The following is a 144,179-nucleotide window of genomic DNA, read 5'->3' as shown; positions in this document are numbered from 1 at the left end:
TGACGAAGTGTAAATGGAACAGTTTTAATAAATCAGACAGCTATCAGATCAGTAAAAAAGCATGAAGTAACCAAGTCTTTTTTTCTAACGTAAAAAAAAAACGTTAGATTAATAGCTGCGCAGTACTTAGCCTTATCCGCATAAATTAATTATAAATAAACATATATGTATATATTTACTATAATAAACTTGTAGGCTATTGCAGTATATTAAATCGTTATTTGACCTAATTATTTTGCACTGAAATGACACACTCGAGTCTGTCGGCTCTGACAGCATTGCATCACGTGTGCACCTGAGCAATATAGCCTATGATTTCCGAAAATAGTACTGTCAACTAGTGATATCAGCACCAGAACTGTTGAGGAATATGCAACATAATTTAGACAATTGTTTTGTCATAATGTTATGATAACTGACAGACACTATCATTTCAGCCGCTCTGTTTTTACTCTTAAACACACAAGGCACGTCCACTTTAATGAAAAAATAATATTTATTAAACAAACTAGAGCAAGACGAGAGCAGAATCGAAATAAAGTGCATAGCTGAAAAATATAGGCTCCTAGGCTCAAAACAAATACAAACGGTACAGCGCAATAGGCTCCAATTTTTTTTTTTTTAAATCCAATAAATACTAGAAATAAATGGTCACAATAATAAAAGTGAAACATAAAATGCTTCCAGCATAGTCTGGGTGTGTGTGGGGGATGCTACATTTCACGTTACAGTTACTCAAGTGCAGCAACGGATGATTTATCCGTCGGATGATTTATTAACAAAAGAAAACAAAACACAAAGCAAAAACCCACAAGGGGGAAAAGACAATAAATGAGACATTATAAATACAAGACAGGACAGACACGTGACATTACCCCCTCCCTACGGAGCGGCTACCAGACGCTCCATCAGGCGGGACGGGAGGGACAGACCAGGGCGGGACGGGAGGGACAGACAAGGGTTGGACGGGAGGGACAGACCAGGGTGGGATGGGAGGGACAAAGCGTTTAGTCCTGGGAGACCCGGGCGAAACACAAAGTCCATCGGGCGGCCAGGGCGACGCAGACAGTCCATCTGGCGGCCAGGGCGACGCAGACAGTCCATCGGGCGGCCAGGGCGACGCAGACAGTCCATCGGGCGGCCAGGGCGAAGCACACGACCCATCGGGCGGCCATGGCGGTGAAGACCCCTCGGGCGGCCAGGGCGGTGAAGACCCCTCGGGCGGCCAGGGCGGTGAAGACCCCTCGGGCGGCCAGGGCGGTGAAGACCCCTCGGGCGGCCAGGGCGGTGAAGACCCCTCGGGCGGCCAGGGCGGTGACGACAACGGACACTAGCTCTGCCTCCGGTTCTGGAACAGCAGAGACTGTCATCTCCAAGATCCGAGCCAGACGCTCCAGATAGTCCGTCACAACCTTGGCGGCCACACCAAAGGGGATCTCTGGCTCTGTCCCAGACTGGACAGATGGAACGTGAACAGTTTCTCGCTGGGCAGACGTGACGTGACCCGTCTCTCGCTGGGTGGACGTGACGTGAACAGTCTCTCGCTGGGTGGACGAGACGTGAACAGTCTCTCGCTGGGCAGACGGCACGTGAACAATCTCTCCTGCTGGACCGACTTGAAGTGAACAGTCTCTAGCTGGGCAGACGGGACGTGAACAGTCTCTCGCTGGTCAGACGGGCGTTTCCTCCTTTTCCGGCCGTGACGGCGAGAAGTAGGCTCTAAGCTGTCCCTCACTGGCCCAGGATCGAAGGGGGGCCAGGATGGAGAGTGGTGTTGAGCCTCTTCTCGACCCTCTCCTCCTCCTCTACGACATCCACGGGTCCCCGAGAACCCGGCCGCTCCGACTCCTCCCTTTGATGAACCATAAAAGCGAGGGCCTGAAAAATATTCATTCTGCCGGATTCGTTAGAGGACGGAGTCATTCTGTCATGAAAGATAGTGGAAACCTGGGTCGATCCAAATGTAGCGATTGTGTAGTCTGGACAATCCAAGTCATCGTCGTCCATGCAAGCGTCATCATCCATCCAGTCAAAATCATCGTCGTCCATGCTGCTGAGTCCTCAAATGGTTGGATCGTTCTGTCATGTTACAGTTACAAAAAGTGGAGAGGAGGACTCAAGTGCAGCAACGGATGATTTATTAACAAAAGAAAACAAAACACAAAGCAAAAACCCACAAGGGGGGAAAGACAATAAATGAGACATTAAACAAAAACTTAACTTGAAGAACAAACACTGACTCTGAACACGAAGACCATCACACCAAAACTGGGAAAACATAAGACAACGATCCGACAAAGACTGCAAACAAGAGGAGACTTAAAAAGGGAACAAATCAAGAGGGAACAGGTGGAAGAACTCAAACACTAATCAGGTAACAAGGGGGAGGGATCAAACAATAACGAGAGCACATGGCCCAACATAACAAAGACGCCCAAGTGCAATACAAGACAGGACAGACACGTGACACTACCGTCGTTGCGTGCAGGTGCGCCTGCAGTTAACTTATAATACGATTATTTCTATTTGGCATATTTCAATGTTTTATGCCAATTCTGATATGTTCATTCATGTAGCAACTCAAAACAGACGGGGCAACTAAACGCAGACAAGTTAGCTTACCGTTTTTAGGTGATATGCCATGTTTGATCTCGAGCTGTGATATGCAAACTTTGCCTTCGACTTTTTTTCTATTTTCTATTTTCATAAAATACTGCCACACTACCAATGTCTTTGACATGGTAGATTACTATGACAGTAAATTAAACGCTAAATTCAGCAAATCACCATGGATGATGCAGACCAATGCCTTAGTAGTTCTTTCTTCAATCTGTCTCTAGTGGTTTGGGCTAATCAAAAAAAGTGAAAACAAGGCGGGTGTTCTGAAGACAGACTGTTACCTGTAAAACAGGGGTGCTCTGAAAACACCCCCATTAGCAATAGTGATAAAATGGATGTAATGAAATTAACTCGGCAAAAAAGTCGATCAATCAGAATTTTAGTCGAGCCAGAACGTATCGACAAATTTATCTACTAGTCGAATGGGAGATTACAGCCCTAATAGAAATTAAACCCTAGACATAAAAGTGCCCAAACTTAAAGATGTTGTAGGAAAGGACAAACTTCATGAAAGGTTTGGAACTACAAACTTTGAGGTTTAGTCTGAATCATTTGCTGAATTTCACTTGAGGCTGCTTTCTGTTCAGACTAATCAGTCTTGTGCTTGGGAGTTAACGTTATCCGAGATAAGTTTCTAGGTTTCATCAAGCTTTTTCTCAATTGAGGAGATCTTTTTGCATATTGACAGGCATATCAATTGCATCTACTCTCCGGTCCAGGGAAGAAGTTGTTGATAACCCTTTCACTCATTCTAGCAATCAGATCATCCCCATCATTAGCCTATGCCATGCTAGGCTGTTTGTTCTTGTTCAGTATTGTTTGGAGAATTATTGTGCTACTGGTGATCTCAAATCAGACTGGGACATGCTCAGATTGTGTTTATTGCCTCTAGTTCAGCCGAATGCATTCAGCTTAGTCGTCTCACTGCTACTGTACACCTTAAAGCAGATCACATGACCCTTTGTTCGACTGTTTCTGTTTATCTCATGTACGTTTGCTACAGGCTTGGTTGGGTTTATCTTGCAGAAACCACGCATTCTAATCCACTGATCTGTGATCAATGTTCTCTGCTTTATTATTCCCCAATCTGAGACAGTGCTGGCATAGAGGAATCTCTTTTGGGACTGGGAGGATTAAACAAAGAGTGAAAAACCTGGGCCATCAATCACAGTGTCACTCCAGCATAGTTTTACGATGGATATATCCCTAAACAAGCACAGCGTCTCGTCTACTTAATTGCATGCCCCAGTGCTGATAGCATGAAAGTAATTGATTGGGGTATATTAGCTTGGCCTAACTTGTGTTCGCACTTGTCTCACAGTCAGTTCCTCATCTCTTTCTGTGGCCTGGCATGGTCTATTTTCTGAGTGCATCAATATTTCATTCCTGCACATATTTTCTTTGAGAGGATTATTATCTGAGAACAGGGCTGGATCTGTTATTGATATTTCTTTTCACCTGTTTCTCAGTGAAGTTTAAGAAGACTTAAGGCCTGTTTACACCTGGAATTATGATGCATTTTAATCGATTGGATCACAAATGGACGACGCAAAATACAGGTGTAAACAGGGCTAAAGCGTTTTGAGCTTGTCCACTTTCGACCACCTCCCGAGGTATTTAAAAAAGCATTAGACCGGATTGCTTTCGTAGATGCTCATGTGGTCGAATGCGTTTCAACAAACCAGAAAAGCCTGCCTACTCTCCGTTATGGGAAGAGTATAGCCAGATGGGGTTTAAACTTTGTCAGCTGGAGACCCAAGTTTGGTTTGAAGATGAACGTACCAAGCACAATGTTCTCTCACCATTCCTGATTTCTAACACACACTCACAGCATTCAGCGTGGTCTTGCGGCTATCGGATCTGTAAAAGCCCATTTATTTACCCACCCATAGACCCTCCCCCGAAGAGATCAGGACAGAAGTGGCTGAAAGTGGACAAAGACGGATTAAAATACCAGGTGTAAACATGAATGTGTCTCCCTCATCTACTTGTTATGTAACCAAAACACAAAACATTGACCAAAACACATCTTAATACCAGGATTAAACAGGGCCTTAGACTGTCAGTGGGAAATATTTCCTTTTTTTTAATCAAATGGCACAAGTGGAGGCATTACAAGTTTATTACATTACTTTCCATTAAAGATAACAGCTGGACATTTTTGTATTATAATATAATAAATTATATTAAAATGTGGACTTTTTCGATGCATCTGTGCTGTTATATGTGTGTATTATACATACATATATATATATATATATATATATATATATATATACACACACACACACACACACACACACACACACACACACACACACATTTAATTATTCATTTGGTTATTATGTTAAATATGCTAATTTACTTTTTTTAATTTATTTTTTAAATATTTTGAATACATTTTAAATTATATATTCAACATTCAATACATGTGTGTATATAATCGATGGATTTTTTTTGCCTAAAATTCACTATTAACATCCACTAGAACATGACAAAGGTCAGTACAGTCAATGAGATATAGGTCAACATTAGTTTAGCACAATGCAATGTATCCTAATGTTGTTAATTAAGAAATTCAAGCATTTTACAATCTGGAGTACCTTACTTTGCTGAGAGTGTGAATGGGAGATCTCTTGGTGAGAAAAAGGTTGGAAACCACTGAACTACAGAAAGTCAACCTTGCTGCCTCAGAAAGAGGAGAGCTGTAAATCATGTCGTTGGGAAGTGTGAAGCAGCTCAACTCATGTGATGTAGTGTAATTCTGAATTAGCTCTGTACTTTTTACATGCGTCATCTTTATTTCAATGGGTTATATCAGGTCTTGCATATGCACCCAGATAATCAGATACACTCACACGTTGCCTGCTCACAAGGTTCAGATATGAGACAGCACAACCTCTGGTGGCCTACTGAGGATACCTCATTATGTAGAATTGAGCTCGGGGTAGCAGAGCTAGCTGCAATAATCCCATGCCTCACTGCTGAGCTCATTCCAGGATAACACTCCTAATGAGCTCACGTCGTCCCCCTGCGCTCACACTGAGATCGCTGGCAGCATGTGTGCGTAATATGTGTGTCTCTCCATGTTTCATCACAGGATCACAGAGAGAAAGTAGGAGTCAAGGCCCCTGAAGTGAACAGCCTCAGTCTCTCGGATGCATTTTCGCTGTGCAATTGACACGCTAACCCAATTGTGCCTCCAGGATACAGAATCAAACGAGGCAGTCAGACACTGGCAGCAATGCAAATAGTTAGTCCTCATTTGAAGGTACTTTTATAATAGCTAAAGTCTATATTTCAATGACCGTCTGATTAAGAGTATACTCTTAAAAATGGCAAGCTCTGACTGAAATTACCAGGTCCAATCGTATTGGCTGCTTCGCACAGCTATCACAGGGTTTTTCTTGTCAGTTTGTCAAGAAACAAGTTTAAAATGTTATTGGGTTGATGCAATGTTCACTTTTGAGGAAGAACTAAGAACAATTTTAGATTAGTTCCAAAGATTAGTTCCAGTGCCAGGTCAGTTGGATCAAAACCTTTTAATGATAAACTAGTAAACTTAAGGGTGGTTGATATAGGCTACCAGTAGACAAGAATAACCGGTAGAGATTTTGGACTATCGTCTCTATCGCGGTTATGCTCATGTGATGTTGTTGTGCTGCATGGTCATGAACGCGTATCGTTTGCACCTGAGACCTGTGTCTCTCTTTAGGCAAGGGTGTGGTGAGCTGGTTCCTGATTACGTCACGCAGTACCACAACATCCAATAGGAAAATACAACTGCAGTAGCCATCATTCAACCTGAAGAGGGCAGTACTCAGATGTTTTTACACCGTATATTGTAGAATTAAAACAGATTTACTTGAATCAATGAACAGCATTAATAAAGCCCCAGTCTTACAGATCATTAACTAAAAAAAGTTGTTTTAGGGTTTAGTTACCATTTAATGTTGATTAAACAACAACAAAAAATCTATTGTAGTTTATGGTTCTATATTGCTTGTAATTAGTTTATTTTGTTCTTATTTGATCACTATCACTGTTTATTTCTTCAGTAAGCTTGAGTTGTTTTTTTGTTTTGTTTTTTACGTAGGCTAGTATTATATTTTGTGATATTGAAACTGGTGACAGGAATTTTGAAATTTCAGTAGTATATATTTTTTTTAATGTAAAAACCTTATTTAAAGCAAAAATAACTATATTCAGCTATTTATTTTTATCGTGAAATAAAATTAATCAAATTTTGGTCATATTTCCCACCTTCGCGGGCAAAACGTCCCGGGTTACGAATGTAACCCTAGTTCCCCGAAGGGACGGACGCTGCGTGAAATCGCAGTGGGAACGCCCTCAGCGTGACGCGTCTGAAGCATGAATGAAATCAGTCAATGGAGAGAATGAGCGTACGGCGAGTGACGTCATCGACCAGGAAGCTATAAATATCCCCTGAGTACACAACACGCCAGCTTAAAAGTTACTGAAGCAGCGACCCAAGGGGATGCCGAGAGTATGGCAGGACACGCAGCGTCCGTCCCTTCGGGGAACTAGGGTTACATACGTAACCCGGGACGTTCCCCTTCAGGGACTACCGCTGCGTGAAATCGCAGTGGGAACGCAATACCCACATCCCCATACGACCAAATCCCCGTCGTGTGTCATTAGGAGACACAAACCGACGAGAGAACCTGAGCCCCGGAGTGGAGCTAAGATCGAGGGAATAAAATCTAACGAAAGTGTGCGGTGAGGACCAGCCTGCCGCATCACAAACGTCCTGAAGAGAAGCTCCTGAAAGAAGAGCTGTAGAAGCAGCCATACTCCGGGTGGAATGAGCCCTTACAGCCAAAGTGAAGGCTGATGGGCCGAACCATAAGCAAGTGGGATGGCCTCGACCACCCACTTGCTCATCCTTTTTCTAGATGCAGGACACCCTTTCTTAGGTGACCCAAACAGACGAACATTTGTTCCGATCTCCTCCACAGGGCAGCTCTGTGGACGTAAGCATCAAAACCCAAACTGGGCACAGCAAATTAATTTTCTCCTGGTCTGACGTCAGAAAAGGCGGAGGACAGAAAACCTGCAGAACTATAGGTCTAACTGAAACAGTTGGAACCTTAGGAACATAACCTGGTCTCGGAAAGAGAAAGGCCTTAACCAACCAGGAGCAAATTCCAGGCACGAGGGAGCCACCGAAAGTGCTTGAATATCTCCAATTCTTTTTAGAGATGAGAAAGCGAGAAGAAGGATAGTCTTTAGAGTAAGAAACTTTTCCGAAACTTCCTCGATGGGCTCGAAAGGAGCAAGGGAGAGACCTTCTAAGATGACGGCCAGATCCCAAGCTGGTACCCTTGTGCGAACTGCAGGCCTCAGCCTCAAGGTGACACGAAGGAAGCGAGACATAAGCGGGTGTTTCCCGAGGGAACCTCCACTTGAAGGGTTGTGGTAAGCAGCTAAGGCCGCCACATACACCTACAGTGTGGAGTGGGATAACCCTGTGGAGAGACGGTCCTGCAGGAAATCCAGGACTGTACCAACCGGGCAGTTAACTGGGTCCTGCTGGCGCTCTCCACACCAAGAGGTGAAAAGTTTCCACCTCGCGGCATATAACTTCCTCGTGGAGGGAGCTCTGGATCGGAGGATGGTCTCAACGACCTCAGCCGAGAGACCAGAATCTATGAGCTGGGCCCCCTCAGAGGCCAAGCCCACAGCCTCCATAGCTCTAGACGGGGGTGAAAGATCGACCCACTCGCCTGAGAGAGCAGATCTCTCCTGATCGGTATCTCTAGGGGAGAGCCGTTGAGGAGAGACACTAGGTCCGCAAACCATACCCGGGCCGACCAGAACGGGGCTATTAGCAGGAGACTGAGCCCGTCCCGGCGAACCCTCTCCAGAACTCCTGGGAGCAGAGCGATCGGGGGAAAAGCGTACAAGCGTGACCTCGGCCACGGATGTACCATCGCATCCAACCCCAGCGGGGCTGGATGGCTGAGAGAGAACCACAGCGGGCAGTGTGATGTTTCTCGAGAAGCAAATAGGTCTACCTCGGCAAGACCGAAATGTTTCCATAGGAGTTCCACCACCTCGGGGTGAAGACTCCATTCCCCGGGCCTCGGCCCCTGTCTTAACAGGATGTCTGCCCCCTGATTTAAATACCCCGGGAGATAAAAGCTCTCAGAGAAAGAATTTTCCCCTGGGACCATAGAAGGATCTGACGTGCCAGTTTGTAAAGCGGGCGAGAACGCAAACCCCCCTGATGGTTGATATAAGAAACCACCGATGTGTTGTCTGTCTGGACAAGAACATGGTGGCCCCTTAGGTCTGGGAGGAAGTGTTTCAGAGCCTGAAACACCGCCAACATCTCTAGGCAGTTTAAGTGCCACAGACGATGATGGTCCTCCCACAGACCCTGAGCCCACCCGTGAGAGAGGCATCTGTCATTAGCATAACGCGACGACAAGGAGCTCCTAACACAGGGCCTTGGGACAGAAACCAAGGATCTTTCCACATGATCAGGGCGTGATGACACCGTCGCAAACTCACGATCATGCGAAGCGGATTTCCCCTCGGGGAGAATCCCTTGGTCCTGAGCCACCACTGTAACAGTCTCATGTGCAAGAGGCCAAGAGGTATCACGTTGGACGCAGCTGCCATGAGACCTAGCAGTCTCTGGAACTGTTTTACAGTGGATGACTGGCCTAGCTTGACCTGATCTACTGCAGCGAGAATCAAAGCAATACGAGCAGGTGACAATCGTGCCTGCATCGTCGTTGAATCCCACACTACACCTAGAAAAGTGGTTCTCTGTAATGGAGAAAGAACACTCTTTTTGGCGTTGAGCCTCAGCCCCAGTCACTTGATATGAGCAAGAACGACATCTCGGTGCCGAACCGCCTGTTGTTCCGATTGAGCTAGAATCAAGCAATCGTCTATATAGTACAGAAAGCGGATGCCCTGTAACCTCAGCGGGGCTATAGCAGCATCCGTACACTTCGTGAATGTTCGGGGTGACAGTGCTAGGCCGAACGGAAGAACCCGATATTGGTACGCTTCGCCCCCGAAAGCGAACCTCAGGAACTTCCTGTGTTGAGGGAGGATAGATACATGGAAGTAAACGTCCTTTAGATCTATCATGACAAACCAGTCCTCGGATCTGATTTGAACATCCCCAGTGACAGACAGAGCGCCCTGTAACGTACTGGCAGGGAACAGCTGGTCTGGGCACTCCACAACCCTCCTCGGAGGGGGCGAGCGTCCCTCGGGAAATCGCTCGCCGAGTCTCTCTACGCCCTGTGAAGGCAGGGTTAGTAGAGCAGACCACTGAGGGCATCGGAAAAGACAGGGCACCGTGTTCTTGTGCAGTGAACTCAGGTCTTTCACGATAGGGACCACCCTCAGAACCCTGAAGTTCAGCACGTCAGGATTTTTTTTTTTTTTTTTCGATGAAGTAGTATCCTAACTCCCTGCTGGGTGGGGGACCCATTCCGCCAGGAACTCTACTAAGGGAACCAGCCTCTCGAGGCTGGCCTCCGGATGAACATCCCGAGTGACAGACACAGCGCCCTGTAACATACTGGCAGGAAACAGCTGGTCTGAGCACTCCACAACCCTCCTTGGAGGGGGCGAGCGTCCCTCGGGAAATCGCTCGCCGAGTCTCTCTACGCCCTGTATAGGCAGGGTTAGTAGAACAGACCCCTGAGGGCATCGAGAAAGACAGGGCACCGTGTTTTTGTGCGGTGAACTCAAGTTTTTCCCGATGGGGACCACCCTCAGAGTCCTGACGTTCATTCCGTCAGGACTTTTTCGACGCGGCCTTTCTGGCGACAATGACTGTCCTCAGATCAGTCCTGCCCCGAGAAGGCCGCGCCGGAGAGCACCCCGCCTCGTCCCTCCAGTTTCTCTGCAGGGGGGCACGAGACGTGACACTCTGCTTCTGCTGTGCTCTTTTTGAAGACGAACTCGACGAAAGACTTTGCTCTGGTTGAACATTCTGCGTGACAGACACAGTGCCCTGTAACGGCGCACCGGCAGGGAACGACTTGTCTGAACACACTAGAACCCTCCTTAGAGGCGGCGAGCGTCCCTCGGGAAAGCACTCGCCAGACCCTTCTACGCCCTGTTTCGGCAGGGTTAGTAGGACGGGCCCCTGAGGGCGCCAGGAGAGACAGGGCACCCTTAAGGGAGGTGAACGCAAGTCTCTCTCGGCGGGGACCCCCCTCAGATTTCCTTTGAGCAGGTCGGCCTGAAAAGCCTGCATAAAAGTCATCGTATGCAAACATGCAGCCGCCTGCCGAGCCACCGAGTAAGCCTTCCCCACCAGCACAGAGGTATATATATTTATTTATTTATTTATTTATTTTTTGGTGGAAGAGCCGCTGCTTTAAGTGAAGACGATGAAGCAGGAGAGAGATAGCTCGCAAGCGTCTCCTCCGCCTACAGTATCGTCACATAACCAGCAGATTTAGCACCAACAATGTTACCATAAGCATTGGACTGATTTGTGTAAATTCTGCTTGAAACCGGTCTAACCCAGGTCTTTGAAAACTCAGCATGAAGATCTGGGAAGAACGGTAAGCACCGGCTAGAAGGTTGAGGTCGTGCAGACAGAAATCTATCATCTAGATTGCTTTTAATTCTAGAAACCTGTCTATCAGCTGGCCACTCGATACTGTTATTTTATTATTATTTTTATTTTTTTTAGCTTTTCAACAGCCCGAGATAATACATCCATCAAACCTTCTTCATTTGCAGTATAATGTGATAAACTAGTTTTCTCTGATAATAAACTTTCGACATCCAGCTCCTCAGAACTGGAAAATCTCAATTCAACATCATCATGTGCCTCCACCCGGGCAGAAGTAACCGCCGCAGCGCGTGCTTCCAGAGCCGGGTGAGAGGCACTAGATCTCGTCGGAGATAGCTGAGATAGGGCGGAGCCCGTCTCAACGTCGCCAGCGAGATCCATCTGCGAGCCCCAAGACAAGCGCCGCCGCTCTGCCTCAACAGAAGCGGGACCCGAGCCTCGGGGAGCTCGCAGCAAATCACTCTCCTCGAAGAGCGATCGCCGCGAGCGCAGAGTTCTCAAGGGAAAACGCTCGCAATGCTGACAATCGACTCCCTCGAGAGCCGACTGGGCATTGCTGCACTCCCAAACAAGCCACACTTAGCTCGTGTGAATCCCCACCCGTGATGTGCCGAGTACAGGGGGGAACACACTTCTTATACTGCTCGCTCATATTGGTTTTTTTATATAAAATATATATAGTGAAAACTCCTGACAAAACAGACAAACACAATCGACAGATTCAGACACACACAGAGCTGCTGAAGTAACTAAAAGCTGGCGTGTTGTGTACTCAGGGGATATTTATAGCTTCCTGGTCGATGACGTCACTCGCCGTACGCTCATTCTCTCCATTGACTGATTTCATTCATGCTTCAGACGCGTCACGCTGAGGGCGTTCCCACTGCGATTTCACGCAGCGGTAGTCCCTGAAGGGGAACTGTAAATTCTCCCTTGAGGTACTCCACCGTTCAAAAGTTTGGGGTTGGTAAGATTTTTTGTTTTTGATAGGGATAGGATGAAAACAAATCGATGAATGTGGCCTATTAGATCTCCCTCTGCCTGTGATGTCATCAGTAATAATTAAACAGCAGAAAATCAGAAAAAGAGAAAAATCACTCACTGCTCTTGACTGAAAGCACTCTTTGTTTATTGCTTGTAATATGTTTCTTTGTTCTTCTTTATTATTTACAATTCGATTGTATGTTTTGAATCTATATTTAGTCACATGATCCTTCAGAAATCATGATAATATGCTCAATTGATGCACACGAATAATTTCTTAGTATTATCAATTTTGAAAACAGCCGATTTTGTGGAAACCATGATACGTTTTTTTCAGGATTCTTTGATGAAGTTCAAAAGAACACAATTTATTTGAAATAGAAATCTTACATGAAATAAATGTCTTTACAATAGTTTTTAATCAATTTAATGAATTTTTGCTGAATATAAATATTAATTTCTTTTCAAACTATGTTAAAAAGAATATTATATATATAATAGCAGTTCAGTTTAACTTTAATCACATTGTGCTATCAGTTGAACATAAGCCATTGACGGCCCTATTTCTGTTTCAACACCTATATGACAATGATCAGCAGTGTTCCATCAACTTTGCTTGATGTATCACCATCTGTCTGCTTGTCTCTGATGACATGCTTGATAATTAGTTATAAACACGGCTAGATTTAGCATTGGCATTTCGAAGTGCAGACAGTGTGTGACAGTTCTTTTTTTCAGTCTATGGCTATCCTAAGCAATTGTTCAAAACTTAGAAGCAAATGAAAGTTGTTTTGATTAGTGACTAATAAAAATCATATCAAGTATTTTAAAATGATAAAAAAAAAGGTCCCTTAATGCATTTGACTACATATTTAGCTGAAAACATCAATAATCTTTTGGAGTGCATGGAAAGTGGCTCTCATGAGGGTTCGGGTTTCGTGCATGTGATGTTGATCAATTTCGGCTGAAGCTTATCTCTGACTGGCCCAAATTCTGGCAGCCTGAATGAATCTGAAGTGCTTGTATTTTGCAGATAAGAAGATCAAAGGATGTGGAAACTGTCGGCCTGACTTGCCGCTGGGGTTTGGGAAGGGTCACTTTTGTATCTATTGGTCGCATGTGAGATCTTCAGGTGTGTTTCGCTGCATGTTCAACCATTCATCTGTGAGCAGCTTGTTCCTGGCAGCACATAGTTAATGGTTTTTCAAAATGCCACCGCTAAATTTCTTTACACGTCGCCACTGTCCATGGTGCTGAAAGATTGATTATATGGCCACCTGACATGCCTGTTACCCAGAGCAATTTATTTTTGGTTGATGGTCCCCATCATCAAGGAGACTGCCTTATTGAACCATGCCATAACGTAGTGAAATGCTTTGAGCGAGGTCTGTACTTTTAAAAAGACATAACAGGCAGTAAAGGATGGGAAACTGGTTTGGAGATAATTACTTTGAACTTGGAGTCGCCAGACGGCTGCAACAAGTAATGTTGAACCACACCAGACTGAGACTTGCATTTAATGAAAAGAAGATTTTGCCACCACCATCTTTCAGTTTCATCATATTTTGGTTTAGCAGCACCTGTATGTCTCAATGTTTTTGGCATGACTCATTAAATGTGTGTATCACTGTTCTTTTGCCTTCCTCAGCAGTGTTGCAAGTCAGAAAAAACTGTAATACAGAGTACAAACATTTGAGTCAAATAATATCAGGTTCTCTGACAGGAGCATTTATAATCCTCACCTCAGGAATATCATGTCACATTACTTTTTCAAGGAAGATTTCCCTGATTGCTCTACGAACACTTTTAACCTCCATTAGCAAATTCACTTTTGTCAACTCAGTTGAAACACCTGACAAGGACAAAAGAAGTTGTAAAAAAATATTTAGCTGAGTTTTACCTAGGGGGCGGTTGATACCGCTTGAAAACGACAACGGTTTCAACTAATAACGGAAAATCTTTGTATGCGTTTAGGCAGTTCATTTGCACGACAGTTATATTTTGGGAACCTTAAAATCCGCAAACTTTTGAAAATGAGGTTTTAAAGATCAAGGTTTTGAAATGGATACCATTATTGTCTCTGTGTAAACTACAAATGTCATGGTGATGTCATGCGCATACGTATTACGTGTTCAGCCTATAGTCATGCGCGAGTACTTAAGAACCAAAACAACAATGGCGGACTACAGGACGGTGTTTGTGTTGCTCAAGAGACCGGGTTTTTTAGTCGTTTTAGTGGATCTGTGACAACAGGGTTCGCTTTTCCCACATTGTCGTCTGTACACAAAACTGAACAAAAACGCAAAAGAAAAACTTTTTTTTACGTTTTTAAGAACATTGTTCTCATGTAAACGTACCCTTAGTCTAGAGATTTAAGTTAAAGTCTAGGCACTGGAAGTTAATAAGGCTTTAGAAGAACAAATCAGTTAAACATTCATTTCTATTCATTAAGTCTGTGTCCGCTTCCTTTCTTGCCGAAAAAATTAACATAAAAGGGTCAGAAATTGTATACACTACTGTTCAAAAGTTTTGAGTAAGAGTTTGTTTCTGTTATTGTTTTTTTCGTAAGAAATTATTACATTCTGCATGGACACATTATAGTAAATACAGATCAAAAGTAACAGAAAGTTCTTTGGAACTTTCTATTCATCAAAGAATAATGAAAAAAACATGGTTTTAACAATATTAAGCAGAACAACTGTTTTCAACATTGACAATGAGAAATATTTTTGAGCACCAAATCAGCATATTAAACGATTTCTGAAGGCATCATGTGATGTGAATACTGGAGTAATGAAAAAGATGTAGAACTCCAAGACGTACACCACTACTGACCCAAGACGTACACCATTACTGACCCAAAAGCACAAGAAAGTCGGCTCCAGTTTGCTCAAAATCATATAAATAAGCCACTTAAGTTTAGGGATTCTGTTCTGTGGAGTGATGAAACAAAATTTGAACTTTTCGGCCCTGAGGATCAGCGGTATGTCTGGAGATAGAAGAATGAAGCATATGCTGAAAAGAACACTTTGCCTACAGTTAAGAATGGTGGTGCTTGTTGATGCTCTGGGGCTGCTTATCATCCACTGGCACTATAAACCTGCAGTATGTGGAAGGCAAGATGGATTCATTGAAGTATCAGGAAATCCTAGGAGAAAACGTCATGCCATCAGTAAGGAAGCTGAAGCTTGGGCGTCATTAGACCTTCCAACAGGACAATCGTCCGAAGCATGCCTCAAATTCCACCAAGGCTTGGTTGCAGAATAAATCCTGGAAGATTCTACAGTGGCATCAAAGTCATTTGACTTAACCATAGAAAATCTCTGGTGAGACTTGAAGAAGGCGGTAGCAGCATGCAAACCCAAGAGTATTACTGAACTGGAGGACATTGCTCATGAGGAATGGGCTAAGATTCCTCAGAAACGCTGCCAGAAGCTGGTGTCTGGTTATACTGTACATATCATTTGCAGAAGGTCACAACAGCATAATGGTCTTCTTCTAAGTACTAAAGATGATTGCCAAGAAGGGGTTGAATAATTTTGAGACAAAAAGTTAAGTTTGAGACTTTTTCATTCAAAGTTGCATTTTCAGTTGAATTTGGGGAAACCACTTGAAACATTAGTTGTGTTGAGCAATTTCAATTACTTTTCTCTGATTTGTTCATTGCAAACAGCTGAGAGTCACACAATTTTGCCAATAAACCTGATTGCAACTGTATTAAATATTCCTCTAATTCCTCTGATTGAATGATAAATTTGTTTTAGATAAACTTTAATTTTGTTTTCTTTATAATATATACAGAGCCCCTAAAGGGACACGGTGAAGAAAAAAAATATTTGGCAATGCTTTTGCGTTCTCTCTCAAATGTTGTGTGTTTCCCGAGAAACTTTGCATTCGCACGCAAAATAATTGACTTTGGAGCATTGAATTTTTTTCCACCACTATTTCCACTTAGGGGCTCAGTAATATATCAGTATATTTCATTATACACAGTATGAATGGGACTTTATATACATGAAATTATGTAAAGTAGCTGCATTTATATTTAGCAACAGGTTTTTGTTACAAGAGGAGTGTTATATTTGGAGGTCCTTCGCATTAAAAAGTTTGAAAATCCCTGTTTTAACCTCAACCGACTGCAATGGACATTATAATGAATAGTATTTTCTCTCGAGAAATTGTGATACTCTGGAAGATCACAAACATTTATCATTCAACATATTTTGCACAGTGGGTAGCCGCCTAGCCAAATGAAGAGTGGGGTGTTCCCGCGGGGTGCTGAGTGGCCCAGTTTACTCGCTTTCCATAATGATAGAGGAAACATTAGTCGAAACTCACATCTTGTGTCAAATTCTGTAATATTTGCTGTGCTTTATTTATTTACCACCAGTTATTTAGAGTCTTCTCACTCCTCTGAGAAAGCACCTTGTTCAGAGAGTTGTAAATGGTGATGGTGCGTCAATAAAAACAGAAGGTATGCTTAATAACATTTAATTCAGCCCAGAGTGACGAAGAAACGACCACAAAGCACAAAACGGCTTATAAAATCATTAAACGATGAACTAAAGTGGAGCAAATCATGTTCATGTTTGAAATTCAGGAACATTCTTTTCATATTCAGATTAGGGGCACTGCACAGCCCTCTTAATTACTTACAGCCAGATTCTCTTTTCAAGCCCCATTACCAGCAGGGGAATGAAAATCATAACGGGCCTGGAAGTAGAGTTTATCATCTCACTGCAACCTTGAGTAAGTGAGATGCACAGATAGATGTGACACTCGTAGGGCAAACCTCTATGTCGCATATACCGCGCGCACATCCATCTTTGCTAGCGCTGGTTGCACAAGCGAGTTGCATAAGCAAAAAAATACAAAAGTTTTTGCAAGAATGTGGTGCATCATTCATGCTTTTTAGAAAGTAGGGCAACCTTGACATTTTCCCTACATTAAGGAGAGATCCTGTGGTTGTCCCACTGACACTCAGGGCAATTTCTTTCTATTTCATGTATGCAGAGTGGAACGAACATAATGAGACTCATTTGAGCTGCCACTAGCCACTACAGAACGAGTCTCATGCTTTTTTCTTTTTGTTGTTAGGAGGATTCTCTGAATGCTTTTTGACTACAAATCTCGCTTTTGCTTTGATGTACTGTTGCTTTTTCACATACATTTCTCTTTTTAAAGGCACTGAGGCACTGATCCTTAAAAGTGCAGTATATATATATATATATATATATATATATAATTAAATGCAAAAGCAAAATTAAAGCAAGTGCTGTGCAAAAGTTATATAGTGCTGGATGATGATCAGTGAAGATTGATGACAGTGATCTCTGTGATATATATATTTCCGTTTGGAAACAAAACATATTCAGCTGTTATTGTGATGAATAGGAATGCCAATGTTATAGCTTTCTCTAGGTATTCCAGACCTCGTAGTGAACCGTGGGTGTGTAACTACTCAGTGTACCTTGAAGTTATTGATTTAGTGTTTGTTAAAAGTCAAACAGACTTCTGATTTAAAACTTGCTTGCATCAACAACAAAGTAATTGTCACGGTCACCAGCTATTCTACCACCTCCTCACTACATTTCCCATCATCCTCCTTGGCCCTCACCTGCATGCACTTCCCAATCACAGAGATCGCTGTCACCTGTCACCAATCTTCACTGATCATAATCCAGCACTATATAACTCTTTCCACTGCAGCTCATCATTGTCTGGGCTCGTTGCTCCCTCAAAGAACACATACCTGACTTCATACCTGCACAATACCTACACAATACCTACACAATACCTACACAATACCTACACAATACCTACCAGAAGAATTGGTCTTCAGTCATCTGCCTCGATCTCCAGTTCAGAACCTGCACCAGATAATACCATTATTCATCCAGATATCCATCCAGAACATTATATTCTTCAGTACCTCACCTGCTTCCATCGTTGCGATCACATACTTCTGCAAATAAACCTGTTGATCACTTTACCTGTGTGAATCCTTCTGTTTCATGACCGTAATGCAACTTTTCAATTGCATAAGAAAAGTGTGCAAGGCTCCATATCATGAGGAATTAAAGCAATGTTTGTTTTCGTAGCGTTAATTAAAATGTATTTTTGTATTGTTATTAACAGTGCTGCTGAGCATATCCGTTTGTATCTGGAGTGTAAACGCATTGTTTTAGGAGAAGATTTGCACCTTGATGTTCTCGCTCCTGAGTCAACAGGACCAATTCTCACCTCCCTTGAATTGATTTGAATGAACAGAGCAACATGGAGAAAAAAAATCAATTTATGCTGTCACACAAATTGAGCGACCAACTTGATTAAATTGCTATTCAGATTTGACTAAAACGTTATCATACAATCATGAGACATAAGTATATTTTATTGTAATTTTATGTTTTATTTATAATACATTTTTATATATTAATATTACTTGTATATAATGGTGCCATAACTACATATTTCTCCATTAATGGCTGGTCAAAAGTAGTATTGTTATGTATTCTTTGTTTGATTTAAAAAAAATTGCAAACAATGCACAACAAATATTTAATGGCATTTAAAAAATGTTTTGACAGTGGCTTTTATTATTGTTTTTCTTTGTCAGAGCTCCGAATAGAAGGTCATGTTTAGTCACATGCCATTTAGGCTCCGCCAATAGAAATGGCAATATGTAGAAGGCTTCTATGATTCTAACTGAGAGCGAAAGTTTTGTTTCATCAAAGCGCGCAGTTGGATTTTAATGCAGACGTGGTGGGACGGAATTTGCGTGTCGAATTAACACGTTTAATCAGCCTGCACTGAGCAGTCCATGTCCGAAATACAAGAAAGCGCTTCCTTTAAACAGCTCACTGCACGTGTCTGAGAGAGAAAGGGAGAGATGCAGTAGCGCTGATTAACTCTCACTATTTGTGAAATTGAAGTTTGAAGGGAAATTTTTAAATGATTATTTCCAGCATTAAAATTGCTGAGCTTAAAGGACAATTCCGGCCAAAAATGAACCTAGGGGTAAATACCCTACCGAACGCCGTGCTACGTGAGCTGAACTGTGACTATCGACCAGCACGTAGCACGGCATTCGTGGTTCGACTGGTCAAAACTGTTTTCCAAAGATGGCTCCTGCCTGTATACGTGAAGTGTACTGTCTTTATAAAGTATCTCCTTATTAAACTGTCTGTACACTTACAAAGTTCTAATTATCCTACGGTGTTAGTGTGGGGCTATTTTGAGCCTTGTTAGTGGTATTAACAAGCGATTTTTATTTTTACTTATTCTATGCCCTATATACTAGCGTTATAAATTAATCTGTGGTAAAACTAAAGATAAAACTGGGTACATTCGATTATCATGAAAACGCATCCCAGAGAATGGTCGACTCGGTACTCATGTGTTATTTAACCCCTAGGTTCATTTTTGGCCGAAATTGTCCTTTAAGGTAAAATTATGCACAATACTCATAATCCCAAGCAAAAATCCATGCCCTGAAAAGATCGATACTTGGCGCCCATGTATTGATAAACATCCCCGTGCAAAATATCCCAATACTATGCTGTATAGATCCCCCAACCCCCCTCCCCTCCGCTATAAAACAGGTGACCTGTGAAGAACTGTAGAAATCCCAAATCTCTAAGTACAGTTGTTAGAAAACCATTGCAATTAGGCCTACAAATCACAGTGATGCACTGACTGGATTGCAGACAGCAAGTCTTTCCCAAGGCTGGGAATTATGGCTAAAAAGGTTAGGCTAGGTCAGAGAAGGTTCTCTCTTGGTCAGCTCTAAAACTGGGTCATGGTTTATTTCACCTCACTTGAGAATCTTCTCCCAGTAGATGCAATTAGGAGAAAAGCAGTGTAGAAAGACTGAACTACTAGCTACTTCAGTAGAAGTTTCTGCATCATGCTCTTTGGCCATTATAAATAGCCATTACAACATTTTACCACGGTTAAGTAGTGATGTTAGGCATGATGTGAATCCAGTCAGATTTCAGAGTTGGAACTATATGCTTAATATGTTTTCAATCTAGCACATTATTATAATATCCTTTTTAAATTATGGAGCATGAGGCTAGACAAAGTACTTGTCAAAAACTAGACAACCACAAAGCCTAAATAACAATCAAAACTCGGCCCTAATGTCATATAACTTTAAAAGGCCTTTTTAGAAATTATTGGTCAAATAGAGCTTCCTTAAGCTCCTTAAGAGAATAAAAGGAGCTTCCTTTCTGCCTTGTGTGAGGTGGCATATATAGAGCTGGTTTGACATGTCAGGGGTCTGTCTCGAAGGCATTTACTTTCTCCAAACGGCACTGCTGTGTTCCCCTGTGAAGCAATTTGCAGTGGTAGCTCATAAATTACTGAGCGTGCCAGGGATGTCACTTATTAGCGACGGGTCAGTCTCTGATTGAAAAGTCCAGATGTGAAACGCAAAAGGTCGGTTTATCTTTTTTTTTTACCGTTCAGAGACACCATTCTGAATGTAACGATTCCCATCTGTCTTTTTTTATTTTTTAGCATGCCCAACTGGGGATCCTGCATTGCTATTTAGGTAGTATTCACTCCTACACAGTGCAATTACTCTGTATTGGTAAAAACATTTACTAGTAGGATCTCTTTTTGGAAAATATCAGGAAAATGATGGAAACATGTTTACCAGCTAAATACCTTCATGAATAACAACAACAAAAATGCCACAACAGGGGATGTGATTGGATAACTGGACTAACCAGAGGACCTATTTCATTGCACAGCATCTTAAATGTTAGTTTGGTCATTCTGAAATGCCTGAGCCAAAGTTTATCATCAAAATGGTTGGGTTTAATTACCTCCCAGAACTGTCTCAAATAATTTCGTTCCCAAACACCATCCGCCTCCGCCCGCAAGATACAATGACAAAAACATAAAAAAGAGTCAAAGTGGCTTCTCCGATTGCAGATATTTTGCACCAATTTCCCACATACTAAAGATTTTTGGATGCTTTATTTGCAAATTTTTTATCCTATATTCCAATTTTGCGCACAAGTTAATTTTGCAGCTGTGGAAGGAAACATAGCTATTGTTATTCTTCTCGTTATTTCCCTATAGTGAGTTTTGACTAGGACAAGTGAAGCGTCCTTTCACTATACATTCACTTCTTCAATAACATCAAGAAATGGCTAGAGACAGTAAGCTTTTGGGCTGTTTTATTCAGAAAGACACATACTCACTCTCATGCACTCAAACATAAAAAGACAGGCAGGAACTCAGAATGTGAATTGCTGTGTGGTATCCACACAGTCCAGTGCATCTCCTACAATATCTCCCTGGCAGCAGGTAAGATGAAAGCAGTATATCTAGCAATAAATCTTAACCATGCTCAGACTTTATATGTGATGGCAGGCTACCAAAGGCCAGCGGTTTTCAAACTGGACATGACACATGGATATTACAATTTACAAATGTTTGTCCGTGTACAAATTACAGTATACTTTATTTAAATTTGCATTTTTATTTTTCCATGTTTTATTTCTAATTTCTGATAAATATACAACTTGATCAATATACAGTCATACAGTGTGTCTTAGACTTTAAGTCAAGTCAAGTCAAGTCAAGTCAAATATATTTATATAGCGCTTTTCACAATACAGATTGTATCAAAGCTGCTTCACAGTATCAATCAAAACAACTTAACAATGTTTGTTTATTACTGGAAAAAAAAGACATCCAAGTTTGGTAGAGCTAATCAATGGTATGATTGGTTAATTAATTTGAATATCCCCAACTGAGCAAGCCAAAGGCAACAGTGGCAAGTAACCGAAAAACTCCATCCAGTGACCTAATGGTGTCCTAACACCCCATCAAATGACCCAATGGAGAAAAAAAAAAACCTTGGGAGAACCCAGGCTTAGTCGGGGGCCAGTTCTCCTCTGGCGTTTATGAACTAGAGGCCGAATTTACAGTAACTGTAAGATAAAAATTTATATGAATGCCTGGCTAAATAGATGCGTCTTCAGTATAGTTTTAAACTGGGAGAGAGAGTCTGAGCTACGAACAATATCAGGAAGGCTATTCCAGAGCTTCGGAGCTAAATGTGAAAATGCTCTGCCTCCTTTGGTGGATCTGGATATCCTAGGAATGACCAGAAGCCTCGAATCTAGTGATCTTAAAGAGCGCGATGGATTGTAAGGCGATAGAAGATCCGTTAAATAGACTGGAGCTAAACCATTTAGAGCTTTATAAGTCAAAAGCAATATCTTGTATTTAATACGGAACTTTATAGGTAACCAATGAAGTGATGATAAAATCGGTGTTATATGATCATATTTTCTTGATCTAGTAAGAACTCTAGCGGCTGCATTTTGCACTAACTGTAGCTTGTTTATTGAGGATGCAGGACAACCAGCTAATAAAGCATTACAGTAATCTAGTCTCGAGGTCATGAATGCATTAACTAACTTTTCTGCATCAGAGACTGATAGCATATTACGTAGCTTAGCAATGTTTCTAAGGTGGAAAAAGGCTGTTTTTGTAACATATGAAATATGCTTTTCAAAAGACAGGTTGCGGTCTAGTATAACACCCAGGTCTTTTACTGTAGCGGATAAAGTAACAGGGCATCCTACTATGTTAAAGTCGTGCTGTGAAGGGTTTTGTGGACGGTTTTTAGAACCGATAAGTATTATCTCTGTCTTGTCTGGATTTAATAAAAGAAAATTACGCGTCATCCAATCTTTTATATCATTAACACAATCTGTCAATTTGGATAATTTAGCGTATTCATCTGGCCGTGATGAAATATATATTTGAGTGTCATCAGCATAACAATGGAAACTAATTCCATGTTTCCTTAGAATATTACCAAGTGGCAGCATATATATTGAGAATAATAAAGGGCCTAACACAGATCCCTGCGGCACTCCATAGTTTGCCGAAGTTATAATCGATTTTTCTCCATTTAAGTAGACGAAATGGTAGCGGTCAGATAAGTATGACCTGAACCAGCTTAATGCTTGTCCTTGAACACCAGTGTAATTTTGTAGTCGATCTAAGAGTATTGTGTGATCTATAGTATCGAACGCAGCACTAAGATCAAGTAAAACTAGTACTGAGATACAGCCTTGGTCCGAAGCTAAAAGTAAATCATTTGTGATTCTAACAAGCGCAGTTTCAGTGCTATGATGTGGCCTGAATCCAGACTGAAACTTTTCATAGATGTCGTTTTCTTGCAAGAAAGAGCCGAGTTGAGCAGACACAACTTTTTCTAATATTTTTTAAATGGAAGATTCGAAATGGGTCTGTAATTTGCTAGGTTATTTGGATCTAATTGTGGTTTCTTAATAAGAGGTTTTATTACTGCCAGCTTGAACGTTCTTGGAACATGACCTAAAGATAAAGATGAGTTAATAATATTGAGAAGAGGCTCTTCCACTATAGGTAACACTTCTTTCAGTAGTTCAGTTGGTATAGGATCTAATAAACATGTTGTTGTTTTAGATGAAGTGATAAGTTTATTTAACTCTTTTTGTTCTATGGTTGTAAAGCATTGTAATTGTTCTTGCGGGGTGATAATTGCGGCTGAATTATAAGGCGCGAGCAGAGATCGAACGTTTACGATTTTGATTCTGATGCTTTCAATTTTCTCGGTGAAGAAGTTCATGAAATCATTACTACTAAACTGTAACGAGGTATTTTGTTCAGACGACGTCTGTTTATTTGTTAGTCTAGCCACGGTATTAAATAAAAACCTTGGATTATTTCGGTTGTTTTTTATTAATTTGCTGAGGTGCTCCGCCCTGGCCGTTTTAAGGGGCCTTTTTATAACGTGACATTTCCACGCGATTCTAAAGACCTCTAAATTAGTTTTTTTCCATTTACGCTCTAAATTTTCGGGTTTCTCTCTTTAAAACATACGTAGTATTATTGTACCATGGTGCTATACTTTTTTCTCTGACCTTTTTTAATCTAATGGGTGCAACAATATCCAATGTTCTAGAGAGAGTGGAGCTCATAGTGCTAGTTAGTTCGTCTAGTTCATCTGTTTGTTTGGGTTCAGGCAGCAGCTGGGACAGATCAGATAAGCTATTTGAGAAATGATCTATGGTGGATGGACGAATTGTTCTACCTGGTCGATAACGTGGCGCAGCATGACATTTTATAGCAGTGCGTAATATGAAAGTTACCAAGTAGTGGTCAGTGACATCATCACTTTGCGGTACAATATCTATATCGGTTGGATCGGTTCCATATGATATAATTAAATCGAGTGTATGGTTAAGACGATGAGTTGGTCCGGTGACGTTTTGCTTGACCCCGAAGGAGTTTAATAAATCTGTAAACGCAACCCCTAACGCATCATTTAAATTATCTACGTGTATGTTAAAATCTCCAACAATTAATGCTTTATCGACGTTGACCAAAAGATCTGATAGAAAGTCAGCAAACTCTTTTAGGAAATTGGCGTAAGGCCCTTGAGGTCTATATACGGTAGCCAATGCTAGAGATATTGTGGTTTTTTTTCTTACATCTAAGAGCGTAACATTTAGCACAAGCACTTCAAACGAATTAAACCTATGACGAGTTTTCTGAGTAACATTAAGGGTATCTCTGTAAATTGTTGCAACACCGCCGCCACGACCGATCAGACGGGGCTCATGCTTATAACAGTATCCTGGCGGAGTAGACTCATTTAGACCAAAATAATCATTTGGTTTAAGCCAGGTTTCAGTAAGGCACAGAACATCGAAATTATTATCTGTGACCATTTCATTTACAATAACCGCCTTAGGTGTGAGCGATCTAATGTTTAGGAGACCTAGTTTTAGAAATTGTTTTTGTTCACTACTAGCGAGATTTTTTGTTTTAATAACAATTAGATTTTTTCTAGATCCCGCAGTAGATTTATTATTTGATCTTAGTAAACGAGGAATAGACACAGTTTCTATGCAATGTTCTACACTAGTATTAATATCAATTAAATTGGTGCAGTAGAGACTGTGATTTGGATTTTTGGTTACTAGTCAAACGGTATTTAACATATAGTAACATATAAAGTCTTGAATAGATCTCAAGACTTTAATACTTTGCACTACATTGCAATGATTTGAATAGGAATCTTAATGCACCACAATTGTGTTCTGTATGCACATAAAATCAGCAAAAGCTGACGTGATTGACAAAAATAGTATTGCATAAAAAATTATTAAAGCAAAACAACTGTTTTCTCCTTTGGTAATAATAAAGAAATGTTTCTTGAGCAGCAAATCAGCATATCAGAATGATTTCTGAAGGATCATGTGACTGAAGAGTGGATTATTGATGCTGAAAATTCAGCTTTCACCACAGGAATAAATTACATTTTAAAATATATGCAAAAAAATTAAAATCAATTAAAACAGATTAAAACTGTTCTTTTAAATTGTAATAATATTTCAAGAAACTTTCACTGTTTTACTGTATTTTTGATCAAAAACATTAAAAATATCTTACAGATCAAAAACCTTTGAAAGGTAATGTATATTTATTAAGTGTTTTAGACTCTAATGCATAGACTAAATTCTTCAGCATTGCAATTCATTTGAATAGATCGCATGTTGAACAAGTTGTGTTCCGCATGCCTATAAAAACCAGCTAATATCTGATGTGATCGCCAAAAAAGATAACATTCCACTTACTCTCATCTATATGCTCAATTTTATTTCAAGTTTTTATAGTGGACTTATATTGACTCAAAAATTTAATTCAGCTTTGAGCATAAATTACCCAGCTTGACAGAGTTTCAATTGCTTTTAGAAGACAGAATTTCAATAAACGACACGGTTCCAAATTATGAAATATATTTAGTGATTATGGGTTTGAATTAAAGAAATTTGTATAAATGTCACAGTTTAAATTGCATACTAACATTAATACAGATATTGCAATTCTTTCTATTTGGCCACACTAGGACAGATTAGTGTTTTACGCATTCATTTTAAGAACAGGAATATTGTTTTTATTCAAAATGTCTCTCATACAGTCCTTAAGCTTTTGCTTTCAAGTTTGTGTAGTTGAACAATGCTGGACAAAAATAGAGGGAACGTTATTGTTACTATAGGTGTTTACACCAATGATCTGAAAGGTTGAGAACCACTGGTTTAAGCCATTACTACTTGCTTTAAAAGTAGTACGCGTATAAAGCTGATGCTCAAAGTCATATCTGGAGCTGTATGATATACTGTGACATTTATACAAGGATGTATCTTGTCACATTAGGCAAAGAAAAGGTCAGTCTTTTTTTAAACTTTTTAACTGAGGCCCTTTTTCTCAGTAGAGAATGATTGTGTCAGAGTGTGTTTGCCAAGCGACACGTAGGGGAGTTTGATAGAAGGACACATGACTCTATATGTGTACGTGCTATACTGTGTAAATGAGCTACAGGAGAACAAATGGATGGTAATATGGCACTTTAAAATAGTTAATGCACTAATTGGAGTACAGAGGGACAATGCAGTAATGATCGTTGTAAGCATTAAAAAAGGCTTACAACTTTAGAATCTCGCCAGAAGTAATTGGTCATCCGGGTACTTTTTGCCTACTCTTTTATGAGTACTGTGAATTTGGACATAAATTTTTTGTCGCATACTGTTTTTTGCCTACTATATAGTAGGGATGCATGCGATTTCGGATGCAGCCATTGAGTTTGTTATCTTCTGTATATATATGCCTTTTGTATTCAGTTCCTCATTGTCTGGTGTTGGTTGTGTTTAAGTACGCACCGTTACTTCTAAGCTCTATTTTGTGTTGCATAATTACCCTAGTGAAAAAAAAACCTACACCAAAATGTATTTAAAATACATTTCATACTAAGTATACTACAAGTCCATTAACAATTTTACTGACACATTGCTTTACACATTACAAGTGCAGGGTATTTACATTAAGTACATAATATGTAAATGTATTTGTAGTATAGCTTAGCATAAAATAAATGTATTTCAAATATATTTAGCAATTAGTTTTTTTTCACTAGGGTAAAATTACTGATTTTTTCTTTGTCTTCATTAATTGTGGACCAAATTGTGACAATAGTATGGCTTCAGAAGACTTGGCATAATACACTACTGTTCAAAAGTTTGGGGTCAATAAGATTTAGTAAAACATTTTTTTTTTTAATCTCTTATGCTCACTCTGACACTTTTTAAGATTCTTTGATAAAAAAAGAACACTATTCATTTGAAATAGAACTATTTTCTATCATTATAAATGTCTTTACTGTCACTTTTGATCAATTTAATCCATCCTTGCTAAATAAAAGGATTAATTTCTTAAAAATCTTGTTTCTCTATCTTCTTGATAAATCTTGGTGTTACGAACTATTTAGACATTTATGAGTTGACTATTCAAAATAAAAAGCGTCCATTGCCTCCCATAAAGCACTTTGTATAACTCTGTAAACCTAGTGGCAAACAGTAAAACAAGTCCCGGTTGGTTATTAAAATGTAGAACTTCGGTCAAAAGCGCTACAAAATCGCCCACTAACCAAAGTCTTATCACCTCCACCCACCACCAGGTGTCATTTTAATTCTAGTAAAGCCCAGATAGGCGATAAACATCATAGTGAAGTCAAATAATGTGCCGAATCAACACCCTGCCATCATAGTGCCATGTAAAAGTCACTTTCACCCTCAACCTTCAGAATCATATAACACTCCTGAGCCAGTCATTCATCTGCAAGCTTCAGCAGTATCAGGAAGTTCATTGTGTAATGCTCGGTGTCCCACCGGAATTTGTGGTAATTACATGAAACGAATATCTTAATTGTATGAACGTGTCTGATAGCTGTATATTTGTCCTGGGTGTAGTTTATATTCCTGGAACTCTTGACACTCTCTCTCTTTCTCCCGTCTTTCCCTGTAGATAATGAAATCGAGCTTTGCGGTATCCTTGCCATATCCTTTCTATTTCCGTTGGTGGTTTTTTCGCTGGGGAACTTGGAGTATTGATATGCGAACAGTCGTGGCTCAAGTGATACCCTCCGGAGGATAGTTCTTTGCATACATGTCCCTTCAGGTTATAATCTGTTATGTTAATATTACTTTTATGTGCTTTTATACCTTGTGTGTCTTTGTAGCAAACACACACACACACACACACACACACACACACACACACACACACACACACACACACACACACACACACACACACACACACACACACACACACACACACACACACACACACACACACACACACACACACACACACACACACACACACACACACACACACACACACACACACACACACACACACACAAAGAATTAGCCAGCCATCTGCTTGCTTCCACACGTTTGGGAGATTGCAAGGGTCCTCATCTGTCTGCAGGAAAGGGTACAGAACCCATCAGAAAAGGTCACAATTATGGTGGAAGAAAGTAAAAAAAAAGAGAGACAAATTCCCTTATGTCAGGTCTTTTCCTGCTATGAGGATTGAAAAGTACTAAAGCGAAATCTGTTTCTGTGAGAGTTTGTTGCTAATGATGTTTGGAATTGAAAGACAATAAGGAAAACTTCTTTTCAAGAGTCTCTTAGGAATAAATGGAAAGGTAGTTTCAGCAGTTGGTCTTGTGGGATGTGAGCAGCAAAGTTAAGACTTCTTTAAAATACAGGCCTATTAGTATATTTATATTAGATAACACTAAAATGACTAATCTGTAAGTGAGGAACATAGGCAATGAACAGATCAGTATAAATACATTTAATTTAAAATTTAAATTACATTTGAAACAAAATATAGACTAGTCTATATGAATATACAGTGACCCCAAAATTATTTGGACATTTTTGGATACTTAAGTCAGACCTAATGTCTGAATGTTATTACAATAGATGATAAACCTTTTCACAAAACTAACTCTTGCATGCATGTTACGTTTAACCAATTGTCCTAAGGTGATTTTTAGTGGATGTCTAAAGTCAGTTCCCTTTCAGTCGATAACGTCGGACGTAGTCGACGCGACTGAAATGGGATCACGCTAGGGAGCCTATCATCTTCGATTACTATTGAACGAGCCAATGGAATTTGGCGTGCGTGATTTGCATCACACACTCCGCCCCCGCGGCGCGGGTATAAATACGGAAGTGGATGCACGCACTAGTTGCCTTTCGCTTCGGAGCCGTTCGTCTTTGATGTCTCTGAAGAGTGCTGTTGTGTTCAACGAGCGAGTGTGTCGGTGTTCTTGCGGGAAGACCTCTCCAGTGTTGGTGTTCTACAGCGTGGTGCAGCGGTGATCGCGAGCTTCTCAGCTCTCAACTGCTGTTTTAACAGCATCAAATTTCTACTGTTTGTTTGTGTGTTGACGGTTGGTTAGAGGGCGAGAAGTGAGTGCTTCACTGTTAGTTGAAAGACTATTCAGTGTTTGCCGCGGTCATTCCCTGTGTGCTCCGGCACTGGTGACGGTCCCATTTCCTAAAAGAGCAACACGGGTGTGAGTGCGTCTTTTTCAAGATGCCATTCCATCCGTGCGTTTCTGGGTGCGGTCTGGCACTATCCCCTTCTGACGGTCACGAAAGTTGTGTCGCATGTTTGGGCTTACAGCATGCTGAGGCAGCTTTCGTGGATGAGGCATGTTCTCACTGCGGGAACATGTCCATCTCGGTGTTGAGATCTAGACTCGCCTTCGTTAAAAGCGTTGGTGCAGTCCCCACCTCTGGGCCCCGCCCCTGTTCTTCCTCTGGGTTACCTTCCCAGAGGAGGACTGGGGTGCCGTCCAAGCTGGGTGATCTGAGGATCACAGTGAGGGGTAATCCGCCCGGCCACGCCCCGTGGGTCCCTCACTCCTCTTTCACACCGCAACCGGTGGAGCTCCCCATTGATCCCGCTGGTCCCTCTGTAATGGACGGGCCAGCCGTGTCATTTGGGGCCCCTCCAGGGGATACGTTTTCAATCGCAGCATCGGAGGGGGAGCTGAACTCTGGAGATGATGACTCGGCTGCACTGCCTCCCTCCGGGAGACCAGTGTTGCCCGAGCCAGATCCAGAGATGTCAGCTATGCTGAAAAAGGCCGCCGAGGCGGTAGGGCTCGTGTGGAACCCTCCACCGTGTCCCGAGCCGTCTCGGTTGGATGATTGGTATATCGGGGCGGGCCGTACTGGTTCTCAGTCCGCCGCCCCGGTTCCTTTCTTTCCTGAAGTGCATGAGGAGCTTACGAGGGCATGGATGGCACCTTTCTCTGCCAGAAACCGCCTGAGTAGCTCCTCCCCCCTCACTACCCTTGATGGGGGAGCGGTGAAGGGTTACGAGGCTATCCCTCCGGTGGAGCGGGCCGTTGCGATGCAGTTATGCCCAACGGCGGCCGCTTCCTGGAGAGGTGATCCTCGTCACCCCTCTAAAGCCTGTAAGTTCTCGTCCGCTCTTACGGGCAAGGCTTACAAGGCTTGTGGTCAAGCCGCTTCCTCCTTGCATGCCATGGCGTTGCTCCAGGTCCACCAGGCCCAGGCACTCATGAACATGCACAAGGGTAGTTCGGACCCTGAGCTCATGGGTGAGCTCCGCACTGCAACTGACCTCGCCCTCCGGGCGGCGAAGGTTGCAGCTCGCGCGGTGGGTTCGGCGATGTCCACACTAGTGGTCCAGGAGCGCCATCTCTGGCTCAACCTGGCCGATAGGAGAGATGCGGACAAGGTTCGGTTCCTGGACTCTCCCATTTCCCAGGTTGGGTTATTCGGCGACGCTGTGGAGAACTTTGCCCAACAGTTCTCTACAGCTCAGAAGCAGACGGAGGCCATCCGGCACATCCTGCCTCGGAGGGACGCTGCTGCCTTCACCCGCCCCCCGAGGTCAGATCCTCCGCCTGCTCGTCGCCGAGGGCGTCCGCCTGCAGCCGCCTCAGCTCCCGCCGGACCACCGCAGCAGCCTTCACCCAGGTTCCGGCGCGGAGCCGGCCGCGGAAGGGGCGCCCAGCCCGCTCCAGGCGCTGCCAAGCCAGGTGGTAAGCTCCAGCGCAAAAGAAAACGCTGAACCTGGACGGGCTCTCAGGGATGGAAGAGTTGCTTGTGGAGTGGTCGCCGATCCACTCCCTCTGGCTGGTGGAGGGCCGGCTGGAGTTTTTTGTTATGTGTGTGTCTGTTCCGCCGCTGGCCCCTATAAAAACGGGGTCAGCGGTACCCACATATTCAGAAAAAGAGCAATTTTTCTATTCCTGAGTCCCAAGTGGGCCAGTATGGCGGATGTGACCCTGTATAAAAGCCTTACATCCCCCAGCTTCCCTTGGTCGCCAACAGGCAGCTTGGGGCGTTCGAGGACCCGGTCATCCGCCTTCTCACGTCCCCTGCCGCTAGTGGAGACAGGTAAGTGTTGCACTGCACACTAACACCACTATCTCTACTTTGCTGCCCCACCTCAGGCTCGGCTACCCCGCTCAAGTCAGTGATAGTAACATCACATTAGGTGTTGAGCAGACGTGCTCCTGAAAATTCAGTGATATTCTTCACAACAAGTGTTGAGCAGTGCTCCTGACTTGTGCGTGCTTATCTTATCCTGCTGGCGAAGGATTTGATATAGCCGCTCCTCCAGCCGGTACGAAGGCCAGTTGTAAACTCGTTCTTCGTGCTACTAGGTGGTGGGTCGTGACCATCTTGGCCCAAGATTGGTCTGCAGCTTTGACCTGAAGGACACGTGGTGTCCTTCCCCTCGAGTGCTCCAGAGCCCGGTGGGTCTTCAGGTCAACTGGAAGAGAGTAATCTCGCCCACGGGCTGAGTATCTCTTTTTCAGTTTTGGAGAGGTACTCGGTCCAACACGTCTCTCCAGTGAGAATGTGTTCAGCTGGTGTTGAAGTGAGAAAGGGTCCCACTGAAAAGATTCAGAGGCTCCTGGGGTATACGATAGCGCAGCCTAAGTTGGCTTCTTCCGTATGTGACCGCTTCAGCGCTAGCTTTACGATCGAGTCCCGAGGTGACCGTGGCAGAGCAGCTCACCCTGTGTGACTATAGTTCATCCCGGTCTGCTGCCAAACCCTCCTCAGCAGAGGGGCCATGTACAAAGGGCGTGTTTTAACGGGGGCCTGGGCGACCCCCGACTACACGGGCATTCGTGCCTCGAGTTGTTAGACATTGCGGGTGTCACAAACTCTCCCGTCACCTCCTCCTTGGAGTCAGACGCTTCTGAGGGCGCCTTGTTCCACCCCTCCCGCTCACTCAATCGTGCCGCCATCGAGCCTCACGACAGTTATAGCCAGGGCAAGTGGAGACTCCATCTCCTGGGTCCGCTGGGTCTTGACCATTCCGGGGCCGCTCAATTGCCCCCCCGGTTTTATTTTTCCGCAAGTGTTTGGGTAAACCGAGCGGACTACCCTTGGACAAACACTGGGTCCCAGCTGTCCCAGGGGCCCGCAGAATACGTTTAACCCCAGTGAGCCTCCTAAGAAGTGACGGCGACTCAGGGTCGCCTTGCGCTGCTCAAGTCAGTGAGATCATCACACTTCATGTTGAGCAGAGTTGCTCCTGAAACTCAGTGAAGTTCATCGCACTCAGGTGTTGAGCAGCAATGCTCCTGTAGCTCAGTGAGTCCATCACAGGTAGCGCAGTGAATTCATCACACGCAGTGCTGAGCAGAAATGCTCCTGGTGCTCAGTGAAGTTCCTCGCACTCAAGTGTTGAGCAGTAATGCTCCTGAAGCTCAGTGAGTTTATCACACTCAGGTGTTGAGCAGTAATGCTCCTGAAGCTCAGTGAACTTGTCACACTCAAGTGCTGAGCAGAAATGCTCCTGTCGTTCAGTGAAATTCTTCGCACTCAAGTGTTGAGCAGAAATGCTCCTGAAGCTCAGTGAGGGAATGCTCCTGAAGTTCAGTGAACTTGTCACACTCAAGTGCTGAGCAGAAATGCTCCTGTCGCTCAGTGAGGTTCTTCGTACTCAAGTGTTGAGCAGAAATGCTCCTGAAGCTCGGTGAGTTTATCACACTCAGGTGTTGAGCAGGAATGCTCCTGAAGCTCAGTGAACTTGTCACACCCAAGTGCTGAGCAGAAAATGCTCCTGAAGCCCAGTGATCTTCACATGTTGTGTTGAGCAATGCTCCTGTCTTTTGCGCCCGTCACTTGCACCTACGTGCCAAGTCAGGAGAGGAACAGGTCTTCATAGTTGCCCCTTATTGGCCCAACTAGACCTGGCTCCCATCAACAGCCTTCCTGACTTCCCCGGAAAACTCTTCGGGGGCGGGGCACGATGGCACACGCGTTCTTCCCCCGGGGATTCCGGGCGGTCTTACATCTGAACGCGGAGGTTCAGGTGGCTATCACAAGAATGTGTGATAGTTACCATCACTTCTGCGAGCACCCCCTAGAATGGGGTAGCGTGCTTACGCCTTTAGAAGTGGAACCTAGTCGTTGAGTGCGTCTTCTCTCCAGAGGAGATCCTGAAAGCTTTCGATCACTTCAGTGCTCTCTTTCCTGCAAAATGGGTTGCAGTAGGCTGTTTTCCTAAATCACCCTTAAAATGATGTTGCCTCGGTGTTTAAACGACGCTCATCGTGTTGCAGAAGTATGCAGAAGCACGTTCTGATCGTCAGGTTCCTGAGGAGCAAGAACTTGTAAATCCTTGTGTCCCTCTTTATCCTCTTGGGCCTTGTCCCTGGTGCGACTGCACTGCAGAGACCGCCCCTGAGCCACTGCAGGTAGTGAGTTAAAAATGCTGTTATATCAGTTCTCCTGCTCGCGTGGTCTCTACTAGAGGGTAGGGACTTGCTCGCTTTCGGTCAACGTATTGTGCCTGGAGTCTGGGCCGGCTAACTCTCACAAGCTGAGACCCCGGCTCGGATTGTGCCCAAGGTTCCTACCTCTCCCGTAATAGGAGCAGGTGGTGAGCCTGCAAGCGCTGCCCTGGAGGAGGCAGATCCAGCCCTGGCTTCTCTGTCCGTTCGCTTGGGCGTGTACAGAATGCTAGTCATAGACCTCAAACCAGCTCTTCAAATATCTGTTGGAATTCAGCAGAGAGGGAAGGCTGTTTCCATGCAAAGTTGCACTTAGTGCTTGCCTTCATTTCGACAAAGATCCGAGATGCAACATGTCCACTTAGGTGTTGAGCTCCTCTATGCTGAGTGTAAAGTGCTCCGCCTGGGCGTTGACGATATACTTTGCTAAACAGATTCTAGAGTTGGGGGCTGGACGACACCTAGTTGAACCGCTGCTTCCCGTGGGCTCCCTTCTCATGAAGCCAGTTTCACCGTGAGCCCGGTTCAAGTGTCGGCTTGCTGCGCCATTCCCCTCCTATGGACTGGATACGTGCGCCTTTCTACTCCAGTTGAGTTCCCTTAAAATTGAACCCTGTTGAGTTCCTCCACACCCCTCCGACGTCGGACGTGCGGAACGTCTGGTGTTAGGCCTACCACTCGTAAGCAGTGTGGAACCTGTGTTAGGCTGGGTCCATATGTTGCGGTCCCTTCGGTGACCCCATATGTGTATTCTTCCACGATACGGCTCCCTGCGGTGAGCCCGTGTCTTCCCTCGGCAGAGTCTCTCTGCCGTCACTGTCCGGTGTGTCTCCCCCCGTCTTAGGCTGGAGCCACCCCAGTGACATTCCATATGTTAGACTGCCCGGTTTCCGCCCAGTTCATATGTGTATTCTCCACGTTACCTCCCTCGGGTTGGATGTGGCTTCCGCAGCGTCCCTTCCTTCCAACGTACGGGGAACGCTTTCCCAGTGGTCCTGTAGGAACAGCAGTGACTTCCCTGGCCTAAGCCCTGTCCTTCCCCGCCTTAAGTTTGCGGGGGCATCAGGAGGCTTTGGTTTAGGCACTGGAAGGTGGCAGCGTTAGTGGCGTGTTCAATGGTTGATCCCATTTCAGTCGCGTCGACTACGTCCGACGTTATCGACTGAAAGGGAACGTCCTGGTTGCGTATGCAACCCACCGTTCCCTGAAGGAGGGAACGGAGGACGTAGTCCCCTTGCCACTACCGCTGGACCACCGCTGACCCCGGGTTACTCTCGGCTCCTCAGCGAAAAGCAACTAGTGCGTGCATCCACTTCCGTATTTATACCCGCGCCGCGGGGGCGGAGTGTGTGATGCAAATCACGCACGCCAAATTCCATTGGCTCGTTCAATAGTAATCGAAGATGATAGGCTCCCTAGCGTGATCCCATTTCAGTCGCGTCGACTACGTCCTCCGTTCCCTCCTTCAGGGAACGGTGGGTTGCATACGCAACCAGGACGTTCACACAAGTGAAATGTTTTGCTTGAAAGTGTGTTTGTGCTATTTTTCTTTAAAATAATTGTCCCTTGGTTTGATTATTTTGTTATAAAGGGCAAAGACATATATTGTAGTATGTCAGCCATTAATATTATTATGAGTTATATTATATACTACTTATAATAATAATTATCTATATTTTTCATATACATTTGAAAGTTTTGGGTTGGTAATATTTTTTCTTATTCTTAAATCTTAAGTTCTTAAGTCTCTTATTGCTCACCATTTTTTTGTGTGTCTTTTTTAAATTTATATGTGTAATTGCAAAGCTGATTTTTCAGTCAGTCATATGAACCTTCAGAAATAACTGTATGCTGATTTGGTGCCAAAAACACATTTCTTATTATTAGCATCAATGTTTTTTTCATTGATGAATAGAAAGTTTAAAGGGTTAGTTCACCCAAAAATAATAAAAATATTGTCAGTAATTACTCACCCTCATGTTGTTTCAACCACGTAAGACTTTCGTTCATCTTCGGAACACAAATTAAGATATTTTTTTATTAAATCTGAGAGCTGTCTCACTCCTTCATAGGCTTCTATGTAATTTCATTTTGTCTGCCCAGAAAAGTTAAAAACATTGTTAAAATAGTCCAAGTGACTAAAGTGGCTCAACCTTAAGTTTATCAAGCGACGAGAATTCAGACTTTATTCAACTATTCAATTAGGCTTGTTTGAGTTGCGCCTTGCCTCGCATGATATATAGGCGAGAGTAGGCGGCTGCAGTGAGGGGAGGAGTGAAAAAAGCGCAGGCAAGCCGGATAGTTCTCGCTTCTCGCAGTGGATCTGACACCTGCGAGATCAATGATGGATATCGCGGGATTCACGCTCGTGCACAGTGTTACTAATAAACTGGATGTAATTTAATTTCTATTGCTTTTATATGAAAATAAATATAATTAACAAGACACCGAAAGTACTTATTTAATTCCATTCGAAATAAGTGTTTATCAATCATTTTTTCTTTAATACAGGCATAGGCTATGTGTTTATATATATATGAAGAGTTCAGATGCAAAAGCCTCTTAAGTGCCATCTGATCATTTTTCGTTCAGTAATTTCACTTAAATGACAATTAACAGGTAATTTTCATTGACATTTAATTGAAATTAATGAACTAAAATATACGAGCTTGATAAAAATGATCATTCTAGAAGAAATTTTCAGATGGCACTTAGAGGCTTTTGCATCTGAACTCTTCATATATATAATAAAATGACATTGCATAACCCATAGAGATCGCACTGTCCGAGAGTTTGGGAATATTCAAAAATAACATATATGTATATGTATATGTAACCCCCCTTCACCTGGTCCCACTCGACCCGCTCCGAGCGGGCCTCGAACCCGTGTCTCCGGCATGAGAGTCAGGCGCTCTAACAAGGAGGCTAAAAACTGCAGCCTCTAGCATCTGTCGCCAGAGCGCCTATTGAGATCAGAGGAGTGAGGTTCACTCGCACAGCAACTACTAGCTGGCCTCCGTTACATATATGTATATACACATAAAACATGATATCCGAGTTTTAAAATCAAACATTTTAAAAGAGAACAATACATCACGATTGTTTAAACCAATCAACATTAAGCTGTGTCGTCAGCAAGTCGTTTCCCATCATGCTTTTGATGAGCGCAGTCGGTGGAGAGCAACTGCGCGCGACTGCAGAATCCGACACGTGCGCTTTGCGCTCGCGAGAGCTTTTTGACAACGTCAGCATGACATCAGAGCAAGGCGAACACTCGGACACATTTCTAACCAGCATGCATTTTGCGCTGATCACCGGTGATCGGTTCTGCGCAGATTTTGCTCATCTCAAACAAGCCTATTTTCTTCCGAGTGGGCCTCTGACGCGAATTCACGAGAGCGCCATGTAGCATGCGCGAGAACTGAGAAAATGACGCAGATGGGTCTCGATATAGTGTTTAAAAAATGGTTCTAAAGTGTTCATTCTGGATGTCCGAATCTTGAGATACCAACGAGAAAACGTGCCTTATTAATGCCGCAAAATGAATGGCTTACCTTTCACACTTTCCCATCTAATGATCTTGAGCGTCATCTTCTCAGTTCTCGCGCAAGCGTCGTGGTGCTATCGTGAACTCACGTCAGAGGCCCAAATAATAGTTGAATAAAGTCTTTATTTTTGTTAGTTTATTGCGCACAAAAAGTATCCTCGTCGCTTGATAAACTTAAGGTTGAGCCACTGTAGTCACTTGGACTATTTTAACGATGTTTTTACTAACTTTTCTGGACCGGCAGAATGAAATTGCCTCGAAGCTCTGAAGGAGTGAGATAGCTCTCAGATTTCATCAAAAAATATCTTAATTTGTGTTTCGAAGATGAACGAAACTCTTATGGGGTTGGAAGATGAGTGTGAGTAATTACTGACAGAATTTTCATTTTTGGGTGAACTAACCCTTTAAGCAAACAGATAAAATATATATATATATATATATATATATATGTCTTTATTGTCACTTTATCAATTTGATCCTCTTTGTTACATAAAAGTTTTTTTGTAAGAAAAAAAATATACCTCAAACAGTATAGTAATCTGATCAAAATTCTGATTTAATAAAATGTTCACATGTCTAAGGAATTATTACACCGTAAGCAACTGTAAAAAATGTTGTAGTGACGTTTGCCAAAAGCCACTTAATTTTTTATTAGGCTACTTAGGGCAAAGTTTATATGCATTTAAGGAGCCACTAATGTACACAAATATGTACACACTAATGTACACCTGCTATGGCCATGATTGAAATAAACCTCTTTTCAGGAAGATATGTTGTTGCAAAACATTGACCTCGTGCCGGTGGCTAAGACTAGCAAAACATCTTGACAGCACAGGTAGTTCATTTAAGCATGGATTGGACAAATGAATCCTTTCCCACATACAATGTAGCTGAAAATATCATGTGTGAAGCAGGGGAGGGGTTTCGTTCGGTTAAGAATAGCTATGCGCTTTCAGAGGAGACAGGCAACAGTTCGGACAGCAGACCTCACTGTGTCTCCAGCAGACCACATCTCTCCCCACTGTCTCCGTTCACTGTCTCCGTTCACTGCATTTACTGGAACCGAGCTTGAGGTAAGGTAAGACGACCCGCTTTCATCGGTGCAATGTGTTTATCCAGAGATAAATTATATGATTAGTACATCTACATATTTGCAAAAAGCGTCTAACTGATTGGTTATGTGTTGTATGGTGCGGGAATACAGGACGCGCCAAAGCACGCCAGGCGTTCTACTAGTTCTACTGCGAATCACTTACCTGAAGGGCACTTATGTTCCTCACGTTACTCTATAGCATTAAATAACGTTGATTTAAGGGTGTTATGAATTATGAATCATGCATGGCCGAGTTTTTCCTAAGTTTGTTCGATATGGCATTCTAAAATAACGTGACAGTGCTGTGCGCGCGTGCATCAGATGTGTCACACACGGCGCGTTCTTGCAGCAAGACGGCGCGCAACGTTCACAAGACGGGTTTTTAAAAGTTTAACTGTTTTTACAGTTATACTGTCTTAAAGGGACAGACCACCCCAACATTTGATTCCTTTTACTCAATCTCGCGTCGTTCCAAAACAGTATCAGCCTACTTTAAATGGAACACGCGCTGAATTGCATCCTCCTTCTACTCACTTTCACAGTATGGTGAAAAAAGAATGGTGAACTATCTCCTTAAAAACGAGAATAGCGCGAGACGCGACGCACCTGCCAGACACGTCTGGCTACATTATTAAAAATAGAGCATACGGAACACGTCCTGTGTGAACCCCAATTTCTTATTTTGGAATATAATATAATGATATGCTTTATGGGAACAGGTGGGTTGTTACACCTTGCTATTGAATGTTAGGGTGATTGCAGTGGTTACTTTTAAATCTGACCATATTTCTGTAGCTTTGTGTCTATGTAAACATAATCTAAGAACATCACAGATGTGTATGCGTGATCATATAACAAAAGGTTTGTATTCACTGTCCCATTGTGTGAAATCATCAGTTGTTGTAATGTCGCCTATGTATTGAAAAGTGCTACAAGTCTCCCCATCAGCTATTATACTGTATTCCTAGTTATGTAAAATACTTGGATGTTTTGTATCAAATTAAATAAGATAACCTGCTGATTTGGATGATACCAGCTGTGTTATCCATTAATGTGAAAAAAAAAAAAAGTCAGATGTGTATTTTATGCTTCTAAAACTTACCCTTCATAGAGCACTTTCTGGCCTCCCTTAAAATTTTACCTCCGAATACTTCTGGGAGAATACTTGAGATTCCCAGGAGTATAAATACCAGAAGCTGAATAAATAATGAATAGGACAAGGGAGTGTGCGCACTTGCTTTTTCTGTATGTCTGATGTCATTCTGTATGGTAGATTATTGAAGTACTGCAGCTTCCCTTGCCATGTCTCCAGATGGTGTTGAGTGTATAACCTTCTGCTAACATCTGCTAATAAAGCAACTTTCCAGAGTGATAACTCTTAACGTATCAGCCTCCCCGTATCAACGCACACGCTTACCAAAGCTGTGATTTTAAACTGAGCATGCACTACACTGGCTTCCTTCTGTTGACTATTAATATTGATATAGTGAACTGATCCTTAATGCCAACAAAGTATGACTCTATAGTCATGCATAAGACATGCTTGAAAATATACAGTGAAATCGTGATGCACAAAAAATCTAACACCTATTCAAAGTTGTAGGTTACTTCAAACATATTACAATAACGGCAATCTTTTTTAAATTAATGTTTTTATTTATTTTAATGTCTTTTTATGGCATGGAAAACTTTTAAAATACGAGAATTTAAAAACAAATTGTAATTTCCGATCATTACAGTACAGTGATTTCTGAGGTGATGAATATACATTTCTCTAGTTATGCTCAGTACTAAAGGCCTGTTCACATCAAGGACAATATGTATAACAATGACTATAAAGTAAAATAATATCTTCCTATATGAGAATAGCAAAGTCCACACCACAAATAACATAAACAACAGAGGAACGATATCTTTGGAGTCACTTTCAGAACAATTTTTTTGTTTCTCTGTGTTAGTTTGTCTACTCGTCTTTCTTTCTTCTGTGTAGATTACAAGCCACTCCAGATGTGGCATTGACTTATCAGGTCCTAGTCTCCAGTAATGTGATAGTTATCTTAGACCGCATTCACATTACATGGTTCAAGTGACCCAATTCTGAATCTACCCAAACCACAGACACACACACATACACACACACACACACACACACACACACACACACACACACACACACACACACACACACACACACACACACACACACACACACACACACACACACACACACACACACACACTTTTAAAAGATGTAAGCTGGTCGTCAAAAAAATTGGATATAGTCAACAAATCGTAATGGGCATCCAGACCTGCAGTGTAAATGCGGCCTTAGTGATAGATGACACATGCACACAATGTTACATAGGATCCTTAAATGTTAAAATGGAGGAGTCAGTGATTGTGTTTAGTTTAATACACTGTTTACAATCAACCAGATGTAGCAGATGTCTTGAATATATTAATCCTTTAAAACGTATTTGATTCACAAATTTATATGGCCTCTAAATTATCAACATAAAAAACCTGTTGTACAAAATCTACTAGATGACAGATAGTTTATTCTTTTATAATTCTAAAAACATATCCCTTCAAGTTGTGGTTTGCCGTAAAATCTTTAATGATTTTTATAAAGTACGCATAAGAATAACTTTTACATTTTTAGTAATATTTCAAGATGAATATTTCAACACTTAGTGGACTGAAGCAACTTTTTATTTAATTATGCATACATATTTTTTTTAAGAAAATCTTGTTAAAGTTTATTTGTACATCTCTCAATCATCAATATATGGCATTGCATTATATTTTCTGCCACTCACAATAAAAACTACAGAACTTTAATATAAAAAAAAGCTTTTCATTATTCGAAGATATAGAGTTACAATTGAAATGTATGCATTTCAATAATTTGTCTGCTATAATGTTATAAAGATCATCTCATTGATTCATATTAAAAGCTATCAGAATTTCACCTTACCTTTTGGCCATATAAATATCAGCAATTGCACCAAATTAAATATTTTTGCTCGCTTTTGTCCTCTGAATAAATTTGATTTGAGGCTTTTTTTTCTTCTGAAGTATGAGCTCCATATTCTTACTACAGTATATCCTACCATATGAGCCATAAAAGCCTGATGTATCAAAAATAACAAACCTATTTATATTGATTTATTTTTTTTTAAATATTTTGTCTTAAGGTTAAATAAGCTGTTCCATTTTTTTTTTTAAAGTATGACTAAAATTTCATGTCAGGCATTACAAGGTTAAGATAGAAAATTATGTATCAGATCCAGCATGTGTGTGTAGACGTGGACCCAGATATGGATGTTATGTGACATTTAGCAAGCATTTCCCATGGGCATTGATATGATATACTTAAAGAGGATGTTTAAAGGTAGTTGAGAGGGCATTTGGCTAGTTTAGCTGGAGATGTGCTTCTACTTGCTCAAAATCCCAAATATTCAAATACACCACTGAAAACACAAGTTATGATTGCTTGGTAGACAAGCTCGACATGGTGATGAAAGATCTTAATACGCATCACTTTCTTCAAAGAAAGCGGTTTCTATTTCTGCTGGAACAAAGATTGGCACTCTCCAAAGTGTTTCCCAAGGTGAGTTTTGAAGAGGGCAATGCTTTAATTGGTTCATGTAGAGACAAATAGTTTTTCCTGTAGCGTTATGGAGAGGGTGCCAGACATGTGGTGTCCAAACCTTGGTTTGATTTGTTTTGAACCTGTAATTTGCTTTTCTCAGCAACTTTCTTTTTTGCCCCCCCCCCCCCCCCCCAAAAAAAAACACACACACCCCCCTTCAGTCACATGCTCTGATTTAATGCTTCTTGGCAGTATGCGCAAGGTTCATGAATAAATCAAAGCCCTCACTGTCAATGCTTAGAGCAAGAGGGAATGGAATTATCATGTTCCGTACAGTTTTCATCTGAAAAGTACTTTCATCATTCTCCTCTTCCCTCCGTGCAAAAATATTGCGAGCGGTTAATGGCACAGTACGTTAGTGAAACATAGGTTATTGGCAGCTTTATAAATATTAACCCGTCATATTTTTATTCATCCAAATAATAGTATTCGTTATCCATTAATAATCCAGGCCTTACGGTGAACCGAACACTAACAGCAACTTTTTTGAGATGTCACACAATTTCTTTCCTCAGAGAAGGTTTTCGAATTGTCCTCTGCCAGTGGTATATTTTCAAGTGTACATCCTTTGAGATTACTGTCGTATCAACCTTTCTGAAAAGGAAGGTTTGATTTATGGTCTTGATGAAGAAAAGGAACTGGATAAAGGCTTGCCATTGTTCTTCCTAAACAATAGTACTACAATAGGACAGGTTTTACATTGCATTTTTAAATGGTTGCAAAATCTTCCCTGGTATCTGGGAGTGTAATGCAGAACAAAACTATTTAATTGGAATTATCGTGCGTAGAAATGGTCTAGTAAACTAGCATGGCACAATTGAAGTTTGGGGAAAGAACCATGGTACCATAATCAAGTTTACAGCTGCGGGCTCGAGTGGATTTACTGTTCTAAAATGCTTTTGAGGTCTTGCAACAGATTTGGTTTTGAATTTATAACCATATACGCCATAATTTTGGTTTTGTATGGCCATTAAAGTCGGAAGAACTTGTAACTCCTCACACACAATGGCCTCTTTTGCTTCAGGGGTCCATAAGTAAAGTTCAAGTTGAAGGATATACCCACAGAATGGTTCTAAGATTTGCATGCAAATTTCTCCCTCAAGCCTAATGATTTTGCTCTAACAACTATTCAGAGGCTTGCGAGGCTCATTTCAACCTTTAAAGAGTTTACCGGCTCATCTTTGGGATGCATAGCCGTCAGTGTGCCTTTTGGAATTTTTTAAGAAAGACTTTCTTAATTATTTGTTGTGCAAATAATGTATGTTAAGAGGATTATAAAGTTTCCTGTTTAATTTACATTGCATTATCAGTGCATTATGAGTAGAAATGAAGTTAAGTTGCAAACTTAAAATGTTTATTTTTGGTAATAAATTCGGCAAATGGAAATAAGTCATGTTGCATACAAATATACTTTGTGTGCAAAGTATACGATACTAAGAAATGAAATACTTTGTTAGAAATGGCTGTTGGCTAATTCAGTTGACTCTCATCCATCGTGTTGTATGTGATACAGCAGTATGAATCGCTCTGCATCTTTATTAAACATTCAAGTTCAACAACATAGACTCATAAATGTTTTAGTCCTCCATAGTGAATTTACTGGAACATGAACACTGTTACTGAAATGTCCTTTGTGGCTGGGTTTTCTCTAACCCTTTTTAAACTTTATGCTTGTTTTAGATGTATAACAAACAAAGGCCATTCATAATGTAATCCCATCAGAGTGCTTGTCACAAACTGCATGCCACTGATTTTTATTGTCCTGTTTGTGTTAAGAGTTCTGACAAGTTTGATCCAAAGCATTCACAAAGCACAATCCCTATGTCCCTCTCCAATGTACAAAAATCAAGTATGTGCCAGTCAAAATGTCATGCCAGTCAAAACGACTCATTGAGCTTAGCCACGTTTCAGGGGATCGGGATGGATATGTGTAGACCTGCGTGCTATTTTTATGAGTAGGTTAATTCGCCCAACCTTTTTGTAATGCAGTCATCTTCAGCACAGGTATTAACATCACATTAACTCTGAATGAAATTTCTGAGCTTCACTCCACTGCGGAGCGACAGGGATGTAATTGAGAAAAATCCCGTTGGAAAACTGCTAGTCTCGTATTAACTTTTTTCATCTCTTGCCGCAAATAGCTTAATGTACCATTGCAAAAGGGAGGCTTCATTCATTTCAGAGATTCCCCCATGTTACCACTCAGCTCCAAATGTCCAAATCAATCAGTGTGGTGTGTGATGAAGACACTGAGCCTCTATTTGACATACTTTATCGAGATAGAATCCATATCCGTGGAGCTGAATTCCACCATCATCATGGGTTGAATTACAGAATCCATTCTGCAAAGTAGACTGATGCTAGTCTGGTCATGATTTGCTTTACTGGTACTTTTTTCTTTTCTTCACTGATAAAGTAGCCATTAGGGATGAGCAAACCATGTTTTCAAAATCGATTAGCCAGTGGGTTGCCTTGTCCACACTAATACGTTTTCGTTTAAGAACTCACCTTATTCTCTCCATTTGGCCTTTCGTCCACACTGAGACAGTGTTTTTGTCCTGCGAAAACAACTTTTTTGAAAACATTCTCCCAGGTGGATACATTTGAAAAAAAGTTTTTGCGTTTTAGTGTGGATTGCGAAAATAAAGGTAGCCTATATGAAAACGATGATGCATGTTTAGTCATGCGATGCATATTATTCTGTTTACTTTACACCGATATTGTTTACTTTACACCGATACCTGTTATGTGCAAGTCATATTTTATTTATATGGGCAACAGCGTAACATGCTAGAAACATAATAATCACTGTAATAATTATCCAATCAATGACTCATTGTCACACACACACACACACACACACACACACACACACACACACACACACACACACACACACACACACACACACACACACACACACACACACACACACAATGCAATGAATTCATGATTGCAATGAAAAGAAATGCATTATATTCCATCACCAGTGAATATGCTTAACTTTGTCTTTGCTTGGCTTATTACAGTTACTGCATTCAGCAAAAAAGCTGTGAACCCAATTAATGTGCATTGATACTTGAGTCAGTTAAATAATGTGATTGAATGGAATGTATAGACTCCATCTTATTATGCTCAACAGAGAGTGCATTAATTCTAATTATATGACTGTGGCTGCTTGTTTTTTGTTTTTTTCTAAAAACCCAAGTTGCAAATAAATTAAACATTACACATGGAGCTCGAAAAAACAGAATGCATTAGAGACACCCGTAAAGTAGGGTAAGCATTCACAGACTGGCTATAAGAATTGGCGACTACACTTTAAATTAGGGTCCAATTCTCACCATTAACTAATTGCTTATAAAGCACATATTAATGCCTTATTCTGCATGACCTTATTCTACATCCCTTAATCCATACCCAATACCTATACTTAACAACTACCTTATTAACTTAATAATCAGTAATTATTTAGGAGTGTATTGAGGCAAAAGTCATAGTTAATCAAATAGTTAGTTAATAGTGAGATCTAAAGTATTGCCGAATTTTGCATCTTTTTTTTTTCTTGTATTTTTATTCTTTTTAAATAGTCTTCTGTTTCAGATTTTCTGGAGTTCACATATAGTTAGAACTGCCGCTGTTGGTTTGCTGGGGTAAGATGTACCACATACGCTAAAAATAGAGTAATGTGGTTTACACAACACCATTTTCAACTAAAAACGGTAAACTTTTTATGCGTTTTGGTCATTCATTTACACGACAATGGCATTTTGGGTGCCTGAAAACACAAACTTTTGAAAACGGGTTTCAAAGTGAAAGTTTTTTAAAACGGTCTCCGTGTAAACAACAAAAACGTGAATCTGTGAAGACGATGACGTCATGCACATGCGTATTAAGTGTTCAGTCTAAAGTGTTTCATCGCCATGTAATGGCCTGGCAGCAGAATACAGCATTTTCAGTCGTTTTCGCGTATCCATGTGCATGGGGACAATGGTGTCATCTGTACACGGAAAACTCAAAGGAAAAACTTCCCCATTTTAAGCATATCGTTGTTGTGTAAATGTACCCTTAAAATCAAAGCTGTTATTTTGTGTAGCAATGTGTGTATTATTAAATGTATCTGTTTTGCACATTTATTTATTTATTTATAAAAATCAAACAGCTGAAAGCCCTTAAAAAGCAAAATCTGTCTTTCTAACTCAAACCTCTACGTAAGTAGAAGCTTTTAGGATTTTGAAAAATAAAACAAAATATGTAAAGGTGATCAATGAATGGAGAAAAAAAAAAGAGAAATAGTTCAACATATTAATATTTACTATTTAACTTTCCAATTACATGTTTTGCGAAACTTATGTTTTTGTTTATTTTGTAACCATCACGCAAACTCAAAAGCTTGGGACACCAGACGTTTGAGGGCCTCCTGCTGGCCACAGGTGATTGAATGGATGTATCTGTGTTCTGCACATCTTTCTTACTTAGCCAGCTAATCAGGGCTTACAATAAATCTTGTCACAAATCCTTTGGTGGTTTACAGTCTACGGTTACCATATGACAAACAGAAAATACAGCAGAATTGGTTAATTTATGAAGTGAACTGTTGAATTTTAATCCATCTTCCATCTTTTTGAAAGACGATGCAAATTAGCACTTATAGCGATGGACTGTGCTTATGGATCAATATCCACAGCCATTAAAGAGCCCACAAGAAATGAACTGCATGCATCCCTGTGTACTTAAACCAAAACTTTTGCTTGTGGCATCTGATAATGAGATTAACAGGAAGCTATCAAATTGACTTTTGCATGATATATTACATCATGTTAATTGGATGCTAAAATCTGATCAGTCCTGCCTGTTTAGTAGTGAAAAAAATATTAGATGATCTGATCAAATCAAATTTGGTTAGCATACAACATCTCAATCGATAGCTTTGGAAAAAGTCCTGAAACGCATGTTAGAGAGATTTAAAGAGTCACTCTCATGATTAAAGCTGTACACTAAATAGATTTCTAATGAGCCGTTTCTCTGATAGACTGCTTACATCTGCAATAAACGGATGCCTGTCCCTCTTAGTGCTAATCATTCAATCAGTGAATTTGCACACTGAAACGCAGTAAGAGAGGATGGAGATGTGTGTGTGTGTGAAAGGAGGAATGTTGATTAGACTATTAGTGTCGCAGCAATGGTCTTATGGTGCTATTTTAACTTGTCAGCTGAAAAGGAAAAGGAGGACAAATTCACCAAGAATGCGTTATTCGTTTGGACATGCTGTTTGTATTGTCTTAGCTCCAGATTCACGAAAAGAATTGTGCAAACCGTGTTGCAAACACTGCCAACAATGTAGAGCAGAATTCCAATTGTTTATGCTGCGATTTTGCAAATGGGTTTTGAAGGGGCACGTGTTTGAATAATGAATGACTGACTGTACATTATCAATCTTTTGTCAAGGCTTTGTAACAATGAAATATCGATTTGAGTTGGAAAACAGTTATTTTTCAGAAATATTTGACCACTGAATGCCACGATTGACCAGTCAGAATCAAGGATTCCAGAGAACCCTTTCAAAAGTCCAGTTATATTGTTGTTCTTCCACATTTAGTTATGATTTGATAAATGTTCTGCCACGATCTATAGAATACAGGCTTGTGCAATATTCAGAATTTCAGAATTGGCCTCCATTCAATTTCATGAATTGGAATTTGAATTGAATTGACTCCGCCCCACAGGAAGTGGAATTTGAATTGGAATTGGAATGACAGGAAGTGGAATTAAATGCATGGCAATTCAAAGAAATTCTACAGAGTCACACATAGGGTGACCACCATCAAACAAACCAAATGTGGGACGATGTGGGACATGTTACCAACACTAAAATATAACCTGCAACTGTTATATATAATGTCCATTTAACTTAATAAAAACATTTGTATTCTGCATTTCAGCTGATAAAAATACTTTGTTATTTAGTCCCTTCCAGACAACACAATTACATCACAATGTAACATAACATGTCTTTATTTTAATTGCCATTTAAATTCAACATCACTGAGCAAGGCAGCAGGCATCATGCAGATCACTATTTTTGAAACAGTTCTGACTAAGTCCAACTAAAATCCAACAAAATAAATAATGAAAAATAAAATATAAAACAACATGAAATTAGTTTATTGACAGCCTTATATATTAAGAATATATTACATCAAACACTTTCATATTTTTAGAAAGGATGTGAATTAAAACAACTACAGCAGGCAATACATTTATAAATTCTGTTAAATTAAAATTTTTATTTGCCGAATTATCCATTTGTTTTCTGACAGGGAACACATGGAACGAATCACCGCTCAACATTTTGATTGACAACCTACTAGTGACCGTGTTTACTCCTTTCTTTTCAACCATTGGATATGATTTTAAAAACGGCTGTTGTATTTGTACTTCTGACGAAGCGCTGTTAAATATAGGTGAAAAACTACGGCGCAAAAAGAATAAATAAAATGCTTTCTTAAAAAGGCAAAAGAACGCATGCACATTTCCTTAATATGATAATTAAAAACAAACAGACTGATAAAAATGCGGGACATTTTCTCAATATGCGACGTGGGGGACAAGGGGTGAAAATGCTGTGCGGTACAACACAAAGCGTGACGGGTGGTCACCCTAGTCACCCAACAGAAAGAATATGTTGAATCTCACATACATTCAGCCTTAGGAAGGTTACTTTGGAAATATAATTGCTTACTGTTATAAGTTACCCATTATAAATGTGGTTTGGATTATTTTATTTGGATTACTTTATCAATGTAAATCAATTTCCTTTTAATTTGATTAGTAACTAATTAAATTACACATTTTACCTCAGTAATACAACTAAATACAATTACATTCATTTTGTAATACAATTACATTCATTTTGTAATTCAATAACATAATTTCATTACAGTTAACTCACTCCTCAAACCTTGCATACATTTTGTTCTAATATATATATATATATATATATATATATATATATATATATATATATATATATATATATATATATAAACAAATGTCCACCTAAATTTTTTTTTTTTTTTCTAAAGATTTACTAAAGTAATTCTGGGAGTCATGTTCTATCATGTTCGGAGTCATGTTCTATCATGTTCCACAAAATTACAATTACAATAAATCAAACTTAATTATTTGTTCTGTGACTAGAGCTTTTAACATTCATTGCTGGGGGAAAATATTTCCTGTTAATGTAATCTGTACAAGTAGTTCAAACTAATATCATTTATAGAATATGTAATGCAATCATATCTGACATATACTGTAAAGCTTCATTGATAAACACTTCACTTAAAATATCTATATTAATTTCTTAGAATTTGTTTTGAATTGCAATTCTGCTTCCTTTAATTCAAATTTGAATTGTAATTCTAGATCCCGTTTTTGACATCAATTCAAATTCAATTCAAATTCAAGAATTTAGGAGTCATTCTCAATTCAATTCTGAATTGTGCACAAGCCTGATAGAATACAAGGCTAATTACACACAAAGAAAAAAATAGCTCTGAAATGTGAGAATAAGGTCAAATCCAAGCTCCTAAATTCTAAAAAGAATTTAGGAGTCATTCTCAATTCAATTCTGAATTGTGCACAAGCCTGATAGAATACAAGGCTAATTACACACAAAGAAAAAAATAGCTCTGAAATGTGAGAATAAGGTCAAATCCAAGGGCATCATTTATAATAAATATCTATAATAAGCCTAATTTACATAAAAATGAAGTGTGTTTGTGTTAGATATAATACAAGTTATCAAATTTAAAGGGATAGTTCGTCTGGAAATGGAAAAGGGGAAATTTAGTCAAAACCTTTTTTTTTCTGTGGAATAAAAAAAAAGAATTTCTGAAAAAAGCCTGTGTTTTTTGTTGTTGTTGTTGTTGTTCTGTCCATACAATGAAAGCCAGTGGGGTCTAGTGTTGTTTTGAACCCCTGTTACTTTCATTACATGCCAAAAAAAAGCATCTTCTTTTGTGTTCCTTAGAATACAGGTTGCTCTGGAATGACATGAGGGTGCGTAAATGATGACAGTATTTTCATTTTGTGGTGAACTATCCCTTTAAAATAGTCACTGTATGGCATGATCTCTTGTTTAGACTGGTACATTCTCAACACAATAGTGTTGCAACTTTTTATTGAAGTAAGGCTACATCTCATATGCCATATGGTCTTTGACATTTTCTCAAGCCTATCTCTCGCTGTCGCCTGTGTGTTCCATTCTTCAGCAGCACTCTCTTGTTCTATCGTCAAAACGACTCCCCTCTTTATTTTCCAAGGCAACACAACGTTCTACCGAAGTGAAAAATAACTCATGACATCTGTGATTATTTCAAACCTCTAAACTGTCTTTTTCTATTATACTTGCATTGGCGTGATTGATTTAACTTTATCTTCAGGGCCACAACGTGCCTTCGTTTTCTCCGCAGTCGGATTGTTTATGTTTGTAGCGATTTGAGACAGCCTTTTTCTCTCTCTCTGCACTGGAATGGATTCATAATGTGGCCCAAAAGCATGACAGGCTTGGCTTTGCGAAAAGAAAAGGCTTTTCTTTCTCTTTCTGTTGCTGCCAGCACTTCTGGTTCAAGACCTTTGTAGTAGCCTTCATTCCTCTGATTTATGCATTGTGGTTTCATTGAGGTGTAATGAAAAAAAGATCAACGCAAAGGCTTTGAAAGCTTGCAAAAATTGTTCTCCGATAGAAACAGGCATATCTTTGGCAATGCTTTGGGTTAGTAGAAAGTGTCCTGTAAACACGGTTAATTCTAAGGATCTACCGTCCTGCCATCTGCACCTTCACGTACATAAATCACAATCTGATCTTTTTTTTTGCTTAAGAGATAGTGGCCGTAATGCAGTCCCCAGCTGGTATTGAACCAGAACACAATGTTCTTGGCAAGGGAATCCTGATTTCCCAACATGGACCTACGATTGCAGTCCATAAATCATTTGGAGTGCCTAGTTGGAAGTGCCTCCTCCCTTTATTGGACACATTGGTTATTGTACACCAACTTTGTCATTGGTATTGTCCCTGAGAGAAGTTGCAACTGCTTGTGGCATTGCCTGAATATGTTCAACTATATTAAAGTTATCTGAACCTGGAAGTATGCTATTCATCTTAGCATTGCACATATTGTCTGGTAACGCGGGAAAACAAGAGAGTTACGTCCGGCCAACCTCTGTAGTTCATTTAGATTCGGCTCTCAAGAATCTTAATAACTGGCTTCTGGGATGAGATCTTTTAGATCCCTGGTGAGATCCACAATCTACTCCAGAAATAAAATCTGGGAAAGTTGCTGTATACAGGATGGATTGTCTGTGAGCACAAGGTCTTGGAGACAATGGGTTCCACTGGGGTGTAGAGATGATGGCTCATTTTCAGCATGGCTTCACAGAGTAGAAGCTCATTATTTTGTGCTTCAAAGAATCTCACAGATGGAAATTGCCGTTCTCAGGTTTAATGTGGATGTACTAAAGGACGAGTCTTGTACGAGATTCTCACGGGATAATTTTCATGGGTGAGTGGGAGTTTTTGAGAGCAGGCTACAATCTACCTTTATATGGAATGTGGCCCAATGTTTGCCAATTAGACCATAATCTACCAATGTGAGAGGGATACAATTATTAAAGGAGAAATTAAAGTGGCGAAGGGGCAGTGTAGAAACTGAGGGCTGAGGCGTCAACACTACTAGTGCACTGATAACTAGACTAAAGATATCTCTAATAATGACAGTTGAAAGTGAGATTCTCTTCACTAATGAAACACTTACTTACTTTTACCACTCTTCCATTGTTATGTTTATTCTAGACCACATTTCAGATTACTGTGCAATCATTCCAGTTTTCAGATGGCCATAAACAGGTTGTTAGGACTTATAATGGTGCTGGCAATTTTGAAAGAACCATAATTTCAACCATAGCATTAACGTAATGTTAGTGTCCGAATTTCTACTCATCACATTTCCATTTGCAGACATATAATTACTTGACAGTTTTGAATCAGTCACTGAGGTAAATTGTTTATCTGGCAGAGTGTCACTTGAATATGTTTAACTGGCCATTTTAGTCAAGTGTTATGGCTGCTATTGGATTTGATATTCAAATTGATGGTGATGAAGAAAAAGGACACTTTCAAAAATATTCATAATTACATAAAGGGTTAAATTATCTAAATCCTAAAATAGACAAAGAAAATGAATCAATCTAAAATTGACTTATTCTGATTACATAAATAAATTATAATCACTATAATTGATATGGTGCTGGTAATATTGATCACTACTGTTTAGCACTTCTATAGCCCCTTTCACACAGCGCGTTGATCCCGGAAATTGCCGGCAAATTGCCAGAACACCTTCTGTGTGAACGCAAACACGACCCGGGATTGATCCCTGGGTGGGGACCTAGTAAGATTGCCGGGATCAGTCCTGGAACGCGCGCTGTGTGAACAAAAGCCTTAATCAGTGTCGTGTCGTAATGATGATGCTGAAGTGAAGTGAAAGCAGGCTAGTGAAACGGTACTTAATGCGCTAGTTTATGATCGAATCAGAGAAAAAAATGCACAAGCATGGTTTCTTGAGAGAGAAATCGCAGCTCATAAGCAAACTATAGACGCTGCTGAGAAATTACCTCACATCGATGTCACTGTCTTTACAGGATTTTTACGGGTTGTGTGTGAACGCACTCTCTGATTCCGGAAAATCACTGGCAGTGTGAATGAACTAAAATCAAACGAACCCGGGTCAAATCCCGGGTCACTTTATCCGTGTATTTTCCCGAATCTCTGTGTGAAAGGGGCCCTTTGGAAATATGAACACTGCAAATATTTATTTTCTTAATCAATTGTTTTTTGTTAAATTATCTAAAAATCCTTAAGCATTTGCTTAAGATCTAGAAGCCAAGGTGTTCTAAACTGAACTCCTTAGATGTAAGATATTTACTTGAAGTACTCCCTCGGAATAATAATAATTAATATTAATGAATAGTTTGACAATTGTAAATACAATTTTATTTGACACTACAAGTAACAATTATATTATTTATGTCTCAAATTCTTCACTTTCAAACCCTCAAGATTTAAATATTCCAAATCCTCATGCTTTTATTTTGGCAAACTACTGATCTTGTGTTTTTGTGGGCAGGGGTTCGTAAGAAAAAAGTCAGTTCAAATAATTTTAAGAGTAATTCAAAATGAGGCTGGCACTGGCAAAACATATGTTATTATATAATATAAAATAGTTTGTCACAATACACAGAAATGAGTGGTGTCAATAGAAAAACATGTTCTTCTGCCAGAATGTGTATTTCTGCCATCTACCAGCAGTGGCTAGCGGCTTTTTATAGAGCTGTGACCTGTTTAAATAGTAAATCTGTCAATATAGGAAAGAAAAGTCTTGGGACAGACAGTCTATAGCTGCTGGAAGCTGCTACACTTTTGCAGGACTTTTAGAGTGGTCTATTAAAGATTACAACATTTAAAAATCGTGTATTCTTCATTTGCACCATTTTTTTTTTTTTTACCAGTTTGAATGTAAGTGTTAACAGCTAATGATAGCTTGAGGGACTTTAGCTGTGAGCTTAGCCTGCTCTAGATTTAACAGTACATACCCTGCTGCTTTTATAAGAGCAGTTACTTGGATTTATTAGCACAAATGTATATTTTGCACTATATGTGTCTGCACATTTTGGATGTGCATTATGTGATTCACAAAGTGCTTAAAATGCTTACGAGCTTACATCGACCCTTCATCTATTGCTTCCTTGTGGGCTGTTACTGACAACAAGATAATTAAGGTTTTTAGCATGGGCTAAACCCCACCACCATTAATGGAGCAGAAATAAAAATGCTGTTTCAATTATATAATTGTCTGCCACCAATAATCCTTCCTCTCTGCTTGAGTAAATAAGTCTCATATAATGTTGATTTTAGACCTCATCTAATTCTAAGCACTAAAATCTCATTCATCTTTTGTTGGTGTAAAACAGCAAGAGGATATGAATTATAAATAGTGTCTCGGCTTGAACGAGTGTAATTTCGTCTACACACATACCAGTCCCATGTGCCTCAAACAAATATGCTTGTCACTTTGCATAATGTATAAGTTACAGGGCAGACTGGTTGTGTCTGATAATGTAATGAGGAGGGTTACCTGAGCTCCCTCCTGCTAGCAGTGCAAAATCTGATGGTGGAAACTCAATCTCGTTGTTTGAGAATAAGAGGGTTGATTAGATTTCAGTTTATTGTCCAGAACCAGTTGATTTCAAGGACTAATTTTAAACCTTTGGAAGTGAAGTGCATGTGGTTCTCACTCAGCACTGTGCTGGTTATGTGTTTTTGAGTGCACTGGTTTGTTACCTCATATTGTGGCTGATTAACTTTAAATTAAGTCTTCAGAGTTGTTGTAGAATCTTAGCGTTATTTGCATTATTGTTGTAATTAGCTTAAAAAATTGTGACAAAGTCATGGCATGTGTCCAGAGATATTAGACAGAAGATGGACTACTGTAAAAACGTTTTGTATTATTATTTTATTTTTTTAAAGAAATTAATACAGCAAGGATGCATTAAATTCATTAAAAGTTAAAGTGCATTGTTACAACAAAAACAAAAAAAATAGTTTAAAAGAAAGCACTCTCTTTGTTTTGCCATGTAAATCTGGTGCAAACTTGTGTGAATTTTTATTTCATTTTTTCACACAGTGAAGGTAGTGAATGTAAGTCTGAATGAGTCTAAGAGCTGACCTTGCTGCTCAGATGCAGCCAGATGGTTAAGTGCAGTAAACACAGAGAGGGTCAGAGCACACAGAGTCCTCTGCCACATGGTGCAGTCAACACAGCGGGACTGCACGGATCAAGGCACGTGCAGGTCTCTAATGCAGATGGTAATTCGTGTGGAAATCCACATCAGAGTTAAAGTTAAATACTGTCTGATCTGCCTGACTTTGACAGGTGTTGAAGATTTGCAAACATTCGGTTTGTGCACCAATCAGGACTGAATTGAGAATGCCAGTTCATGAATTTGAATTGAAGCAGCAAACAGCATGCAGAATAATATTTTGAAAAATATTTTAAAGAATGAAAAGTAAGTGCAGTTCAAAAGAAATGAATTTCAATCATGACAACCCTCGGAGTAGTTTTGGAATGTTAATGAATATGGCAATGTTAATGTATTTGGTCTTGGCGGAGTAGGTCTGCTATAATGCTGCAGGGCAAGTATGGACTGCCATTAGATACACAGAAAATCTGCTGTGAGCAATTTGCTGCTGCCGAATATATAGAAATACATAAATCCCCATAGCAGATCTAGACAGGTGGAACTAGGGGAGGTGGATGGTTTCAGAAAAACTCTGATTGTGCGCTACAGGACTAGCCTGAAGTAAATCCTGAACCAGACTATTTGAATGTTGAGGAAGCAATCTCATTGGCTGCTGAATCAGCAGAGGCCAATCTGCTGAGATACATCCAGCTGCAGACCCGCAGCACCACCAATTTAAGAACACCAGCGCCAGAACCGGAAGTGAGGGAGGGGCGGAATTATTGACAATGAGACAAGCGGAGAGCACAATGAGTTGTCTAACGTTTTTGACATCATGCGGTTAAAAATTATCGCATATATTAAGTTCTGAATTTATCTGCTAAATATTTAATTTGTGCTTAACTTTATCATCTTATTGAAGCTTGAATATGTTGTCATACTTTATTGCTTTAAACATTTTTTCTACGGATGGTTCGATACATTTTTGCGTGTTGTAAATGGGCCTTGCGGTGACGTTTTGAAGACATTTAGCGTTATCTTGTGAAGGTGTTAAAGTGTTTGTTCCATGTTCCTCTGTTATATGCATTGTTTGTGAGTTAATGTTACCTTATAGTTGAGGTTTTTTTTAAAGATTATTGTGTGGTGCTTTCATCTCTTGTAGAGACATATAACGATTCAGAGAGGTGACTCATTACCTGAGTAATGAGTAATCATTACCAGCTATTACCACTACCATTTTTCCACTGCAGAAACCCTACAAGAGTCCCTTCCATGTGAAGAACAAGCTACACTTAGCAGCAGTGAGGCGGTGTGTATAATTAATATATATATATATATATATATATATATATATCTGATTGATAAATGTGACATATAAATGTATTATATGTTAATATATATATATCTTAACATATAATACATTTATATGTCACATTTATCAATCAGAAGCTTCCAGAGAGCCCTTTCTATTTCATTTTGTGTTCAGGGATGACATGGAGTTGTTTTTGCAAGAATGTAAGGACAAAATGGGCCTGAGAGTGAGTTCCTCATTTGATACATTGTACGTTAAATTTACACAGGATTGTCATGATAAAATGGACCTAGGGGTGAATTGGACGAATTTGTTGTATACATTTTTATTATTTCTTTTAAAACAATGCCAAATTTTCCCTCCTTTTTTTTGATTTTTGACATTATTTTACATAAAGAAAAATGCATTCTGCACATGTTCTTGTGAAATAAAGTATATTTTATATAAAATGCCCATAAGTTTCAAGCATTATTTTTCACCATCATGATCAGGAAGTAACTCTCATAATACAATGAAATGGATAACAATGGATATACAATTATATTACACAAAAGCAATGTTTTAAAATGCTTATTGTACTGTACCTTAATGTATCATTATAACATACCTATAAAGTATGACGTTTCGTGTGTAATAAAAGCATGCCGTTTCGTGTCTAAGCAAATTACGCTACAAAACGTTAGGTGGCGTTACTCGGTTTAGAACGTAAGCTCCGCCCCTCACTTCCGGTCCTGGCGCTGGTGTTAGAACGTAAGCTCCGCCCCTTACCCTCCGTTCTGAAACTGGTGGTGCTGTGAGTCTGCAGCTGGATACTATAGAATCTGCTTGCCATATGATAATGGTCTGATTGCTTGTAGATTACATATAAATGAATTATCAGTCTGCACCATCTAGTTTCATGGTGTAATTAAATATTTTATTTCTGTAAGTGTAGCTTTTTAATAATGCATTGCTTATTTCAGTATGAATAACTCGTACGTTGTACATATGGGGTATGTACAGAAACATTAGTTATGAGATATAAGATGTTTTGGATTAAGTTCTATATTATATATAATATATTAAATTTAATAGAACTTAATATGTAATGTATATTTTTCCTTTATTTGACCAGGTTAGTCCCTTTTACCTAAATGTCAGCATAAAACACACCTAAACATAAAACAACATAACTAATATTAAAACACTGACATTGGCCAACCTTTAGTATGTAAGAAGTATTTTACTTGAGTAAAGGCACCAGAGTTTATTATAGAGTCTTTTGAAGTGTGTTTAAAGAAAAGGCAGTGAATGCAAACACCTTCCTTCAAAACTGTCACTGCATTTTGTGTACACCTCCCCAAATGCAAATTAAGTTTACCAGGAGGTGTTTAGAGTTACGATTATAGCATTTATTTTCATGACTAGTTTCAGGACTACCTTGACAACTGAACTGTTCTACAGTCTGGTGAAAATATAATTCAATGGAGCACATGAAGTGGGATTTTCAAGCTACCTGACAAAAAGCAGGTTTTGTCATGAACCAAAAAAGTGTGAGAAACAGCTCTTGCACATCCAAAGGTCCCAAGATGTCACACAATAAGAAATAAAAGTCCTGCTTTGGACCTGTTGTGGGAAGAATTATGTTTTGCAGTGTTTTTGATCTCTTTTTACATTTGCATATGCCTTTAGGTATTAATCTGGTTGATGTGATGATTCTCTTAATGTTGACATTAAATTTACTTTCTTAATACAGAACACGTTCCTGGTCTTTCTATGCACAGTTCACCAGAGCACATCTTTTCCAAAGATATACGTTTGACTTTCATCATAACTTCCTCTGCCTCTGAAATGATGTCACCCAGACGCCATAGGCTTTTAGTTCATGTGTTTTTATTGGAGAGAGTGCAGGTAATGAGACATGACACAGGCCAGATTTTATTAGATTTATATATTGTGAGCATTTGCACTATCTATTGTGCCAAAGCTCTTACAATCTGTCAATGTTTGAAAGCGGCATAATGTTTGCAGTACTGTTAGATTTGATTCATGTTAACTTTAACTTATTACATTTAATTATTATTAATTTGTTTTCTATTTATATTTGTTGTTGTTTATTTTTTCATTAGACACTGTATAGAAAAATTTAGTCACTTGATGTGATTTTACTGATCTGATAGCTATCCAAACATGAAAAGTCCAAATGCAAATGCTCTCCATGATGCAATGGTAATCCAATTTCCAGATGTAGTTTGAGTGCATATTGTGCAGGAATACTAGACTGGATTTATTCTGTTTTGCAGAGACTCATTAATGTGTTCGAGTCTAAATGGAATGTACATAGTAGGAAAGCAGTGTGTAAAATTGGATGACAAAAATTAAAATATGCCTATTATGTTTATGCATTGTGTATAAGCATGCAATATAACAGCTGGTAATGATAGACCTGTTTAGTTAGCTTGACAATCAAGTCTAGAGTCTGCATTGTGTTATTTTGCATCTTTTTCAAGCTATGGCTTTTGTCACGTGATTGCCATCTGCTCCAGCTTTCTCCATTGATCCTCCCATGCTCTCAGTACCATCTAACACCATTAAACAGAGATGTCGGCTGGCTCTCCCACTGACATGACCTTGAGTGGAGGGATACCACTCTCTTCAAACTGGAGTTGACAGAGCATGGATTTAGAAATGGCATCTTCTCAAATAATCACAATCTCCTGTTGGACAGGTCTTAGCGGGTCCCCGTAAGGACAGTGTCTCATTCACCTAGAGATAACATTTGACTGACACTAGATTTAACAGGAGCCAAGGCGTCCTCATAAAACCTCCAGCCATGGCAGAATCAACTGTCCTTCAGCCTTTATCTCGTCCAGTCTTGCTGTGTGTTCTGGAATATATTATAAGACCTGGCTTTACATTTGATATATTCAAATGAGCATGACATCCCCAGACCAGCTAAACCTCTGCTATCCTTGCTTAGGCTTATCTTCCTATAGGCAGATGAAACCACATTTGAGATTAGTTTTTATGCATTGAAAGTTTTAAAACATCATTAATATGGAGAATCTCATATATATATATATATATATATATATATATAGGTTTAAAAAAAACATTTATAGTGCGGGTAAGGGCGAGTAAATGACCGGATTTAAAATGTTCCTGAAAAATAAAATATTTTCATTTTTAAAAATGTATTTTTAATAAATATATTTGTAAAACATACAAGTATATATATATTTTCTTTCATCTTTTTAGATGTGGTATAAAATATGTGGTACCATGAAAATGCAATTATGATTCCTGTTTGCATACAGTAATTAATATCTTTATGCTGTACATTTTTTTGCTTAGATATGGTTTCAGTAAGATAAAAGACCCAAATATATAAACCCACTGATAGGGTGTTCTGTATGCCAGTGAGGTTGGATAGATTACTATTAGCCTCTGTGTCTAGCATGTGCCGTCAAGGTGATAAGTCCTCCCTATTAAGGGAGATAACTTTGACTAATCATACCGAATTGCTTTCATTAGGGTGACTGAATTGGAGGCATACATATAAAAGACAGTCTCAGCATGTTCTCTTAAACACATTCCACACTGCTCGATTCTTTTGCTAACACCCATGCTGGCTGTTGAAGAGCCAAGCACTCAGGACATCAAAGGTGGTTGTAAAAGCAAGGTGAAATAGGTCGGTCATTCTGTTCGGCATTCGTGTGATTTCAGTCCAGACGTGGTTACGCAACTCGCCTCAAACTGAGACAAAGTTGTTGTTATTCCTTTGAACTTAATTATCCTTGATGATATTAGGATGCTTTCAGCGGCAAGGAATTGGTGTGATTCATTTCGTCGGAGAAGGAGAAAGCTACAAGGTAAAGCAATATTAAAGATAAGATTCTTGAGATGGCCAAAACCATTTCTCAGGAGTCATAATGAAAACACGTCGAAAAAATATCACAGCAATAAGAAACCATTCTTAAAAAAAGAGAAAATATCAAACGATAGCCGTAAACACATTTTGGCTGGCTTACAGTAATACATTCATTCATTTGACTATGCCAGCACTATTATTTTGTGTGTATACTTATGTCACCCTGTAGCACCGTCTCGTCTCTTTGCATGATAATGACTGATATAGAAGACTGTATTTGGTTTGATAGGAGGCAACTCTTAAATATTCATGTCTGCTCATTCTGAACATGAAGCATTGGAAGATTTTTGGATCCCTTTTCTTTGACTTGGCCAGGCATACCAGACTTGTCAGAAGAAATTCTAAATTATGTCAGTAAAATGAAGCTGCAGGCATTTCTGACTGACTTCCAAGATTGGGTTTTGTATCTAGTTTTGTGTGTTGAATGGCTTGATAGTTACCTTGTTCTAACAAGCTCTTAGTAGCAGCGTTTATAGATCTAAAGGAGATGTTTCACCCTAGAATGTAAATATACAGGTCCTTCTCAAAAAATAAGCATATTGTGATAAAGTTCATTATTTTCCATAATTATTCCATATATTTTAGATTCATTGCACACCAACTGAAATATTTCAGGTCTTTTATTGTTTTAATACTGATGATTTTGGCATACAGCTCATGAAAACCCCAAATTCCTATCTCAAAAATTAGCATATCATGAAAAGGGTCTCTAAACGAGCTATTAACCTAATCATCTGAATCAACTAATTAACTCTAAACACCTGCAAACGATTCCTGAGGCTTTTAAAAACTCCCAGCCTGTTTCATTACTCAAAACCGCAATCATGGGTAAGACTGCCGACCTGACTGCTGTCCAGAAGGCCATCATTGACACTCTCAAGCAAGAGGGTAAGACACAGAAAGAAATTTCTGAACAAATAGGCTGTTCCCAGAGTGCTGTATCAAGGCACCTCAGTGGGAAGTCTGTGGGAAGGAAAAAGTCTGGCAAAAAACGCTGCACAACGAGAAGAGGTGACCGGACCCTGAGGAAGATTGTGGAGAAGGACCGATTCCAGACCTTGAGGGACCTGCGGAAGCAGTGGACTGAGTCTGGAGTAGAAACATCCAGAGCCACTGTGCACAGGCGTGCGCAGGAAATGGGCTACAGGTGCCGCATTCCCCAGGTCAAGCCACTTTTGAACCAGAAACAGCGGCAGAAGCGCCTGATCTGGGCTACAGAGAAGCAGCACTGGACTGTTGCTCAGTGGTCCAAAGTACTTTTTTCGGATGAAAGCAAATTTTGCATGTCATTCGGAAATCAAGGTGCCAGAGTCTGGAGGAAGACTGGGGAGAAGGAAATGCCTGAAGTCCAATGTCAAGTACCCACAGTCAGTGATGGTCTGGGGTGCCATGTCAGCTGCTGGTGTTGGTCCACTGTGTTTTATCAAGGGCAGGGTCAATGCAGCTAGCTATCAGGAGATTTTGGAGCAGTTCATGCTTCCATCTGCTGAAAAGCTTTATGGAGATGCAGATTTCATTTTTCAGCACGACCTGGCACCTGCTCACAGTGCCAAAACCACTGGTAAATGGTTTACTGACCATGGTATTACTGTGCTCAATTGGCCTGCCAACTCTCCTGACCTGAACCCCATAGAGAATCTGTGGGATATTGTGAAGAGAAAGTTGAGAGACGCAAGACCCAACACTCTGGATGAGCAGCCTCACATAAGGCTGCTATCGAAGCATCCTGGTGTCACAGTGTCTGGTTGTGTTCCCTTGTTTATCATTAGAGGTCCTCGTTCTCACAGTGTCCTTCACTATTGACTTCATTTCCCAGCATTCTGTCTGTCACTGTCACTCATCAGTTCATTGCACTCAGCAGTTCCCCATCATCATTGCACTCAGCTGTTCCCCATTATCATTGTTAGTTCTGTGTTATATATACCCTGCCTGTTTAGTGTTTGTTACGGAGTCCTTGTTTGTATCACACCACTTCTTAGGTCGGTTGTTGACTGTGTCTTGTTTTGTTCTTGTGTTGGATTGCTTCTTTGGATTTTGACCTCTGCATGGACTGGATTATGATGTAACGGATTGGCCCTTAATAAATATACTGCGCTTGGATCTTCTCTGTCTCCTTGAGTGTGGATCGTGACAGAAGGACTCCGTTGTCACAAGATCCAGCGGTATGTTTTGCAACATCTCTTCCCCAGCCACCGAGCGGGAGAGAAGGGAGTTGTTTAAGGGGACCCGGTTGGTAAAGTTCCGTGGGACCCGTGGAGGTCGCCGCAGAGGAGGTGAAAGGGAGATGTATCACGTCCCGTCTGCCCAGTCAGAGACTGTTCACGTTCCGTCTGCCCAGTCAGAGACTGTTCACGTCCCGTCTGCCCAGTCAGAGACTGTTCACGTCCCGTCTGCCCAGTCAGAGATTGTTCACGTCACGTCTGTCAAGTCAGAGACTGTTCACGTCGCGTCTGCCCAGCAAGAGACTGTTCACGTCACGTCTGCCCAGCGAGAGACTGTTCACGTCACGTCTGCCCAGCGAGAGACTGTTCACGTCACGTCTGCCCAGCGAGAGACTGTTCAGCCAGTGCCGTCTGCCTTCTTGGATCTGGACTATCTGGAGCGTCTGATTCGGATCCTGGAAATGCCCATGTCTGCTGTTCCAGAGCCGGAGCTAGTGTCTGCTGTTGCAGTTCCAGAGCCGGAGCCGGAGGCAGAGCCAATGCCCGTTCCAGAGCCGGAGCAGAGCCTATGCCTGTTCCAGAGCCGGAGGCAGAGCCTATGCCTTTTCCAGAGCCGGAGGCAGAGCCAATGCCTTTTCCAGAGCCAGAGGCAGAGCCAATGCCTGTTCCAGAGCCGGAGGCAGAGCCAATGCCTGTTCCAGAGCCGGAGGCAGAGCCAATGCCTGTTCCAGAGCCGGAGGCAGAGCCAATGCCTGTTCCAGAGCCGGAGGCAGAGCCAATGCCTGTTCCAGAGCCGGAGGCAGAGCCAATGCCTGTTCCAGAGCCGGAGGCAGAGCCAATGCCTGTTCCAGAGCCGGAGGCAGAGCCAATGCCTGTTCCAGAGCCGGAGGCAGAGCCAATGCCTGTTCCAGAGCCAGTGCATGTTCCAGCGCCTGAGCCAGTTTTTGTTTCTGTGTTTGTGTCTGTTTTTGTGACTGTTACAGTTCTTGTGGCTGTTCCTGAGCCGGTGTCTGCTGTTCCTGAGCCGGTGTCTGCTGTTCCTGAGCCGGTGTCTGCTGTTCCTGAGCCGGTGTCTGCTGTTCCTGAGCCGGTGTCTGCTGTTCCTGAGCCGGTGTCTGCTGTTCCTGAGCCGGTGTCTGCTGTTCCTGAGCCGGGGTCTGCTGTTCCTGAGCCGGTGTCTGCCGTTCCTGAGCCGGGTTCTGCCGTTCCTGAGCCGGTGCCAGTGTCTGTTCCTGAGCCTCTGCCCTGGCCACCCGAGGGGTCTTCACCGCCCTGGCCGCCCGAGGGGTCTCCCTTGTTTATCACTAGAGGTCCTCGTTCTCACGGTGTCCTTCATTTCCCAGCATTCTGTCTGTCACTGTCACTCATCAGTTCATTGCACTCAGCTGTTCCCCATCATCATTGCACTCAGCTGTTCCCCATTATCATTGTTAGTTCTGTGTTATATATACCCTGCCTGTTTAGTGTTTGTTACGGAGTCCTTGTTTGTATCACACCACTTCTTAGGTCGGTTGTTGACTGCGTCTTGTTTTGTTCTTGTGTTGGATTGCTTCTTTGGATTTTGACCTCTGCATGGACTGGATTATGATGTAACGGATTGGCCCCTATACTGCGCTTGGATCTTCTCTGTCTCCTTGAGTGTGGATCGTGACACCTGGGCCTCCATAACACCTCAGCAGTGCCACAGGCTGATTGCCTCCATGCCACGCCGCATTGAAGCAGTCATTTCTGCAAAAGGATTCCCAACCAAGTAATGAGTGCATAACTGAACATAATTATTTGAAGGTTGACTTTTGGCTACGGGCCCCAATGTCTTTCATTGTAAGGACACTCATTCATTCTTTAAAATGTCTTCTTTTGTGTTTTAAAAAATAAAGAAAGTCAGAGAAATTTCATTTTTGACTAAACTTTCCTTTCAAGGTTGTAGTTTTGGACATTCTCTGGCTGTGATCAGATGCGCTAAGGTCACAGCAATGCCTTTCATGTGTTGTTGAAGTTCATTCAAAGGTTCAAATATTCATGTTGAAGAAGAACATGTTTCATTCTTGTATCTGGATTTGTCCAATTGAACATTAATATTCACAGTCACAATTGAGGCATTTTAATTATAGTGAAACACATGGTTTGGTTTCTTTGGATTTCAGTCTTAATGACAAATGGTGGGATACCCCAGGGATTTGTCCTTGGAGATTGTGTCTGTGCATATTCTCAAGATGAAAGGATTTATCCAGAAATGATAAAATTGTCCTTTTTTCACCCACGTTTTGTTCTAATCCCATATGCTCTTGTTTTTATTCCAGTGAAATATGAAAAACAATTTTTGAAGAGTCTTCACACAGTTCTTTTCCATACAGTGATGTCAATGACAAGAGAGAGGATGAGTCACATGCACATTTAACTCTTTCCCCGCCAGCTTTTTTAATTTATTTTTTTATTTAAAGGTTGCCAGCCACCGCCAGCATTTTTGAGCATTTTCACAAAAATTCCATGGCCCCCAGAATATTTTGAAGTCAATGGGCTCCATCAACTGTTTGGTTACCGACATTCTTCAACATATCTTCCTTTGTGTTCAGCAGAAGAAAGAAATTCATACAGGTTTGAAACAACTTGAGGGTGAGTAAATGACAGAATTTTCGGAATTTTCCCGGCTTTCCGTGTTTTCACTGTTATAAAGTGAGTAAACTTGAGGGTGAGTAAATGATGACAGAATTTTCATTTTAAAGTGAACTATTCATTTAACAGGCCCAGTGAGAGTTAACCTGACTATGGTTCGTAAGTTGTGGTATAGAAAAGAGTTGTATGGAGAATTAATTTCTTTAATTCACAATGTCTGTGATGGGTAATCACTGTAGGGTATGGACCAATCAGACACATACTAATTATTCATTATATACAAAGGTTTATGAAACTCCTCCCCCAGCCCAAATGAACAAACACAAGGGCAGAAACAGTGTCATGTTACAGGGCATGATAAGGAGATTTTACGACCTCAGAGGAATGTGGCCACATACTCAAGAGAGAGACTATGAAACAGAAACCCTCTTTAAAACAGACTTTGCTGCATTAATCATAGACTAACTGATCTATAAATGAACATGCATAAAACTGTGAAAGAAACAGTGTAAATGGTTCACTGTCTCGTGTACTATTAGGTATATATTATGGTATGTATCCTGGTATACAACCAACTAACGATCAATGTAACCTCACCTGTATCATGCCTCCTACCTAATTAATCCTCATTTAATGACTCACACTTTGATGTACATCACCTTCTTCTAGAATGCAGTGTGGATGTGTTATAGCTATCTGAGCATTAATGAAGGTATAATCATGCTAGGGACAAAGATCCGTAAATCAACTAAGAGACACTTTCCCTCTCAGACATGTCACCTTTCTGATTGGTCGAGTTCAACCCTTAGGGGAGGATCTTTTCCAGGCCTTATTAGAGACAGTCCACATGTGACCTCCCTCTCTTAGTTCTTTCATCCAGCCGCAACACTGTTCTGGTGTTACTGGGGAACCCCCTCCCCCTCCACGGGGGCCCCAGGGCCCAGCAGGCCTCGATTCCAACCAGATATGGGCTCAGGCAGGAGAGAGATGACTCTCTCACAAAGAACCAAGGACAATCTCAAGAGTTTTGGAACAAAGACTCCAACCAACAACGACTCCAATCACCCATCCTTCCGACTTCCTCACTTCTCCTGGGTGCTCGGTGTGGCCTCAACAGAGTCCCAGGCCTTGACCAAACCAGTCATGCGTTCCTGGAGAAAGAGAACGCTCAACCAACTTCCACTTGACACTGCCGGAACCATCAACGACTTCAATTTTCAACAACTTCAAGAATTGTTCCCATTACAAATGCAAGTATTCAATTCAATGAAATGTGAAAATGAAATTCTGATGGTTCTTCTCATAGACCCTCTTCCGGTTTCCAATTTCAGCCTATCACTAACCTATTTATGTATTCATGTGTGTATGTTGTTTAGTTTATTTATATTCATATAAATATCTATATTTAGTTAATAAAACTTGTACATAATATGTGTTTGGTTCTGTTTTGTTTGCAATACAAGTCACTTTACGATCACGGTCTTTGCTACTGGCTCAAAGTACTGTACAGGCGAAGAAATAATTATTCTTCGGTGGCCATGGAAGATGCCCTTTTCTTAGAATAAATTAATAATCAAAAGAGTTCGTTGGAAGAACTGATTAATTGATTGTAATATTAAGCCACATCAAGTTAATCCAATTAACTGACCCAAATATTTATAATTAATAATAACAAGATATTATTGATTATTAATATTTCCAAAAAGCTGAGTTCCTTACATCACAAAGCTTTGATATCCAATATAGCACCGTTGCTTGCCAATTGTTTCCTGTGTGAGAGAGGCATCAGGAGAATAACAAGAACGGAATCTTTCCGATGCTTAAAAAGCAAATTTAAAAAAAAGTAAAGGCAAATCAGCGTGCTTTGATTGCAGCATGGACACTGTGATCTCAGACGGTACAAAGACTCTCTGCGCTCTCAGGTTGCCCTGTATCTCCGGATGAATAGATGTGATTGCTCGTCTGGGCTGAGAGCTCAGACTTCTCCTGATCCAGGCTCTTGATATTTATAGTGTTTGTAGCTCTGCAGCAGGATGATTGAATATACTGAGGCTGTAAATAATAAAGCTCTCCTAGATGCCAAGCACATAAACAAGAGCAGAGTGCATGTACTGAACCAAAGAATAAGGTCAGGTTACTCTCATGGGTGGGGAAGGATTTTTGTCTCTTGAAACAGTCAATAACATGGGCTCTTTCCTTCCCTCAGGGTTTTATAATATGATGAAGATGAGCTGGATTTATGTTCAATTTTGTTGAAAGTCTTGAAAGTATACTGCTAAATCTAGCTTACTCAACATCACATATTAACCTTACATCGCTAGCTTCAATCTTAATTGTTGGTAGCACAAGACGCTAATAATTTATTCCAGTCTTTATTTATTTATTTATTTATTTATTTTGCTTGCACCTTTATTTTGGAAGTGTTGGTGCTTAATGTAACAATATCTAGTGTAAATGATAAATCACATTTGAGATTTGTGCTTGCTACTGTATACAGGCCACCAGGGCACCATACAGGCTTTATCAATGAATTTGCTGACTTTCTATCAGAGTTAGTACTGGCTGCAGATAAAGTCCTAATTGTTGGTGATTTTAATATACATGTAGATAATGAAAAAGATGCATTGGGATTGGGATTTAAAGACATTCTTAACCCTATTGGAGTTAGACAACACGTGTCAGGACCTACGCATTGTCGTAATCATACTCTGATTCCATGTTATAATATTAGATCTAATGTTGATGCCGTTGAAATTCTGCAGCAGAGCGATGACATCTCAGATCATTATCTAGTCTTGTGTAAACCTGATTTAGTCAAGGCTGCAAAGCCGACTCCGTTTTACAAATATGTTAGACCTATCACTTCTGCCACTAAAGATTGCTTTATAAATAATCTTCTTGATCAGTTTCATCATCTCAGCATCCCAGATAGCTTAGAAGAACTTGATATTGCCACAGAAACTTTTAACTCTCTCTTTTCCAGCACTTTAGACACAGTTCCTCCTTTGCGCTTAAAGAAGATTAAAGAAAATAGCCCAACGCCATGGTACAACGAACACACTCGAGCCCTTAAGAGAGCAGCCAGAAAAATGGAGCGCAACTGGAAGAAAACAAAACTAGAGGTATTTCGCATTTCATTGGAAAGAGAGCACGATTGCATACAGAGAGGCCTTAAAAACTGCTAGATCTACTTGTTTTTCAACCCTATTAGAAGAAAATAAACAAAACCCTAGGTATTTATTTGAAACAGTGGCTAAACTAACGAAAAATAAAGCTTTAAGCCCAGACATTTCCAAGCAGCACAGCAGTAATGACTTTATGAACTTCTTTACTTACATGATTGATAATATCAGGGAGACCTATTATAACTATGCAACCGTCTACTACAGTATCGCATCAGATAGTGCATTGTAGTCTCCCTGATGAAAAATTCGATTCATTCATTGCTATAGGAGAGGGTGAATTTTATAAACTCGTTAAATAATCTAAATCGACAACATGTATGTTAGACCCTATCCCGACTAAACTACTGAAAGAGATGCTTCCAGTGGTCATAGATCCTCTTCTTAATATCATTAATTCATCTTTGTCATTAGTATATGTACCAAAAACTTTTAAGCTGGCTATGATTAAACCGCTTGTTAAAAAAACACAACTTGATCCTACAGAATTAGTCAATTACAGGCCGATCTCGAATCTACCTTTTCTTTCAAAGATACTAGAAAAGGCAGTGTCCTCACAACTATGTTCCTTTTTAGAAATAAATGATATCTGCGAGGATTTTCAATTAGGATTTAGACCGTATCATAGTACTGAGACAGCTCTCATTAGAGTCACAAATGAGTTGCTCTTATCATCCGTTCGTGGTTGTATCTCTCTATTAGTGTTACTGGATCTTAGTTCTGCATTTGACACTATCGACCACAACATTCTTTTAAATAGACTCGAACATTATCTTGGCATTAGTGGAATTGCGCTAACATGTTTTAAATTATACTTATCTGACCATTATCAGTTTGTAGCAATGAAGAGTTGTCTTATCGGTCAAAAGTTCAGCATGGTGTACCACAAGACTCAGTACTAGGACCGTTGCTGTTCACTCTGTACATGCTACCCTTATGAGATATCATTAGGAAGCATGGCATTAGTTTTCACTGTTATGCTGATGATACTCAGCTCTATATTTCTTCACGCCCTGACGAAATTTACCAATCCACAAAATTAACAGAATTAATTTTAATTAATTGACCCTGGATCACAAAACCAGCCTTGACTAGCACGGGTATATTTGTGGGAATAGCCAACATTGTATGTTGTGAAAATGATCAATTTTTCTTTTATGCCAAAAATCATTAGGATATTAAGTAAAGATCATGTTCCATGAAGATATTTTGTAAATGTCCTACCGTAAATGTATAAAACATTTATTTTTGTGAGTGAATGCAGCACAATCGCTCAAAACAAACCATACATCAATGGAAAGCTTATTTATCCAACTTGCATGTGATGTATACATCTCAATTTCAAAAAAATGACCCATAAGACTGGTTTTGTCATCCAGGGTTACATATGCTCTCAATTAAAAATGCAGAACAATTAGTTCATGACATCAAGGCTAGATTATTGTAATGCTCTACTGGGTGGTTGCCCTGCAGGTTTAATAAATAAACTACAGCTGGTCCATAATGCAGCCGCTATAGTTCTTACCAGAACCAGGAAGTATGACCATATTAGCCCGGTTCTGACAACACTGCATTGACTCCCTATTAAACATCATATACATTTTAAAATATTGCTGATTACTTACAAAGCACTAAATGGTTTAGCTCCCCAGTACTTGAGCGAGCTCTTAACGTGTTACAGTCCTTTACGTCTATTGCGATCTCTAAATTCTGGCCAGTTGATAATACCTAGAATATCAAAATCGACTGATTTAAAAAAAATGACCCATAAGACTGGTTTTGTCATCCAGGGTCACATATGCTCTCAATTAAAAATGCAGAACAATTAGTTCATGACATCAAGGCTAGATTATTGTAATGCTCTACTGGGTGGTTGCCCTGCACGTTTAATAAATAAACTACAGCTGGTCCATAATATAAAATTTTATATCATTTAGACACTCTGTCAATTTAGATAAGTTAGTGTTTTCATCTGGTCGTGATGAGATATATAATTGAGTGTCATCAGCAGCATAACAGTGGAAATTAATTCCATGTTTTCTTATAATATTACCAAGTAGCAGCATGTATATTGAGAATAGCAGAGGGCCTAACACCGATCTAAATATTGAAATATTGAAATACTCTACCATTCAAAAGTCAGTAAGATTTTTTTTTAAAGAAATTAATAATTTTATTCAGCAAGGATCCGTCAAATTAATCAATGGCACAGTAAATACATTTATAATATTTTATAATAAAAGATTTCTATTTAAAAAAATGCTGTTCTTTTGAATTTACTATTCATCAAAGAACCCTGAAAAAAGGATCATGGTTTTTAAACATTGATAATAAGATGTTTCTTGAGCACCAAATCAGCATATTTGAATGATTTCTGAATGATCATGTGCCACTGAAGACTGTAGAAAATTTCAGATTTTAGAATGTATTAAAATAGAAAACAGTTCATTTAAATTGATATAATACTTTATAATATGAGTGGTTTTACTGTATTTCAAATCGGTTCTTCTTCTAAGTCGTCCTCTACACGGTGTTCATTTTACATCATAATATGTCTTTGTTTAAATGCTACAAAATCTTAAACCTAATGGTTCATTGCCAGCTTTCCCAGATATGGTTACGGTGTACCTTCAAAATTATATTTCTCATTTTTACAGGTGTTTTGCATATTGTCGTTTGGGGTATTTTTTTGTGTTTTCACATATTCCAAAATGTCACAGTATCTAATAAATATATGCTGGCAAAGATTATACAAGGATATGCATAACACTTTGGCTCTTAAATTCAAAAGATGTATTTAAGAATGAATGAAGACGACGCTCGTCTTTCAGAATTCGAAATTGGTTTAGCGTCCTAACAAACCACTGTTTGAATGAAGCATCTCTTTCAGTGGTGTCCTTGATGTACATTTGATGTCCCTCTATCTCTTACACACAGAGATAGTTTGATTCCTCAGAGGAAAAGCTGTTAAAGGACTGTGCTGTCTCAGTTGGAACTGTTCAGTACTAGTAATATTAAGCACTAAACTGACAAATTCCCACTTCAAAAAAGAGAATTAAGAAGTCAAATGTTACTAAGACGCTCACACTTCAATCCAAATAAAGTCTGATTATATTTTAAAAAGCACAATTAGAAGTAGAGATTTATATATTCTGATGTAAAAATCGTTTTTAATTTGTTTTATTTCTATTTGTGCTCTTTCCGTGCACAAAATGTATCCCTTTAGTCTACAGTATTTTGGGTGGTTGCTTGCTAGTTGTCTGATGGTTAAATGACTTATATATCTTAAGTAATATATTATTAATAATATAATTGTACATTATTTTTTCAGAAATAGAAACAAAATACACAACATTAAACATCCTAGTTGATATATTCCATGTTCACACATTTGTAGCCGACTTCTAAATATGAAGCAATTATAAAATCTTCACATAGTGGTTCTAAAGCTTAGAAATGAGTAAGTGCTTAGAGGAGCCAGGCAAAGATATCAGTGATTTAAAGCCTGGCGGAGGTTTAATGGCCATTGAAATCCTGATCTCAGTGCGTAGCTGTTTATCTCGCTGTCTTTATTTCTTTCTCTCAGTCATGCAGACCCTCTGTCTTTTGCTGCAGTTTATTTATATCTGTCAGTGTGTGTAGTCGAAATAGGCAAGTACATGCAAAGCACTTTAAATAAAAATATAAACCAGTGATCTTAAAAAAAAGAATAGTGATGATATGAGACTTGGGAGAGGTTGATTTCAATTGTCAGTAAATGTATATGTATACATGTTTTTAACAACTACTTTTCCCTAATGTTAGCCACAACCTTCAAAACATGTTAGTATTCCAACTCTATACTCATGTTGTTCCATACCTGCATTGTTTCTGTGGAATCACAATAAGGTGATTTTTTGAGGTGAATCCTGCCAGTTCGTTTCAAAATAGTGAAAGTGAATGAGTAATGGGGCTGTCAAGCTTTCAGAAGGACACAAAAGCACCATAAACAAGTATCATAAAACGGATTTATATGACGTATGTGCTATATTCCAAGTCTTCTGAAGTCATATGGTAACTTTTAGAAGATAGAAGTTGTTATTCCCATGAGGGCGAGTAAATAACAGCAGAATTTTTCTTTTTGGGTGAACTATAGACCTTATGTAGCTCTGCCTCTTTTCAGCGCTGTGCTCATGCTGTTCTTTCTACCAGTTTGTATTTCCACAGCATGAAGGTAAGCTCTTACAGATTTATGAATGAACCACTGGCGGCTGGTGATAATTATTTTTTTGGGGGGGCGGGGTGAAAATAAATACAAATACATTTCAGATAGATGTTTGAGGTCTAATTACCCCCGTTGTTGTCCACAAAACTTTAGTGCCGACACTTTGAAATAAAAGACAGGGAAAGCAAAAAAGGGCATTGCTAACATTACATCCAGCCAGCCACCTCCGTTTCTCATGACAAGCGCGGGTGAGGCTCCGGGTGTAGCTTAGTCCTCTGTCCCTGGCCTGCTGCTGGATTTGTAAATCGGGTTGGTCCGGTCCGAGATCCTTTATCCTTTTTTTTTCTTCCATTGAACGCCATGTGAAAGTTTTTGTAACTCAATGACAGAATCTGGTTTAACTGTTGCCATTATCTCTACGAAAGTGATCAGCCTAGCAATGTTTTGGCGGAGTCGCCTGTGCACTCGCAGTAGTGGCCAAGAGCGTAAAGTTGAATGACAGGGGATAAGGACCAATCAGATTGGATAAAATTACATGTATCCAATTCTTATTCGCCAGGGACGCAGCGACCTGCCTCCGGAGGAGAATCTTTAAGAAACCAATTAGAGACCAGCTACAGGTCACGTGCTGCCCGAAAATTTAAGGACTTAATAGACATCCATTTGTCCGGCGTCCCTCGCCTATGAAACCACATGAAACATATTGAAAAACATAGAAAATAGTTAACCGATTAAAGCCAGTTTTTATTAAATGCTGAGGCTCCTACCAGCCTGCACATCGTATGAGTAAACTATTTTATTTTCTATTTTTATTTCATTTTTATATAATTTTTGTATGTGTATATTTCTGGTATTTTGATGGGGCCGGCGGCCCAGCGCCCTCTATTGACAAGCTGCAACTGGAATGAACCGTTTGTTTTACAATCTTCCCGGTCTACTGACATTTGTTGTGACATCCGCTCCAAACATTACAATGCTCTTGATAACTTTCGTTAACTCTGCAATAAGTGAATCCACTTCACCAGCTAATTACTCTTCAACAGCGATCCTATAGAAATATACAGAGCTACCGCAAAAACAGAATTTCAAACACAAAATTCGAAAGATGGCTGCGTGTTTGTTTCTCTGGCACAGAAATAGTTGCGAGCACTGCAGTCCTGAGCCATGACAAGATCAACACAACTCTAACAGCTAATTTCTTGCCCAGACTTGCTGATATCACACATTCCCTATACCCTACACCCACAATGCAAATTCTTTCACTCTAATTGTGATTTTTCAGAAGTACATCTATGATTACCAGCCAGCAGCTAAGGAAGCATGCGTTCAGCATTAGCTGCATGGGTGGCTCTTGTTCAGCGTGCTTCAGGCACATGATTGGCATCCCTTTAACGAGAAGCATTTTAGCGCGTTCAGCTTCCCCCGTTCCGTCCCAACGATCTCTGTCTGAAAGCTAATTGGCCTTTGCGTTAGAGCCAGGATAGTGCTGGCAAATCTGTCAGGCTAAAGAAAGTTATGATAATTGTTGCAGTTGCATTTCTTCGTGACTTTATGATTCAGGACAGTGCGTCAATCTTTTTTATTTTATTTCACATCCTCTTCTTATCGTGCAGTGGGTTTAATAATGCACTTCAGTTTATATTTTAATCATTATAAATTTGTACATACACTACCAGTCAAATGTTGTGATCAGTGCAGTTTTTAAAACTTTTATTCAGCAAGGGTGCATTAAATTAATGAAAGGTAACAGTAAACACTTTTACATTTATACAAAAAATTTCGTAACGTAACTTCATATACGTCAAAGAATCCTAAAAACAACTTGCTCAAAGTCAAGTGATGATTCTTGTGTTTTGATAATTATCAATACAATTAAATAAATTATCAAAAAATATGCTAAAATGTTGTTGCAGGTGACTTTAAATAGTACTGTATATAAAGCTACTCAGACTGGATATAAGCAGTATTCTTTGTCCTATAAGTGTAAGATGTACTTGAAACATTATTTTGTACTTTTTAGGATTTTTTTTTTTCTTTTACAAGGAAAATTTTGGAAATTAAAACATGAGCGCAAAAGGTTTTTTGGGTTTGTGCTGTACCAGTTTAGCATGTAACATGATTGATAATGATGATAAAATTGATAATACAAATGAACCAATATGATCAATATTTTTTCCTTTATGTATTGAAAATTTAAACTGCATCACACAAACATATGTTTGCACTCTAACTCCATCCCCACTTGTTGATGTATAACCAGAGAGCCAATCACCTTCTTATACGGTTCTAACTCGTATCTCATTAGAAATGGATTCTCCTTCCTTCTTAATCCCAAGGATTGCGGCGCATTGAAACGCTGCTCCCCAGCAGCAGATAATGGAACCAAGAGTGATGTTGATGCATTATAGAGACCCGTACAGTCCCAGACTCAGTTAGAATTAGCATGGGAAATATTTTTCTGCTATGTATTATTTTTGTTAGGGTGCCGTATCATAGGAGAGCTTTGCTTGCTTACAGGGCCTACAGGGTATTTACTGTGTTTACACCCTGCTACTGGATTCAAGAGATTACCAGAAGAATCCAGCAATATGACATGAGCAGGGCAATATTGACATTTATTTTTTTTCGGCAATATTCTTTCACTGGATTAATAATGCAAAAAGTGATTACACTAAGGTTCTGAGATTTTGTGTTGTCACTTTTATTTATATACTGTAGCACTTTACAGATTGTTGCAAAGCAGCTTTACAGTGATAACAGGAAAATGATTCAATGATGCAAACGGAGTTCATTTCAGCTGTTCAGCAGCTCTAAAAGAAAATAGTGTATAGTTCAGCTGAAGTCAGTTCAGTGTTGATTCAGTTCCGTTGTAAAGATCATCAATTATTAAATTAGTTCATTTCATCAATAAAGCAGTTCTGCAGAAAAGAGCAGTGCCATCGTCCAGCTCAGTTCAGTTCTCATCCAATAGTGCCAGTGCATTCAAATCAATTATGTTGTTGAATATTAAGTGTCCCCAACTAAGCAAGCAAGTAAAATATGTATTTATTTTTATGTTATAATTTATTGTGATTATATATTGTAAGAATGACCGTTTCCTTCCACTTCAGTGTGATTAAGGTTCTGTACTTCCTCAGCAATATTGTGTAATTTCTGTAATGATCAATATTTACTTGCACCAAAGAAAAAAGAAATCTATATTTGTATTGATATTGACCATCTTTGCCAGTTTAGGTGAATTAGCACAACTGGTTGCAGCAGTAGTGATAGACTTTTTTGTTGTTGTTGAAAGGCAGAGCCATACTGTAGTTTGTTCATTCCTGTACTAAAAACATACAGAAACGTGACTTCAAAAGCGAAGTATGTCCTGGAAGATTTCCTCTTTTAAGATTTACTCCTCAAAACGTTGGTATCTAATGGTTCTAAAGATGGTTAAATTAATAACATGATATTTACAATTTTATTGGTCAAAGTCATGCCACACACAAACTTTTGTAGATGTGCTTTTGTAGATTATTATGTGTCATTTGTTTTCTATACCTTTTTTTCTATACTCTTAAAGCGATTGTTCACCCAAAAATGACAATCATCATTTACTCACACTTAATTTGTTTCAAACCTGTTTGAATTTCTATCTTCTGCTTAACACAAAATAAGATATTTTGAATAATGTTGGTAACCAAACAGTTGATGGGCCCCATTGACATCCATAGTATGGGAAAAAAAAAATACTATGGATGTCAACATGGCCTATCAACTTTACACATGGTTTAATAGCTCACCTAAAAGCCCTCGGTCATGTAATTTGAATATTCATATTCCTTGATGATTTACCAGACAATGAATGTGGATAGTATCTGAAGCTACCACTTCAAAAACTGACAAAAAACTACATAAAAAAGGCTATATATATAGCCATTTCAATAAAATCACTGTAGTCCAATCACTGTTTCCAACACAAAGCTGCCATATGTCTTTAGAAGACTTGGTATATAATGTCTTATGGGACACGTTTATTGTACTACGTTGTCCTTTTCGAAGCATATTACTATTCATTTTTCATTGACTAACAAAAAAGTCACTTCAGACATTCAGCTAAATAAATCCTTTGTGTTCCATTGAGAAAGAAAAATCTTGAGTCTGGAATGACAAGAGGGTGAGTAGAGGATATAGCCAGAATTTTCATTTTTCTGTGAACTATCTCTCTAACAAAAGACCGCAGAGAAAAAAAGAAGATGAAAGAAAGAAACTAATAGTGTTCCTCATTTGTAGGAGTTAGATAGTTGTAATTGAACCTTATTTTTATGTATTAAAAGCTGCAGGCTCATTGTTATTGGCCTGCCGTTTCTTCTTTCCACACTCTGTTCAATTTAGCTGCCTTGTACTGTTCTGGTGTGATCATTCCTGGTTTGTGCAGGGTTGATAAGGGGCGCTGAGGTTCATTACAGTTTGTCACAGGCAGCAGACATCATGTTCACCATCCTACACTCTAATCCTTTGCATGCAAATCTCTGGCCATGCAGGTCTCCAGGCAACAGAGATGACTTTGAGACAGAAAGTGCCCTGTGAGTTTATTTAGTACTGTATAGCTGAGGAGACTTACCTTAAAGGAGACTGTATCCACCTAAAACACAAGTCAAGGTGCCCCAAGTGTTGCAGTAGTTCACCCTGAAAATTCGTCCACCCTCATGTCGTTCCAAACCCGTATTACATTCTTTCTTGTGTGGAATCAATAATGAAAAAAAAATATATGAAAATTAAATGAAAAGTGTCGATTGCGGCATTAGGCTACGTTTAGATCTGCTCATGTTTCATCATACTTTTTTACGTGTTTTACAGTGTTGTGCACTATAACTAATTACTCACGACTCTGATGAGTTTATGAATGCAATGGTCAGTCAGAGACGTTAAAATTAGTAATCGCTGAAACACCGGAGTTGTGTTCAGTGCACGAGCTGAACAGTGAATTCTGACTGAATTCTGCACCCTCGCGAATACTCTTATCATAAACTGATAAACATAAACAGATTTGGTGATTATGCTATTGAGAGGATAGAAACTAATAACAATATGTTTTCTATTTACAGCGTATTTTTGCCCTGTTGAGCAATGTAGCCAATCACAAACATATCTTTTTTGAATGCAATGGCCAAACAGACGTGTTTAAGTTTGAATCCCCCAGAGCTTTTGTGCAGTGCTGAGATCCGCACAATCAAATCCTCTCGTTATAATTTAACTTGTAAGCTTTATTTTAGTATTATGTAAATTTGACTTTGTTTTTTTTATATATATTTCAAATTAGATTTACTTAAATTTTAGTTTTAGTAATTTTAGTATGCCAACTTTATATAAAATAAAATAAGATTAAGATGTTTAAGTTCCCCTTCCACTCGGTCACGTTCGACGTTGCATCGACGTGCTGACATAATTGGGACTTAACGTCTCCCGTTCCCTCCTTCATGGAACGAGGGTTACATACGTAACCGAGATGTTCCTAATCTACTATTTATATTTTATTTTATTTTAGATTTATTTCAATTAACAAAATGTATTTATAATAGTTTTAGGTTAACTTCCCAATAACAAAACAACACTGGTTTTAGAATCTCTGTCAAAAATCAAGTAGAAGCGTCATTGGTTTTTTGAAGTGCTGTAAGAGTTTATTGATTACTGTTTTTTCAGTGTCTTTTTTAAGCTCTACTCTTCTTGCCATGAAAATAATCTTTGATAAAGAAAAACAATCATCATGGATATTATGGGCCATTTTTACTAACAAATTGTGTCAGCGCAAACGTCTCAGGTTACGACTCTAACCCTAGTTCCCTGAGAAGGGAACGAGATGATGCGTCGATGACGCTTTGGGAACGTCTTTGCGTGACTGAGTCTGAAGCACTACTGTCAACTAGTCCAATGGAATGAATGAAGCGTCACGGGCGGGTGACGTCATAACCAGGAAGATATAAAAGCACATCCGGTGCAATGCTCGCGTTAGCTTATAGAGCCGAAGCAAAGTCGATCGCAGGGATGCAGGAAGTATGGCAGGGAGACGCATCGTCTCGTTCCCTTCTCAGGGAAATAGGGTTACAGTCGTAACCTGAGACCTTTGGGAACGATAATACCCAACACGCCATAATTACAAAATGCCATATGATAAAACTGTCAGCAAATTAAGTAAAAAGCACCTGGGATCCTGGGGCAGCTTCCAGGTCCAGTCTATAAAACCTCACAAATGTTAGCGGCGAGAACCAACCCGCCGCATCACAAACCTCCTGAAGGGAAACTCCTGATAATAGGGCTTTAGAGGCCGCCATACTTCGGGTAGAGTGAGCTCTGACCACCAAAGGGCATGGCTGGCCAGAGGACTCATATGCAAGAGAAATAGCCTCGACTATCCACTTACTGATTGTCTGTTTAGAAGCAGGAAGACCTTTCTTAGGTGAACCAAAACAGACAAACAACTGATCAGATTTCCTCCACGGGGCAGCCCTGTGGACATAAGTGTCCAATGCTCGCACTGGACACAAGAGATTCAGTTTTTCCTGGTCCGAAGATGTAAACGGAGGAGGACAGAATGCCTGCAGTACAATAGGCCTTGGAATATTGGTTGGCACCTTAGGGGCGTAACCCTGCTTAGGGTATAAGAACACCTTAACCATACCCGTTGCAAATTCCAAACAGGTGGGAGAAACAGAAAGAGCCTGAAGGTCTCCGACTCTTTTTAGGGACGAAATGGCTAACAGAAAGATAGTCTTGAACGTCAGAAATTTTTCTGAAACTAACTCTAGGGGCTCGAAGGGAGCCCCAGACAAGCCTTCCAAAACTATCGCCAGATCCCATGCCGGCACCCTAGTTCGAACTGCAGGCCTCAGCCTCAAGGTGCCACGAAGGAAACGAATAATCAGGGGGTCTCGACCCAAAGATGTAAAACCCACATGGGCGTGGAAAGCCACAATGGCTGCCACGTAAACCTTTAAGGAAGAAGGACATAAACCTGACGTGAAACGAGACTGGAGAAACTCAAGTACTGTGTTGACTGAACAGTTAACTGGATCTCGCTGCTGTTGGTGACACCAAGATGTGAAAACTTTCCACTTAAGTATATATAATTTCCTCGTGGCTGGAGCTCTGGAGCTAAGAATGGTCTCAACGACCTCAGACGAGAGACCACTCTCTAAAAGTTGGGCCCCCTCAGAGGCCAAACCCATAGGTTCCAAATCTCTGGTCGGGGGTGAAATATTGTGCCCCCTACCTGAGACAGAAAGTCTCTCCTGACAGGTATCTCGAAAGGAGGGCCGTCGAGGAGATGAACTAGGTCCGCAAAACAAATTCGACTCGGCCAGCGTGGAGCTACTAATAATAGACTTACTCCATCCTGGCGGACTCTGTCCAGAACTCCTGGGAGCAGAGCAACAGGGGGAAATGCGTACAGACGTAGCCTCGGCAATGTCTGTACCATAGCGTCCAACCCCAAGGGGGCTGGTTGCGTGATGGAGAACCAAATTGGACAGTGCGTCGTATGCTGAGACGCAAACAGATCCACTTCTGCTTGGCCGTAAAATTCCCAAATGAGCTCCACCGCCTCGGGGTGGAGTCTCCATTCCCCTGGCCTCAGCCCCTGCCTTGACAGGGTGTCTGCTCCTATATTCTGGTACCCTGGGATGTATCTTCCCGAGGGACCACAAGAGGATCTGGTGCGCCAGTTTGAGGAGTGAACGCGAACGCAGACCCCCCTGTCGATTTAAATAAGAGACCACCGATGTGTTGTCTGTACGGACGAGCACATGATGGCCCCTCAGATCTGGGAGGAAATGTCTCAACGCACTGAAGACGGCCATCATCTCCAGGCAATTTATATGCCAAGAGAGATGATGGTTCCTCCACAGACCCTGAGCTGAGCGGCCTTCCATTACCGCTCCCCAGCCGATGAGAGAACCGTCTGTCGAGATAGCAACTCGATGGCAAAGAGCTCCCAACACCGGACCCTGGGACAGGAACGAATATTTCCTCCAGATAATCAAGGCGTGCATGCACCGCCGCGTGATCTCGATCATACGAATTGGGTTTCTCCTCAGGGAGAACCCTCTTGTCATTTACAGCAGGCCAAAGGGGATCACATTGGATGCCGCTGCCATGAGACCTAACAGTCTCTCGAACTGTTTCGCAGTGCGTGACTGGCCTAGCTTCAACTCTTTTGTGGCTGTGATGATAGCAGCTACACGGACGGGCGATAGTGTGGCCCGCATCGTGACTGAATCCCATACCACACCAAGGAAAGTGGTTCTCTGTAGTGGAGAAAGCACACTCTTCTTGGCATTGAGTCTCAACCCCAATTTCTTCATATGAGCGAGAACGACATCTCGATGCCGAACCGCTGACTTCTCTGATTCCGCCAGGATCAGCCAGTCGTCGATATAGTTCAGAATCCGTATGCCCTGCAGCCTGAGTGGGGCCAGAGCTGCATCTACGCACTTCGTGAACGTGCGGGGTGACAGAGCTAGACCGAATAGAAGCACCCGATATCGGTATTCTTTGCCCCTGAAAGAAAACCCTCAAGAAGTTCCTGTGTTGAGGGAGGATGGAGACATGGAAGTAAGCGTCCTTCAAATCTATCGTGACAAACCAGTCCTCGGATCTGATTTTAGTCACTATCTGTTTGAGTGTGAGCATCTTGAATTTCAATTTCATGACTGCACGATTCAGCAAACGGAGATCTAAAATTGGACGCAACCCCCCATGCTTTTTTGGAACAATGAAGTATCGGCTGTAAAACCCTGATTCTCTGTCGGGGGAGTACACCTGTTCTATAGCTCCCTTTGGTAAGAGAGACTCTACTTCTTGCTCCATTACCAGAGCCTGCTCGGGATGTACTACCGTAAGTAACACCCCGTTGTAACGAGGCGGAGGAGAACCGAATTGGATTCTGTAACCTTTCTCTATTATCTGCAGGACCCAAAGAGATATATATTCGCCAGATTCTTCCACTCTGTTAGAAAATCTACTAAGGGTACCAGTCTCTCGAGACTGGCCTCTGGTGTTAAAGGAACAGCCACTTTGGCAACCTGAAGCATATTGGCAGGAAACAACCGAACTGACTGTTTTTGAACCCCCCTCAGAGGGCTCACGTCCGACGCAATGTCGAGTCGACACTGCGCCGAACTTTCGCTGGATACCACTGCGCCCCGAAGCACCAAGGGTGGCGGGGTTGGCAGACCGGTCCCATGAGGACCCCGAAATGGAGCGGGCACCGTATTCTGAGGTGTATACCGCTCCACCCTGGTTGGGGCTGTCCTCGATGGTCTGACGTACACAGCGTCAGGACCTTTTCTGAGCCGAAGCCTTCCTAGCCATTAGTACGGTCCTCAGATCCGGCTTAGAGAGAGTGTTGGCTCGGCTCCCAAAATTTATTCGGGGGAGCACGAGACGCAACACTTATTTTCTGTTCCACACGGTGCGAGGAGCTTGGCTGGGGATGCTCACGCCCAGCGTCCCCAGGGGGATGGACTCGTCGAGGAAGGAATTTTTTAAAAGCCTCAGATTGTTTTTTATTTTCTTGAAATCTTTCAACAACCGAATTCACAGAGTCACCGAAGAGGGAGACATAGGGGCATCTAAAAGAAAAGCCCGATCTTTATCTTTAATGTCTGCAAGATTTAACCAAAGATGTCTCTCAGTAGCTACGAGGGTTGCCATAGACCGCCCAATAACAAGGGCGGTCTCCTTCGTAGCTCTGAGAGAAAGATCTGTAGCCCGACGAAGTTCTCGAATTTCGTCGAGACTAACTCCCTCACCCCTATCGATATCACCCAGCAGATCTGCCTGATAGGCTTGGAGCACAGCCATCGTGTGCAGACAGGCTCCAGCTTGACCTGCTGCTGTATAAGCCTTACCCACTAAATTAGATGTGGTTTTTAGTGGTTCATTCAGCAACACGGGATCCTTCAGGGACGATGCTGACCCCGGAGACAGATAGCTCGCGAGCGGCTGTTCCGCTGGGGGCATCGACCCATAACCAAAATCTTTCAGCCCCCTTATATTTGAATATGTGTGAACATGGGGACTAAAAAGACGTGATGAATATGGTTTATTCCATGATCTACATAGCTCACTATGTAGATCAGGAAAGAATGGAAGTGCCCGTGATTGAGATGAAACATTAGATGTGAGAAAGCGCTCGTCTAATTTGCTTTTAGGACGAGAATCTCTTATTTCTGCTGGCCAGTCAATACTTAATTTATCTACAGCACCTCGATAAGCTCCTCATATGCTGGGGAGAGGGATGGCGAATCCTCTCCCCTTATTGTTTCTTTGTTAGTGTTTGTGTCACTCTCACCGATGCTCAGTAACTCTACCTCCTCAGAGCTAGAGCACGGGAGCATTGGGCTCTCTTCCCGGGCGGAAGAAGCCGCAGCGTGGGCTTCCGACTACGGCAAGAGAGCAATGGATCCCTCGGGTAAAGGAGTAGATAAGGCAGAGCCCGTCTCCAACCACGCCGAGAAGTCCATTTGCGAACCCCAAGTGAGCCTTCTCCGAGCTGCCTCGGCAGCCGCTGGTCCAGAACCCTGAGGTTCGCGAGCCTGTCCATCATACTCAAATGTGGACAGACGGGAGCGGAGCATGCGGAGCGGGAGACGCTCACAATGCTGACAGTCAGCCCCCTCGAAGGCTGACATTCCACTCCCAAACAAACTACACAAAGCTCATGTGTATCTCCACCCGTGATATAACGAGGGCAAGGAGAAGCACAGGCTTTAAATAGTTGTTTCGCCATAATAACAATATAAATTAGAGACAGACAACAATAAATTTAACAGACAGTTTTGACACAGAGCGCTTTGCTGAGGCACAAAAAACGCGAGCATTGCACCGGATGTGCTTTTATATCTTCCTGGTCATGACGTCACCCGCCCGTGACGCTTCATTCATTCCATTGGACTAGTTGACAGTAGTGCTTCAGACTCAGTCACGCAAAGGCGTTCCCAAAGCGTCATCGATGCATCGCGAGTTCCCTCAAAAGGGAACCCTATTTTTATGTAAAAAAACAAAACAAAAACTATACTGTCAGGATTTACTAAAGACTCATTGAAAATTTAGCACTGAAAAGGCATGGACAGTTATTTTTGCAGCTGACCTTATTGCATACGAATTTGTGGGAGTTTTCCTTTCAGATGCAAAATTTATGGGAGGAGAGTATTTAATTTATTTATGCAAGGTGATTTTTGTGTTAGACAATTTACTGGTATTTCCCGCATTATTTAACGCCCAAAAAATCATGTCTTAATCCAGACACTAATTTGCGCTGCACTGGGTAGATTGTTGGACATTATTGTTGGTCATTATTGAAATGATTCGGCTACGTCTTTGTTCTTTAATTTGCACGTCGTCAGTAGATCACTTTTAGCAGAACTTTCCACTCCCATCTGCACTTTTTTTGGAATTGCCCTCTCACACTAATTTGTCCTGTTTAATAAATCAGCACCCTGTGAGTGCTATATTTTTGATTCATCATTCATTGGACCTAACTGCCAAAGAATTGACAGTTGCTTAACACTGTATCCACGTCTTTGGATCTGAAAATTATATAACTGAACAAATGTGTTTGCATAAACATATGCTTATTTGGAATCTATACAATTTGGAATCGACACTAAAAGTCATTAATAACAAGTGTTAGAAAAGATTCAATTTATTGTAATTGCATTTGTGTATTTTTTGGCAGCCAAGCTCATCTGCTATGAGCTTATACTATCTATGTGAACTGTGAAGTGTGGCATATAAATAGACTTGATTTTCTTTTCACATATTTTTTTTTTAAACAGTCAGATGTGTGAACAGAGAGCATGCCTCGGTTAATGATCACCTCTGGCTAACTGCAATCAATTAAAACTCCATGTGAAGATCCTCAAGGTGAAGAGTGGTGCTCAGTGTGGGGCGATGTTTAAATGAGGCTTGAGACCTAAAACTGATCTAGTAGCTCCAATTGTGACCGATAGTGTCATCGTAATTAAAGGAATCTTTCACTGAAAAATCACAGCGAGACACACTACAACATTTTGTTTTGGAGACTGAGAACTCCCAGACTCAGAGGTATTGGCTGTAGCCGAAGGCTAGAATCATTGGAGTTGGAGTAAACTTTGTCTCTCAAAGTGTGGAATTTCTCCAATGATTTAGATTTTTCTAAAACGCTCCTGCCATTTTTCATTGGTCAGACAAACAGTTACAGATAGTTGTGCCTTAACACCCCTGGTTGAGCGAATGTTACAGTGTTTGTCTGAATGCGTGGACTTGTGCCATAATCACAGTGTATACTTTTTTGGGGTGGAATCAGCATACAGATGGCTCACTTAAAGTGCCCCTATTATGCTATTTTAAAGGTTCCTAATTTTGTTTCGGAGGTCTCCTACAATAGCTTTAAATGCATCAAAGGTCAAAAAACAATTTCATTTTCTCATAATATACATTGCACATCACCACATTTTTCAAATATTCTCAAACGACTCATCCGAAGACGCAGTCTTTCTAAACCCCTCCTTTCTGAGAGCCTACTCTGCTCTGACTGGTCAGACAGCCTACTCTGTTATGATTGGTCTACCGCTTACAGCGGGTGTCAGAAACGAAATACCTATTGCCATATCTGAATTTCAGCTTCCCAAATCCTCAGCGATTGTACACACAGTAATGATGGCGTCGATTTTACCATATCAATTCGAGCACGAGTCCAATGATGAAACATTGAAAGAACTAGTTATTCCACCCGAACCAGCATCGCAAGGACGACTTGAGCAGGACGTTTCTCAGTGATATGCTACTCAGTTTGTTGTAGGTTATGAGATGATTCAGCTGTAATTCCTCACCATCAGCATTAACAAGTGTCCATCAACAAACCGATGTGAATATTTTTAATTTATTGCGATGCACATGTGGGAACTGTATCAATAACAGTGCCTACGTTAGCTGAACACTAACGTGAATGACTGATGTAACATTAAAGTTTGTAAAACAAATCTTGCTCCATCCTTTAGCATTACTTAAATTAGTAAGAACAATGGACAATCTGTATTAATAGACAGAGTTTTAGGTAATAGTGGGCCCAGAGCTGATTAGCAAAACTATTTCAGCAAGACAGTAATAACGTGAGTTAGCCGGAGACCTACACAATATGAAACACAAAACTATGTATTTTGAACACTCAGTAGAAAATATGTTAGCACTTTGTTTTACAGTCCTGTTTCGCATGAACATACTATGTACTTATTGTAGTAATGACACTAGGGCTGTCAACGAATATTCTAAATTCGAATATATATTTGAATAGGTTTAAAAAACAGAATTTCGAAGGTGAAAATTAATATTCGAATGTGAAAAAACACACCCGCGGTAGCAGAGGCGCGGCTGTCTGCTTTGCGAGTGGCAAAATTGTGAAGCTTAAAATGTAAAACGCATTTTCCAGCTGCACAGCTAGCACAGTGAGTATCTGGCTCACTCATTGGCTGTGCTGCGGCAACTGCACATCCAATGGCGCGGGCGCCTCCAACGTGTGCGCCAATGAGCTAGCATTACATCTTACACGTCAGAGCCAGAACTAACCATTATAGCAGCAGTTTACCACAGCACAGCTCGCTTGGAGCGTTCAATGTCGGTTCTATATACTGTAAAACTTCAATTAATGTTAATAATATTTGTTTCAATCACTGAATGAAGCCTGCTGTATTTAGGACAAGAGTCGCGACCTTAAATTGCTTGCACAAAACTCTTGATCAGCACTCAAAATTTGTTTATTGTTGTTCATTTAAACCGTTATGCGCAGAGAGCGTGAGGGTGAGGGCGAGGGCGAATATTCGAGGGAATATTCGTACGTCATTTTTGAGCAATTTTGACAGCCCTAAATGACACTAACTAGGTACTAACCCTGAACCTACCCCTAAACCTTAACTTAACCCATGTAGTTACCTTACACTACTCATTACTTTTGTGGTAGGAACACTGTAAGTACATTGAAAGTGCACGTACTGTAAAATGAATAGTTACCAAAAATATATACATCAATAAATAATCATACTTACAGGTTTTGATTTTGAGGAGCAATGAGGTCCAAATAAAGTGGTACTGTCCCATCTTTAATGGATAAGCATTTTGAAAATCTAATTTAGACTTCACGGAGATTTGAGAAGCAGTCATCAAAGGGTTATACTGCTGTTTTATCGCTGTGGTAATTTTAACCACTCTTCACATTCTCATCCTTCTGGAAGTGTTTACAAAGAAAATGTACTTATGCAGAGCAGAAAAAAGGGTCTTCTCGACATGTATACACAACAAGAATCAGTTACAGTGTTTGAGGGTGGGTCAAAGTAGATGTTGTAGATGTTGTGACTCGTTTCGTCAGTTCAGAATTGATTCTGTTTTTTGAGAGAGAGAGAGAGAGAGAGAGAGAGAGAGAGAAAGAGAGAGAATAACTTTATTTATCATGCACTTTGATCTTTAAAACTTTACAGACCTTTTACATTCACAAACAGCTACATTACACACTGCATGAAAGGTGCATAATAGGGGCACTTTAAAGTTGTCTGCCTATTAACTGGATTTTAACATCAAAAATAAAACTTTAAATGATAATGAAGAGATCAAAGGTTTAAAACTTAATCTGGAATAAACATAAAAATGTGATGTAATTCTGTATAGCAGAGTTTTGCTCTGAGACTCACAGGAAATGCAAACATTCATCGATATGAGAACAGCGCATACATATGCATATAATCTACATATAATCTGCATGCTCAAGCGGTCTGGCTATCTAGCAGTATGAAATTCGACAAGATCTTTAGCCCCCTTTATCCTAGGAAAAATTAAGATGATATTTGTTCTTTAGAGAACATGTTTACGTCTTTTAAGATGGTGTTTACCTTCGGTTCTGGTTTTGCATTTACATCAGTATTACAGCAAAAGCCTAGATTGCATTGAGAGATTTTGGATCTTTCATATCCTGCCTGATAAAATAATATGAAAAGCTGTAATACTTTACGGTTTGTATTGTTATACCACAATGTAATAATTCTGTGTAATGTGAAAGTCAACATGAAACAGCATTCGCAACCAATATTTACTCCTGCAATTTGATGCATTTCTGAGCAAAGTGAAGTAAAAAAGTGGAATGGCTCTTGATTTTACTGATTATAAAGAATAAAACACCACCGACATTCATCTCTAAATCAGACATTGACTCTGTAAACTCTAAAACTATTGGTTAACATATTGCTTTTCCCCTCCCATGCGGCTTAGGTGACATCAGCAAAAAAAAATTAAGTTGTTTCAGAGGCAGACTAGGAGACATTTCATCCACAATAAGGCCAGGAACGTGGAAATGGGGTCAATTTAGTTTTTTCTTTGACTCTATGCATCCATTCGGCAGACCAAAAAAATAAATAAAAGCTCAAGTTTACTCAGACAAAACAAAAGCTATTTTGGTGATTAATGGTGCTTGTCATTATAGATACTCGACTCACAGTCATACTGTGGTTACGTGCAGAATCAAGAGAGATAATTGTGGTAGTCTTAAACCCTTGCTGTGTTTTGATTTAAAGCAATGCTACTCCTGTGGTTTGAGACCGACAGGTGATCTGTATTTACTTCCGAACAACCAGTACACTATTTAATTATGTTACCTTAAATTCAATCAAACAGCACTCAGATTTGACATTTAATCACTTGTTTTATATGTTGCTCAGTGGGAACTATTTGGTTAACATTGATTTTCTCAAGTAAGGTGAAATATTCAAACAATTCCTCCTGTTAGACAAAATAATGTTGAGAAATGCATGGTAATGGCTGCATTCCTAAAAAGTCTGTGTTGCTATAGGTCTCGCAGACCAATAAAGTTTTAAACCAGTTCTAATTGAGATCTCTTGAGATAGAAGTAGCTTCAGTTGGCCGTGTAAAGAGCCGTTTCACATTCAACCCTTCGCATATGCAGTTGATAAATATAGATGCGCTCAGAGAGTGTGCAGTGTGGTTTCACAGCTGTAGTATTTGCTTAAATGTTTTAAAGCACCCTCACACTCGCAGGGATTTTGACTAGCCAAGCCATTTGCACGAGCAGCAGCTGGTAAATGAGTTGCATAGCTGTTTATGCATGAGAACAATGTGGGAGGATATTTCATTTGTCTCTACTCTCGACCTTCTAAGCTATCTGATTGTTGAGCATTTTACTACAAACCCTTTAACATCTAATCATGCCACTCTCGACCTTGACATGTTGAAACGAGAGCCTTTTGACTTGAGTATCGAGTGCTTCTAACGTTGCCCTTTTGATGCACTGATACGCTAGCTATAGATTTGCCAGGTGGATTTGTACGGGAACAGTGTTTAGGAAAAAGTCAGAATGTAATAATTTGCAACCTTTTAGTTCATTCAGTTTGCTGATTTGTAGCTCCATGGAATTCGACAAGAAATATCGACAGAAATATTAATTTCCTCTCTTATTTTCTCTCTGTCTATATATATATATATATATATATATATATATATATATATATATATATATATATATATAAGAAATACCACGTATTATACACATTTTATTTATATATATATATAATAAAATGTGTTTAATATGTGGTATTTCTTAATGGAAAAAATATGTAACATAATATAATATATAATAAAAAATAATGTAATATTTGTAAATACTTATTATTAAATGATAAATTATATTAAAAAATGATAGGTGACATTTCAAACTTTGGTTGTTCATATCGTCTAATCTCAGTTTAATCACTTTTTCTATTTCCATCTGGTTTCATGCTATTCCTGTGGTGTTTCTTAGCCTGAAAAATGTATGATGTTTCTTAACATGGAAAAAATATATAGTCTAATATTTGGAAATACTTATTAAGTAATAAGTCATATTGCAGAAATGATAGGTGGTATTTCAAACATCGGTTGTTCATATTTGCTAAATTTAATCCGAGTTTAATCCTTTTTCTGTTTCCATCATGGTTTCATTCTATTCCTGCTACTTATGTGGTGTTTCTTATACTGAAAATAATGCACAAGATGAAATTCCCCCCTCTCATTATAGTTCCTTTCTTGAGGAGCAGAAGATCATTGGACACGCTGACCCTCATTTTTTTCCCTGTGCCATATGCCTGCACTTTGTCAAAGGATCCTGTTGTGGGGACCGGTCACAGTTCACATCTAACCTTTAGCAAGATTAGTCTCTGAGTGACCTATCCTAGATGATGGACTTCCTCTACTCTCTGAAATACCAGCAGTGTCTGTGGCATTATTCAGGTGAATGACAGCCCATATTCCCCTGAGGCACCCGCAGCCCGGCTGTGTTGACAGAACTCGGCCCCACTTTCATGATATTCCACAATGTGATGATGCCTGTTACAGCATCAGCACTTTGTGATTTGATGTTGTTTTTGCTCTTCTCCTTACAACCCTTCATCTGCACAAATCCTCAGAAGGTTTGATATTTGACCCGAGGCAATTGATTATTTGCTCTGTGTCAGCTTCTCACCTTGAATTACTTTTTAAAGTAGCGGGAGATAATGAAATGTGTGTGATAGCATGTGATTTTTCCTTTATCTACTTAAAATTACACATTTAGCTAAAGCTATGCCTGTTGGATTTTATTTTTCACATTTCAGCTCTCGTATATGACTGTTAAGAGCATTTGATGCAGTATGCGGTAGGTGACAAGTATGCAATCTTGTTGTCTCTCTTTTGTATGTCTCGCTTTTAATACACAAATCCCCAGTTTCTCAGATATGGCTTAGACTAAGCCATGATTTGGCCTTAGTACAATTAAGGCATTTACGTAGCTTTAATAAATGTGCTTTAGAAAAAAAATCATCTCTGGTATGCATTTTGAGACAAAACAATAGCACTGACAATCTCTCTGTCTGTCTGTCTATCTATCTATCTATCTATCTATTAGGGCTGCACAATATATCGAAATTATCGAAATATTGCAAATGGATTACAATAATCAATTCTTTCTCCCTGTCTGTATGATATTCTGTCGCTCTGTCTGTCTGTCGGAATAATATTGATAGATGCCCCTTTTTTTACATTTGAGCCCCTGCCTGTGAGGAACTCTCTGGACGTCCCTGCATGACATGCTAAAGTGCACAAGAACACAATGCTGTGCTTCACACTGAAATACACAGGATATTTTTATTTAATCAAATTGCATATCAATATTTACTCTCGAATATTTCATAAATATTTCATGTAGGCGAAATAAAATGAATACAACTTGTGCAGCTGATTCCTCTTGCAGACACAATACATTCACAAAACCTTGCTGCCTGAAGGCCGTTTTACATGGTACGCAGCAAGGGTTGTTGATGTATCTCGTGTAGATCTACAAGGAGAGTCAGTTGGGGATGAAAGGGCCAGCCATAACTCAGTTGAATATTTCGGGGTGCCATAGTTTGAGCGAAATCAATTATGCATGCATGCTTGTGTAATGAATGTAAAAAGAGTTGCCCTATCATTCATAATCTGGAGGGAAGGGGAAATATGAGCGGCTGGCTTGGGCACTTAGTGGCGTTTCTAAAGGTCTGGGTGATACTTGAGCCAGGGGGGAAAGAGATAGAGCCCTTTCCTTTGTGCACGCAGATTACAGCTCCAAATATAACACCTCGGACACTGATAATGCTGTCTCTAATGCAGCTAAAAGTGAGACAGTGACTCGAACTGACAGGGTTTTAGATGGTGCTGCTACCACGAGGATGAAGAGGGAAAGCCAAGGCTCCTGAGTTTGTTAAATGGTGGTTTATATCACGTAGCACCTAATTTGTTTTACTATAAAATTGGCAGAGCAAGACTGAAGTGCGGTTGTGTGGGTGTATACATCTGCTGTCACAATACGGTAAATCTATGATCCCGTTTCCTCGTCACGTAACCTTGTAGGGAAGAGAGAAATCGCTGCCGTTTCTGATGACCTTCAATCAGAAAAGCTGTAAAATATTACAATCATTAGTATTCAACGCCAACATATGAGGGAGAAAATGATACACATATGGGTGGTAACATGTTATTGATGGTGTTTATAAGATCCCATGGGGGGTGTTATGAAATACCCATTCTCTGTCACCAACAGACATTGTGCATTGATTTGAAGAGGATCATGTGTCCTTCGATCACAAATGTGATTACGCAGTTGCTAGCTATTTGCAGCTCAAGTAAATCGTGTCAATAAAGCATTTTGTCACCTTGTCCCTGGTGCCATTGTAAACCTATTAAGACTATTTTTCCTGGACAATTTGATAATTAGCAATAAGCTACTCAAGGATGTGCGTTAGAGCGATTTTACAATGCATTAGAAGTACAGTACCTAACACCCCTTTAAACCAAAGCGTAACTCCAATAGCTGTAGTAAAATCATTATAATACAGCATTTGCACTGACAACTGTTTTTATAGCTTATAGAGGTCATAAGGTCAGCTGTTTCTGCCCATTAACATTAGTAGTGGGTTGTGGCATTATTGATCATAGTTGAGATGCATTGAATGTAAAACAAAAATAAAAAAGATGTCATTTTATTTTGAAAAATAACTTACTGCTGCTATAAATTAATGTTCATCAACACGAAGCTGTTATATATAAAATGTGTGTGTTTTGTTTTATTAATACATTTTTTGTTATGTATATTTTTATTATACATCATTATTCGCACATCTGGCGAAAATAGGTAACTCATTGAGAATCAATGACTTCAGGTTACTTTGATTGCTCTACAATATCTGTGTAAAAAATCCCTTAGTGTACACCCTCAAGTGGCTAATTGCTTTTAAAAACTGCAACAATGTGATAAAACATAACAATGTTCAATTCTGCCAACAAATATTAAAATACAAAAATAATGAATGTTGGTAGGACAGCATAGCAACATTGTTCATTTACTGTATTTAGAGTTCAACTGATGTGATCACAAGTGTGCATACTTCGCCTTTTTTATTTATTTTGACGTAGCTTGTCCATTCAAAAATCGAATGTATTCATGTTATCATATATTGTTTTATATAAAAAGCTAGAGGCATTGAATTGTGACAGACTGAAAATAAAAACTGAAAATAAAAAATTGAACTGTGACAAATTGAAAATAAATAAAAACAAAACAATTATTGATTTTAAAAGTGAAGAATAAATGTATTAAAGGGTTACGTACTGTGCATGCCCACACCTTCTGTTTTGTTGGATATATTAAAGATGCTAAACTCAGTTTGGTGAATTCCCAGGCATTTATAAGGTCAACAAAGAACTACGCTTGCGATGAGAATGTTTCTTGACAGTGGGCGTGTACAGTATCTAACCCTTTAATAAATGTTTTTCACTTTTAAAATCAATAAATGTTGTTTTTTTAATCAATAAACCTAGTTAACTTTTCTGTGGAGAGAGCTGATTCAGAACACTTTGCCTTCATGAATTTGAAAATTGAGGTCACGAACTTACAGTATGTGGGAAAAATATGAGTTTTTTTTCGCAAGCTATTTCGTCACCCCCCGAGAGCTAGCTCGACTTCTTGGTTCCTATGTTAGCACTCACCCGTAACATCCACAGTGTTGATGCTTTTGTTTTATTATTCATAACAAGTCAACAACTACTTGTTTAATGGATGTTCTCTGAGAGGCTGGCGAAAATGCAGACTGCATGTTTTCTTACAAGCTTGCCAGCAGGCCCCTATTAAAGGAGGGGGGGGGGGGGCTATATGCAGAGTGTTTTTTTATTAGGCCACTGCAGCCTTCTCTTCATCCTTCTGCTGAAATGTCTTTATTTGATAGCTCTGCTGGAGTCTGCCTGCACAAGGAAACCAAATTGCTCTGAGCAAAGGCCTTGTTGGTGTTAGCCCAGGAATCCAGGTCATGTGTATATGTGTAAACAGTGAATCCGCCCCTCCAGACTTTTTTATCACGTAATCTACCGTCAGAGTCGTGCCCTAGTGGTTAGTGGTTATGCAGCAAGCAACCAGTGTTATTTTAGAATTTTTGTATATACTATTTTGGTTTTTATTAATTTTATTAATTTTATTAATATTTTGAATTAGCCTTTATTGTTATATTTTCAGTTTCAGCTTTTAATTGTACAGTAGTTAACTTTTTAGTATTTTTGTTATGTGCTTTTGACATTTTTATTTTTATTTCATTAAAAAAATATTACTATTTAGTTTTTTTAAGTGCTTTAACTTAAACGTATTTCAGTTAGTTGCCAATCAACGTTTCTAATTTTCATTAAGTTTAGGTTTTTAACTTATTATTTATATTTGATTGTATTTAAGCTTTATTTTAATTAATAAAACTGTTTTTGGTTAACACTAATTCTGATTTGCTTCAGCATAACCATTGCACTATTTACATACATACATACATACACTAAAGTAATACATAAAACTTATGTATTATATATGTATTCTATACAAAAACATAAATGTCCCACTTTACCTATATTCACACTATAATATTTACTTTACATTTTCTCAATAACATTTTAAAACAGAAATTGTACATTTTGCATTGACGAGATCAGTTTGTTATTGCATTGTTTGGTATTGTTATTGACCAATGTCAGTGACCTCTAAATTACCAAATATCAGCCAAAATAATGGTCGATAATTAATAATTGAAAAGAATAGTGCAAATGTGCATTGACTGAGTTGCTGTATATTTAAGTTTGCGAAAACAGTTTATCAAATCCTTGTTTGCTTTTTGTTTAATTTGTGTAATTTTAGAGCATCTAAAACTGTATTATCTAGCATGGCACACAGAATCGAGCAGGTTGTGGGGCAATGAGCTGGCAGATTGTGTATGGTTGAGGCTGATAGCTGGTTGGTTGGTTGGTTTGATGGAAGCTGTCTCACTAAAGCCCATGTTGAGATTCTGTTCACATCGGCTAAACCCAGCCGGCGTTTCTGCCTCTGGCTTCTGCAGGCTGGTATGAAGCTCACAAAGACTCTTTGAGGACTCAATCTGCAGTCAGAGACTATGTGATTTATCTAATGCTGTAAATGAAGGTGGATGCTGGATTTTTTTATCAGGCCAGTGCGAGTTAAGGAAGCATACGTCATGTCTTATTAAGGAGTGCTATTACTCAGGGTTTAGGCAGTGTTTGACATGTCTGGATATTTGGATAGGCTTTTTATTTTTTATGAGGATATTGAAATGTTTGTAAAAAAAAAAAAAAAATTATGTGAATTGCCACCAGTCTTAGGGCTGTATCGTAACAAAATTTTCGATACCGGTACCGATACCGATACCTTGACTTCGATACCGGTTCCTGAACGATACTTTGACTTCGATACCGGTTCCTGAACGATACTTTTTTCGATACCAATTTTATCAATATAACATTACCTTAAAAAAAAAAAACTATTATTTTTTCAGTTTGTTGACTTTTTTACACTCATATTTTGAGTCTGTAAAAAAGCACCAATGCTAAAGTTTTCTATGTTTCCTAATCATTTAACAACATGTATTCTTTACTTCAATGAGCTCATTGTTTCTGCCTTAACTTAATGCATTGTTTAACAATGAAACTGAATGAAAATTAATTGAAATGCATTACACACAGTCACCCCTGATAACAGATCACTCTAAATTGTAATTTAGACACATGCATTTTCTGTAAAGCTCCTTTGAAACGATATGTATTGTGAAAAATGCTATACAAATAAATGTGAATTGAATTAAATATAGGCTACTGCTGGTGTGCGGGATATATCCCTCGCGCTCAGCACACATGAAGCTTGCGCAAAGCACTGGCAAAAGTACCCTAATGATTATGGATATGTCGGGAAACGATAGCAAGGAGATATTTTAATTGTTTATTAATGAATAAGTGTTTACTAAACGTGTTGGCTGCAAATTGCGAATTTGCGATGCTGACTCGTCATCCCTGCAGTAGTGAACACGTGCGCGCCTATGTGGATTAGGTAATCAAACTATTTATTTCTAATTGTTTCGTTTAAAAGTTGACATATTTTGAACATATATAGAACTATTTCTCATGTCTGTGAGGCAAGTATCCTATACGCTGAGTTTTGGTTTATTTGTGACGCGCTCCAGTTCTTGTAGTCTAAGGCGGATAAACTTTCTACTCTCGAGTGTATTCTGTGCGCTTTTAAGTGCAGATTTACCATGTTACCGGTCTTGGCAGCAATTATCTTGTCGAAAATATTGCATCGTGTGCTTATGGCATCGAGTCGGGTACATAGGTACACTTTTGATCATTTCCACATATTTTCTATCTATCTGGGTTGGACGCTTACGCTTACACACACACACACACACACACACACACACACACACTACAGCATCACGTGCGACGAGGCACGTCTCTGGGCAGCCGCGTAAACTAGTGTTTTTCCGCCACAGCCAATCATGATGCATGTTTATTGTTTCACTGACGTTGACGAGATTAACCACTTAGGTACCGAAACTTGGTAGCGAAAAACAAGACATGTTTCGATACTCGGTAGTATCGAGGCAATTCGGTCGGTACCTAAAAAGTACCGAACTCGGTACCCAGCCCTAACCAGTCTATTGAACATTTTCTATAAAAAAATATCTTTTTATTATTTTCAGAAATGTATAAATACAGTATGATTGCGAGTGTGATATTGCTATACAACAGTTCAATAATAAAATTAGAATATTGAACAGTATTATTAGACACAATATTCAAGTTGACAATATTAAACACAATATTGCCAGATCCAATTATTACTTCAATACAAAATTACTTCAATAAAGATTGTTCAATTTTAAAGAACCAGGTCCATAAAATGTGGTCTTGCCATCAATTATTGTGCATCTCTGTCTTTGTCTGGTGCTTTGTTTCTGAATAAATCAACATGTTTTGTTTGAGTGAATGATACAGTGACTCGATCCTAAAGAAAGTCACTTGTTTAATTCCTGATCAATCGGCATGTTGTAATGAATCTGCTAAATGATAAATGACTCACTCAAGACAAGACAATTGTTACCTCCTATGTAACCTGCAGAAAGAGCCACTGAAAAATATGTAAATATATATTTGTTTATATAATTTATATATATATATATATATATATATATATATATAAATATATACACACACACACATCTTCCTGTCATTTAAACTTCACCTATTTACAACTAATAATAATAATTATATGTAAGGCCACTTCAGACTTTTTTCTTTTGCATTATTCTTGCAGGGAAGCACAAGTTTGACACCATTGTCAGCCTTTTTTGTCGTACAGCTGTACATTTAGCCACAAAGTCATGAAGTATTCCTTCCAGATCACATTACACTGTGGTGTCCCATCTTTTTCAGCACTCTCGCCCACCATATCTCCATTTTCTCAATAAGATTTAAACTAGCTCTGCATTTATCGCTCTGGACACAGGCAGCATAGTCATGATAATTCTCATCCCATTTCATAATGTCTGCTATGCAATCTCTTCATCTGCCGCCAGTGGAAGGGGGAAGCACATTATCTATGGCAGAGTATTATAAGAGATTATCCCTGACAGATCTTTTCCCTTGCAGGCACCATTAACCAGGCTTCGGCCCACTTGATATTTCTACCACCTGTGACCGTCATCCGCTGGGCAAAAGAATTATTGCCATTGTATTTTTCCCTGCTCTATAAATTAATCATGTAAGGAACTACTCTGAATCCGGTAGGACAGTGACCAAGAAACTCCTTCCCTCCTTCCCCAAAGATGCCAGACATATCATGATTCGTTAAAACATGGGATGTCTTTTGACACAGAGATAACGCTCATGGTTGCCCCAGTAAGGTTTGATGCATAGTATTATGCTATTATAATATTATGCTTTGGACAGAAACAGGAAGCTTTTTTTGTGACTTTGAAATGTACGAGAGCCACGGATGGATGACAAATAGCGATCTGACCTCTCTCTGAAGTGAGCGGGGACTGCTGACGAGACTGAAACATAAATTAGCATTGATCATTTTTGCTCAACATGCCACCCTAATGATTTGAGCCTTACAGGGCTTGTTAGACATCTTGTGGAAATAGCTTATAATGGTCCTACTAGCTGTCCCAGAAGTCTAGCAACTCTCAATTGTTTTACAAATGGCACATGGTTCTCGGTACATTCAAGGACAACATTTTTAGAGTCATTAATGTTGTATTTCTCTAGGGACTTTTTTAACGTAAGGAATTAATGCTGGCGGATCTTCAACCTTTTTTCCAAGTGCCTTAAAATAGGGGTCATTTGTACGTAAACTTTTACCCTCTTTTCAAATTATGATAAAGCAGAGCTGCATGAATATCAGTTATCTCATTCGAGCGTATCAAACACACAGGACAGGTGCAGGGAAGTAGGATTGAATGAATTGATCTGAAGAAGTACGAAAACAGGTAGCATCCAGGGAATCAAATGTGCAGGTCAAAGTAAGATCTTCCCCCATTGCGCATCTATAGTTTCATTCTTCATTTCGCAAACTCACCAGTTATAGATCACCCTCATGCATCTCATAAGGAAAGACATCAAACAAATATCCGGCTATTGACCTGTCCTCCCAGACTTGATTGAGACTCATAGCGGGCTGCAGGAGCAGAATGACAAACAAAGGAGGCAGGAGGTTAAAAAAAATGGAAACCAAATCGATAGAGATGACTGAAATGACGAAGGACTTGAAGGTCAGAGCTCGTGGTCCCTTAGAGTAGATAATAAAGGAACATAATCAATCTCATCTTATTTAATCTCTCCCCCCATCTCAGACCTGATCTGCACTCATTTTTTTCCTTTGATTGTCAGGTCTTTTTCATTTTCTACCCAACAACTGAGCTGCTCTTGGTATTACATTATTGCATCAAAGAAGTTAGTTAAATGGGCTAAAGAACAGTCTCAGTACATGAAGATTACTGGTGCTTCATATGTTAATTATTTATAATAATATTGATGCTTTGAAACAATACTGATTCGTTGATGATTCAGTACAATGCTGATGCTTCAGAACTATATTGAAACTTCAGAATGATACTGTTGCTTCTAAGTAGTTCTGATTCTTTAAATCAATATTGTTTCTAAACAGATTTGAAGCTTCAAAGTAATAATGATGCTTCAAAGCTATCCTGATATCAAAGCAATGTTTATTGTTTTAAAACAAGATGATGTTTCAAACAGATTTGATACTTCCAAACAATAATGGCATTTCAAAATAATATTGATGCTTCAGTACAATGTTGATGCTTTAAAACTTCAAAATGATATTAGCACTTGTAAAATGTACTGATGCTTGAAAGCAGTCTTGTTTCAAAACGACTGCTTCAAAAATACTGTTGATTCAAAACAGATCTGATGCTTCGAAACAACGTTGATGCTTCAAAGCAAATCTCATGGACTAAAACAATGTGTATTCTTCCAAAACAATCGTGACAAATTCAAAACAATACTGATGTTTCAAAGCAGATTTGATGCTTCAAATCAATGGCAATTCTTCAAAGCAATTCAGATTATTTAGAAATAGTTCTGACTAAACAGTATTGATCCTTCAAGGTTTGGTATTGCATTTGAAGAAAATGAAGAAAATTCTGAATGTTAAACACGTTATACATTACGATGACTTTCATGGCTTATTCGAAATGTGATGTCCCTAGTGTTCACATATCGCTCATAAACCACAAGCTGCTCTGCACTCAGAAATGTCAAAAATATTATTCTCATTTGCAAGACATTTGTTACAGTTTGACACTTAAACCGCACGTCCCAACAGGGCCCATATTTGTAAAAGCCAAAGCGGTGGCGTTGACCCTTATAAATTAAAGTGTGTATTTGACAACACTGATGTGTTTTAAAGAGTATTGAATTCCTGTGAGGTGGATGAATTGCACGCCGCCGACTCAAAAAGAGGGAGGGCTGATGCAGTATAGCTTACTCCTCTATCATATTCACTGCCCTTTCAAAGTGTATCACCTCCCCTATCGAATCATAATCCTGTTCTGAGATACGGCGGGCTGAAAATGAAATATGTTTGCAGGTTTATAAATGTATCACACACTTTTTTTCCCAAGTGTAAGTGTGTAGAACCAATAATTTTAGCACAATCCAAACATTGCCTTTGGCAGCTGAATATGTGTTCAGGTTTTGCTGCCGTAAGCCACTGAGGATTTTTCCATATCTCTCTTAGGCCCTCGCTCTCCCCGGGTCTTTCTATCTATCTCTCCCTCTCCGATTCCCTCGACTTCTTGGGAGATATATTGAGGGTATGCTCAGTATCCACACTGAAGTTGATCAGCTGTGAGATGGCCCATAGGCATGGAATCCTGTCTGTCCTTATTAGGATGAATGAATTATTAATATTTCACTGTTTTATCTGAATATACAGTACAGCTCCTCTTGCTTGTGTTGTTTTGTTTTTCTAATATTCTCTCTCTCTCTCTCTCTCTCTCTCTCTCTCTCTCTCTCTCTCTCTCTCTCTCTCTCTCTCTCTCTCTCTCTCTCTCTCTCTCTCTCTCTCTCTCTCTCTCTCTCTCTCTCTCTCTCTCTCTCTCTCTCTCTCTCTCCCTATTGCCCTGTCCCTTGCTCATTCCACAGCCAACAAAGCTGACTTTACATAGGAAGAACACGGCTTGCTTCTCTTGCAGTTGAATGGAAATAAAAGAGATTCTGTGACCTTGGAAGATGAAGATGTTGTTGCCATGGGAACTCTTAATCCTGCTGTCACTCAAGAGCTGCCTAGCAGGTACGATATCCCCCGAGTTGCCTTTGATAGCTCACCTGTTCTGCATAGTCCCCACTTCAGCCACTTTATGCCTCTGTCTAATCATTTCCACATTCCTCTAGAGACAGATGCATGCTGGGAACAAGTGCTCATGGCTGCCCCAGCAGGACATTTGTCTTGACACAGTTTCTGATTTTTCTCTTCAGCAATAACTTCTACAGTAACTTATATTGGGATGCTTTATTTGTTCATAATAATAGACTTGCATAGGAAACTTCATTTGTTTATTTAGCTTTGAAAAATGTTCTGAAGCAGTTTGGTTTTCATTTTATATTAGACATTGAGTGGTGACCAGCCATCCAAAAATGCATTTACAATCAGACATTTACATTTATTGATATTGCATAAATTGGTATTTTTTTTTTACTTGTTATCCATCTAAAAATATCTAAGAAACAACATTGTAAAATATTTTTTGTAACACTTTACAGTAAGGTCACATTTGTCAACATTAGTTAATGCATAAGCTAACATAAATTAACAATGAGTATTTTAAAATAATTTATTAATATTTGTTAGTAAAAATATAGTTGTTTGTTCTTGTTAGTTCACAGTGCAATAACTAATGTTAACAAATGAAATCTAATTGTCAAGTGTTATTTACAAGTTTGTGATGTAAATAAATTTAGATAAATATAAGGATATAATGTATTTAGTCTTACTGCACTGGCAGATTTTTTCTTTAAAATAAGTGAAAAAATCTGTTGGTATAGTAAGAAATACTCTTTATTAAAGATACATTCTCTGAAAGTCTTATAAAATATTATCTTGTTTCAAGGATTTCTGAATCAAGATACCAACGTCAAAGGCTGAACAAAAACAATGCATTATAGAAATGACACTGGGAAAAAAATTCTGAAAATCCTTGAAACAAGATAAATTTACCTAAGAGGCAACAATGCATAAAATATTGATACTTTTTTTCAGAGATTGTATCTTTAATAAGAGTATATTCTTTTTATTTTTCTGCACTGTTAGTTTTTTTTTTTTCAAACAGGTGGAAAAAAATCGACTAAACTTAACTATGCACAATTTTATTTTTAGTTGAATTTTAGCATATGGATTTAGCATAGTTTTTTTCTCTACCGTCCAGAATCAGAACAAACCTGCGTCCCACCAGTTGAAGTCCACTGTTTTAACAGAATATTGATAGATTTAGACATTACTTATAGCTACTTGTAGCTCTTGGCAGACTTGCAATGAGCTATAACTCTCCACCATGTCTAAAACATTCAAAATGTTCTTATTATCTCTCCTATGATTTGTGCAACTCACAGCACATGATGCACCGCTGTAAGGAAGGGGCCGTCTGAAGAGGCAGGTGCCCTATTTAAATGAACCAATGTCCCCCACTCAGTGCCAGTGCTCCAGTTATTGCCGTTGTTGTTCTACAGTAACTATGCCAACTCGAATGGGCATTTGCATTCAAGCCACAGGTGCTCTTTTGATTGCACAGCTTGAAATTCAGAAAGCTTAGCTGGAGAGAAGGGAGTGCACAGGCCATACAGCATCAGATGGAAGGGCAGAAGCTATTCAGTACGGAGGATCTGAGGAGACCAACCAAACACATACTGTATCTAACAACCTGCCAGATCCTAGCTTTGATGGCAGACTTTTATTTAATGTCTTTTACAGTAAGTGTTAATGAAACATGTGCATACAAGCTGTATAGTAATGAACTGCAGTACATTTAGATCTCTTGTTGATAATTGATGATAACGTCATGAAATTAAAAAAAAAAAATCTCACGTAGCCTAGGTATATTTATTTTGGAAATAAACTATATTGAGTGAATGAATAATAGTGATCTACAAAAGTGAAATAGTTATTCAACATTCAGATACTGAATATGAATGTAGTTAATATCCAAACAATGAATGGACCTATAAGGATGTGGTTATAATAATGAGAAGTTATTAAACTAGGTTGAATGTCCCTTTATTCATTGTAAGTGTAAGTAAATTATTAATAACATTATGATTAGAAATAAAATGTACAAAATCATTTAAGCAAAAATTTTCCAATATAAATTTTCATGTCTCATTACACAGAGCTTTCAATAACAGTCATTCTTGTCGAAAAAATTCAGATGTTCAAATGAAATTGTGACATTATTTTTTTTAATTTTTCTAATCAAAAACACAGTAAAACAGTAATATTGTTACAATTTAAAATTACTTTTCTATTTTCTATTATTCTTGTGGTGGCAAAGCTGAATTGTCAGAAGCCATTTATCCAGTCTTCAGTGTCACATGACCCTTCAGAAATTATTCTAATATGCTGATTTGCTGCTTATTTCTTATTAGCACAGTTAAAAACTGTTGTGCTGCAAAAGAACAGCATTCATCTGTATTTGAAATAAAAAAATTTGTAACAATATAAAAGTCTTTACTGTCACTTTTAATCAATTTATTAAATGTGTCCATGCTAAATAGAAGTATTACAGAGCCCAAAAGGACATGGTGATGGAAACAATATTGGATGGGAGGAAAACATATATTTCAATGCTTTTACGTTTACTCGCAAATGTTTTGTTTCCCTGAGAAACTTTTTGTTCGCTTTCCCTCGCAAAACTTTAGCGTGCGAATGCAAAGTTTCACTGGGGAACACTAAACATTTCCGAGAGAATGACATTGACACAATTTTTCCTTCCATGTCATATTCCTTTTTACATCAACATGTTCCTTTAGGAGCTCAATAAAATGTGAATTCCTTAAAAAAACTTTTAAACACTAGTGCATATCCAGTGTGGGAACACATTTGTTTGCATTTTGTTTTGTGATTATGTCTTGTGATTGTGAAAGGCAGCAGAGAAGTGCAGTGCATGTCTGACAGTCCATGCTAGAGAACATTTATTTCTTTATTTGTAATGTTTGCATAAAAAAAAACAGATTCCAGATCAGCTCTGATTACTTTACCCACTAACTGCAGTGAATAAATAATCCTGCTCAAGAACTGTAGATGCTTCTTTTTGTATTACATTTATAAAAAGTGATAGGGACATGTCCTCACCGCAAATGACACCTAAATGTGGAATACTGTGCTACTCCTCGCTATAAATGCTTCATTAATTCCCGTCGTTCAAAGGACACACAAAAGGGAAAGTGAAAAAAGTAGCATCTCCCCCAGCATGAGGAGGTAGCGCCCTCACCCCAGGCAAACACGCCTGGACACTTCCATTAGCTTGATGATGTGGGAGGCTCATTTTTTGTCTGTCCTCGTCAAGGTTAGATACCTGTAAAAATAATTTCATCACTCAAAGAGAACGAGAAAAGTCACAGGTGAGTTGTATTGGGAAAGGTTGAATGAGGAAGTCTACAGTAGAAAGCCCAATTCCCTTCCCTGTGACATGTTTCTGAGAGCTTGTTTATTAATTTAAGAAATGATACATTTCACTAGAGTAATTACCACAACATGGGGTAATTAGGGAGGTGGATTGGTGTCTTGGCAGCAGTCAACCGAAACAACAGACCTAGCCACGCTGCCATGCATGTTACGGGCCTGCCAAAAGGAGGACGTCATGTTGATACGATTCCTGCTACAAGAGGGGAAATGAAAGCTGTTCCTCTGGCACGTGTTTACGTTGCAGATCTAATGAGCTCAGTGTGGGTAGTTGCTGAAAATAAATGAAGAGCGCACATTAGAGATAATGTGGACCTGATGTGTTCACACCTGTTTTACAATCCAGATTCATGTTCCAGATTGTGGATTATGAGTTGTTTGTGACTCTTCTTGTTCTTTCTCCTAGAGAGAATTATTCGACATGGCCCAGTGTTCACGCAAGAGCCCAGTGACAGTGTTTTCCCTTTAAGTGCAGAGGACAACAAGATATTTATTAACTGCAAAGCCAAGGGAAGTCCAGAGCCACATTACAAGTAATGACTTTTCCTCAATATCTTCTCAATATATAGTGGAATCCAAAAGTCTAACACCATACTGCATTTTTGTTTTTTTTGGATATTAATTACATTTTATGATTTTGAAACATTAAAACGAGGAAAAATATTTAACAAATATGTGACATTTGACTTTCCAAGGTCAGATTTTCTTTGCTTTTTAGAACAATTAAATTATATTTGAATGACCTGATTTTAACAAGAAAATATAATAATTATTACATTTTTCATTTCAGCCTTTGACTGAAATTGTAAATACTAGTAAATTAAAAAATGCTAAAAAAAAACAACATTAAACAAATTAGAATGAAACATTTTGTCAAAAGTTCAGACTTTTGGAAGGTGTAGTTTTTATTTTATAATATAAAATAGTATTCTTTTTTTCTATTTTCATTTTATTTGTATTTTAAATTTGAGTAATTTTGTTTTGTTTTTACATTTTTATTGTTTGTTTTTATATATTTCCATTTAGGTTGTATACATTTTTCTTTCGTTAATTGTAGTACTTCAACCTATTTTATTTCAGTTAGAAAATTAGAAATTGTTATTTTTTTATTTATTTTTATTTCTAATATTTATATTTTATTTGATTTCAGGTTTATTTTAATTAACAGACATGTTTTAATAGTTTTTTATAATAGTTTTTTTAATGACAACAACACTGCTTTTGATCTCATTTAATTATTTTTTTTTTTCTCTAAAGGGACTGAATAAACAATTTCTTTGAATGCCACTGAAAGAATTTGTATGCCTAAATGTCTTCTCATCATCATTATTCTGTGCTCACTTCACCTGTTTTTACATTTAGGTGGAAATTCAACGGGAAAGATCTTGACATTGACATGGACTTCAACTACAGTCTTGTTGAGGGAAACCTTTTGATCAGTAAACCTCAGGCAACTAAACACCCCGGTGTTTACCAGTGTATCGCCACTAATGCATTTGGAACCATTCTGAGCCGAGAGGCTAAAGTTGAGTTTGCATGTAAGTGCCAATTAAACCGAATGTTTTGTATATGTGAATGTTTGAAAAATAGCTTTTGACAGTCTCCTTCACACTTGATTACTATTACTTTGACTATGCTGTCTGTATATGTGTCCTTTGGAAGCTTAAATGCGTAATAGGTAAAATGGCCGCTATGTTATCTTTCATATTTCATGTTGTCATTTGGTCCATTAGTGGGTAAGATATACTTTCTTCCATGGATGTGGCAGGCTTTTAAACTGACAACTACATTTTCCCATCTGTAAGATTCCATCAGGAGATGTCCAATGGTATTAACTGAAATGCAGCCTGTCATGGATAATTGAAAAAAGGTCTTAAATCGACATATAATCATAACACACAAAGTCTGCCTCGTTCATATTGTGTGTTCATATGAATACATTGTTAATTTGAAATTTCACAAGTAAGATGTGTCTTTTCAGGGCTTGAGTAATGCAGAAAATAGTTGTAGGACTAAATGGTGGCGCTGCACTGGCAAAATTGTCATTCACAGAGTGTGAAAAAGCATTTTCCCAATGATTTACCTTGAGTCTTGAGGGATCTTTTTTTCTCTTGACTTATGAAGAAAGCTTTCCATTATGTGATTTTACTTTTATGTTTTTTTTGTGCGTGTCTTTTTTTCCTGTTTATGCATTTGGCAGACACTTTTATCCATTACAGCTATACAGGGAATCAAATACCTTACATTCTCAACTGTTTAAGCTCCAGGAAGGACTTAGTTACTTACTGGCACAAAACACATTTAATTAATATCTTTAAACCACATATATTAGTGTCCAAGGGTACATTTTCCTTTAGTTTCATCCATAAACTATTGATCTGACGATACATAATTAACAAACTTAACACGACAACCCCATATCTACAGAAATCCACCCATACACCATGTCAGAATGTGTTAATTGCATTTCATATAGCTTAGAAATTATATTTATTTGTTTACCTCACTTGCAAATTCCTACCTAATTAAAATATTTTTTTTCTTGATTTATGCATTAGCCTCACTAAATTCTAATATTTTTATCTTGCAGTTTGTATTTTGGTTACACAAAACTCATTCCACACAGTCATACAGCACATTCATGAGGCTGGAGAACTGACATTTGAATAAACACCACAGCTTTAGCCCAGTGTGGGATGTGATTTTTGCCTGTCCCTTCCTGTGCTATAGAGTGGCATTTCTAAAGGTCCCTGCTCTGTGAGTCGTCTGTTCCACGTCAGAGCAATGACACTGCCTTTAATGAAAAGTTATGGTGATCCCATTATTTTGTTTTTGCAGACCTGCAGAATTTCAGCAGCAAGGCCAGAAGTCCAGTATTAGTGAGGGAAGGACAAGCTGTTGTGCTCCTGTGCGGTCCACCACCCCACTTTGGAGGTACATTTTATTGTATTCTGTATTAATTTAAATGTTATTTTCTAATGTGCATCAGGGTTTCTATTGCATACAAATACACAAAGCCCCTATTCTTTAAAATTATCAATTCTTTTCCACTTTCCAATAGCGACTTTCATACAAAGCAAGAGTGACAATTGTTTGCAAAACCTGTTGACCTCTTTCCACTGCACAATGTTTTTTTTTTTTTTTTTTTTTTTTAATCAGTTCGAGCACTATGTTTAGCCTGTGGAATAATGCCAAGCAAATCCAAGGTCAGGAATTTACCGCAAGTGGCAATTCTGTGCTAGCGATGTCAAAGAAAACCTCATTCCGCTCTGCTCACTTATTATGTATGGTGCATGTTGGTTCAGATTGAGTCTTAATCATCTCATATTGTGAGCAAATCAAGCTTTTAAATGACCAAAGCACAATGGCTCACTCTGGAGCTCCCGTTCTTGCATTCATGCACCAGCCTCGTGGCATTTAGATCCCCCACCTCCTCCTTAATGGCACTTGTGCCCTTGTGGTCATTTGAAAAGGTTATTTTCTTAAGCCTTGGCCTTCTGTTGAAAGGTAATAAAGGCATGTGGTGGCTGGTTTAAAGCGACATGTCTCTTTATCCCCCAGTCCAGCTGTGCACCTCCTCTGTGTCTGCATAGAGCTGATTAGCAGTCCCTCAAAGAGCCACGCACACATGCTCCAGAGGTGCAATTTCATGCCACCGGACCGGGGTTCTGTCATTCCACCACAATTCCAGTCGAATCAATGGCCTTGAGTGCCATATACCTTTCCCACACTCCATCACCACCCTCCATCTTCTATTTTCCTTCCCCTGTTCTCCCGCCACACCATCCTTGACTGTTTGCCAAATTCCGTAATCCGAGGTTCTGTTGTATGGATCATACTTAATTGGACTTTATACAATGTTTAGATACTGCTACTCAGTCCAGGAAGTGATTTTATGCAGGGCTGGAAGTGATTTTTACCATCCCCTTTCACCCCAAAGGCAGTTGCTGGGCATGGAGGACCACTCAGAAAGTGTACCATTTGAAAATTTTCTTTTTTGATCTTGGGAACAAATTATTTTTACTCTGGTGCATGAGAAATATGTACATCATGTATATATTAAAGGTACAATATGCAATAGTTGTTTGCCGCTAGAGGGCGCTACATTCCAAACAACAACAACGGCGTAGCTTGATGACGATGTGAAGGAGAGTGGAATGATGGGAACTGTCGTTTTAAACTCCACCGTGGATGTAAATCAGTCAGACGGGAATCGAAAAATCATATTCATGGATGAGTTTTTTTTTTTTTTATAATGAAATGCTTTTTGTGGCGAGGGTGGCGTGGTTCAGCGTGGTCTGTAACAGGAGAGAGAAGAGACGAGCGGGAAGTAGGTAGAGTGCAAATGACGAACACCTGTGTCTTATTGCAGTGATCGGCGTGGAGAGACCGCTTATAAGCCGCGCGCTGGAACGAGAGAGAGAGACCGGAGAGAAAATTTAACGCAGAGAAAGAAAACCGGGGGATCCGAGCTCTCATTTTTGAACTGTTTTGTGCCGTCGCGGAATGCGCGTTGTGTGCGACTTTTGTTTGTTTTGTTTTATTTTAATAAAGTACGAGTCCCAGTCACGCAGACCCCTGTCTTCTTCCTTCATGACTCTTGAACCTCATCACACTTTTATTTCATTAAAATGAATTAGCCGCAAGAAAAGTAAGGTTTAATACTAAATTGGTTTTCATAGATGTTACTGTTGGTCGAATTCATTATTGTGATAATGCTGTGCAGTTTTACGTGTTCTAGACAATTGTTGTAAAAGTACATTCGAACATACCCACATCATTTGCCAAAATACTGATTAATCTTTATGTATAACACATGCTATATTTATTTACATTTCCATAAACATCAGACGTGATAAACAATGTCAATAAACTAAACACAAATCTAAAGCAATAATACTTCCCTTACATAAACATAACTATTAACGAATGCTACATTTGGAAAATATAGAATTAAACGACAGAACCAGCTGCAATCGGTAAAGAATAACTGTGTTCCGTAACGACTGTACGAAACAAGCTAACGTTTGTAGCTTGATAGACGCTACAACTACAACTTCCGCATTTGTCAAGGACTCCACGCAGTACGAGCGGAAACCGAGGGTAACTCGGATATGACGCAATTGACTGGCGACTCCCAGCTCCCCCCTGCTGTAACGCCCCGTTTCCTTGGTTAAAATCACAATTTTCTCATGATTTAAAAATAGTTGGAAACATTTGGGATATTGTAAGTAATCAACTTAACAAAATATATAACACTGGCCTTAAGATTATGGGATATTGTAATGCAAAATTCTTACATATTGTAGCTTTAACATGTATATGGTCACGGGATTTGCATATTGTTGCCCTATTCTTCATTTGACTGCTTCTATTGCTCTCTTCATTTATAAGTCGCTTTGGATAAAAGTGTATGTAAATGTAAATATTTTGCTATGTATTACCATTAGTTTGGAGACTCAAAATAGAAATCTCTTGTTCTCAAAAATATTAATTTTTACTCACCAAGGCTGCATTTATTTAATCAAAATGCAGTAAGCACTGAAATATTGTGAAATAGTATTACAATTTTAAATAACTGTTTTCAATTCTAATACATTTTAAAATATAATTTATTTCTCTGATGGATTTTCAGCAGCCAATACTCCAGTCTCAAGTGTCCTAAAACCTTTTAGAAATCGTACAAATATGTGCATTATTATGTTAAATACAGCTGTGCTGCTTAATATTTTTGTAAAAAGTGGGAGACATTTTTACACACACACACGCACACACACACACATACTATATATATATATATATATAGTGTTTGTGTGTCTGTGTATGTACATATACTATATAAAATCAAACATTTATGTTAGATGTGTTTAATCCCGATTAATCGATTTGAAAGCGCTAAATATAATGTTATTATAATGATAAATGAATGAAAGTATTAAGGTGAACACTTAGAAGTAATTTTGGTGGCTTATTTATTTTACTATGACTTTAATATTAGTTAAATTACTGTTGTCCCTCTTTCAGTGTGAATAATTTGGAACATTGAACTGGACCATGGGAATTTTAGCAACAGCTCTACATTAATGTACAGTATTTTTACTAATAAATAGCTCTGTTAATATGGCTACTGTCACGTGATTTCAGATAATAGTGGCTGTGAATTTGGTTCCTAAGAGAGCAAAAGCCTTAAGCACAGTGCCCAGTAATGACGAGAGGTCGCCCACCTTGTCACTACTCCATTTATGATGGTTTTAATTCACCTTTTTCTATCTGTAAGCCAAATGGTTCTTTTTTCTTGGTGCTGTAGACTTTTAGATATGCTGTTTGAACCTTAAATAGCCCTTATCAAACCATATTTCAGCCACTCTAACGCCCTGTCTGCCCTCTAATAAATGCTGCTTAATTTGATACTTTCATACTTTATTTTATATCACAGGCCTTGCTGTGTGCTCTTCCTGTATTCCTTTTATCCCCTCTTCCTATTTCCCTGTCTCATTAAGAAAGAGTGAGAGGTGACATGGATGAATATAGATAAAGAAAAAATTAAAAGGCTATCAAGACAAAAGGAACTTGCATCACAAAAAAAATCTTTCAAAATCAAAGCAAAATCAGTGAGTGAGCTCATTAATTTGAAGATACATTCATTTGCTTTGTGTGGATTATTAAAACAAATTTGCTGAACCTTTTTGCTGTATTTTAGCACACACTTCAACTTTTATTTTAGATGAATGACTACAACAGTAAATTATGTTTGTGTAAATTAAGAAGGCCTGTCAAATCCTATTTTGTTAAAAGATATTCACATGACTGCTGAATTTACTGTAGTTTTTAATAATGTCTACATTATAATAGTGTAGTGCATTATAAAGTTGTCACAAACCAAAGTGTTTTTGGTGTTTTGTGGTGGCTTTGTGCCTTTTTTATGGAACGTTATTAGTTTGCTGTTGCTTGACTGTCAAAATCGAAACTGTATTGCTACAACCTTGTAATAAACAAACTCTTTTCCCACAGCTGAGCTCTAACAAGCTTCATCCACAAATACTGTAGTTAGAATTTAATAAAAAAGTTTCTAAAGAGTCTTTTTCATAAGGCATCAAGCTGTACACTAAGTATGGCATGCAGGATATTCACTATCAAGACATTTTTATATACATAAATATACACATACAGAATATACTGAAAGTCTTCCTTAAAAAGTATTGTAAGAGTTAGCATAAAAATTTTGTAATGTCATCTGACAATTTTCTCAGATATCAGATATTCCTGGATATTTAATGGCCGCCCCAGCGTTGCTGTTGGGGACAACCGACGCTTTGTGTCCCAGAGGACTGGAAACTTATACATCGCTAAGGTAGAGACGTCAGACGTGGGCAACTACACATGTGTGGTGAGGAATGTGATGACCAACACGACGGTCCACAGTTCCCCAACTCCAGTGGTGCTACGTCGGGATGGTGAGTAGCCTGGAGGAACTGCTAACAGTGATGAATCAGTGGATTTGAGCATGACAGTGTTTGCTTTGCTGCCACTCAGAGATTATGTGTATTCATAGTCTCTGAAACATGCTCAGCCAAGTGTGTGTGTGTGTGTGTGTGTGTGTGTGTGTGTGTGTGTGTGTGTGTGTGTGTGTGTGTGTGTGTGTGTGTGTGTGTGTGTGTGTGTGTGTGTGTGAGAGAGAGAGAGAGAGAGAGAGAGAGAGAGAGAGAGAGAGAAATGTTGCATTGAGAGACAGAGATGAACACGTACACACTCTCTCTCACACACACACACATACCCCCGAAGGCTCAACTTCACCAGTCATTAGTGTCTGTTTAATATTCACCCAGACAAGGTATATGAAGTAGGGCGGAGAGGTTTTGAATATTTTGAGTTAATGTGAATATTGAATATTTTTATCTATGAATATTTTGGGCTCAAAACCACTGCCAAACTCTTATTACTTTACTAATTCTTATTTCTTACTTTTCCTTGTGTTTGATCTACATCCCCTGCTGAAAAGACCATTTTAGGCCAGCATAAATTTACATGATTTTCTAGTTGTGGTGCTAGTCAATCAGCTGGTCCACCGGCGTGATATTTTTTGCTAAAGCTGCTTGAATAAGCTTTTGCTAAAACTTTTTGGCTAAGCAATGTTAAGTTCAGTAAAAAAAATAAAATAAATAACTACCAAAATTTGTCAGTTTACAAAAGTTTTATTTATTTATTTTTATAGTATTTAAGAATTCACAATTTATCTAGTACAAGCACTGTTTTCATGTTATATATCGATTGTTTTGTATACGTAATGTATGTTTGATACATATTTAAATTAATGTTTTTCACAATATATGTTAGTTTTCAAAAATTTGAAGTTTCAGTTTTCATCATCATCAACGGATATGTATTTTGTTTATTCAAATTATAAAAAATTATATGGGATAATAATTTTAACATTTTTCAGAGATTTGAAGTTTGGTCTGTTACGATGTTTTATATATTGACACAATTATTTTAATTGTTTTAATTTTTTCACCAAAAAAGTAAAAAAAATTTTTTTTAAAAAGTCTAATCATGAGTCAGATGGACTAAAAGTAACGAATATGACATGCCAAAATATTGGATAAGTACAAAGTACAAAAATACAAAACTATGAATAAAAAAAGTCAACCTAGTTAAAAGCCTAGTGTGAACATCAGCATCCAAAGCACTACATATTCTGGTGACCAGCCATTCTCTTTTCAGCAGCGTTTCTTGGCAAGCTGCATGTGTTTGTAAACTTGTTTATAAGCCTTGTTTGCACAAGTGATATACTATAAATAGTTTGGTTTGAATGTTTTCACCCTAAAAGACTTATGCTTGTTTATCCTTATTTTACAGCTGTGATGGGGGAATATGAGCCAAAGATTGAGGTCCAGTTTGAAAAAATGCTCCATGTTGCCAAAGGATCATCAGTTCGACTGGAGTGTTTCGCTTTAGGAAAGTAGGTCTCTACTTTACTAACAGATGGACTTCTTGCCCCCAGAGGGTTGCCTTGCTTAACTGGGGATTACCACACTTGGCACATAGTACATCTTAGCAGTTTATTTAAGAGAAATGTCTCAGAAATCTACAGGATCTTTTAATCTTCGTGAAGTACTAGGAAGCAGATGGAGGGGGACGGCCATTATTTTTAAAACAGCTGCAGACTGTGATCCAGGGGTTGTGCAGGGTTCTAGCTTTGGATTGTCCACAGGTAATGTGTTAAGGGATGCTGGGAAACTGGAGGTTGAATAGGTCTAGAACAGAGATGCTGCAATACCATGCCATGTATTTTTATATTTTATTTATAAATTGAATGAAGCTGCAATGTAAATAAAGCTATATTGTGTCAATTCCTGTGATGGCAAAGCTGAATTTTCAGCATCATTCCTCCGGTCTTCAGTGTCACATGATCCTTTAGAAAGTATTCTAATATGCTGATTTGGTGCTCAAGAAACATTTCTGATTATCAATGTGGAAAACAGTTGCGTTTATTTTTATTTTTATGGAAACTGATGCAGGATTTCAGGATCCTCTGATGAATAGAAAGTTCAAAAGAACAGCTTTTCAAACAGCGTTTCAAAAGAACTGTCACTTTTGATCAATTTAATGCTTCTTGCAAAATAAAACTATTCATTTCTTAAAAATATATAATACTGACCCAAAACTTTTGAATTGTGATGTATTTAACATCTATTTTATTGATGGTAAAATGAATAAATAAACAAACATTCACGGGATTGGGGAATATGCCATTAAATCTATAACTGTGCAGGAATGGATGTTGAATCACATTTTACTTAAAGATGTTGACTAACTAGTAACATGTTCTGCTTGATGAATCATGTAAAGCCTCCAACAATCATCTCTGCACGGTGTGATGTAAATATGGTCTCTTTTCTTGACTTTCCTCAGTCCAGTGCCTTCTATTTCCTGGAAGAGAGCAGATGGAAGCCCTTTCCCTGGAAAAATGAAGATAAATCACTCAAATGGTGTCCTAGAGATCCCATATTTCCGTCCAGAGGATTCTGGACTTTATGAATGTGTGGCCGAAAACTCAAAAGGACGCAGTATTGCAAAAGGACGTCTTGTTTTTCAAAGTAAGAAATACAAAGTTCACATTTGCCTGAGCAGTGCAGTGTACTTTCAGAAACCCTACAACCTCCCCAGCTCCACCTGTAATTCGTGCTACGGGTAATTCATGTACGGTATACTATGCAGCAGCAGCAATAAAAGCAGCAGCAGCGTAGCAGATCTATTCTACCAAGACCAAACATACCAACTTTGTCATAACCATTGCCAATGCAAACAATCCGAGAGTTTTTCATGACAGAAATATTTAGACAGCTGTGTCCAAAAAATTGTGTGCAGAGTTTTTTCACAATGTTAAAAGACCTTGTTTATCTCTCCTATCCATGCAGCATTTTGTCTGGCAATACAATTAGTGCAGGAGAATCAATACGAGAAATTTAAATTTTTAATGAGTCAGATAACGGATCACACAGCAACCTGTGGTAAATAATAAATAATGAAAGAATAGATTTTATTGTCAAGGCAAGACTAATTAGAATGGCAATAGTAGGTGTTGTTTAGTCTGCCCAGAATACTCACAATATATTCAAGTGTTCTTCTACAAGACAGGAAGAATCCTCTCGAATTAATGTGCTCACAGTAACCTCATTTTTTGATGGTTTATAAAACACAATGCTCTATTATTGTTGGTTTATAAAACACAATGCTTTCATTATTGTTGCAACGTATTGCAAGGGAGAAAATTCAGAGAGGCAAACGTTGTGTTAAGGCAGGATGCAGACCTCTGCATTTGTTATATTTTAGTTCATTGCTGTTCACGCAGATGTGGAGCACCTGCAGTGGTCGCAGACTCTATATGACGCAAACATGGCTATTGAGTCTGATCTTCACTGGGAGTGCAAGGCTAATGGAAAACCTCAACCTGTTTACAGATGGCTCACGAATGGACAGCCTTTGGTCTCTCAGGTGATAATACTAACCGCCAGAATAACATTCCTCACCTTTTCCCTGAAATGCTTCGACACTTAATATGCTGGTTGTGTGCTGGAGTGTGTATGTTGAAATGTGTATATATTTGGAATATTTTAAATCTGGTTTATTAGTCATGGTCACAATCTGTACTGACAGTTTTGTTTATGCTCAGGACAGAATTCGTGTTGATGGAGGCAGGTTAACCATCATCAACATAAACCTGATGGATTCTGGGATGTATCAGTGTTTGGCAGAGAATGATAACGGAGTCATATATGCTAGCGCTGAACTCAAAGTTGTGGGTAAGCACAGTTCAATGTTATAAAATTTTCGACAATCATCTGTGATCAAAACTGTTGAGACCTGGAAAAGTATTGGTATTTAATGGAATTTGGTATTTAGGGAAGATTGTTTTCTAGTTATGTTCTACCGTAAAATATTTAATCAGCTATTTTTAAAGGTACACTATGTAACTTTTTTTTTTTTTGTTCAAAGTTAACAAATTTTAAATAAAATCAATAAATCATGAATCCGTCTTCCAAAACATGTTTTTGTCTTACCCTGATTCACTATGGTAAGCCTATCATAAGTCTTAAAGGATTTTGCTGACAAAAAGAGAATGTGACAGAGCTTGTAATAAAACGTGAATCAACATTGGCTTGGCTTTTCGGAGATGGAGAGAACTGAGAGATTTAAAAAAGTTGTAAAAGTGACGCGACGATGGCGTTTTTATTACTTAACAGGTGAGTTAGGTTTTATTGAACAGATAAATGACCATATGTAGCTCTCTCACAGAGTTTATTGTAAAGCATTATTGTGAAGGGTCATGTCATCATTATGATTGTTGCAGCTCTGTGCTGGAATTTATTTTCATGGAAGTACCGTGTCTATTACTGGGTATAGCTACAGTAACATCTTCAGCTAGTCAGTTTGAGATCCTTTCTATCTAAACTGGTTGTATCTCTTAAGCCTGGTATTGATTTTTTTTTTAATGAGCAGTAGGTTAACCATATTCATTTGCACAGTTCCACAAGCAACCAAAGCTGTTCTTCCTCAAAATGCATGTAGTTTTGTTTATTAACTAGAGGACCAAAAGTTACATAGTGTACCTTTAAAATCATATTAGTAATCATTAAAAGTAGTGATGCACTGAAATTCCGGCAAACAAAAATATTCTGTTTTGATCGAAACAGCCTACCACCAATAATCACAATAAGCACTGTGCTTTGTTACTTTTGATATGAAACAAATTCTGAGCTTTCAAGTTCAGTCTATTTTATAACTAAATTTAAACAATAAATGTAATTTTGATCCCATCCAATACTAGTATAGCATGAAATAAACATGAATGAACATCAGAGGTTATGTTGAAATATACAGTACAAGGTATTGAAATGGCTTGTGTAAGGCTCAGCTTAATTAAAAATTCCCTTATGTGCAATTTAAATGTTTACATAGGACTTTTTATTTGAGTGCTAATTATTAAATAAATATGATTAATTTATTAATTATGAAATAAACTTTATTTTTGGTTTCAGTTTTTGACTAAATGAAAAGGTGTTTTGGTAAAAAAAAAAAAAGATTAATTTTGGTGCCATTCAAAATGTGTGTGAACCCCTGGTATTCAGTATTTATAATCTATCACATATCGCATGTCTTCAGCCTCACCTCCAGACTTCTCAAAAAACGCACTGAAGAAGAGCACACTGATCCAGAGAGGTGGAGAAGCTGTCATCGAATGTCGACCGCACGCGTCCCCCAAAGCTTCGTACTCTTGGAGGAGAGGCAACGAGTTCCTGAAAGACAGCAAGAGGTACGGGTCAGCAGACTGGTCACTAATGAAAGGTGCCAAATGAGCCACTTGCACTCCTGTTGTCCCCAGAGCCTTGGGGTTTGTTTGCACCGCAGTGGTTCAGGGTTGTGGGGAAACATATTTGCGGTCATTCACACAGGGCACTATCTCGCATGCATCCGCACATTTTTTTATTAGTTTTCAAATTATTGTTACATTAACCATGATACCCAATATATTTTCCAACAATCAATTAATTTACTAATAAATGCAGTTGAAAAACTCTCATTTTCTCATGTTGACAGAAATAGAGTACACTAACACTAGGACTTGACGGACAAACGTTTGGACTTGAAAGAAGTCTTGTATGTTCACCAATGTGGATAAAAAAAATACAATAAAATAGTAATATTGTGAAATATTATTCAAATGTTTTCTATTTAGATTTTTCTAGATTTCTATTGTAATATTTATTAACATGTAATCTATTCCTGTGATGGCAAAGCCGAATTATTAGCAGCCATCATTCTAATATGCAGATTGAGTGCTCAAGAAACAATTTCTTATTATTATCATGATTGAAAATAGTTGTTCTGCTTAATATTTTTGTGACCACCATGATGTGTTGTTGTTTTTTAGGATTCTTTGATTATTTAAAGATGAAAAGAACAGGATTAATTTGGTCTTAACTTCTGAATAAAACTATCTTTTAAAAAATGACTTACCCAAAAAGTTTGAACAATCGTGTTGGTGGCCTCAAATCTAATGGACAAGGACAAAACTTCCAATTTTGATTTTATGGGATTTAAAATGGCAAAATAATACAAAAATACATTTGAGTGGAACTTTAGTGGAATCCAGTTGTGCTCATTACAAGTATGTTGCAGATAAAAATGGGGTGGAGGTGGGGGAGCACAAAATGAATGTTACTTCCCATAAAAATAACAATGTAACATTTTATTGCATTTTTATAATGAGAATAAATTTCTTTCTTTTCCTCCTTCAGCAGTCAATATTTGCAAAGCATCAGCCAATTACTGTGTGATAATTGTCCATATTTCTATTCAAACATAATTGCCTTTTGTTGTCCATGTTGAACACACATTGCTGAAGCACAGATGTTGCACATTCAAAACCAAAAACATTCTTCCCGATGGCACTTTTCACACAAGAGTGAGTGCCTAGTGGAACACTAATTAATACACCCCTGGTTCTGCGTCTTTCCTGTGGGGTTTCAACAGGACAGAATCATTCTAGCATGGCCATGTCAGAACAGGTGGCAGGAGGGACGAGTGTATGATCTCCAGTAATGGATGGGGATGGAGCGATAACCAATGGGAGCTCATTCTGTGCACTGTGGTCCATCTGGACCTGAGAGAGAACACACATGCCATGACTCACTGATGCTGCCCAGGGTCTCTGTGGAACTATGTGATTATTGGATGAGGGAGAGAGGGAGTGATGGAAAGGGGGAGAGCGAGTGGAAGTTAGAGCGAACTGAGGAAGTGAGACATGAGGTGCAAGACTGCGTATCAGATACCGTCTATCAGAGGGTAAAAGTATGCCTCGGAGTGTCTGAAATGGAGTTCTAACATACTCCTAACTGCATACTGCACAGTATGTACTAAAGCTTTGTAGAATATATGGAGCAATGTGCAAAAATAAACAGGTCAGTAAAAAGGTCATGTTTAATTCAGAAAGCGGCATCCAGTTATCATTTTGGAAATAGTTAGTTTGCAGTATTTTCAGGTTGGGAGTGGAATTGGCCACTCAAATGTATCAGGAAGCAAATGGACGGTCGAGTGCACTGCATTGTGGGATACACTATTGCGCATTGTACATACTGCATTCTGTTTTGGAAATAGTAGCCTATAAAGCAATATGCACTAATGAACATGTTTAATTCTGGAAGTGTCATCTAGTCATTTTGCAAGTAGTTATTTTGTGGTTATGTTTTAATGTCTTAACTTTTGACAATCCACTCAAATGCATTGTGGGATACACTATGGCACATTGTCCACACTGCATTATTTTCTTTTACAAATGTGATCCTGGATCACAAAACCAATCTTCAGTAGCACGGGTATATTTGTGGGAATAGCCAACAATACATTGCATGGGTCAAAATTATCAATTTTCCTTTTATGCCAAAAATCATTAGGATATTAAGTAAAGATCATGTTCCATGAAGATATTCTGTAAAAATGACCCATGTGACTGGTTTTGTCATCCAGGGTCACAAATAGGAAATGGGAAATAGAATGCAATATGCGAAAATCAACATTTCAATAAACAGTCCATATTTTTATCAGCGAGAGGCATTTTGTTATCATTTTTTAAATCGAATTTTGAGTAAAATATTTTGGCACTTCGCTCAAACAATGAAAGGAAATGGTGTGTCAAGTGGTGTGCATTGTATTGTGGGATTTGCTATTACACTATTAGTTGTGTTTGGAATGGAATGCTAGTGCTGCATATTGCACACTGTATACTGCATACTGTTTAAAACATATATTATGTAAAATTTAAAATATTATTTAGACAAAATGTTTCAACCTACATTGTTCAAGCAATAGTATTATTGAACATGTAATATACAATATTTAAAATTTAATTTAAAATTAAAAATGATTCAAGAAAGAAAGAAAGATTAAAATCATGGCTGATATATTTGTTGCTTTAGAAAATGAATTTCAAGGTGCATTGCATTGTGGGATACAGTTTTCCACACAGTGTGCTCTGTAGTAGTACTAGGTTCATCTATGTATTCCATAGATAGTGAAAATGTGTATACTATGCATTCTGCAATTCAAATATTTGGGTTCGGTAAGATTTTTGAAAAAAATTGATAGTTTTATTCAACAATGGCAAATTCATCAAACGTAACTGAATAAATTATAAAATGATTTCTTGAAAACTGGAGTAATGGCTGCTTAAAATTCAGCTTTACCTTCACAGGAATAAATTACATTTTAAAATATATAAAAATAGAAAGCAGTTATTTTAAACTTATAGTAATATTTCACAATACTGTCTTTACTGCATTTTTGATCAAATAAATGCAGCCTTGGTGAGCAGAAGAGACTTCTTTCTAAAACATCTCACCGACCCCACACATTTGAACAAAAGTGTAGGTATTGTGCCCTTCTGGACCTACTGACACCTACATTAGTCACGAGCGAAGTAACAGATTGATGCTTTGTCTTAGTGGGTAAATATGCGTGATTGTCTGATTTTCACAGCAATTACACTGTGATTTAGTTTGAAGAGGTGCAAACATGAACGTGTCAATCTAATGTTGGATCTCACACTCCTGAGTTTGGATCAAGTCAATGTGTTGCAGCCTCACCGAAGTGATTCTCTGTACGTGCCCCAACTTGTGAGGAGAAGCATCGATTAGTCATCATATTCCACAAGAAGGATCAGAGACTGATTACAAAGCCATCATGTCTTGACGACAATATAAATGTGGCTCTGTGTGGTCAGAAGTTTCGTTCCGTAAGCAGATAGCTCTTGCCTTTTTCTATTGGTTTTGCAGCTCATTGCTCACGGGTCGTCTGGTCGGCACGCTTCTATCGCTCAGCGTTTGATATTTTTGTCAATAAATCAGATGAAAGCTCTCGGCGTAAAGCATGTTCTCTGAGCCATAGTAAATACATATTTATTTTTAAAAGCTGCGGCTGAAATTGTTTGATTTCTGAGCTGGCAGGTCTGCTGCGCTCCTTTTTGATTTGTTCTGGGAGAAGGTCACAGCGGATCTCAGCGTCATATGTTTACATTGCTGTATTTATTTATCTATCATTCCTTCCAATCCCTTCCTAGTTATTAAAAACAAAGCAGCATTGCTTGTTGATGCACATCAAGGTAGATGAAGCACTTCTGAGAACTGTGTCCTCCAGTTATATGAAATATACATGCAAGGAATAAATCAGAATTCAATTTTGACATTTTCTGAAGAAGATGTGAATGGTACAAAAGTCTACCACAGTTGATAAGGGGATGTAAATGGTTGCTAGATTGTTCTGAGTATTTTTAACATGTTGCCAGGCTGGTGCTAAAGTGGTTTTGGTGTTGGCTAGATACTTCCTGTTCCTAATCAAAAGATCCAAGTCTGGCCATTTGCAAAACTTAGCCTCAATGTTAAGAACTAGTCTGACCAACTAGTAGTTAACCAAGGGGTAACCAGTCTCGTTTTTCAGATTCAAATGATACTTTGATAAAGTATTAGTAAATGTTGAAATTAACATTAACAAAGATGAATAAATGCTGTATACGTGCAGTTCATTATTAGTTCATGTTAATAATATAGTTAACTAATGTTAACTAACGAATCTTATTGTAAAGTGTTACCAAACAGTTATGATCAGTCTTAAAGAAACAATAAGATGTCTAAGACTAGATGACTACTTGTAAGACTAGTCTAAGCATTTTGTGTCTCTGGTCCCTCCTTCAATGCAGGTCAATGGGATTTTGTTAGCATGTTTTATTCTTGATTTATTCTTGATTTAGTGTTATTGTTTTTTTATATATTTTAATTTTACAATGCATAAATTAGCACTTAAAGTGGACATATCATCTCACACCACACTTCTAACCAAGACATAATTTTAGCTGTCACTCATATAGCCAAAATATGCGTTTAATGCTTCGCAAAAAATTAGCATATTGTGATAAAGTTCATTATTTCCCATAATGTAATGACAAAAATTAAACTTTCATATATTTTAGATTCGTTGCACACCAACTGAAATATTTCAGGTCTTTTATTGTTTTAATACTGATGATTTTGGCATACAGCTCATGAAAACCCAAAATTCCTATCTCAAAAAATTAGCATATCATGAAAAGGGTCTCTAAACGAGCTATTAACCTAATCATCTGAATCAACTCATTAACTCTAAACACCTGCAAAAGATTCCTGAGGCTTTTAAAAACTCCCAGCCTGTTTCATTACTCAAAACCGCAATCATGGGTAAGACTGCCGACCTGACTGCTGTCCAGAAGGCCATCATTGACACCCTCAAGCAAGAGGGTAAGACACAGAAAGAAATTTCTGAACAAATAGGCTGTTCCCAGAGTGCTGTATCAAGGCACCTCAGTGGGAAGTCTGTGGGAAGGAAATAGTGTGGCAAAAAACGCAGCACAACGAGAGGAGGTGACCGGACCCTGAGGAAGATTGTGGAGAAGGACCGATTCCAGACCTTGGGGGATCTGCGGAAGCAGTGGACTGAGTCTGGAGTAGAAACATCCAGAGCCACCGTGCACAGGCGTGTGCAGGAAATGGGCTACAGGTGCCGCATTCCCCAGGTCAAGCCACTTTTGAACCAGAAACAGCGGCAGAAGTGCCTGACCTGGGCTACAGAGAAGCAGCACTAAACTGTTGCTCAGTGGTCCAAAGTACCTTTTTTGGATGAAAGCAAATTTTGCATGTCATTCGGAAATCAAGGTGCCAGAGTCTGAAGGAAGACTGGGGAGAAGGAAATGCCAAAATGCCTGAAGTTCAGTGTCAAGTACCCACAGTCAGTGATGGTCTGGGGTGCCATGTCAGCTGCTGGTGTTGGTCCACTGTGTTTTATCAAGGGCAGGGTCAATGCAGCTAGCTATCAGGAGATTTTGGAGCACTTCATGCTTCCATCTGCCGAAAAGCTTTATGGAGATGAAGATTTCATTTTTCAGCACGACCTGGCACCTGCTCACAGTGCCAAAACCACTGGTAAATGGTTTACTGACCATGGTATTACTGTGCTCAATTGGCCTGCCAACTCTCCTGACCTGAACCCCATAGAGAATCTGTGGGATATTGTGAAGAGAAAGTTGAGAGACGCAAGACCCAACACTCTGGATGAGCTTAAGGCCGCTATCGAAGCATCCTGGGCCTCCATAACACCTCAGCAGTGCCACAGGCTGATTGCCTCCATGCCACGCCGCATTGAAGCAGTCATTTCTGCAAAAGGATTCCCGACCAAGTATTAAGTGCATAACTGAACATAATTATTTGAAGGTTGACCTTTTTTTTGTATTAAAAACACTTCTTTTATTGGTCGGATGAAATATGGTAATTTTTTGAGATAGGAATTTGGGGTTTTCATGAGCTGTATGCCAAAATCATCAGTATTAAAACAATAAAAGACCTGAAATATTTCAGTTGGTGTGCAATGAATCTAAAACATATGCAAGTTTATTTTTTATCATTACATTATGGAAAATAATGAACTTTATCACAATATGCTATTTTTTTGAGAAGGACCTTTATATGAACAACCACCACTAATAAAAACCAGTTTGAAGAGTGCGAGTTTCAGTTTTGTTTGTGCTGTTGTAGCTCTATTGCAAAGGTTGGCATTTCAGTCAGATGCTATCAACATCTCCTCACATATTCCAGACATTTTTGGAAACGCCTTTTATTGTGTTGATAGCATCTTTCATGTTGGATAATGATAAGACCGCAGGTGAGAATTCAACCCTGAACGAATCGGCTTCTCCTTTACATACTCTTCCCTCTCTTTATTCTTGGTCTTAATATAGCAGTATTCACCTGTGAATGTAGCGGTTTAATCTTTTCGAATCCTGCTGACTGACTGTATCCTGTTGAAAATTCTGGCTGTGGTTATTTAATCTAAATGATTTCCAACAGTTTTCACACTTTTTAAAAAGAAACAAGCATACAGAGACAAATGCGGGGTTGTTTTTCTGTATGGAATAGTTGGGCTGAGTCTGACTCTTTAAGAATTTATTTTGGGAAGGCAAGACGAAAGGAAAGAAGGTTGCTGTATCTTTGAACATTAAAGCTCTGATCCAGTACCTGAGCAAGACTATGTGTCAGAGAGTGAGTTGGGTTAAAGACCATCTTTTCTTATTCTTTGATCTTTTCCTGTAGACTTGTCAATTTCATAGCCAAAATACTTTTACTTTAACTAACACAGTTCTTTTATACATTAGTGGAAGATTTTGGATGTAATTTTGCAACAGTGTAAATGCCTTTACTGTCACTTTTGATCCATTTAATGCATCCTTGCTGGATAAAACTTTCAATTTCAACAATTGGGGCAGTCATGGCCTAATGGTTAGAGAGTCAGACAGGTAACCTGGAAGTTGTGGGTTTGAGTCTCAATATCGGTAGGAAATTAGCAAGGCACTTAACCCCCAATCGCTCCCCAAGAGCTGGAGCAAAAATGACTGTCCACTGCTTTGTGTGTGTGTGTGTGTGTGTGTGTGTGTGTGTGTGTGTGTGTGTGTGTGTGTGTGTGTGTGTGTGTGTGTGTGTGTGTGTGTGTGTACTAACTTCAATGGGTTAAATGCAGGGGACAAATTCTGAGTATGGGTTACCATACTTGGCCTTCATGTCATGTCATTTCTTTAAAAAAAAAAAAAACATGTAAATCAAACATTTGAATGGTAGTGTGTGTGTATATATAATTTATTTATTATAAGTTATAGTAAGAGGTCATTGGGGGTTCAATTTATTCCAAAAAAATGTGTTTACCATTTTAGGCGGACCATTTTAGAGGACGGCACCCTCAGGATCGCCAACGTTACCAAGTCTGATGCAGGGAGGTACACTTGCGTTGCCAGAAACCCCTTCGGTACATCCAGCAGTTCTGGGACTTTAGTGGTCAAAGGTAAAACACCTTTCACATTTCACAAACAGCACATTTCTCTTGCTTCTAAGCGGACGCCTTAAACCGGATGAGAACCAGTGGAAAAACAGTGAGCAACCCAAGCATGAAATTGATAATGAAATATATAGTTGTTTTATGTTCCTGCTGGTTTGACAGAGGTATAACTCATCCAAGCTTTTGTCATGTGTGAGTTATTGGTCCCGCCGTTGGTGTGAAAAAATCTTTAGCCATCCACAGCACCGGGAGTGGATTTTCTCCTCGTCTCGCAGTTACTTTCTACATGTTTAATTAAAAATAGGTTGCTGTTGCAAGCTTTGTTTTGTTTTTTTCTCAATTTACTCCTTTAATACCTTTAGGCATTACATATGCATGTTTTCAGACACTTTGATGGCTTCAAGTTGGGTTATTCAAATTAAGGACATGAAAATATATACCGGTATATTTTTTAATCAGTTTGTTTGTTTAAATTAATTTTAAAATGTGCAGACTCCCATTTTTATGGCTTCAGTCATTGCATCAACATGTACATGCTAACTAAAAAATGTAATCTATTATTTTTGCTGGTTTAAGGTGGTTAAGCTGGTCTAGCTGCTCTTCCAACCAGGCCATGCTGGTTTCAGCTGGTTAAGCCAATTCAGTCTCCAAGCCTGACAGGCTGAAAATTGCTCAAAACATTCTCTAAAGCAGGGGAGTCAAACTCAGTTCCTTGAGGGCCACTGTCTTGCAGAGTTCAGCTCCAACCCTAATTAAACACACCTGAACCTTAAAGTTTTTGGAGCAGGTTGGAGCTACACTCTGCAGGACAATGGCCCTCTACGAGTGGAGTTTGACACATGCACTCCATAAGCATCATGCCCCCCATGATCTGAACCCCCGCAAGGAACGCAATGGAACCGAACATGATTTCATAACACCCCCCACCACTACCTCCTCGGGATATGATTTGAACCGCAAGCCCCCTTAGTACTATAAAAGCCCCTCAAGTCCTGTGTCCTGGCGCCAGGACATTTGGATAGTAGATTTCTTTTTACAACAAATCTAAAGTATTTTTAAATAATGCATGTGAAAGTCTCTCATGGTCCTTTTTTCCCTTTGTCTCACTCAAAACTTTTTTTTTTTTAACAGAACCGACCAAGATTACAGTCCCCCCTTTGAATATGGATGGCACGGTGGGGGAGAGCATTGTCTTGCCTTGTGAAGTATCTAAAGACTCCACTCTACACCCCGTCTTCAAGTGGTTTTTCAATGGGAAACTCATCGATTTCAGTAGACATGATCACTTCTGGATGATTGGAGGGGTGCGTTTCTGTCCGTCATAATTCAAAGCTACAAATCCTGTATTTCTGAATTACCGTAGCCTCGGATTCCTCTTTGAAAGAACTAGGGGTAGTGGTATGCGAGTGAGGAATGATTGAGATTCCTTGCCATTTTATCTTTTTTTTTTCTTGCTCAGCTAGCTATGGAGGCAACCTGAGTACAAGGGCACCTGGCTGCTCTCTGAACATAGAGGCACAAAACTGTCTGATTACAGGATTTTCATCGCACACTGTTTAAAACACAGTGAACGTCAAATAGATATCCACAGGATGACTGTGTAGATCATCCAGCTTTTCAGGCTGTCAAGTATTGCTTTTGAGAACCTGGAGAGACCAATGATCAAATGCACAAATGGCGGACTCTCACTAACAACAGTAGGATTGCTTGTTTAAGTGACATAAAGGATCCTTATCTGAACTGAAGAGCCAATCAAATATGAGAGCAGAGGGTCCTTTGCTACTTCATTGGCATGTGTTCCCTGATGTTTTTCAGATGTGTCATAACTACAGAAATGAAAATAAAATTGATTTCTGAGACCTAAAAAAGTACCACAGAATTACCATAACACTAGCTTTCACTAAGTTTGGGGTCAGTTCGAACAAATAAATAAATAAATTCTATCCAGCAAGAATGCTTTAAATAGTTCAAAAGTCTCTGTAAAGGCATCTATCATTTTCAAATGAATTCTGTTCTTTGAACCTTCTGTTCATTAGTATCCGGAAAAATCATGGTTTCCACAAAAATATTAAGCAGCACAACTGTTGTCAACATCGGTAATAATAAGAAATGTTTCTTGCCACCAAATCAGCATATTAGAATGATTACTGAAGGATCATGTGACACTGAAGATTGGAGTAATGATGCTGAAAATGGAATAAATAACATTTCAAAATATATTAAAATATAAAATGTTAAATTAATAATTTAATTATTTTGATCAAATAAATGCAGCCTTGGTGAGCATAAGATATGTTCAGTATGTTTTAAAAACATTTAAAAATAATCCTCAAACCTTTGTGTAGTGTACCATACAGCCTACTATTTGTAATTGTCAGTTCAATTATTTACTCATCTGCAGAATAACTTACTTGAATTATCTTCATTTGATGAATTACCTTAAAAATATACCACTGTAATACCATAGTTTATTTGAAGTACCTTAGTGTAGCATTTACATTCCATAATACATGAATATAGTGATGGATGGATGGATGGATGGATAGTAACTTTTTATATGATACTCTTTTTTATAGGGATCTTCTGGGGATCTCATGATCAGAAACGTGCAGCTGAAGCACTCTGGGAAGTACGTCTGCATGGTGCATACAGCAGTGGACAGTGTGTCTGCAGCGGCAGACTTAATTGTCAGAGGTATGTGCGTCTTGCCCCGAGTAGGCTGTTTAGTATTCTACACTTTTCTGAGCATTTATCAAATATAAATTAAAAAGGCCTTACCATACGCCCTGCTATTTCTGTTGTATTCCGTAATTCAGCTCTTGAAGTAATGACTACAGGAGTATCTGAAATCAATGCATTAATTCCCTGCTTCGTGCTCTTTAGAACCTTTTGTATTTCCATCATCAAGTGAACGATCACTCTCCCAGGTTCTGAATATTAAACATGTCGGCTTTTGTGGGCAGACTTGTCTCACATCGCAAGGTACTTGGTCACCTTGCTGTGCCCTTCTCTGATGAGAATACACAGCAAGTTTGAGTCCTTTTTGTCTCTTTGGCGGCGGTGTTGTCAGGGCCCCCTGGTGCTCCAGTGGGTGTGTTGGTGGGGGACGTTACAGACAGGACTGCTCAGCTCTCGTGGGGACCCGGACCTGACAACCACAGTCCCATTACCCTCTACATTGTGCAAGCCAGGACCCCTTTCTCTATCGGATGGCAGGCAGTCAAAACCGGTATAGTAATCTGCATTACTTTCTCGTAGAATCAGTTTATACACTGCCCGGCAAAAAAATGTCGCTGATTGGATTTAAATAGGCAAATGCTTAAGAGTCAATGATTGGATCATTATTGGTGTGATTATTATGTTTCTAGCATGTTATATGTTTGGAAACTGTTCTTCTAACCCTAATTGATGGAGTGTATAGCTTTTCATTTCTTAAACAACCATGTAGGAAGACGCATCATGGCCATATTCCAGGATGACAATGTCAAGATTCATCAGGCTCAAATTGTGAAAGAATGGTTTAGAGGGAGCATGAAGAACAATTTTCACACATGAATTAGCACCTCTGAGTCCAGACCTTAAATGCAGAGTAGAGTAGACCCCTGGAGTAGACTTTACAGTGTGCTTGACTCTTGCATTGTCAATACAAGGTCTTGACCAAAAATGTATGTACCTCTTGATGTAAATAACATCACAACATTTATTTATAAACATAATAATCACTGCAATAATGATCCAGTCATTTAAATCCAAACAATATTTTTTGTCAGTGTATTTTTTTGACAGTGTATAATAGAAATATAAGCAACTGTTCATTGGCTTTTTTTTGAGTGAGTCATTTAAATGTGATTCATGCAAATGCTTTTTTTAAATGCACTCTAAAAGATAAAAAAAGAAACAGGCAATTGCCAAGATAGACCAAAATAATTATGCTAGGCTACTCATTTGTGCAGATGGGCATTGATGTATTTTTCTATTCCAAATTTTCTTTAATCCTAGTTCCTGATTCTGTGCCTGGACAGATGATTCATGCGACGGCAGTGAATCTAAATCCGTGGGTAGATTATGAATTTAGAGTTGTGGCTATCAACGGCGTGGGGGTTGGGGAACCCAGTGTGCCATCCAAACCCGTTCGCACCAAAGCTGCAGGTATGCACCCATCCCTCCTGATTCCATATCTGTCATCTCTAATACATCAGCAAGGAGAAATGTAATTTAATTCTATAATTAGTTTAAATCACCGGGAGTGACTCCTCGTAATAGAGTTCAGCCATGAGAAATAAACACTCGAGTATTCAAACAGGTTTTCCTGGGAACAACCAAATTGCAAAATAATTAGGACACAAATTAAGTGTGCAGAAATCGGACTGGCATCACATAAGCATCACAGAATGTAGTTGCATGAAAATTTAGGACAAAATAAAATGTAGCTATATTATTTAAGGCAAGGCCCAAACCTGCTGCACACTGGACATTAGTGATCAGGAAATGCAGCTATCAATAATTCATGTCAACACCAACAAAAATTTTGTGGACTTCTCACGAATTCTATGAGGCAGTAACACACGAAAGGTACCGTGTGCAACTGTTCATGGCATGAAAACCGCTGTTTCCTTCAGATCCCAACCATTGAGCAAATAAAACTTAGTTCACAGAGTATCTACATTTGCCAGGATTGTACACTATTTAACAGCAATGTCTTAGAATAAAATACTGTAGAAACTGTGAAAATCAAGGATGTAGGTTATTTTTTGCCGTAATTACTGAGAAAAGTTACCATATTGCACTGCGGGATGGTAGTGTAAATAGTTATGTAGTGTAAATGGGTATAATTAGAGTTATTAGTTTTCCCTTTGGCTGGAGAATTGGGCATTATTTACTTTTAATTAATTTGCTCCCAGCCAGTGTAAATGTGTTACAATAGAACACAATTGTCTTTCCTGTTTACACTGTGAGATAATACGAAATATTTAGTGACTGACTCTTGATTTAACTCGCAAGCCACACTATATACATATAGAAACATCATATAATAAATTATATTAAAAAATATTTTTATATCAACATATGTCACCAAAGATTTATAAAATAAACTTTGAATATGATATTACAAATCAAGTATCATAAAGTGACAAACAAAAACCAGGACAGTAAAATCTTAATTATCATTTTAAACCAGCCTGAACTGGTTTGGTTTGCTAGTCTTATCTGGTTTAAGCAGGTCTCACTGGTCTCCTAGCCAGGCCAGCTGGTTGGACCAGCTATAAAAGTGCAAAAAAAAGAGAAACAAACCTGGCTGGGTGACATGCTAAGACCATCTTTCAGCAGGAAACTAAAAATTCTACAGGTTATTACATTCTACCTCATCCAAAATCTTTGAAGCATTTTTAAAAGAGCCTTGAGCAGCTGCTCAGGAAGAGGAAGTGTTCAGATTTGCCGCCAATCCCACAGGTATAAAACCCTTTTCTTCTGTTATGCTGTCTGTTCTCTGTTCTGGCTCGTAGATCCTGAAGTCGCCCCAGCTAATGTGAGTGGAGGTGGAGGCAACCGAGGCGAACTCGTGATTGTTTGGGAGGTGAGCTCAGCGTATTTATTGTGACAGGAGCATTTTCAAATAAGTCTTCTCTGGTGAATCGGATTCTGAGGGAATTCTTCACGGTGACGTGGTTTAAATTAGACAAGGTTTAATTAAAAGGCAGTGCTGTCGTCTTTGCTCTTTGCCTCAGTGGGATTGCTCCCTCTGGTATGTAAATCATAATGAAGACGCAGATATGAGACAGCTTTCATACCAGTAAATCTGAAATGACAATGTTTATCAATGGCTTTCTTGTAATCTTACCGGCTGTCACGACAGATATTCAGCGGCGTGTTTAAATACAGTATTTCTTTCCAAATACACCGCATTTTTCACTAAGTCTAGGGGTTTCTTGACTGACACAGTAGTGCTTAAATCTGTCAACTTTATTTACTTGCATTCAGTGGATTTCAGATTATGTAGGCAACAATGTAAACCTAACACGGGAAATTGCTTGTCAACTTGCAGTAATGTAACGTCATGTCAGCTGAATGATTTTGCTTTAATGCATTTTAATGCATACTTTGAACAACCCCCCTAACCCTGTGAAACTTTGCCTTTGTATATCATCCCGCACCGTTTGTTTAATAGGTATGAGTGACACTTCAAATCAACGGGACTTGTTGAGGAGAGCAGTGCGCATTTTTATTTTTTGTGCTTATCATGCTAAAATTACTCTGTTAGTTCTGGATTTTGAATTTGAGTGTTTCAGCGGCGCTATAAGAAGGCTAACAGAATGAAACAGTCAGGTAGCGGACTTAAAAATCCCATTCATTTTCTCCATGGAGGAACTGACTTTAAACGAAAACTTAAAGGTGCTCTAAGCGATGTCGGGTGACGTCACTTCTTGTTTACTTTTAAAGTATTGTCAAACAAAACGGAGGCTAGCTAGACCCTCCCCCCTCCTCATTTGCACACTGACCCCCCAAATCCCACCCCCAAATCCTTCTTGTCGGATATTGGCTGGAACAGTTTGTTATGTTTCGTGGCGCGGGTTGCTACAGTTTGTTTTTGTTGCCGTTTTTGGAGCCTGGGGTGTCTGCAGAGACTGCGTTTTTGCATCTACAGTGTGTTCAGGGGACAGGCAGCTAGCGGATAGTGATGATAGAGATGTTTGTTGTATTGTGACAAAAAATGTTGGCCTAAAAAACGCGTGATATCGCTTAGAGCACCTTTAAACCTTTAAAGACAAACATACTGCGAGCTACAAGGTTGTTAATTGAAGTTATATGCTTTTAAGCAATTTGGAGGAAAAACTAAATTCTACAACATCAAAGCAAGCTAATGTAGGCTACCCATGCGATATGGCTGTATATTAGCATGGTTGTGATTTGGCCGTTGAAAAGGCTACGCGATCTAAATAAATACATTCTCACCTAAAAACTTTTAAAACAGCATTCTGTGACACAATAGCAGTAGTATTTGTAAATTTATGATGGTTAGCTCGTCCGCTATGACACTCTCTGTCATGTTGCAAGCGGAGTGATACTAAAGGTTAAACGTATAAACACTGATTGATTTAGGAACAAAACAATTAACTTTCTTTATGAGTGAGTCATTGAATCTTGTGACATTATGTTTGATTCTCAACTTCTTTTCTCACAGTCTTTGCCAGAGGAGCTACAAAATGGAGAAAAGTTTGGTTATGTGGTGGCATTTCGTCCGCTTGGCACTACCACATGGAAACAGAGCGTGCTGGCCTCGGCTGATGCATCACGATATGTTTATAAAAATGATAGTTTTCCACCACTCACACGGTTTGAAGTAAAAGTCGGCGTCTACAACGACATCGGAGAGGGACCGTTTAGCCCGGTGGTCGTTGTATATTCAGCAGATGAAGGTTAATATGCTTGTATTCTTTGCTGATTGTATGCAAATTGTGCAAGGACATTATTGGACATCATTTAAAAATGACAACGTTGATGGATGCATTGCAATTTTTAATTACACTCCCTCTACAGCTGTGTTAGTGCACTTTGATGGTAATTTCTTTATTCGCAAGTGTGCTAACACCGCAATTAGATCTTGCAAACAGGTGGTACATTTAAGCACTAAAATCCTGTAAACTGTCTGTTCTCATTAGCTGTTGTTTTTTCCATTCCTTTCCACTTGTATTTGATATGGCTGACCTCGCATACAGAACCCTCTGTAGCTCCTCCAAGAGTCTGGGCCCGCACTCTGTCCGCGTCTGAGATCGAGGTATTCTGGGAACCTGTCCACCAAAGCGGTAGCAAAGGGCGGATAACAGGCTATGAGGTACGTAATCACCATAAATGGAGGAAGGGAAAAAAGAGACTCTGACCTCAGACTGCATCACCTCAATCAGATTCCGTAATATATGCACTGTGCTGATGGCAGGGTGTGCAATTTCCTGTTCCCCTACAAGAGTCTGCGATCCCCCGGCCACATTTTTCACAATCTCATCTGCAGAATGAAGAGGTCTTCTCACAGCTGGTCCTGTCTCCCGGGGAGCGCCAATACCCAGGCTTTCTGGGCACTTATATAAATCACCTTTCAGATGTGTGGACATCATACATCAATTCCCCCTCCTGCAAACACTTCAACTGCTAGGTCGTTTCTCACTGCGTGAGAAACCCACAGGATTCTGCCCATTTCTCTCCTTCCAAACCGAACGAGCCTTCCGCGAGAAATCCCAGGTCACGCGGTAGCTCCGTGGTGAAACCACAAAGTCGTTCACAGCTTCGGGTAGTAAAAAGAGCACACATGAAAATCCACAAATACATTTCAGAGTCCCTTGCTGCAGTCTCCAGATGTTTATTGAACGCAGTAAAAAAAGAGACTGAGTCACAGTGACTTTGTCACCATTCATAGTGTATTGAACCCTAATGCAGGAACAAAAATGACATTCCTCTCAAGTCGATTTTTTTTTAGCTGTGAGGTTGGACGCACACTTACTCAAGCAGAAACATAATGGCCATTCATTTCATTAAACGATTGTGTGTGTATATACAGTATTTTTCGGATGAGTCATAAAATATAATTTTTTTTTTTTTTCGACAAATATAAGTCTTTTTTTTTATCTGAAACGTGATGTGATTTTTATAATGAAATTAACATAACGCAAAACATGCGTAAAGCGCACTTTTGGATTTGTGCCGATTGAGAGTGGTACGTTTGCCTGAGTTTATTTTTATAGCGCATTTCCCACACACCGGTAGTTTCAGTTTAAATAAATTTAAATAAAAATGTTGTTTATAATGAATGCAACTTAATTAGTTTGTTTTATACTTATTTATTTTTCACTACTGTTCTGAATTCAGGAAAAATTACGGATTTGTTGTGAAGTGAGGGGAACTAAAACACATGCTTGTAAGCGGTTTGTTTTATTTATAGTATTTCTGACTTTTGCACCAATGTGACTTATTTATTTGTACATTTTTATTGTATTTGTGTGTAATTTAGTGTGATTTAATTTTTTTTCAAATAGCCCAACAAAACAATTACATAACTAATCATGCCCCTGACCAGCGCATACATTTCATCAGAATCATTTCCCAATCATATGAGCACTTCAAGTACCAACGGCTGGATTGAGAACTCTGATTAATTATGAATATAATTTGTAATCAATTCAATGCCCAGATTTTTAAGTTGCACAGTTTTCGCATGTGTTGTAAATAGTGAAATGATTTAGAGGATGTCACACTGAATGCGCTATTTTTTATTAATCCTTTCCATTTTTCAATTGCTCCTCTGTGTGAACCGGCCCTTACTGTCTCTTTAAATATAACCTTTACTATTACAGGTGCAGTGGTTGGAGGATGGGTCACCAGAAAGTGATGCAGAGAGGGTAAGGGTCACGGAAAGCTCAGTCAATATCACAGGCCTGAAGGGAAGCACAATCTATCTGATGTCAGTCAGAGCACACAACAGCGCTGGCACCGGGCCCTCCAGCGCCCCCATCAGCATCACCACCAAGAAGCCACGTAAGTCTATAGTTTTTAAACGATGTATATCTACTGAAACAAAGTAAATGAGTAGTTGACAAAACGCATTTGTGGAAGTTGACATTTCCTGCATTGTGGAATGAGTCCTCTATTTGTTATGCATGTAGCTTTTATGACATACTAGTAGAGAAACTAAAAACAAAGTATCCAGTATAGTCTTCAAAAGCAGTGGGGCCAGTGTCCTGGGGCCTCAGACTTCCAGGGGCCTCCAAACTGGGTATCCAAGACTGGCAAAGGAGGCTGTACGGCACATATAGCGCAAGTTAAGGCCCTCAGGCTGCACATACAGCGTAAACTGACAGCTAGAGCACGCCATATAGTATGTATATATATACCATTATCAATTAATGTAGAATAAGGGGTCTGCCACTAAATGAGTAGCGTGGAACTTCAAAGATGTGAGATAAAAGGCCTGACAGGATCATAATCCGACCCTGTTAAACTCTTAGTGGCGTGTTTTCAACACTATGAGAGATTAAGGTAGGCTCTGTTAAACTACCGTTGCTAAATAGGCTCATTATCTGATGCCAATAATCAAGAACAAAACACTGTTTAACTGAGCCAGAAACTGATCAGATAAACTATGACATTACTATGGAGGGAGTCTTATGGCTATTTTCAGCTAATAGACTGAGCGTACAATTAAAGGCCGCTTTAAAATAAAGAGCTTAACAGATCTCTTTCTTTGTGTTGGAGCAGATAGGCGATTGTTCTTTTTCATTTTTTACGGTAGATTCTCTGAATAAGCATACTGTGATAGCGCAGACCACAGTAATGATCGAGTATAGTTCTCATAATAGCATGTATTGTAGACTCGTGGGCTGAGTATCATTAGTTAAATTGCTTCAAATTACGATATCTATTATCCTCAATTTTTTAAAGCATGAATGCCGGGTGCACAACATCCTAGCCATAAAATTTTATGAGGAAGGAGATCAGATTTTCTCTGGTTCGGTGTTATATTGGAGTTAAACTATATTTAAATTCCTCAATTACTGTGAAAAGTCGTTCATTGAAAGATGTTTTCTGAATTGTTTGAGTGAGCACATGACAGGGCAGTGGCAAACACAACATTTATACAATTTCTCCTAAGCAACCCTACATCAGGGGCAACTATTTTACTGTTAGGGAGTTTTGGAAATAAAGGGAAAAAAGAACACACTGACATTCAAGCAGTCTGTCAAGTCAGAAGATTGAAAATTGCTATATTACAACAATATTACAAGTTTTTAAAAATGTTTTAGTCATTTGCTTTTTTATTCTATTTGAACATCTCTGCTAAGTCACATAAAATGGATTAAATCTATTTTTTTTGTGTGTGTGTCACAATTCTGATGAAAAGAAATGATGGCCTTAAAGGGGTAATTCACCCTAAAAAGACATTTCTGGTATACTCACCCTCATGTTGTGCCCAACTTATATTACTTGTTTCCTTCTGTGGAACAAAAAAGAATGTCTACTCAGATGTGTTGTCTTACTAAGAAAGTGGATGGGGACCAGGTCCTGTCAAGCTCCAAAGAGATAAAAGCATAATAAAAGTAGTCCATACAGCTCATTCATCATTTAAAGAAATCTTAAGAATACACGCAATTTCTCTGTATGAATAATAAACAAACATTTAAGTTTTTTTTTTTTTTTTCACTTACAAAAAAATCTTAACAGCCGTGGTCACCATTCACTTTCACTGTCTGGTAAAGAGCAGCTTGGACATTCTGTTACAGGATTCGAAAGACATGAGTGTGAATGAATGATCACAGAATTGACAGTTTTGTTTGATATATTCCTTTTGATTGTTCTGCATAATGTTTCATTCTTTCATAGCATTTTTTTTCTGCTTGCTACATAAACATTACTCTTAAGGTTCCATTTATAGTCCAGCTAATTTAAAGTGAGCGCTAAGCTGTATTGAATCCGTGCCACTGAGCTTTCTCAAATTTAAGTGATACCTCAGCTGCTGATTGTAAAGATTGCAAAATCTAACCAGGAGATGTTGTTCGGCTATATTACACAGGTTGTACACAAGTTACACAAGTAAAACAGAATATGATTTATGTCTTTTAGCTCCAAGTCAAGCTCCAGGGAACATTGAGTGGAACCTGACCAACTCAAAGGTCTTTCTGAACTGGGAACATGTGAAGGCGATGGACAATGAATCAGAAGTAACAGGCTACAAGGTAATTTTTTTTTTTTTGCTCCGCTCTTCTGTTTCTTTGCTGATAAACATGCTGTATCAGTGTGCCACATAAGCTGGTGTTTCACATAAAACAACTCGGCGATAAATGACTGAGAACATTACCTTTGAAAGCTGGATTATATACTGTTTTTTCATTTCACTTTTTTATTTTGAGGTGCTAGTGAAGCCTTTCCAGATACACTCATGCAATTTCTTTTGAACTTCTTATTTGAAGTGCAGACCATTTTGCATGACATTGTATTTAATACCAGTTTTAAGTGACAACTGGTTATGTACAGCATTTTTAGTTACTAAAGACATTTTGCATACTATTAAATAGCATTTGAAACCTTAACATATGCAACCTTTCTGTAAATGGTTACCAGCCTTTTTGCACAGTTCATATCAGAGTTGAGTTGAGCTGTTGAAATGTCATCTTGGTTGAGATTGGTAAAAACAAATCAAATTAGCATAAGCAGTAGCCTATAGTAAGAGCCAGCAGAGGCCATTCTCTCTCCTTTTTGGTAGCAAAACTTTTAGTAAAATTATGAAAAACGTCTCAGGTTACTACTGTAACCATAGTTCCCTGAGAAAGGGAACGAGACGATGCGTCACTTGACGCTTTGGGAACGCCCCCAGCGTGCATGCGTCTGAGCATCAATGTCAACTAGTCCAATGGAAAGAATGAGCGTCACGGGCGGGTGACGTCATGACCAGGAAGGGATAAAGGCTCACCCGGTGAAACGCGGCATTAGCTTCAAAAAGTCGAAGCAAGCCGATCACAGGGAAGCAGGAAGTATGGCAGGGTGACGCATCGTCTCGTTCCCTTTCTCAGGGAACTATGGTTACAGTAGTAACCTGAGACGTTCCCTTTCGAGGGAACTCGCGATGCGTCACTTGACGCTTTGGGAACGAGAATACCCAAAACGCCAGAATTCCAAGTACCTGAGTGTCAGTCTGTTGGAACTAAGCACTAAGCACCTGAGAACCTGGGGCAGCATCCAGGTCCAAACTGTAAAACCTGACGAATGTGAGCGGTGAGGACCAGCCTGCCGCATCACAAATGTCTTGGAGGGAAACCCCAAATAACAAGGCTTTAGAGGCCGCCATACCCCTCGTTGAGTGAGCTCTGACCACCAAGGGACACGGATGGTCAGAGTACTCGTATGCAAGTGAAATAGCCTCGACTATCCACTTGCTAACCGTCTGTTTAGAAGCAGGAAGACCCTTCTTAGGTGATCCAAAGCAAATAAATAACTGGTCGGACTTCCTCATAGAAGATGTCCGATGAACATAAGTATCCAGTGCTCGCACTGGACACAAGAGGTTCAGCCTTTCCTGGTCCGCAGATGTAAAAGGAGGAGGACAGAAAGCCTGCAGCACGATAGGCCTCGGAATCAAGGTCGGCACCTTAGGGACGTATCCCTGTTCTGGATATAAGAATGCCTTGACCATCCCCGGTGCAAACTCAAGGCAAGTGGGGGAAACCGAAAGGGCCTGAAGGTCTCCAACTCTCTTAAGGGACGAAATAGCTAGCAGAAAGATAGTCTTAAGGGTAAGAAATTTCTCTGAAACCGAATCTAAGGGCTCGAATGGAGCCCTAGACAGGCCTTCTAGTACTAATGCCAAATCCCAAGCTGGCACCCTAGTGCGAGTTGCAGGCCTCAGCCTCAATGTTCCACGAAGGAAACGTGTAATCAGGGGGTCTCGACCCAACGATGTACCCCCAACCAGGGCGTGGTAAGCCGCAATGGCCGCCACGTAAACCTTAAGTGTGGAAGGACATAAACCTGACGTAAAGCGCTCCTGCAAGAACTCGAGTACTGTGTTCACAGAACAGTTAACCGGATCCCACTGATGTCGGTGACACCATACAGAAAAAACTTTCCATTTCAGCGCATATAGTTTCCTAGTAGCTGGAGCTCTGGAGCTTAGGATGGTCTCAGCAGCCTCAGCTGAGAGACCACTCTCTATGAGTTGGGCCCCCTCAGAGGCCAAACCCACAGGTTCCAAATCTCTGGTCGAGGGTGAAATATTGTGCCCCCGGCCTGAGACAGAAGGTCTCTCCTGATCGGGATCTCCAAGGGAGGACCGTCTAAGAGATGGATCAGGTCCGCAAACCAGATCCGACTCGGCCAGCGTGGTGCTACAAGCAGTAGGCTTATTCCGTACTGGCGGACTCGTTCCAGAACTCCTGGGAGCAGAGCAACAGGGGGAAATGCGTACAGACGTAGCCTCGGCCACGTCTGCACCATAGCATCCAGCCCCAGGGGGGCTGGGTGAGTAAGGGAGAACCAAAGTGGACAGTGCGTCGTGTGCTGAGACGCAAACAGATCCACCTCTGCTTGGCCGTAAAACTCCCAAATTTTCTCCACCGCCTCGGGGTGGAGTCTCCAGTCCCCTGGCCTCAGCTCCTGCCTCGACAGGATGTCTGCCCCCACATTCTGGTCCCCAGGAATATACACTGCCCTCAGGGAGAGTACCTTCCCCAGAGACCACAGGAGGATCTGGTGCGCCAGTTTGCAGAGCGGACGCGACCGAAGACCCCCCTGACGGTTCAGATAAGAGACCACTGATGTGTTGTCTGTTCGTACAAGCACATGATGGCCCCTCAGGTCTGGGAGAAACTGTCTCAACGCATTGAAGACAGCCATCATCTCCAGGCAATTGATGTGCCACGAAAGATGATGACTTTTCCACAGACCCTGAACCGAGCGGCCTTCCATTGCCGCTCCCCAGCCGGTGAGGGAAGCATCTGTCGAGATCGTAACACGATGGCAAAGAGCTCCCAATACCGGACCCTGGGTTAAGAACCAATGTTTCCTCCATATAATTAAGGCACGAAGGCACCGCCGCGTGACCTTGATCATACGAAGTGGGTTTCCCCTCGGGGAGAACCCTCTGGTCCTTAGCCACCACTGTAAAGGTCTCATGTACAGCAGGCCAAAAGGAATCACGTTGGACGCTGCCGCCAAGAGACCCAACAGTCTCTCGAACTGTTTCACAGTGCGTGACTGGCCTAGCTTTAGCTCTTTGGTGGCTGTCAGGATAGCAGCTACACGAACGGGCGATAGAGTGGCCCGCATCGTCACTGAATCCCATACCACACCAAGGAAAGTGGTTCTCTGTACTGGAGAAAGAACACTCTTCTTGGCGTTGAGCCTCAACCCCAACATCTGCATATGAGCGAGAACGACACCTCGGTGCCGAACCGCCGACTGCTCTGATTCCGCCAGAATCAGCCAGTCGTCGATGTAGTTCAGAATACGTATGCCCTGAAGCCTGAGAGGGGCTAGAGCTGCATCCACGCATTTCGTGAACGTGCGGGGTGATAAAGCTAGACCGAAAGGAAGAACCCGATATTGGTATTCTTTGCCCCCGAAAGAAAACCTTAGGAACTTCCTGTGCTGAGGGAGGATGGAGATATGGAAGTAGGCGTCCTTCAGATCTATCGTGACAAACCAGTCCTCGGATCTGATTTGAGTCGCGATCTGTTTGAGTGTCAGCATCTTGAACTTGAGTTTCTGTACTGAACGATTCAACAGACGAAGATCTAAAATGGGACGCAACCCCCCATCCTTTTTTGGAACAATGAAATAACGGCTGTAAAAACCCGACTCTCTGTCGGGTGAGTACACCTGTTCTATAGCTTCCTTTGCTAACAGGGCCTTTACCTCTTGCTCCATTACCAGAGCCTGCTCGGGATGCACCACTGTGGGCAGCACCCCGTTGTAACGAGGAGGACGAGAACCAAACTGGATTCTGTATCCTTTCTCTACAATCTGCAGGACCCAATGAGAAATATTCGGCAGAAGCTTCCACGCTGCCAGAAAATTTACTAAGGGAACCAGCCTCTCGAGGCTGGTCTCTGGTGTTATCGAGACAGCCAATTCCGGAGCCTGAAACATAATGGCAGGAACTACCTGAACTGGCCGCTCTAAGGCCCCCCTCAGAGGGCGCGAAACCGATGCTGTGCCGCAGCATAGCATCAGCGACTCGCTGGAGACCGCTGCGCCCTGAAGCACCGAGGGTGGCAGGGTTGGCAGAACGGTCTCGTGAGGACCCCGAAATGGAACGGGCACCGTAAAATGAGGTGTACACCGCTCCACTTCGGTCGGGGCTGTCCTCACAGGCCTGATGCATGAACATCAGGACCTTTTTTTTTAACCGAAGTCTTCTTCGCCTGAAGAACGGTCCTCAGATCCGGCTTCGACTTAGAAGACTTCGGTTGAGAGGGTTGCGTCTGTCTCCAGTCTCTACGTGGAGGTGCACGAGATGCAACACTCTCTTTCTGATGCACACGATATGATGAGCTCGACGGCTGGGGCTGCTCACGCCCAGCAGCCCCAGGGGGCTGGACCCGGCGAGGGATAAACTTTTTAAAAACGTCCGCTTGTTTTTTTGACTCCTGAAATCTCTCGACAACCGCGTGGACTGCGTCGCCGAAGAGACCAGAAGGTTCAAGCGGAGCATCTAATAAAAAAGCTCGATCTTTTTCTTTAATTTCAGACAGATTTAACCATAAATGTCTCTCAGTAGCTACCAAGGCTGCCATAGACCGCCCAATTGCTCTGGCGGTCTCCTTAGTAGCCCTGAGAGAAAGATCGGTAGCCCGACGAAGTTCACGAATATCGTCATGACTGACTCCCTCACTACTATCCAGATCCCCCAGCAGGTCAGCTTGATAAGCCTGGAGCACTGCCATAGTATGCAGACATGCTCCAGCTTGACCTGCTGCCGTATAAGCTTTGCCCACTAACACCGAAGTGGCTTTAAGCGGTCTAGTGGGCAAAGCCGAGGCTTTCAGAGACGATGCGGGACCAGGGGAAAGATAACTGACTAAATTCTCTTCCGCCTGGGGCATCGCCTCATAACCATACTCTTTCAGCCCTCTTATTCTCGAAAAAGTGTTAACATGAGGGCTGAAAAGACGTGATGAGTATGGTTTATTCCACGATTTAGAAATCTCATTGTGCAAATCGGGAAAAAATGGAAGCCCTCGTGGTGGAGATAATGTGGTGGAAGATAAAAAGCGCTCATCTAATTTGCTTTTAGGACGAGCGCCCTTATTCTCAGATGGCCATGCAATATTTAACTTCTCTACAGCCCGCGACATAACATCCACCAGCTCATCATATGCTGGGGAAATAAATTGTGAATCTCTTTCCCCCATGTGTGTGCTTACACTCTCCACACTCATCACATCAACCTCCTCGGAGGAAGAGCAATAAAGTAATGGAGGGCTCTCTCCCCGGGCGAAAGAAACCGCAGAGCGTGCTTCCGACACCGGGGAGAGAGCACTGGATCACTCGGGTAAGGAAGGAGAAAGAGCCCTCGGACCCGTCTCCAACCCCTCCGAAAGATCCTTTTGCGATCCCCAGGAATGCATTCTCCGCGCCGCCTCAGCAGACGCGGGTCCTGATCCCTGTGGATCGCGAGCCTGCCCACTCACTTTATCAAAGAGTGACAGGCGAGAGCGGAGCATGCGAAGCGGTAACATCTCACAATGCTGGCACTCAGCCCCCTCGAAGGCTGAGACCGCATGCTCCACTCCCAAACAAACGACACAAAGCTCGTGTGTGTCCCCACCCGTTAAATAACGCGGGCAGGGAGAAACACACTGTTTGTACACTTGCTTAGTTTCCATCCTTTTCCGCAACAGACAACAGTAAATAGACAGAGACAAAATGACACAGATCGCTTGCTGAGACACAGAAGCTAATGCCGCGTTTCACCGGGTGAGCCTTTATCCCTTCCTGGTCATGACGTCACCCGCCCGTGACGCTCATTCTTTCCATTGGACTAGTTGACATTGATGCTCAGACGCATGCACGCTGGGGGCGTTCCCAAAGCGTCAAGTGACGCATCGCGAGTTCCCTCGAAAGGGAACTCAAGGTTCTGGAATAGATACATGCTTTTCGCAAGACCCTTTAGCAAATAGTATAAACTATAAATGGTAAAAGTGAATGGATTAAAGCAAATATCTGGCTAGACATTAAATGCTAAGGGGATTTTTTAGGTCTAGATTTTATTTCCCCTTTAGTATAATCTTTTTTGTTCTAATTTAATTTCCGCAATCAAGCACTCAAGGTCATAGATACAGTTCAGAAACATCTTAGTCTGTTTTACATTTCAGAACAAGCTTCTTCAAACTCCTGCTGCGCTCAAAACCCAAGTCATCTGTAGCAGTAGTTCATACAAAATGTTCAGAAAGAGAATTAAAAATTGTCCGATGTGATTCATTTCTTTTGAGCAAATTAATTTGCTGCAGCGTTCTGCCACCTAATTGACGACGGCGTCTCTGAAATGTAGAGGTTTGTCGGGTCGCCGAACAGCTGGACGGCTCTGATGCTATCCTCCATCTGGAGCTATGAGCTTAGCGACTCCTCACCAAAGACACTTTCAGAAGGGAGAAACACTATTCATTTACAATCCTAACCGTCCGCTGTGAGGCACCTGCAGAATAATGCAATCAATAATCACAAATTCTCTAGTCTGTGTGAGCAAGAAAGAATACCAGTTTGGTGGCTATTTGTTTTGCACTGTCAATCTAAAAAAAAAAAATTTTAAGTGAAAAATGGATTGTAAAACCTATTTTTTTTTCACAGCGAGATGTGTCAGCAAGCATTCTAATCCTCCCACTATAAATCAATTTGAAATTTCATAACGATTTTTTTAATTTGTATTCCCTCTTTTACCTGGGTTTTGGAGGTGGTGGGAAATATTCATAACAGACTTTCATGCACTGTTCAGTGCTGCTGTTGGCTTTTTTGTAGGGAATATTTAAAAACCCCATTCAAATATTTATATTTTATTATTTCCAATACGAGGGAAGAACACTAAAGCTTGTTAAGGTTTTTATCTGATAAAATTATTTTGAAAAAAAAAAAAGGCAAACTACAGCTACAATTATTTATTTTACTATGCAAAACAAAAGGCTCACAGGAAAAAGCATAAATTCACTACAGGCATAATAAGTTATTAATTTTTAGTTGCGTTTATATTTTTTTTTTTTGTATGACAGCCTGGCCTAAAAACATTTCCAAATTATGTTGCGTTCTCACAATTAAAACAATTGACTCCAAGCATAGCTGTAATATGCTTTCACAACATTTAACAACTTTTTAATAATATTTCAGAAAAGGGTAAAGATGCTACTTTAGGCCATTACTGTATTGCATTCCAAAAGTGAGTGTTTTATAAATTGTTTTCTATTGCAAAAAAAAATAGTTTTATGCATTTACAAACATGTCCTATTTTTGTGAAATGTTAAGTGTGCTTGTGCTGTTTTTCTTCATAATAAATGCTACTTTCATGTCATCACATTTCAGCATTTTTTGTATGTGTTCAAATATGTTTTGTGGCCGCTGTACGGCATGAAATATTCTTCTTCTTGTGACTTATTAGTTTATTTGTGTGTGTTTTTAACTTTTAGCAGCATCTCACTGACCCACTTTCTCCCACGTAGGTTGTATATCGACAAAACTGGCACAGAGGAAGCAGCGTAGTGGAGACCAACCGGACGTCCGTGGAGCTTCAGGTGCCGTCAGAAGAAGACCTGCTCGTTCAGATCAAAGCCCTGAGTGACGGAGGAGACGGCAGCAGCAGCAGCCCTATACGGATACCAAAGATGTCAAGTAAGGCTTCATGTGAGCTCATTAAATATAGTGCACGCTGATATTTGAGCTTGAACACACACAATCGAACTGCTAACATTGCAATTGCTTGACATTTGTAGTTGCCTACTTCATATAATCCTGTCTGTGAATTTTTTTTTTGTGTTCGTTTTCATCACAGGCCTGAACTCAAGGGGATACTTCAGTTCAGACGCAAGCAAGATGGCCCACGTTCACGGAGTAGTGTTTCTGATGTTGTCATTGGTGTTTTCATAGAACTTTGCCTTTATTTAAAGCTGAAGTGTGTCGTTTCCGTGCCACTAATATCACCGAGTGGAATTGCAAAAAAATGACTGTTGTTTCCCAAACACTGTTTGCTAGAGTGTAGAGAAATCAGCCTAAATATGACTTGCTTCAAATTATTGCATAGATAGGAAAAAGTGTTTTACACACGTCTGCCCTTAACACTGCACAAAAAAAAATTTCTTTCCCATTATTTTTGTACAAATATCTAAACATTCTTAAATCAAGATGCAATTTGAGAGGCAAAATGAGTAACGATATTAATTACAAAAATGGATCAAAATTATACTAAAAACAAGAACAATTATCTGTCAATGGGGTCAGAAATAAATAATAATAAAAATAATCCTGTTTTTAATAATAAAAATAATCCTGTTTTCACTTTGAATTAAGTTTATTTTTCTGAACACGTCGGCAGATATTTGTTCTTGTTTAAAATATAAATGGGCTTAATTTAGATACCTTTTTTTTTTTAGAAAACAAGGCTTCAAATTAAACAAGATCATCAAGTACCTTGATTTAAAAATGTTTAGGTATTTGTACTGGAAAACAAGACAAAAAGACTAAGGAAGAAAACAGACTTTAAAAATGTGTGAGTGATTGGTTGGTTATAGTTACATTTTTTTCCCTTTTTTTTTTAAAGAAGATAAAAATTGCTGAGTCAGCTCCATTGCCTTATATTGTGATGTTTTTTTGTTTGTTTTTTTACCTCGTTGTCAAACTATTTGTC

At 39.5% G+C, this 144,179-nt stretch overlaps 1 protein-coding gene across 3 annotated transcripts; it reads left to right on the top strand.

Moving 5' to 3' along the window:
* Window positions 1-38,375: 38,375 nt before the first annotated feature.
* cntn6 (contactin 6) lies at window positions 38,376-143,599 on the top strand. Of its 3 annotated transcripts, none has more exons than XM_077198054.1 (23): window positions 38,376-38,471; window positions 99,880-100,027; window positions 103,815-103,941; window positions 104,771-104,946; window positions 106,247-106,342; window positions 110,659-110,862; window positions 112,265-112,367; window positions 113,321-113,505; window positions 114,261-114,403; window positions 114,582-114,711; window positions 116,072-116,222; window positions 123,693-123,820; window positions 124,946-125,118; window positions 126,391-126,508; window positions 126,885-127,043; window positions 127,814-127,963; window positions 129,319-129,389; window positions 130,995-131,229; window positions 131,530-131,645; window positions 133,156-133,336; window positions 135,419-135,531; window positions 142,999-143,167; window positions 143,328-143,599. In XM_077198054.1, the coding sequence occupies exons 2-23, from the start codon at window positions 99,967-99,969 to the stop codon at window positions 143,420-143,422; spliced, it is 3,084 nt and encodes a 1,027-aa protein (XP_077054169.1). In that variant the 5' UTR covers window positions 38,376-38,471; window positions 99,880-99,966; the 3' UTR covers window positions 143,423-143,599. The 3 variants fall into 3 exon arrangements, with proteins under 3 accessions (XP_077054169.1, XP_077054167.1, XP_077054168.1); XM_077198052.1 differs by having other exon boundaries at window positions 142,999-143,179; XM_077198053.1 differs by having other exon boundaries at window positions 38,379-38,476; window positions 142,999-143,179.
* Window positions 143,600-144,179: the final 580 nt, after the last annotated feature.

This window comes from Siphateles boraxobius, unplaced genomic scaffold, assembly GCF_051911475.1.
Source record: "Siphateles boraxobius isolate OS27281-9 unplaced genomic scaffold, OSU_SipBor_1 41, whole genome shotgun sequence".
NCBI classification, from domain to species: domain Eukaryota; kingdom Metazoa; phylum Chordata; class Actinopteri; order Cypriniformes; family Leuciscidae; genus Siphateles; species Siphateles boraxobius.
Note: the sequence above shows the minus strand (reverse complement) of the source record. Positions and strands in the feature narration are given on the sequence as shown.

What these genes read in the sequence shown, in the direction of transcription:
- cntn6 (XM_077198052.1), top strand. Translation starts at nt 99,967, where the DNA reads ATGAAGATGTTGTTGCCATGGGAACTCTTAATCCTGCTGTCACTCAAG. An exon ending in GAGTGTTTCGCTTTAGGAAA is followed by an intron (nt 112,368 to 113,320) that starts GTAGGTCTCTAC and finishes GACTTTCCTCAG; the next exon opens with TCCAGTGCCTTCTATTTCCT. An exon ending in GACAGCCTTTGGTCTCTCAG is followed by an intron (nt 114,404 to 114,581) that starts GTGATAATACTA and finishes GTTTATGCTCAG; the next exon opens with GACAGAATTCGTGTTGATGG.